Raw genomic sequence first — 121,896 nt, forward strand, 5'->3', positions numbered from 1 at the left:
AACATAGAGGAGGCAGTATTATAGTAGTTATATTCTTGTACATAGGAGCAGTATTATAGTAGTTATATTCTTGTACATAAGAGCAGTATTATAGTAGTTATATTCTTGTACATAGGAGGCAGTATTATAGCAGTTATATTCTTGTACATAGGAGCAGTATTATAGTAGTTATATTCTTGTACATAGGAGGCAGTATTATAGTAGTTATATTCTTGTACATAGGAGCAGTATTATAGTAGTTATATTCTTGTACATAGGAGGCAGTATTATAGTAGTTATATTCTTGTACATAGGAGCAGTATTATAGTAGTTATATTCTTGTACATAGGAGCAGTATTATAGTAGTTGTATTCTTGTACATAGGAGGCAGTATTATAGTAGTTATATTCTTGTACATAGGAGCAGTATTATAGTAGTTATAGTCTTGTACATAGGAGCAGTATTATAGTAGTTATATTCCTGTACATAGGAGCAGTATTATAGTAGTTATATTCTTGTACATAGGAGCAGTATTATAGTAGTTATATTCTTGTACATAGGAGCAGTATTATAGTAGTTATATTACTGTACATAGGAGCAGTATTATAGTAGTTATATTCTTGTACATAGGAGCAGTATTATAGTAGTTATATTCTTGTACATAGGAGCAGTATTATAGTAGTTATATTCTTGTACATAGGAGGCAGTATTATAGTAGTTATATTCTTGTACATAGGAGCAGCATTATAGTAGTTATATTCTTGTACATAGGAGCAGTATTATAGTAGTTATATTCTTGTACATAGGAGCAGTATTATAGTAGTTATCAGGGCCGCTGATAGGCCAGTACAGCTGGCCCAGTTGTACCGGGCCCGGCTGGCAGGGGGGCCCGGGCTGCCGACTCTAAAGGTTAAAGGGGCGGGGACTGAGTCAGTGACGTCACGGGGAAGCCTCTCTGGGCGGCGCTGTTCGGCTGGTGCGCTGGAGGCCTCCTGCTGCAGTGTTGTTGTGCCCAGTGGCGTACCTACAATAGAGGCAGACCACGCGGCTGCTATGGGGCCCGTGAAGGGGGGGGGGCCTGGAGTGGATGGAAGGCCCCGCCCCTAATTACACTGACATAGCTGCTGTGGCTCCACTATCACTTCTCCCTATCTGGGGCTCAGACGGGCCCTGCTTCCCCTGTGCTCAGGGCCCCCCTCCCCTTACATATTTTATCAATCTTCCTGCCGGCTCCTGCAGTGACAGACAGTGCCCAGCCAGCCTATGCCAGTGCGCTTTCCTCTGTCTGTCTGCTGGGTGTTGAACCGGCCAATCAGCATTTAGCAGCGTTAATAGCCTGCTGCTGATTGGCTAGCCTAGCTCAGTAGACAGAGACAGGACTGAGCGGGCGGGATGCTAGACTTGTCTTCCACTGCGCTGCCTGCCCGGCTCAGTTAACTCCAATCCCCAGAGACTAGTAATGTCTCCAGAGAGCGTGCCCTGCAGGCTGCACAGCTACGGACAATGTAAGTAGTGTGCACTGCATCTGTGCACCGTCAACAGTTAAAAAAAAGTTAATGGGGAAGTGTGGGGGAGGGGCGAATGGTTAGTGTGAGGGGGCAGCAGCAAGCAGAGTTCGAGGGGAGGGGGGGCACACTGCCCTCTACATAATCTTATCATATACAGAACAATGTGCCTCAAGCAGCCCCCCCCCCCCATTAACACTGCTTGCTGTTGATGCTTATATAGACAACGATGCCCTAGCAGCTCCCCCCCCCCCCAGGGCCGTCTTTTCGAATGGGCACGCTGGGCAGTTGCCCGGGGGCCCCACTTGCCTGGGGGCCCGCCTGCCCAGTGAACCCACCAGCCAACTTCCCAACCGTCATTTAGCAGCGTTGCCGCCAGGGCCGTCTTTACCAAGGGGCAAAAGGGGTAGCTGCCCTGGGCCCAGTTGCTCCTGGGGGGGCCCAAGGCAGCTGCCTCTTGAGCCCTGCTAGCTACTGCCCCGGGTGTCAGGCTGTCGGCTACACAGGCATCATGATCGTACTGTGTTAATGATCTTAATTCTAGGACCTTAATGAGTTTTGATCTAGGACCTTAATGACATCATTACCATGTGACCAGTAACCTAGCAATTACTGGTCACATGGCTATGAAGTCATCACAGGTCCTATCAGGAGTGTTGCAGAAGTTAACTGTGGAGCTTTTCTGTGTAAAGATTACATCAGAAAAAGGTGACATGGGGTTGTTATTTTAATATACTGTAAACTACTGTATAGTGGGGTGCTGTGTACTGTGTGGGGGGCTGTATACTGTGTGGGGGCCTGTATACTGTGTGGTGGGCTGTATATTGTGTGGTGGGCTATATATTGTGTAATGGGCTGTATATTGTGTGGTGGGCTGTATACTGTGTGTGGGGGGGGGGGTGTGGCCTGTATACTGTGTGGTGGGCTGTATAGTGTGGGGGGCCTGTATAGTGTGGGGGGCCTGTATAGTGTGGGGGGGGCTGTATAGTGTGGGGGGGGGCTGTATAGTGGGGGGAGTGCTATACTGCTGTACTGTATAGTGTGGGGGGCTGTGTATAGTGTGGGGGGCCTGTATAGTGTGGGGGGCCTGTATAGTGTGGGGGGGGGGGGCTGTATAGTGGGGGGAGTGCTATACTGCTGTACTGTATAGTGTGGGGGGCTGTATACTGTGTGGTGGGCTGTATAGTGTGGGGGGCCTGTATAGTGTGGGGGGCCTGTATAGTGTGGGGGGCCTGTATAGTGTGGGGGGGGGGGCTGTATAGTGGGGGGAGTGCTATACTGCTGTACTGTATAGTGTGGGGGGCTGTATACTGTGGGTGCGGTATAGTGTAGAGTGCTGTACTGTATAGTGTGGGGGGCTGTATCGTGTATAGTTTGGGGTGCTGTATACAGTGAGGTGCTGTATAGTGTGGGGGTCTATACTGCTCTACTATATACTGTGGGGTACTGTATAGTGTGGGGTGCTAAACTGCATACTGTGTGGTGCTGTATACTATAGGGTGCTATACTGCATACTGTGTGGTGCTGTATACTATAGGGTGCTATACTGCATACTGTGTGGTGCTGTATACTATAGGGTGCTATACTGCATACTGTGTGGTGCTGTATACTATAGGGTGCTATACTGCATACTGTGTGGTGCTGTATACTATAGGGTGCTATACTGCATACTGTGTGGTGCTGTATACTATAGGGTGCTATACTGCATACTGTGTGGTGCTGTATACTATAGGGTGCTATACTGCATACTGTGTGGTGCTGTATACTATAGGGTGCTATACTGCATACTGTGTGGTGCTGTATACTATAGGGTGCTATACTGCATACTGTGTGGTGCTGTATACTATAGGGTGCTATACTGCATACTGTGTGGTGCTGTATACTATAGGGTGCTATACTGCATACTGTGTGGTGCTGTATACTATAGGGTGCTATACTGCATACTGTGTGGTGCTGTATACTATAGGGTGCTATACTGCATACTGTGTGGTGCTGTATACTATAGGGTGCTATACTGCATACTTGGGGGTTTACATCCACTTTAATCATACAACTAAAAAAACGAAATAAATATAGATATATATATAAATGTACACACACTCTGGTGCTGGTGGGTAATGCTGGTGTGGGTACTGCTGGTGCTGGTGGGTATTAATGTTGGAGTGGCGTGATTTTGTTGAAAGTACCAATAAATATCGCCTTATTGATAATTTGCATTTTTATTCTAGTGCGTGATTGTGTAGACAGGGCCCCAGTGCACTGTATTGCCCGGGGGCCTATAATGCTCTTAAGATGGCACTGCCCCCCCCCCCCCCCCCCCTTACAGTGAACTCTGTCACATTAGCATTAAGAAGAGTTCATGGAGGGGGGGTGTTGTGCAGAGTGGGCACAAGCAGGAGGAACGATGCTATGCAAGCTCCTGCCTTGCCCTCCTTCAGCTCTACTGGCATATAAATCGCTCTTCCTGCCTGTGCCCACTGTGCCAGGCTTTAGCAGACAGGCAGGGAGAGTGATGTGTGCTGTACATCGCTCGCTGCAGCCCTAGTGAAATCTGTACTTCTGTACACCACTGTCATATCAGCGGTGTACGAAAGTATGGATTATTAAGCACTATAGGCACTTGAATTTCAGGTGCCTGTTTCTCATACAAAAAAAATAAAAAATCTTAGAAAAAGTCATTTAGGCTACTTTCACACTTGCGGCAGGACGGATCAGACAGGCTGTTCACCATGTCGGATCCGTCCTGCGGCTATTTCGCCTGACCGCCGCTCCGTCCCCATTGACTATAATAGGGACGTGGGCGGTATGTGTCATCCACAGATCCCCCTCTATAACAGTGCCATCCACAGATCCCCCCATAACAGTGCCATCCACAGATCCCCTCCATAACAGTGCCATCCACAGATCCCCTCCATAACAGTGCCATCCACAGATCCCCTCCATAAAAGTGCCATTCACAGATCCCCTCCATAACAGTGCCATTCACAGATCCCCTCCATAACAGTGCCATTCACAGATCCCCTCCATAACAGTGCCATTCACAGATCCCCTCCATAACAGCGCCATTCACAGACGACCCCCCAGCGCCATAAATATCACTTGTAGACAAATCTGCATGTTGTTTCAAGGCGGCGTCTGGGGAGGGGCCAGGGGTGTGGCTGAAGGAGGGATCAGGGGGTGGAGCTGAAGGGGGCCCCGTCATGTATGCTGTACGGGGCCCCATGATTTCTATCAGCGGCCCTGGTAGTTATATTCTTGTACATAGGAGCAGTATTATAGTAGTTATATTCTTGTACATAGGAGCAGTATTATAGTAGTTATATTCTTGTACATAGGAGCAGTATTATAGTAGTTATATTCTTGTACATAGGAGGCAGTATTATAGTAGTTATATTCTTGTACATAGGAGCAGTATTATAGTAGTTATATTCTTGTACATAGGAGCAGTATTATAGTAGTTATATTCTTGTACATAGGAGGCAGTATTATAGTAGTTATATTCTTGTACATAGGAGCAGTATTATAGTAGTTATATTCTTGTACATAGGAGCAGTATTATAGTAGTTATATTCCTGTACATAGGAGCAGTATTATAGTAGTTATATTCTTGTACATAGGAGGCAGTATTATAGTAGTTATATTCTTGTACATAGGAGCAGTATTATAGTAGTTATATTCTTGTACATAGGAGCAGTATTATAGTAGTTATATTCTTGTACATAGGAGCAGTATTATAGTAGTTATATTCTTGTACATAGAGGGCAGTATTATAGTAGTTATATTCTTGTACATAGGAGCAGTATTATAGTAGTTATATTCTTGTACATAGGAGGCAGTATTATAGCAGTTATATTCTTGTACATAGGAGGCAGTATTATAGTAGTTATATTCTTGTACATAGGAGCAGTATTATAGTAGTTATATTCTTGTACATAGGAGCAGTATTATAGTAGTTATATTCTTGTACATAGGAGCAGTATTATAGTATGTTATGGGATGCCATTGTCACACTCGCCCCGTCCTCCATGCATCATGCACTCACCATCCAAGTGACCCCTTATTTTCAGGCAGTATTAGGCCTCATGCACACGAACATATATTCTTTTCGTATCCGTTTTTTTGCGGACCGCATACGGAACAATTCATTTCAATGGGTCCACAAAATAAACCGAATTTACTCCTTGTGCATTAAATTTCCGTATGTCCGTATGGCAAATAAATAGAACATGTCCTATTATTCTCCGCATTACGGATACGGAAAGTACTGTTCTATCAGGGGTCAGCTGTTCTGAATGCACACGGACGTCATCGGTATTTTTTTGCGGACTGCAAAATACATACGGTCGTGTGCATGAAGCCTTAGTATTAGCAGCAGCCGGGGCACCGCGCCCCAGATCTGTCGGTGTGCTATAAATATTTCACATGAGAAGTGGCAGATCTGCGGGAGTGACGGCCACCTTCCTCGTATTTTATACTTTTTATTTTTTTTGTCTAAGTATTATTAACCCTTTCATTGACGGAGGTGTTTGTGTGTATGCACAATGCTGGAAACATCATCAGAGGAAGAACTGTGATATAGAGCAGTGGTCTGCAGTCTCTGGCTCTCAAACACTGTGGTACTAAAAGTCCCAGCAAGCTGTGATGGCTGTAAATGTTCTTGTTTATCTGAATGCCTAATAATTTCAAGATCTCTGCTTGGTGTCAGCGAATAGGAACTTTCATGTTTACAAAAGACTGAACACTTTTACAGACAGATCTCCCTGCTATTCTGATACTTTGTTACAGTGTATCAGTCTGTTCAGATTTTATAGGATTCTCTCCAGCCGCGAGAATTATAAGCGTTTGTTCAGACGGTGGAAAATACAGACTGGAAAAACCGAATGTGTATGTGGAGCGGAATCCGCCGTGGATTTCTGACGCAGATTTGTAGTATGAATGCTGTGGATCCGACCGCGGATTAGCCCTATTCAGTGGGGCATTACCACGCGTGGACAGCCGGCATGGTTTCCGTAGAAAAAACTGTCCTTTCTTGATGGTCATATGAAGGGCAGAGAGGATTCCCATCGCTGAATAGATGCGGATTTCAGTATGGAATACGCACTGGAATCCATGTGGAGATGACACCAAGTCACCAGGACAAGGATTTCGCCTTGAGTAAATGACCCCGGTATTTACCCGAGGGTCGCGGATCTTCTCGTTGTACGGTTTTGCAGCAGGGACTTACGCGCTTTGGTCCCTCGTGTGAGATTAGTCAGCGCTGGCTCGGCTCCTTGCTGCAGCTTGTTATAAATAGTACATTCTCTAATGTAATCAATTAAAGTCAATTAGCAGGCGGTGGCACGCAGCCCCCGGGCACACAGATCACTATCTGCTCCATGCGTCCAGGTCACCCCCGGGGGCACAGGATGTGAGGTCCTGGCACAGTTCTCAGGGGGTGCGGGCTCTGTGTCACATCTCATCCTCTATGTATAACAATGAGCCCTTGTGACACCCAGCAGAATCACCGAAGGGTTAACACATCCCGTCGTGTGATTCATGCTAACCAGTGGGCATTGTGCGCCGTTTAAAGGGCACCTCCACTCACTGCCGTGATACCAGCTGCACCCCCTGAACCCATACTGAGGAGGGGGCAGGACAGGACTGTTCTTCTATAAGATACTTCCTTACCTTCATTCAGTCTGGGGCCAGATGGTTTGCAGAGGTCGCATGTGCCCCCTGACCTCAAGGTCATGGGTCAGGGAAGGTCGTCCTCATGGTGCAGAGCAGGTGTTTAATCCAGTAGTGCAAAGGCTCAATTCTTACCAGTAGGGGGCGCTGCGTTTTACTGAACACTGTGGCCCTGTCCTTCTAGATCAGTGTGCCCGCCAACAGTCAGACCCCTGTCCACCAAAATACAACTCTGGTTATGGGGTCCGTCCCTGACAATCATTATGGGGGCACTGTGGCTGACAATTATGGGGCCTCTAGTTATCATTATGGGGGCACTGTGGCTGACAATTATGGGGCCTCTAGTTATCATTATGGGGGCACTGTGGCTGACAATTATGGGGCCTCTAGTTATCATTATGGGGCACTGTGGCTGGCAATTATGGGGCCTCATGCTATCCTTATGGGGGCACTGTGGCTGGCAATTATGGGGCCTCTAGTTATCATTATGGGGCACTGTGGCTGGCAATTATGGGGCCTCATGCTATCCTTATGGGGGCACTGTGGCTGACAATTATGGGGCCTCTAGTTATCATTATGGGGGCACTGTGGCTGACAATTATGGGGCCTCTAGTGATCATTATGGGGCACTGTGGCTGTCAATTATGGGGCTTCATGCTATCCTTATGGGGGAACTGGCAATTATGGGGCCTCATGCTAGCCTTATGGGGGCACTGTGGCTGACACTATGGGACGATATGTTACAGGGGGACCTATAAAGAGTCCACAGATAAATGTGGGTGACGCCTGAGGAGACGCCGGTCATGATGCCGCCCCCCCCCTCCCCCCCCCCGGCAGGCACTAGAGGTGTCACTTGCTCATTAAAGGATATCATTGATGCCTCCCGACAGCCCCACTTGTGAGTGTCATGTCATGGGTCACATCTGTAAGAGAGTTTGAATATTTGGCATTACTTACCTTGTGCTACATCTTTGCTCTAGTCACATCCAGAGCTGCATTCACAGTTCAGCTGGATTTGCTCTCAGGCTTGCTCGGCGGCGGTGCACTGCAGGAAATGCAGTCAAATTCGGTTATTAAGTGTACAGTGCTGATTGATTTCACATAACAGCTGGAAGAATTGGGCAGCTTTGGATGTGACTGGAGTATAACCAGTGTGATTTTTACCTTTGGTGATGCCCATGTCTCTCTTCTTTCCCCAGAACAAATCAGGAGCTCTCAGTGAAAGTCAGTGACTGCGTCCAGATGAACGCCGGCGGCAGACGGCGACTGATCTCCGTGGAGAGGAGAACTGACATAGCGGAGCCGCATTTCCGCAGGGGCCGCACCGGGCTGGAGCTGCACTGGCCGAGCGTCTGATCCAGAACTGCCGAGAATTCTGCTTCTTCTATATATTTTATTACATTGCCTCTGCCCAAAGAATAAATGTTATGTGCACTGATGCAGTCTGCTCGGCATTACACTTTTTACAGCTGCAGTTTGTGCTTCAGAGCTGGTTTGTCTTTTAGAACTGAAGCATCCATATCAGCCGTTCTGGAGGAGGACAATGTCTGGTCCCCCATCTGGAGAGAAGTATAGACAGACCTTCTCTGCTCTCTCATCCTCCTCCTCCCACCGTCAGCTGTGTATGTGACCCCCGTATTCACCTTTCTGCCCCCCCTTCACTTACTTAATAAGGGAAGACAATCATAGGGAAGAAGCCCCACGTGACAGGATAAGTAATGTATGTACACAGTGACTGCACCAGCAGAATAGTGAGTGCAGCTCTGGAGTATAATACAGGATGTAACTCAGGATCAGTACAGGATAAGTAATGTATGTACAGAGTGACTGCACCAGCAGAATAGTGAGTGCAGCTCTGGAGTATAATACAGGATGTAACTCAGGATCAGTACAGGATAAGTAATGTATGTACAGAGTGACTGCACCAGCAGAATAGTGAGTGCAGCTCTGGAGTATAATACAGGATGTAACTCAGGATCAGTACAGGATAAGTAATGTATGTACACAGTGACTGCACCAGCAGAATAGTGAGTGCAGCTCTGGAGTATAATACAGGATGTAACTCAGGATCAGTACAGGATAGGTAATGTATGTACACAGTGACTGCACCAGCAGAATAGTGAGTGCAGCTCTGGAGTATAATACAGGATGTAACTCAGGATCAGTACAGGATAAGTAATGTATGTACACAGTGACTGCACCAGCAGAATAGTGAGTGCAGCTCTGGAGTATACTACAGGATGTAACTCAGGATCAGTACAGGATAAGTAATGTATGTACACACTGACTGCACCAGCAGAATAGTGAGTGCAGCTCTGGAGTATACTACAGGATGTAACTCCGGATCAGTACAGGATAAGTAATGTATGTACACACTGACTGCACCAGCAGAATAGTGAGTGCAGCTCTGGAATTTATTACTAGATGTAACCCAGGTAACGGTTCAGTGCAATGTGTGACAAAGGATGAAGCAGGAGAGGAGACATCGATATGAGATCAAGTCTTCCCTTATTGGACCTCCATGTGCCTTGGTTTTTCTCTTGATGACTTGTCCAGTCCTGTAGATAGGAGATGCTGTGACTAGAAATATGGGACAGCTTTACTCACTGCATAAAATGACCCAGATTTACTAACATATCTGTGCCAAAAATCTGCCTAAAAAATTGTCGCAAAATAGTGCATCTAAGTTTTCTACACTTTTTGTCTGACATGAATGACAAAGAGGTGTGGCTTAGTGTGAAGTGGGCGGGGCTTTACATGAAAAGAGGCAGAGCCTAAGATGCACCATTCTGGTGTAAAAATCAGAGTCAGAGAAAAATATCCATCCCAGCGCCAGGTTTATCCCCAGCCTGAGATAAACCTGGGGCAGGTGCAGACGCCCGGCTAAGCCTATGCCATCTATAGGATTAGATGGGCCCATGTGTGGACTGTATGGGCAGGTGACTGGCAGCGAGGACAGTATGGGCGATGTCTGTCTCTTCTCCCGTTCTGATGCTTAGTTCATGGTAGTAACTTCATCAGTTCTGCAGCAGACGGCTAATCCCAGCGCTACCTGCAGTGACCTGACTCCCAGCTGTCTTCTGAGGACGCCGCGGACTGGGACTACTCCCCCGCCACAGGCTCCACACAAACCAAGAACAGGAGAAACAGCGCCACCCTCTGGCTTACCAATTATAGCACAGGCTACATGATGAATCTGGATGCAGGATTGTGCAGTGAAGTGACTATTAAACAACGGTCAGGCCTAAAAGAAGACAGTAAGTAGCAGAGTCTGTCCGCCTGACTGAAATACTGAAAACCTGTCCTTATCTTAATAGCTTACTACATATGGATATATACAAAAACCACTAGAGAGAGCTCAGGAGACTACTGGATACAGATATATACAGCCACCACTAGAGGGAGCTCAGGAGATTACTGCATACACATAAAGTACAGACCAAAAGTTTGGACACCCCTTCTCATTCAAAGAGTTTTTTTTATTTTCATGACTATGCAGGCATCAAAACTATGAATTAACACATGTGGAATTATATACATAACAAACAAGTGTGAAACAACTGAAAATATGTCATATTCTAGGTTCTTCAAAGTAGCCACCTTTTGCTTTGATTACTGCTTTGCACACTCTTGGCATTCTCTTGATGAGCTTCAAGAGGTAGTCCCCTGAAATGGTCTTCCAACAGTCTTGAAGGAGTTCCCAGAGATGCTTAGCACTTGTTGGCCCTTTTGCCTTCACTCTGCGGTCCAGCTCACCCTAAACCATCTCGATTGGGTTCAGGCCCGGTGACTGTGGAGGCCAGGTCATCTGGCGCAGCACCCCATCACTCTCCTTCATGGTCAAATAGCCCTTACTTTCAAAGTTTTCCCAATTTTTCGGCTGACTGACTGACCTTCATTTCTTAAAGTAATGATGGCCACTCGTTTTTCTTTACTTAGCTGCTTTTTTCTTGCCATAATACAAATTCTAACAGTCTATTCAGTAGGACTATCAGCTGTGTATCCACCTGACTTCTCCTCAACGCCACTGATGGTCCCAACCCCATTTATAAGGCAAGAAATCCCACTTATTAAACCTGACAGGGCACACCTGTGAAGTGAAAACCATTTCAGGGGACTACCTCTTGAAGCTCATCAAGAGAATGCCAAGAGTGTGCAAAGCAGTAATCAAAGCAAAAGGTGGCTACTTTGAAGAACATGACATATTTTCAGTTGTTTCACACTTGTTTGTTATGTATATAATTCCACATGTGTTAATTCATAGTTTTGATGCCTTCATAGTCATGAAAATAAAGAAAACTCTTTGAATGAGAAGGTGTGTCCAAACTTTTGGTCTGTACTGTATACACAGCCACCATTAGAGGGAGCTCAGGAGATTAATTTACTACATACAAATATATACAGCCACCACTAGAGGGAGCTCAGGAGATTACTACATACAGATATATACAGCCACCACTAGAGGGAGCTCAGGAGATTACTACATATAGCTATATACAGCCACCGCTAGAGGGAGCTCAGGAGATTACTACATACAGATATATACAGCCACCACTAGAGGGAGCTCAGGAGATTACTACATACAGATATATACAGCGACCACTAGAGGGAGCTCAGGAGATTCCTGGATACAGATATATACAGCCACCACTAGAGGGAGCTCAGTAGATTATTACATACAGATATATACAGCAACCACTAGAGGGAGCTCAGGAGATTACTGCATACATATATATACATTCACCACTAGAGGGAGTTCAGGAGATTACTGGATACAGATATAAACAGCCAACACTAGAGGGAGCTCAGGAGATTACTGCATACAGATATATACAGACACTACTAGAGGGAGCTCAGGAGATTACTACATACAGATATATACAGCCACCACTAGAGGGAGCTCAGGAGATTACTACATACAGATATATACAGCCACCACTAGAGGGAGCTCAGGAGAATACTATATACAGATATATACAGCCACCGCTAGAGGGAGCTCAGGAGATTATTACATACAGATATATACAGCCACCACTAGAAGGAGCTAAAGAGATTACTACATACAGATATATACAGTCACCACTAGAGGGAGCTCAGGAGATTACTACATGCAGATATATACAGCCATCTACTAGAGGGAGCTCAGGAGATTACTGCATACAGATATATACAGCCACCACTAGAAGGAGCTAAAGAGATTACTACATACAGATATATACAGTCACCACTAGAGGGAGCTCAGGAGATTACTACATATAGATATATTCAGCCACCACTAGAAGGAGCTCAAGAGATTACTACATACAGATATATACAGCCACCACTAGAGGGAGCTCAGGAGATTACTACATACAGATATATACAGCCACCACTAGAGGGAGCCCAGGAGATTACTACATATGGATATATACAGCCACCACTAGAGGGAGCTCAGGAGATTACTGCGTACACAGTATATAAAACCACCACTAGAGGGAGCACAGGATACTACAGCATACAGATACATATAGGTCAGGAGCACTGGAGCTCCCCCTAGTGGTGACTGCAGGTGGTTGAATAGTATTATTTGCCTCTATGGAAGGGGAGTTAGATCCCTATAAAGATATATTATGAAGTCAGCAGAGTTATGATGATTCATGAGAGCAGGTATATTGCTGTATTCTACCCCTTACACAGCGGGGATAATGGGCCTGACTGTAAGGATGTCCACTGCAGAAAATAGAGCCTCCTCCCATTGTCTTCCCCTGACCTCAGTCCCACAAAAGCCACGTCATGTTTCTCGAGCTGCCCCCCCCTTCCTACATAAGTGGTACTGCCCCAAAAGTCACTTTATAGACGATGACTTCGGGTTTACCGTGAGGGATGAGGAGTCACTTGTCAGAATGTATCAACGCAGGTAAGGGCGGTCAGCTTGGAACCTCGGCCTTTAGTGCTGACCGCTTACACTGATACATTGTAACAAATGACCAGCTCCATCACCAGAACATCTGACTAAACAGAAAATGTTTCCATTTACTAACAGAAAGTTACATAATGTTTCATTAAGCAAGGCTGACGCCTCCCAGAAAGGACCCCCAAATCTGTAAGGTTCATTTATAGATGTGGGGGTTCCGTTTCTGAGAATGGAGTTAGGCTACTTTCACACTTGCGGTACGCTGCGGTTTTTGTCCGGCCGCCCCCATTATAGTCAATGGGACTGGAGTGAACTTGCGGTAGCACGGATCCGGCAGGCTATTCCCTCGCCGGAAAAGGCTACTACCTGTGAAAGTATCCTAAATGTTCAGACTATGGGTCAGGAAAGCTGTGAAGAATAGGAACAATCTGTACTAAAGACTGTACAAATCCTTTACTATACTGATCCTGGATCATACTTTATACTCCAATCACATCCAGAGCTGCATTCACAATTCTGCTTTGAGTCACTTGCAATGTCCCCCCCCCCCCCCCACACACAATGCTCTGCACTCTGGTCAGTGGAGACCAGCGAGTTCATAAAATGCTGCTTTGGATGTGACTGGAGACTTGATGCAGCTAAAGAACAGTCCAGGCTGGGCCAATGTGTCACCGTTCATGAAAGTATGAAGTGTTTCCACCTAAATTCAAACCAAAAATATAATTTCCATAAATTTTCAAAAACATCCATGTGCTGTGGAGTAAGGAGACGGAATCGAAATCCATTTTTTAGCATTTTATTTTATTGAAAAGTGCCACTGTCCCATCAGTAAGAGGGTGAGAGCGCCCTGCCCCCGCGGGGTCCACGGTACCTGCAGCACCCAGCCTCCATCCAGCAACCACACATCCCGCACAGACAAGACAAACCTACAAATATCCGCTTAATTCCCCCTCCCCCCCCCCTTCTCAAAAATGTCCCCGTCTCATCTCTCTCCACCCAGCTCCATCCTGACAGACATGTACGCCTCCTGCGCCGGCCGCCATATTGTGTGTCCAGTCTACTTCCTGAGGTGAAGCTTAAGGTGAACATTTTTGGAGCCAGAGGTCCTCGTCCCATAGTCAACCCCACAATCCAAGGCCCATATCTCCCCCGTCTGCTGCGACTCCTCTGAAGCTGCGACGAGGCTCCTGCTCCTCAAGTCAAGAAGAAAACAAAAATTTCCAGTGTCAGCACATAGAAAAAAGTCTCTACAAACAAAAAAAGCGTCGTCCATAGAAACACAAAGTCACTGCCAGAAGCGGACTTTTTTTTTTTTTCCTTCACATTTTTTGATTTTTGTTTTTCCGTTCCCTTATAAATTAAATAATTTACAAATCATGGGGAAAAAAAATCTGCAAACACTGAATTCATGCAGCACACACACCGAGACATGAAATATATCATCACCGCCTCTACTATATACAGTACAGGGCCACGCCCCACCTCCATGTTGGGGGGCGTTCATCCAGTGTGTTCCCGTAGTAAGTGCTGGGTCGTACCAACTCACATTGAAGAAGTTCTATTGTATTCACAACGTGATCGTGAGTGGAGAGCAGCGGATTCCGTCCATTGGCCAAGGTTGGAGATAGAGACAACTTCTATCGTGTTCTCTTGGATTTTGAATCATCTACAACCATCCGCTGACCTTTACTTTTGAGATTCTTATACATAGCGACACGACCCCAAGGGATAATTGCCCCGCCCACGAGGAGCCAACTTTTATTGGAGAAACTCTGAAAAGTTCTCTAGACTTGGGGTGGGGGACGGACGGACGGACAATATCAGAATAATTTCTGTGATCATTTTAGTATTGAGTGAAACTTTTTATATGAAAAGATTTTATGTAGATATCCTAACATTCGGCTCATAAATACATCTCGCAACATCTAAACATTTGCATCAATAGACTGATCAGCTCATCTCTCTAACTTATCGGTGGTCACCCCATACTTTTAAAGTGGTAGTAAAACAAGGCTGCTTTACTCCAGAAACAGCGCCACCCCAGCCCACAGGTTGTGTGTGGTACTGCAGCTCTGCCCCCCAACTCACAACCTTAATATTGTAATATATTTCACAAAAAAAATATAAATTCTAAATTTTTTCAAATCTCAGTTTGCTGCATATTTCCCTCAGTAAACCTGAAACCTGCCTGCGACCTCAGTAATTTGCAGTAATGGAGGTACAGTAATATGCCAATACTGGTCATACTGGGGGAATGCAGCAACAGCCCGTACACCAGGAATCCGCCGATCTGATGCGTATGGGGTGACCAGACATCTGCAGGGGAAACATGCCTGATCCAGCGGGAGATGAGCACCCGCCATAGGTGTCACATCAGTCACCATAAAACATGTGAAATCCGGGCCCCAGGACAAGTCGGTCTGTGCTCTGATCTGCCCACATCTCCCATTATTACCAGTCACTCCTGACACCCCTAGAGGTAGGTGGGTTCCCCCTGCCCTCGCTGCCGGATGATGCACGGCTGTCAGCGCTGCCTGTAAGGGGGAGTTCAGACATTGCAACTACGACCAGTCATTCCAGCACCACCTAAAACATACCGGACCCATGGTCCTCCACCTGTAGCTGTTCAGATAGTGGAGAACTATAACTCCCAGCATGCTGGGAGTTATAATTCCCCAAAGTCAGGGGGGCTACGGGTCGCAGACCATGGGATCATCTATGGATTCTAATTGAAGCTCTACCTACACCAGTGGTCAGCAACCTCTGGCGCTCCAGCTGCTGCGAGAGTACAACTCCCAGCATGCTCCGTTCACTTAGGGTGGGTTCGCACTTGCATTAGGGAATTCCATTACAGGTTTCGTTTGTAACGAAATTTCCGGACGGAATGCAAAACGGAAGCCTTTAAGAGGCCTTCCGTTTTCATCCGTCAAGGCTTAAAGGCTTCCATTTTGCATTCCGGCCCGGAATTCCGTTACAAACAGAACCTATAACAGAACGCCCTAACGCAAGTGCAAACCCGGCCTTACATGGAAGTTCTGAAAACAACGGAGCAAGTGTGCATGCTGGGAGTTGCAGTTTCACAACAGCTGGACCGCCGGAGGTTGCCGATCGCTGCTCTCTACTAACATACTATGCGGGAGGATCCTCTCCCCCGCTGCCAGCGAACCCTGAAGTCACCCCCCCAAACAGCTATGCTGGAATTTGTAGTCCCATCATAGAGATGAGTACCATGATGATCGGAGCGGTAACTCTTCAGTCGATGCTCGTGTGGCAAATAATAATAAGCGTCTGTTGGCGGTTGGCACCACGTTATTCATCTCTGGAGAATACAAATTCAGATGGTAACGCTGACGTGTAGGGAGCAGCATGGCTGCCACCATCTAACTGAACCTACGCCAATGTGAATTCAGCCAATATGGCTGCTTGCAGGCAGGGAGTAAATCAGGCTCCTCAGCCATCCCAGAAACCCCCCAGCGCGCGGCGCGCGGCCCTGCGATGGAGCAATGCTCTAGAAATGCTGTTTTTGTTCTTTTCTGCTCGGGCTGCAGACACAGGCGGAGATGTAGGTCACCCCTCCACCGCAGAGAATGGCCGGGGGGCACAATTAGCACCCAGCTCCGTCCTATCTCAGTGCACAGGGACCACGTGACATCCCACAAACACTGACATATCAACACACATGTGCAGGAACATCAGCCACGCAGCGCGCCCTGAATGTCCAGGAGCCCGGGCATAAATAAATCAATTCTCCTTTAAATGCCCCTTACGTGAATCTGTGGCCGTGAGGCATACAACAATCCCACCCATTAATTTAATGGTGATATAACAGAGGCATGAGGTACACGGTGCCTCATGCATCAAAATACTGGATTAGCCTACCTACAGTATTCAGTGAAAAGCAACAAGCAGCCCCCCCCCCCCCCATTACCTACAAAAGATGACAAACTGCATAAAATCGGATGCTGCAATGTTACGCTATCACATCTAATGTGCATACGTGGGGGGGGGGGGGCATTGCTGGGGAGACCGCCGCACCCCATCATCAGATCCAAGCATAGCCTATAAACATAACACTGTATCCATAACACTGTAAAAAAAATATCACCCCTCCCCATTGTGTGCAACAATGTATCAAATAAACTGCAACATGTACAGACTCCATGTTACATGTATGCAGAAACCCATGTAAACAGTGTGAGCCATTCCTAGCCCCGCGCAGACCCCAATTTTCATTTTTTTAATCAGGGGTCAGCTCTGTGAAACGCAGCAAAAACCTCAAAGGAAGGAGATGTCATGGACTCGAAACGCGTCATTAACCAGATCAGTGGGTTAATGCTAAATGACTAGGAATAATCCTGAAGATCAGTCAACAGCAACTGAGCCCGAGGAGCTAGATATAAGGGGTCACCCTGATCTGACGAGACTCCCCCCCTCCTCCAAATAAAATCACGAGCATTCACTGCTACAATCATGGCTGTCCCTGTGATGTTCTACTATGACTGATAGTCGTCTGGCACAATATTGTAAATCTCTACAAAATAAGTGAACCCCCCAAGTCCTGGAACTAAATCAATGACAAAGTGACCGGGGCCATGACTACGAGACAACATCATGGCCAAGTGGTCAACATAAGCTAAAACCACCAGCAAAATTCTATTCGTCTCAGATAGTGAAGTTTTTGGAGAAATATTGAGAAGGTTTCCACATGAGCTGCAAACTATGACAACAGAAAGCTACGTCAGACCCATCAAAAAAGTGTCACATTTATGGAGGGATTCACAAGAGGGCGGCACCGTCCACCATTACCTATCTCCAGAACATGGACCCATCAGCCATAAGAGGCCAGGCCTACTTATATCACTGCAAATATACATCCAGGAAGCACCCTCGAAGGATGGTGGAGAGGGCAGAAAGGTGGAATCCATTGAGCGTCTCTTCTTCTTCATGGATTGTACGTAATTGTAAGAGAGGCAAGAGTCCGGTGATTGCTTTGGGATGAGCGTGAGCATCCGCTGCCCATGTGTACGTGTGAGGAAAAGAAACGCATCGGTTCTTGAAAGGACAAGAGGTGATGTGAGTGCGAGGCACTTGTTGGCCTAAAAAGAAAGATGCACGTTGGTCAGTAGTCTCGCTGCCTCGAATTTGCCACCACCCCTCAACGTACACAATGCACAAAAGGGTGAATGTGGTCCCATTTTGTCCTTTAGATTTTTTATTTTTTTGGCTACTGGATCGTTGTTGTCCAGTGATGGTAGATTTCAGTCCTGACCCTTGGACAGTCACCGATCGAGTACTCGAGAGAATTCGTCACGATTGCCCTCGTTTTTTAGGTCAGCAAACACCTGGGTGAAATAGTGCGGGTCAGCATTAATTCTCAACATCTTGGCACTCATGGCATCAATGATGCAAAGACACCGGTCCCAGAAGGCATCTTTGCCCGCTTCCACCAAGAAAGGCTTGAGGGGGTAGGAGATCTCATTGCCCATGTAAGAGTAGGATAGATACAGGCAGGTCAAGAGAGTAGCTTGCAAGTCATGCTCTGTGGCCACAGAGTCCCCATCAATGACATCCCTGCAGAGCAAGTAGACAAAAACCACGTTGGCCGGGGTGACAAAGGCCTGGTCTTGCCATCCCTGGAGAAGCAAGGAGCGGTCCACGCTACGTAGCCATAGGATAGGGTCTGTAGGGGACAAGTGTTTCAGTCGGTAGCATCTCCTGCAGAGGAATTCTCCAAGGCATTTCAGTAGTTCCCCAGTGGAGGCTTGGACTATGACCCTCTTTGGAGAACCGCCACCACCGGTGGTGCTGGAGACCTTCTTGATGGAAGATATCTGCTTGGAGCTAAGAGGTGCCAGAGGTTGACTGTCATAGGTGGCGAGATTGGCACAGGACAAAGATTTTTTCACATTCTCATGGTTTAAATGGGCAACATCCTTCTGGTAATTGCTGTTAGCCGTTCCCTTTCTGGACGTCTTCTTTTTGGTGGTGGCCACCAGCCTCTTCCAGGTAAGAGCGGGGATGAACATGGAGTGTCGTTTCAGTGTCTTGTCTGGCTTCTGCCCGCTGCTCTTGCTGACGCTTGTATAATGTGCAAGGGATCCTGAGCCGTCATCGTACAGGCTGGCTTTCCGAGAGCCTGGTGACAGGGACAAGACAGTGCCCATGCTGGCAGAGATCTTCACAAGCGAGACGAGGGCGGGGAGAAGGCCAAGGAGCCTCTGAGGAGCACGACAAACCCAATAATTTCCAATCCGCTAGAGGCTGATAAATTGCATCAGGCTGAGGAATGAGATTGACAGGTCTTTGCTGCCTGCATTGCAGGACACAGGCAGTATTGCCCCCTAATGGGCACCAATGGGGGGGGGGGGGGGCAGGTAGCTCTAAATAATGGGGCGTCAGTCTGTATTTTGGGCTCTGCAGTCAGTTGTTGTCTTGGCCCTCAGAAATCCATTCAAATGAAGCTCTTCCTCTGCAGGGTCTTCTGAAGGTGGATGAGGAAGGGTCTTGGAGGAGGACTCCTTCATTCAGATGCTGCTCCCGCCGTCCGGCTTTGTGGTCTTCCTGCAATCCCCCCTTTTTTGTTTCTGAGATGTGCACTGCAGATAGGAGGGGGCAGATGTTACCAGGGATATGGAGGGACGTGGCTGGAGATTGGCTCTCGCACACCGTCAATAACACCTTCTATCGATTCGTCCTTGTTTTGCTGCCACGATCTGGGTGTTTATCCGGATTGCAGATGACAGATGATGGGAGTGATAGTCAATGTTAAGTCAGCACTTAGAATCAATCAGACGTCGCTCTGAGACAAAGGCGGGTGAGGAGCTTCGGTCCATGCAGAAGGTTTTCTCATGCAGAAAGGGTTAACCCACCGGCTTTGTCAGATGGGAAAAGGGGGAGGATGACTCCAGGCGTCTGGTGCTTCTTCCTTCAGGATGGGGGCAGATTTTCTAGGAGGGCGAGATGTTTATCACCTCTTGCCCCTGGGAAGATGCCCTCCAAGCCCCAGCGCTGTCAGTGTATGGTGGAGAGCCCCCCAGCCGTGCCGCATTGGTGAGGGGGCTGTCAGTGTTCAGCATCGGATGGGAGACAGGAGATACTGAGAGGAGAGGGCTGATCCTGCTTCCCAGCTCACAGACATCTCTGATCCAACCAGCTCCGCTCTTCCAGGGGGAATGAAGCTCAGGCATTATGATTTGTCCTCTGCTCCCCCCCCTCAATCTCTGGCTGCACATCCATGTGTTGTAGCGCCACTTGGTGGACATCTAGGGATCTGCTCCTCTTTGTTCCTGGAACAGCTGTATGCCCGATCCATTGTCATGTCTATTCACTGCCTCACACATGTATATTACCCACGACACATGTGGCTCCGCCGCTCTCAGGGCACCACGTAGGAAATGCCGACACTCACCCTGCAAACCGCATGATTTAAAGGGACAGTCCAGTTTTATGTAATTTTCAGATTTCTGATTTTTATTCGGTTTTTCAGTACAACAATCAATGAGATGCAAAGAAAGCATTCAGCGATAATCAACAATCAATATTGTTACCAGTCAAAAGGACAATGCGAACCATAGGAAAATAGTAAACAACTAAGAAACAGCACCAGTAAGGCTCCATTCACAGGTCCGCAATTGTGCGGAACGGGTGCGGACCCATTCATTCTCTATGGGGACGGAAGCGCACAGTGTGCTGTCCATATCCGCATTTCCGGAGCACGCCGCCTATCTTCCGGTCCGCGGCTCAGGAAAAAAATAGAACATGTCCTATTCTTGTCCGCAATTGCGGACAAGAATAGGCATTTCTTTGGGGTGTGTGGCGGATCCGCAATGCACTACGGACGTGTGAATGGACCCTAATCGCGATATGCCAGAACCGCCCATCTAACTCTCCTCCGAACATTCTTCCTTTGTTTTTTTTCCTTTGGGTATAAGTAGCTGTGTGATGTATGTTTAGCAAGACTATCTGTGGACTATGGGAAGCATAAGAGGATGTGCGCCATAAATCCAGTCTTTGTGACACTTGCGATCTATGTGCATTCATGTTGCATATATTTATTAATTAGGGCGACCAATTCTGAGAAACTCAGGACGACAGGTAATTTCCAGTAGGTAGCAATTAGCTTTCGTGCCGCAGTTAATATCCCCGCCACTACCCACCGATGTGTGTATAGGAGGGTCCACTGGCGTAACTATAGGGGTCGCAGTTGCGACCGGGCCTCTAAGCCAGGGGGGCCCAGAGGGCCCACTTTGCCAGTGGTGCTGCACTTTTCCCTTTATAAGATGCAGTGCATCTTATAAAGGGAATACTAATGAGCGCTTCCATAATGGAAGCAGGAGGAGGGCGGGAGAAGCACTGGTGAGCGCTGTACAGTACTTCCCCTCCGGCGCTGCTGTGTCCTGGCGGCCTGCAGTGTCAGGACGTATAGAGCGCACTCTGAGGTCAGGTGACTGCAGCGCCGGCCCTGCGAATAGAAGACAGGCAGGACAGGGAGAGCGACGGCAGGAGAGGTAAGTGACTTTATTATTTTACAGTCTGATCTGAGGTCTGATATGGAGGTCTAATGGGGGTCTGGAGTGGTCTATGGGGGGTCTGGAGGTCTGACTGGGGTGTTTTGGAGGTCTGACTGGTGGTCTGGAGAGGTCTAATGGGGGTCTGAGAGGTCTGATAGGGGTCTGGAGGTCTGACTGGGGGGGTCTGGAGGTCTGACTGGGGGGGTCTGGAGGTCTGACTAGGGGGTCTGGAGGTCTGACTGGGGGGGTCTGGAGGTCTGACTGGTGGTCTGGAGAGGTCTAATGGGGTCTGGAGTGGTCTAGGGGGGTCTGGAGGTCTGACTGGGGGGGTCTGGAGGTCTGACTGGGGGCGTCTGGAGGTCTGACTGGGGGCGTCTGGAGGTCTGACTGGGGGGACTGGAGGTCTGACTGGGGGGTCTGGAGGTCTGACTGGGGGGGTCTGGAGGTCTGACTGGGGGCGTCTGGAGGTCTGACTGGGGGGGTCTGGAGGTCTGACTGGGGGGTCTGGAGGTCTGACTGGGGGGGTCTGGAGGTCTGACTGGGGGGGTCTGGAGTCCCGATTTGGGAGCTCTGACTGGTGGTCTGGAGCGGTCTAATGAGGGTCTGATTGGGGGTCTGGAGGATCTGTGTGGTACCAGTATTTTCAGGGGGACTGTTTCTGAAAGAAAAATATTGGGGGGCACAGTGGACACAGTATTGGGGGTGGGAGGATGATGGAAAAGTAGGAAAATAAGATGTCTCTGCAGAGACGCGGCGCAGCTGAAAGAAGTCACCATGGCGGTCTGGTCTGAGAGGAGAAGAAGAGGAAAGAGAATATCTACATCAGAGAAGAGAAGTCACTGGATGGAAGAGGCACATATGTGGCGCTGTATGACCCTGTATGTTCTGTAGCGCTGTATGTAATGTTTTCCAAGTATGTCTTTAAAGGGGTTGTCCGCTTTTTTTTTTGTACGACCGCTGCCTCCTCTGCTCTGTTTACCGGCTCATCACTGCAAATGCTACGGCGAGCAGAGCAGAGAACGCAGCTCTCATATGAGCGCTGCCCTCTCTTCAAACAGCTGATCGTCAGGGGTGCCGGAGGACCCCGGCCGATCATCCTCCACATAAGAAGACGGCAGTATTTATTATGATAAATGGCACATGGTAATGGGTCCCCCTTTTACAGATTTGGAACTGGGATCCAGTAGCTCCAAGTTACACCTCTACAGCAGGGAGTTTGATATCGATCCTCTGTTCTCCTCAAGGTTCATTGCTGGTTTTAGTCAAATATTTGTTTATTGATGTAAAATTATAAACATTTATAAATAACAAGAAAATGGTAAATGTGCACAGAGATAGTCCGGGCAACAATCAGTCCATCAGGTGCATATGACGGAAAGGTCTTTGGTAGATAATAGCCTGATACAGATCAGTCAGTATATAGATGGGGGGGTATACATAGTGAGGGGTGGTAACGTAATAATGCCAGTATTAAAGATCACATGGGTTGATTGAGCAGCCCTATCCCACCTAGGTGGAGATCGCGCACCATTTCTAAACCTGATCAGAGGAGAGCATTATTGTTAAGTGGGGGGGGGGGGGGAGTCTTTTGAAGCATAACCAGGGGTGCCACATATCCTCAAAGCGGTCATGGATGCCATCGATCCATGCGGTGATCTCCTCCAATCGAAATATCTCACCTACTTTGGCAATCCATTGACACCTTGTCGGGGGGGCTCTGAGCTCAGCCATTTATTTGGAATAAGCAATTTAGCTGCTGTAATGAGATGAGTCGGGAAGGATCTCCTGTGAGGCTTCAGAGACGGAGAATCTAGCCAGAAGAGAATGTCTCCCTACATAAAGTGATCGGCTCATCGCAAACCTGGCGTATAACATCTCCAACCTCCTTCCAGAAGGTTCGGATCCCAGCGCACCCCCACTACATTGCTGGTTTTGAAGAGGTTTCCAAGGTCCATTGCTGGTTCTCATGAGATTCCTCAAGTTTCATTTCTGGTTCTGATTATTTTTTGTTGTTTTTGAAGAGTTTCCTCACATTTAGGCTACAGGCACACAACCGTATGTGTTTTGCGGTCTGCAAAAAAACCCGTATGCCATCCGTTTTTTTTGCGGATCCATTGTAACAATGCCTAAAACGGACAAGAATAAGACATGTTCCATTTTTTTTGCGGGGCTACGGAATGGACATACTGATGCGGACAGTACACGATGTCCGCATTTTTTGCGGATCCATTAAAATGAATGGGTCCGCATCCTATCCGCAAAAAAACCCGGAAAGGACACGGAAACAAACAACAGTCGTGTGCATGTAGCCTTAATTGCTGGTTTTGATAAGGTTTCTCAAGGTTCATTACGGGGACTGAAGATGTTCATCAAGTTTCTTTGCTGGTTCTAATGAGGTTCCTCAAATTTCATGGAATGTTTTAGAGGTTCCTCAGGTTATTTTGCTGGTTCTGATAAGGATTCTGAAGTTTCAATGCTGGTTCTGATTATTTTTGTTGTTTTTGAAGAGTTTCCTCACATTTAATTGCTGGTTCTGATAAGGTTTCTCAATGTTCATTATTGGTACTGAAGAGGTTCATCAAGTTTTTTTGCTGGTTCTGATGAGGTTCCTCAAATTTCATGGAATGTTTTAGAGGTTCCTCAGGTTTCTTTCCTGGTTCTGATACGGGCCCTCAAGCTTCATAGCTGGTTGTTAGGTACCTCAGGGTTCAAGTTCCCAAGTTTCAATGCTGGGTCTGATAAGGGTCCTCAAATGTTATAGCTAGTTCTGTTAGGTATCTCAGGGTTCAGGTTCTCAAGTTTCATTGCTGGGTCTGATGCTGTTCCTCCAATTTCATTGCGGGTTCTGACAAAGTTCCTCAGGTTTTATTGCTGGTTTTATAGCTGTTCCCTTGGGTTCACTGCTTGTAAGAGCAGCATGAGGTTTGGTTTCCCATGTCTATTTACTCTAATAGGGTATGAGGACAGTCCATTTAGCTAGATTATATTCAGTTTGCAGCTTAGTAACCACTGACATAGCCCATTGGTGACAACATGAGATCCATGCCTAGTGGATCGTCTTCCCTCTAAGCCTTGGAAGGCCTTCTCTTAAAAGCCTGGGTAGGTCTTTTCCTCCAAGCCTGCGAGAGACCTTCCCTCTAAGCCTGAGTATGTCTTTTCCTCTAAGTTTGGGTAGCTCTTTCACTCTAAAACCAGGGAGGGTCTACTTATGTAAGACTGGTCAAGCCTTCCTCTATGCCTGGAAAGGTCTTTCCCGCTAAGCCTTGTGATCCTTGGGAAGTCTTTTCCTCTTGGGCAGCTATTTCATCCTAAAATGAAGGAGGATGTTTTTCACTGGGTAGGTCTTCTCCTCTGAGCCTGAATGGCTCTTTCCTTCTAAATGTGGGGTTCTTTTCCTTTATGAATGTGATGGTCTATTCATCTAAACCTGAATGTGACTTTTCCTCTAAGCCTTGGGAGGTCTTCTCCTCTAAGCCTAAATGCTTCTTTCCTTCTCAACATGAGGGTCTTTTTCTTTAAGTCTGGATGAGTCTTTTCTGTTAAGCCTGGGAAGGTCTTTTCCTCTGTAGGCCCACAATGAAAGTGCAGGAGGCCACCACATTAGAGTCCAAGCCACTAACAAAGGAATAACATCTTTGGACACCGTTTTGAGGTTCCTGAAGGGATCCTGCCCTGCACATAGAAATTAGGGGGAAAGAGACAAATAACCACCCTCAGTAGAAACTGAAACATGGGCCTCCATAAAAAATGGGATGTGCTTCTGAGATGTATCTAAAGGGATCTCTGATGAAACCCCAAATGTACAGGCTGTGGTGCCTATTTGACCCTGAACCCAGTGTGAATCACTTTGGGACCCCCATAAAATATTTTCAGTAGCAAGTGCCAAAGACTTTCACAAGTACTACTGAGCACCGCATGGTGCCTGTTGAGGCTGCTCAATTATCATCTTCTGATCTGGGCTCTTCTGGTCCTTCTGTGACCCTGAATTAACACATCAGAGGCTCCCAAGGCTTGTTTATCCAGGAGCCTCCAAGTGTCCAAGATGTTTCTGAGATACAGAGTAGAATAAGTAATCTCCACGAAGCTCAGCAATACAATGATGCTCCCGAGACTCAAATATCAGCAGAACACAGTGGTGATGCAGCTCTCTAGAGTAGTGTTTCTCAACCTGTGGTCCGTGTACCCTAAGGGGCATGCACCACAGAGTGAGGGGGTACGCGCGACTGCCATAACAGCCAGCAATGTTTCATCGCTGGTTGTGAGGACCTCGCCATATTCAGCTCTGTCCTCAGGACGGCGACACAGTTAAATGCTGTGGCAGACCATGGGAGAGATGTCTCTGCCCGCCGCTCACTCCCATAGGCTACAGGCACTAGGCCAGTGGTTGGCATAGGTGGTGTGATGACACCAACATGATCGCGTGCGCCGCCTGAGAGTCTGGAAGAGGTCTGCGTCCTGCACCAATCCTGACAGCGGGGTGAAGGTATTTCTGTTTATTTCTATTTTGCAGCATGCTGTTTGGGTAACTATAGGGGGGGGGGGGGTCATTATTATCACTGGGGGGGGCTCTATAAGTGGGAATCTTTTTCTACTGGGGCACTTTAAGGCCTCATGCACACGACCGTTGTTCTGGTCCGCATCCGAGCCGCAGTTTTTGCGGCTCGGGTGCGGACCCATTTACTTCAATGGGGCTGCAAAAGATGCGGACAGCGCTCCGTGTGCTTTCCGCATCCGTTGCTCCGTTCCGTGGCCCCGCAAAAAAATATAGCATGTCTTATTCTTGTCCGTTTCGTGGACAAGAATAGGCATTTCTACAATGGGCCGCCTGTTCCGTTCCGCAAATTGCGGAAGGCACACGGGCGGCCTCCGTGTTTTGCGGATCCGCAATTTGCGGACCGCAAAAAACGGAACGGTCGTGTGCATGAGGCCTAAGGGACATATTTTGTAGGAGGGCAATTAATACTACTGAGGCCACTATAAGCATTATAAGGGGGCATTAGTACTGCTGGGGGGCACTAAGAGGTTGTTTTTCTACTGGTACACATTACTGGGGCATTACTAGAATGGGGCACCATAGGCAAGTATTATTACTTCTGTGGCATACTGTGGCGGGCGTTATTACTACTGGGGGGCATTAGTACTACTTGCAACACTATACTAGGGGCATATTTACTACTGGGGCACACTGGGGGTATTTAATACTTCTGGGAATTATAACTACTGGGGACTATGGGTAACATGATTACTACTATGAGCACTATGAAGACATGCAGCGTACTCGAGTTAGGTGTAGAAATGTTCCTGGGTGTTGTAGTGCAATTGTGACACTAACCTGAGACAGCTGACTCTCTGCAAGGGCAGGTGATGATAGGTAATGTTCGTGACGCCAGTGCCAATTAAACGGTGGCACGCCGTTTGCTGATAGCAGGAATAACTGAGGAACCACGTGATGTTAAAACAGAACTCAAACTTTAGTAGTCATCATACATGGACATAGATGGAAGCGCAGTTCCTTTGCAGACAGTTGGTTGCAGTACATTTGATGCAGGCAATATATATAGCAAGGTGACTTCAGAGTGTTAAACACAGGACTTGCAGTACAGGCGGCTTGCACTCTATTCCTGACTGATCCTGGAACTTAGAAACTCTTCTCCAAGGCCCAATGCCCTAGCTCTGGCGTATATCCTTGGTTTTATAATTATCAAGTACCTCCTCTGTTGTCTTTAGTACCTCTTGCTTTTCTTGACTTGCCTCTGTCTCTCTCAGTTTCCTCAGGCTGATTAGCTGTGGTGTTCCTGCTTCTGCATATATAAATTCAGGAGGGGAACCTTTTCCTTGGATCTGGAACCCGGTTACAGGGACTGCAATACCCTCTCCTGGTCTGCAGGCTTCAGGCCTGGACTTGACTCTGACATAGTCTAATCTCTGGTTAGACTAGACTATCAACCTTAGACTCTAGACTCTAGACTCCAACTCCAGACTGACTCTCCTTACCCTGACTGGGCCTTATATAAACTAGGGCTCCCTAGCTCCCTCTAGTGACTAAGAGCTGGAATGACACCCCTAGCAGGCCTGTACATGCACATTTTACAGCAACAGGGAAATACATAGCATTACATTACATTACATTTTATAAAGACGACTTATACCAACTTCCCCATAAATAAGGGGGGACGACAGCACCCAAGTGACCCTTCCGTAGTGACGGGTATTACAGTCCCCGTACACTACAGACATTTTTACTTCTAGGGCACGATGGGGGTATTTACAATTAAGGGCACTATTACTACTAAGTGCATTCTGGCAGAGAATTATTACTACTGGTGGGACTTTTGGGGGCACTATTACTGTGGGGGCAATGTGGCACAGTATCAGCTTAACACAATATTTTGGGGGACACTATGTTTGCGGCACTATTACTGTCAGCTAGGGCTGAAATGATTACTCGATTGAATCGAGTAATTTGACACAAAAAAATCCTCGATGCAAATTTTTTGAGGATTCGTTTGTGTCATGTGACCACGGAGCGGGAGTGAAGCGCTTGCTATTACGTACCGATCCGTGGTCACCCGCCGGCCCGTACCGCGCTGCATCCTGACACATCGTCAGGTCATAGTGTATGTAAGCGCGCACTCTGACCCGACGCGGTGTGACGTCAGGATCCAGTGCCGCGCGCGGAGAAGAAGATGGAGGAGCTGTGGAGCGGCGACCTGGGGACATGGCTAGGAGGGGGAGATGATGGCACTGGGGCGGGGGGGGGGGGGGGGCAAGCTGGTGCCACTGGACGGCAGTTGGTGGCACTGGGGGGGAAAGCTCGTGGCACTGGGGGGCAAGCTGATGGCACTTGGGGGGCAAGCTGATGGCACTAGGGAACAGTTGATGGCACTGGGGGGCAAGCTGGTGGCACTGGGGGCAGTTGGTGGCAAGCTGGGGGCAGCTGGTGGCACTGGGGGGAAAGCTGGGGGCAGTTGGTGGCACTGGGGGGCAAGCTGATGGCACTGGGGGCAGCTGATGGGACTGGGGAGTAGCTGATGGCACTAAGGGGGCAGCTGATGGCACTGAGGGGGCAGCTTATGGCACTAGGGCAGGGCTGGCCAACCTGCGGCTCTCCAGCTGTTGCAAAACTACAACTGCCAGCATGCCCAGACAGCCTACAGCATGGCATGGTGGGAATTGTAGTTTTGCAACAGCTGGAGAGCCGCAGGTTGGCCAGCCCTGCACTAGGGGAACGGAGCTGATGGCAATGGGGGAATGGAGCTGATGGCACTGTGGTGGCAGCTGGTGGCACTGGGGAGCGGCTGATGGCACTGGGGTGGCAGCTGATGGCAAGCTGGTGGCACTGGGGGCAAAATGGTGGCACTGGGGGGGGGCAAGCTGGTGCCACTGGGCGGCAGTTGGTGGCACTGGGGGGGAAAGCTAGTGGCACTAGGGGGCAGTTGGTGGCAATGGGGGGCAAGCTAATGGCACTTGGGGGGCAAGCTGATGGCAGTAGGGAACAGTTGGTGGCACTGGGGGGCAAGCTGGTGGCACTGGGGGCAGTTGGTGGCAAGCTGGGGGCAGCTGGTGGCACTGGGGGGAAAGCTGGGGGCAGTTGGTGGCACTGGGGGGCAAGCTGATGGCACTGGGGGGCAGCTGATGGGACTGGGGAGTAGCTGATGGCACTAAGGGGGCAGCTGATGGCACTGAGGGGGCAGCTGATGGCACTAGGGGAACGGAGCTGATAGCAATGGGGGATAGTGAAGCTGATGGCACTGGGGGAACGGAGCTGATGGCACTGTGGTGGCAGCTGGTGGCACTGGGGAGCGGCTGATGGCACTGGGGAGGCAGCTGATGGCAAGCTGGTGGCACTGGGGGCAAAATGGTGGCACTGGGGGGGGCAAGCTGGTGCAACTGGGCGGCAGTTGGTGGCACTGGGGGGGAAAGCTCGTGGCACTAGGGGGCAGTTGGTGGCACTGGGGGGCAAGCTGATGGCACTTGGGGCAGTTGGTGGCAAGCTGGGGGCAGCTGGTGGCACTGGGGGGCAAGCTGGGGGCAGTTGGTGGCACTGGGGGGCAAGCTGATGGCACTGGGGGGCAGCTGATGGGACTGGGGAGTAGCTGATGGCACTAAGGGGGCAGCTGATGGCACTGAGGGGGCAGCTAATGGCACTAGGGGAACGGAGCTGATGGCAATGGGGGATAGTGGAGCTGATGGCACTGGGGGAACGGAGCTGATGGCACTGTGGTGGCAGCTGGTGGCACTGGGGTGGCAGCTGATGGCAAGCTGGTGGCACTGGGGGCAAAATGGTGGCACTGGGGGCAAGCTGATGGCACTGGGGAGCAGCTGATGGCACTGGGGGATAGTGGAGCTGATGGCAATGGGGGATAGTGGAGCTGATGGCACTGGGGGGAAACAGAGCTGATGACACTGTGATGGCAAGCTGGTGGCACTGGGGAGCAGCTGATGGCACTCGGTGGGGAAGAGCTGAAGGAACTGGGGGAACGGAGCTGATGGCACTGATGCACTTGGGCTGATCGCACAGGGGGGAACAAAGGGTGTTGGGGTCTGATGAGTTTTTATAAAGGAAAACAGTCTATTAATTCTTTTTTTTTATTAGATTACTCAATTAATCGTAAAAAATAATCGATAGAATACTCGATTACTGAAATAATCGTTTACTGCAGCCCTACTGTCAGGGACACTATTTGCAGGGTGTTGTTATTTTTTAGGGCACTATCTGTGCGGCACTAGTATGTTCAGGGCACTATCTGTGCGGCACTAGTATGTTCAGGGCACTATCTGTGCGGCACTAGTATGTTCAGGGCACTATCTGTGGGGCACTAGTATGTTCAGGGCACTATCTGTGCGGCACTAGTATGTTCAGGGCACTATCTGTGGGGCACTAGTATGTTCAGGGCACTATCTGTGGGGCACTAGTATGTTCAGGGCACTATCTGTGGGGCACTAGTATGTTCAGGGCACTATCTGTGGGGCACTAGTATGTTCAGGGGACTATCTGTGCGGCACTAGTATGTTCAGGGCACTATCTGTGCGGCACTAGTATGTTCAGGGCACTATCTGTGCGGCACTAGTATGTTCAGGGCACTATCTGTGCGGCACTAGTATGTTCAGGGCACTATCTGTGCGGCACTAGTATGTTCAGGGCACTATCTGTGCGGCACTAGTATGTTCAGGGGACTATCTGTGCGGCACTAGTATGTTCAGGGCACTATCTGTGGGGCACTAGTATGTTCAGGGCACTATCTGTGGGGCACTAGTATGTTCAGGGCACTATCTGTGGGGCACTAGTATGTTCAGGGCACTATCTGTGGGGCACTAGTATGTTCAGGGGACTATCTGTGCGGCACTAGTATGTTCAGGGCACTATCTGTGCGGCACTAGTATGTTCAGGGCACTATCTGTGCGGCACTAGTATGTTCAGGGCACTATCTGTGCGGCACTAGTATGTTCAGGGCACTATCTGTGGGGTACTAGTATGTTCAGGGCACTATCTGCTGTACAGTATTGGGGGTGGCAGGATGGAGAGTTGTAAAGGTGGGAGAATAATAAGACAGTAGGAACCTAAGATGGTGTGTCAAACTCTGCAGAGACGAGACGTGGCTGAAAGAAACCATCATGGTGGTCTGGTCCCAATGGAGAAGAAGAGGAAACAGAATATCTATATCAGAGGAGACGTCACTGGATGCAAGAGGTGTGTGGTGATGTATTCTCCTGTATGTTTGGTAGAGCAGAATGTAATAGTCATCCATCATGGGTCCTAATGTGAAGATTTATTCTTTCTGCCAAATCTGAAGAGACTTAGAACAGAGCAGGACAGGGGGCGTGAGAAGAGCATTATTCGGTTGACATTTATCACTGTTGCTTCCTTGAGGGCATTCAAATCAAACTTCTTGTCCCTAGGGGGTACTTGGCATGGAAAGGTTCAGAACCCCTGCTCTAGAGCACTTACCACGCCATGTCCACGTACGTGGCTGTGCTGACAGCTTAACGACAGACCACTAATCTATACTCCTGGGAGGAGGGGAAGTCCAGGAGAAAAACACTATCAATATCTAATCGGTGAGAGTATGCTGTGCGGAGGCCTCTGCGCTCCGGTGTTCTATCAATAAACCTTACCGCGTGAAAATCCCGTACCCCTCGTGACTTCCGGTGACGCGGGCGCACCGGACATGACGAAGATCAGCTGGAGGAGGGGGTGTGTGCGTCAGCGCAAGCGCACTACCACGGGTAAGGTAAAATTACAGGGAGCGATGCGGGAGAAACGCCCACAAAATGCGCATGCGCGACCACCAACAGCTAGACACTGCGCCTGTGCACGGAGCCTTAGCTGCGGTAGGAGGGGAGTGCAAGCCGCAATGTACTCCCGTCGGCCACAAACGTCAGGATTACACTGCGCGTGCGCTCCATCGGCCAGGGATCGCTCGCACAGCGAACCACCATCTGAACTCCCTACCCCTCAGTGCGCACGCGTGGAGCCAGCCAGCACAGCCTGAGTTGCGGACACTGCGCGTGCGCCTCTGATGGTCGTTTATCTTGTGAAATCTCCTTACCCTCACACTGCGCTTCAGATGCATTGTTGGCTGGCTTCGATCAGGCCGGTCTCTCCCGCGCTTGCGCTGAGGCGCACCCCCCCCCCTCCTCCAGCTGATCTTCGTCATGTCAGGTGCGGCTGCGTCACCGGAAGTCACGAGGGGTAAGGGATTTTCACGGGGTAAGGTTTTTCGATAGAACACCGGAGCGCAGAGGCCTCCGCACAGCATACAATGCACAGCACCGTAGATCGTATAGTGGCTGTGCTTGGTATTGCAGCCCATTTACTTCCATATGTGGCCCTAAAAGATTGGGGGCCCAATATTGGTCTATCCTATCCACTTCATTCTCCAGAGGATCTTCACTGTTATTTTAAAGAAGGTGAGAATGAGCCCAAAACACAGACCTTATGTCCTTGGTGGCAGAAACTACAGAATAGTGAGTGCAGCTCTGGAGTATAATACAGGATGTAACTAAATGATTTTCCTATTTCATGACGTAAAGTCATAGTTTTATTAAAGACACGGAGGCGAGTATTGCTTTCTCCTTCTTTACTGTCCACCAATAGCAGCAAAGCGAAAAAAAATTACATACAAGGAACCATAGCAACCAATGTCCCTCCCCAATGGCCCCTATAATAGGCCGCAGACATCGGACCCCACAAATCCGAAATTGCTGAGAAAACCCGAGGATCCAACTGCCAATCGCTGCCATCCGATAGGTAGCGCGAGTTCCAATCCGCCTGAACGTTGCTCAGCCCCGGCAAATACTCCGCCTGCACCATGATGTCCCTGGACAGGCAAAACGACCAAAAATCTTTGGCCAAACGAGCCAAAGTTGCCGAGCGAGTACCCCCCAAACGGTTGACATACTGGACTGCCGATATATTGTCCATCCGCAGCCTGATGCACGCGTTGGCGATCCCGTTGGAGAAACTCTTCACCGCAAACGATCCCGCCAGGAGCTCCAACGCATTGATGTGCAGGAGGGACTCCTCCGCTGACCAGGGGCCCCCCGTGGATACACCATTGCAATGGGCACCCCAACCCTGGAGGCTCGCATCCGATTCTATGGTCAATTCCGGCAGGAACCCGAAGATCGCTCTGCCGTTCCACGCCTCCAGATTGGCGATCCACCAACTCAACTCCTCTCGGGCCTCCGAGTCCAGAACCACCGCGTCCGCAAAGGAGGCACCGGTCCGAAGATGGGCGATCTCCAGCCGCTGGAGCGCACGGTAATGCAACGGGGCTGGAAACACCGCCTGAATGGACGAGGCTAATAGACCGATGATGCGAGCCAGGTGACGTAATGAGAGATGGGGCATGAGGAGCGCATGTCTCAATTCCTTGCGGATCGCCCGCAACTTCGCCGTCGGCAGACTGAGGGACTCCGAGAGAGAATCCACCGTGAATCCTAAGAACTCCATCCTCTGAGCCGGGATGAGGCAGGACTTCTCTCTGTTGAGGAGGAATCCGAGACCCGACAGCAAGTCCGCCGTCCACTGTAGATGTTCCAGTAATCCCACCCTGGACTCGTGCATCAGAAGGATGTCGTCCAGGTAAATGATGAGGCGAACGCCCCGAGTTCTCAACCATGACACGACTGGACGCAGCAACTTGGTGAAACACCAAGGAGCTGAAGACAGCCCGAATGGCAGACAGGTGAACCTCCAGACCTCGCCATTCCACCTGAACTGGAGTAAGTCCCTGGAACGAGTGGCCACTGGGACCGTCAGGTAGGCATCTTTCAGGTCCAGTTTTACCATCCAGTCCCCAGGAACTAACAAGTCCCGAAGGAGGTGGATCCCCTCCATTTTGAAATGACGGTAGCGAACCACCGCATTCAGTGCACGAAGATTGATGACCGGCCTCATCTGTCCACCCTTCTTCTGAACGAGAAATATATTGCTGATCACAGACCCCCCCAGCAGGGGGCGCTCGTTCTATCGCCAGCTTTTGCCTGAGGGAGCGCAGCTCCGCGTCCACCAGAGCGCAATCTGGGCGTGACAGGGGGACAGGCGGAGGGGAGGGAATAAGGTAGGGAGACCCCGTGAGCTCTATGTGAAATCCCCTGACCGTGGTCAGCACCCATGGGCCTGAGGTGATGAGACTCCAAGAGTGAGAAAAGAGATGGAGTCTGTTCCCTACACAAGGTACCGTAGAATCCCCAATTTGGGGAAGACTTACCCAAGGGTCTGCGATGGCTCGGGTTGCCCCGGAAGGAACGAGAACGCCACTGATTTCCTCTGGAAGCGAAGAAGGGATACGGGTTACATTGGTCCTGGAAAGAAGGACGTTGTCCACCGGAACTTCTATTCGTTCCACGGGCCTGGAAATTAGCACGGCCGGACAGGCGGCCCCTACCACTGCCGGCCCGATGAGAGACCCGTCCCTGGAATACTCTACGCATAGAGGCTTGGGCCTTGTCCAGCGCAGTAAAGGTGCCCACGAAACGGCTCATATCCTTAATGAAGGACTCGCCGAAAAGGAGACCCTGGGCCTCCTTTCCCGCCTCAGTGAGCGCCAAATTTGCCAGCTTCGGGTCTATCTTAAATAAGATAGCCTTGCGCCTCGTAATTCCTCGGGGTCTATAGGGGATCCCTCATTCCTAGCTGTCTCGGCCATCTCCAAGATCTTGGTCAGTGGACCAAGGGTATCTAAAATCTTGTCCTGGCAGCTGCGGAGCGCTGAATCCAGGCCCTTTTTTGGGTTCCAGCCAGTCTTGGCTAGAAATTGAGACATCTTGGGATCCACTATCGGGGTGTCACAAACCTTATTGGGTACCAATGGCCTGGGACACTCGGCCCTAAGCTTGTTACGCGACTCGCGGGTAAGCGAGTGACGCACCCAATGTTCCAAATAAGCCCCCACATGGGGAGAGGGGAGCCATTCCGCCGAACGAGGGTGATGCAATGACTCAGGGTCGAACATTGGTTCGCCTGAATCGTCTAGCACGACCTCAGAATGGGTAGCATTGGAAGAGGACGCCACATCTTTGGCAGAGGAGGCCGCCGTAGCGGAAGCCGAGGGGCCCTGAACTGGGGGGGTGACATCCTCCTCTGTCCCGTAATCAATGTCCGCAAATGCCTCCTCGTCTGATGCTCTATCAGAGTCAGACAATTCCGGTGACTGCACTCTAGCGCATTTCCATGTCCGCGCCCGTTCTGCCTGGCGGGAAGAGGCCCTTTTCCGTGAGCTAAGCACGGTCTCTGGGGTGGCAAGATGCGCACCAGTCAACATCTCCTGTGACACAGGAGGGTCATTAGAGGTAGGCTGCGGTGTGGCAACGGGGTCCTGTAAAGGTACACTAGAGGGTGGGACGGACAGAGCCTGAGTAATGGTCTGTGACAGTATGGACGACATGGAGCCCATGGCTGCCATAATCGCATCAGATACAGAGCGCTGTAGGGCCAGCGCCTGTGTATCCACCTCAGTGGAGAGACATCCCTCAGAGGGGGAGGGGGGCCTACTGGCAGTCTGAGGGGGGGTAGGTACCGACATCCTTACAATATGGCCTGGTCAAAACGTAAACCGGGACTAATCCTAATCCCACTGGGCAGAAACAGAGGTCACCTGACAGAAAGATGGTCGCTAGCTAGCAGAGGGAGCAGGAGCCGCCGAGCGCAGGAGAACGAATGGCCGGAAGGAACAGGGGAACTGTAACTCCGCCCCCAAAAGCCAGCGAATCGCGGCAGCCAAAACCAAGATGGCCGCCGAGATCTCGCGGCCCCTCGGATCCAGAAGCGCCAGGAATGGTGCGGCCGAAAAGCAGAGACGGAGGACCCGCCCCCAAACCTCCGGGAAGCGCACTAACGCTCTGGTAAGTCCAAATAAGCCCAAATGAAGCGGCCAGGGAAGCGAACACTCCCTGAGATAAGGGAATAAGGGTAGAAAGGGGGTGAGCCGCAGGGAAACGCAAGCGGATGCAACCAAGCGCGGGAATAAGCGCAGGGGACAAAACCACCCGCCCCAGCAAGAGGCAGGCAAACAAAACAAAAGGGAGCGCTGCAAGCAAGCAGGGTTAGTCACCCTGGGGTACACAGCGCGCAATAGACACCAAAACATCAGTGACAACAGCAGAATAAGAAGGTGTACTTAACTTGGTGGCAGCAGCAAAGAAAGAGCAAAGAAAGAGGGAGTTACAGAGGAAGAGCGGCCGATTATAGGGGCCATTGGGGAGGGACCTTGGTTGCTATGGTTCGTTGAATGTAAATTTTCTCTTTGCTGCTATTGGTGGTCAGTAAAGAAGGAGAAAGCAATACTCGCCTCCGTGTCTTGCTGTAAAACTCAGGATCAGTACAGGATAAGTAATGTATGTGCACAGTGACTGCACCAGCAGAATAGTGAGTGCAGCTCTGGAGTATAATACAGGATGTAACTCAGGATCAGTACAGTATAAGTAATGTATGTACACAGTGACTGCACCAGCAGAATAGTGAGTGCAGCTCTGGAGTATAATATAGGATGTAACTCAGGATCAGTACAGGATAAGTAATGTATGTACACAGTGACTGCACCAGCAGAATAGTGAGTGCAGCTCTGGAGTATAATATAGGATGTAACTTGGGATCAGTACAGGATAAGTAATGTATGTGCACAGTGACTGCACCAGCAGAATAGTGAGTGCATCTCTGGAGTATAATACAGGATGTAACTCAGGATCAGTACAGGATAAGTAATGTATGTACATAGTGACCGCACCAGCAGAATAGTGATTGCAGCTCTGGAGTATAATATAGGATGTAACTCAGGATCAGTACAGGATAAGTAATGTATGTACATAGTGACCGCACCAGCAGAATAGTGAGTGCAGCTCTGGAGTATAATACAGGATGTAACTTGGGATCAGTACAGGATAAGTAATGTATGTACACAGTGACTGCACCAGCAGAATAGTGAGTGCAGCTCTGGAGTATAATACAGGATGTAACTCAGGATCAGTACAGGATAAGTAATGTATGTACACAGTGACTGCACCAGCAGAATAGTGAGTGCAGCTCTGGAGTATAATACAGGATGTAACTCAGGATCAGTACAGGATAAGTAATGTATGTACACAGTGACTGCACCAGCAGAATAGTGAGTGCAGCTCTGGAGTATAATACAGGATGTAACTCAGGATCAGTACAGGATAAGTAATGTGTGTACACAGTGACTGCACCAGCAGAATAGTGAGTGCGGCTCTGGAGTATAATACAGGATGTAACTCAGGATCAGTACAGGATAAGTAATGTGTGTACACAGTGACTGCACCAGCAGAATAGTGAGTGCGGCTCTGGAGTATAATACAGGATGTAACTCAGGATCAGTACAGGATAAGTAATGTATGTACACAGTGACTGCACCAGCAGAATAGTGAGTGCGGCTCTGGAGTATAATACAGGATGTAACTCAGGATCAGTACAGGATAAGTAATGTATGTACACAGTGACTCCACCAGCAGAATAGTGAGTGCAGCTCTGAAGTATAGTACAGGATGTAACTCAGGATCAGTACAGGATAAGTAATGTGTGTACACAGTGACTGCACCAGCAGAATAGTGAGTGCAGCTCTGGAGTATAATACAGGATGTAACTCAGGATCAGTATAGGATAAGTAATGTATGTACACAGTGACTCCACCAGCAGAATAGTGAGTGCAGCTCTGGAGTATAATACAGGATGTAACTCAGGATCAGTACAGGATAAGTAATGTATGTACACAGTGACTGCACCAGCAGAATAGTGAGTGCAGCTCTGGAGTATAATACAGGATGTAACTCAGGATCAGTACAGGATAAGTAATGTATGTACACAGTGACTGCACCAGCAGAATAGTGAATGCCGCTCTGAAGTATAGTACAGGATGTAACTCAGGATCAGTACAGGATAAGTAATGTATGTACACAGTGACTGCACCAGCAGAATAGTGAGCGCAGCTCTGGAGTATAATACAGGATGTAACTCAGGATCAGTACAGGATAAGTAATGTGTGTACACAGTGACTGCACCAGCAGAATAGTAAATGCAGCTCTGGAGTATAATACAGGATGTAACTGAGGATCAGTACAGGATAAGTAATGTATGTACACAGTGACTGCACCAGCAGAATAGTGAGTGCAGCTCTGGAGTATAATACAGGATGTAACTCAGGATCAGTACAGGATAAGTAATGTATGTACACAGTGACTGCACCAGCAGAATAGTGAGTGCAGCTCTGGAGTATAATACAGGATGTAACTCAGGATCAGTACAGGATAAGTAATGTATGTACACAGTGACTGCACCAACAGAATAGTGAGTGCAGCTCTGGAGTATAATACAGGGTGTAACTCAGGATCAGTACAGGAGAAGTAATGTAATATTCCATTACCATATAACTGGATTACAATGATAAAACTTTCTACAAGAAGCCTTTACAACCAATCACACAGCAATATTCATTTTTTAAAAGCACAATAGAAAATAAAAGCTGCCCTGTGATTAGCTGCCCTCAGTGTGAGGTCTGGAGGCGGACAGGTGTTGCCTGTGTAACATTAGGGCCACGTTCTGAGGGCCCCTCTCGGCTCACACAGTCCTGAGACATTACGTCATGAGCTGTAATCGATTGCCCATTTGCCCCGCCAGTTCTCTATTTCCCGGCAGGCCGTGCGGGGCACGTGACCAGCAGCTGACAGCCGGGAGCGGCCGCTGAAGTCATCGCGGAGCAGGAGGCTCAGGACTACACTTCCCGGCGTGCCGTGCGGGTGACGGGGAGGTGATCGCGGGTTTCCGGGCTCTGTGTCGGTGCGGGTGACGCAGCTCCCGGCCCTCGGAGCCCGCAGAATGGAGGCCGTGCCCCGTATGCCCATGATATGGCTGGACCTCAAAGAGGCCGCGGAGTTCGGCTTCAACCTGGCTGTAAAACAGGTGAGAGGTGTTGGACGGATGGTGGAGAGGCTGCGGGGACTGGCGGAGGACGGGGCTCCTAATGCGGGGAGTCGGAGAGTCTGGGGGACAGCGGTTGTCGGAGAGTCTGGGGGACAGCGGTTGTCGGAGAGTCTGGGGGACAGCGGTTGTCGGAGGGCCTGGGGGACAGCGGTTGTCGGAGAGTCTGGGGGGCAGCGGTTGTCGGAGGGCCTGGGGGACAGCGGTTGTCGGAGGGTCTGGGGGACAGCGGTTGTCGGAGGGTCTGGGGGACAGCGGTTGTCGGAGGGTCTGGGGGACAGCGGTTGTCGGAGGGTCTGGGGGACAGCGGTTGTCGGAGGGTCTGGGGGACAGCGGTTGTCGGAGGGTCTGGGGGACAGCGGTTGTCGGAGGGTCTGGGGGACAGCGGTTGTCGACGAGTCTGGGGGGCAGCGGTTGTCGACGAGTCTGGGGGGCAGCGGTTGTCGGCGAGCCTGGGGGGCAGTGGTTGTCGGCGAGTCTGGGGGGCAGCGGTGACAGTAGTTGTTGAGGAATCTGGGTAGGGACGGGACAGCAGTTGTCGGAGGACGGCGGTGGGGCCGCTGTGTGATCCGCACTGGTGCAGTACTGGTCTGGAGTCCCCGTATATTCTGATTGCTCAGTGGTTATTGTCTATGTCATTGGTTCCTAAACTACAACTCCCAGCATGCCCTGACATCCACAGACGCCCGCCGTCAGACACTTCTCCCCGTCCTGTGGATAGGTTGTTGTAGCGTACGGTCTGGAGTTTAGGCCATTTGTATCGCAGGGGACGTCCAGACACAAATGTAACAAACCCTCTGCTGTGAGACGTGTGGTGGTTTTCAGTCTCTTGATGTAAAGCAGAATGTTCATTCACTACCAGCAAGCAGAGGCCTTGATGAGGAATTGTTACCTAATAGATATTGTTTCCTGTTGATAATTAACCGTTTGGTGACTGTCCCCCACCTGTATACAGAGGCCGTCAGCAGAACCTTCCTTTCCCGCTCGCCGTCCTCGGCCGCGGAGGAGCAGTGAGTAGTAACTCCCGGGCGGCTCCTCGGCCTGGCGCCCAGCCCCCCCCCCCCCCCGCCGATGGTGTAGGGGCCACTTAGATATAGCATCAGTCATGTGACTCTTAAAGGAGCAGTGCTCGTCTGGAGGCGCCTGTTTTATCAGGTCTTATCAGTTTCTGGGAAAGCTGGGTGAGATCTCCGACGGCTGCCATTTTATCATCCATTCTACAGCGTAGGGAAGCTGGGACCCGCGCCGATCACTGTGTGGACCCGTTACTTAAAGGGCGTTTCCATAGTTTACACAGGACTTAAATTCTTCCCCAATGTCATAATCTCTCCTTGCTGTCAGTGAATGGAAAGAACCTTAATAGTATCCAATGCAGCTGAGAATTTGTGGATGTAAACAGAAGTGTTACCATTCACTGACAGATAGCGGAGGTATGGAAAATGAGTTGTAACGCACAGTATATTAGAGCGTCACTCTCCCCGCCCTGACATGTCTTCTTTTCGTTCCAGTTTGTCTTGAAGAATTACGGTGAAAACCCTGAAAATTACAACGAGGAGCTGAAGAAGCTGGAACAACTAAGACAGGTAACGGGGGCTGCACACGGGGGGTATCACTCCCATCATCCTCATCCCCAGGAGCTCGTAGGAGTGAAGACTGGTGGGAGCGGCACAGGGTGGGTTAAATCAAGGCGTCATTTCCTGTCGAGGTGGGACCTGGGCAGTGTCAGAACAGGAGCCGCGGGGCATCGCTCAGGGGGTTATCACCCGCTGGAAAACCCCTTTAAAGGGAATGTCACCAGAATACAAATCCATCTGCCGTGGGTGATGTGCGCCGGCTCCGCAGTCTAATGCTGCCCGTCCCCTCCTCATCGGTGCCCCCAATGTGGAGAAATCAGCTTCTGGGTGCAATAAGGGTGTTGCTGTTGCACCCAGAGGCTCCGCCCATTCTCTTCCTGGCCACACCCACACTACTTTGACTGACAGGGCCAGGCTGTGAAGCTGAACTCGCCCCTGGCCCTGTGCGGCACCGGGCAGATGGGTTTATATCCAGAAGATATCTGATGACCGACTCCCTTTAACCACTTCCTGACCGGGCGCATTCATTTTTCGTTTATGTAAATAATTTTGAGCCATTCCCCGGTCATATACGGGGCTTTATTTTTATATCTTTTTTTTTTGTTTGTTTGTTTTTTATTTCAGATAACCAGGAAAATGTAAATAAAAGATTTTATTTTTTCCGTTTTTTGTTAATAGCACAGCGCGCAACTAAAATATATATTTTTTACATTATGTAATATGTCATAAGAGTTGTTTTGAGATATGGGATGTGTGGTTTAGATAAGTGGGGGAGGGGCCTGAAGCTGCGTTGTGCGGTGGCGTTTTTTCTTATTTTTCTATTTTTTATTTTGCCTTTATGTTTCTCTTCTTTTACACGTTGTGTCGCCCCCCGGTAAGATCGTACACGATCTCTGGGGGACATTTAACATAACATTTTTTTTATTTTTTTTTCTGTTTTCTCCTGTGGCTGACATATTAGCCGCAGTTACAGGGGGGATACAGCCTCACTGCGGAGATAATCTGTGACTCCCGGCCCCCCGCGATCACATGACTGCTGGATCGGTCCTGATCCCTGTACACAGCGCTTGTTCAGAGCTGTCTATAGAGCAGAGTGCCCGCTGCCCGGAAATACATGGTCAGGAACGGGTTAATTGTCGGTACGGTGACGTTTGCAGGTGGGGCTGGTGCCTCCGTCGTTGCCACGTGCTGGTCATGGCTCTGGTGGCCTGAAGCGCGTCAGTGGTCTTGTTTCCTGTGGCGGGGGGTGTATTACTGGGGAAGAGTGCAGCGTCCTGTACGTTCTCCATGCAGATACAGGCTGTGGACCCCCGTCCTCTGTGCTGCCCCTCCCTTGCAGAATATGTCGGTGCAGCCTGTACGTGTTTTGTTAATGTCCGTCCCCTCCCCCGCAGAGCGCAGTGAACGTCCCCCGAGACTTCGAAGGATGCAGCGTCTTGCGCAAGTACTTTGGTCAGCTCCATTACCTGCAGAGTCGCATCCCCATGGGGGTCGAGCAAGAGGCGGCTGTTCCCATCACATGGTGAGTGACTGAGACCAAGGGGACCCTTAGAGAACTTGCAATATCTCTGCTTTCTGTCAGTGAATCAGGACAGTGCTGCTTACATTCAGAGACAGAACCCACCACCGCCCCCTGACCTGGTGTGTTACAGTGGGCTCCAGGACGGCCATATTTGTAGCTCTGATACCTTGTAATGAATTATCAGAAGCAGTTCCCGTTCCCTGACGGCAAGCGGAGATATAATGAAGAAGCTTTATGTACATCAGACATGGGAATAAAGGACCCAATGTGTGTGAAGTAATCTGTGCCCCAGCGGTGTGCGGTCGGTGGCGGTTCTCAGGACCCGCTGCAGACTCATGCGCTGCTCTCGCACATACAGTTTGTAGGTGACTTGTAGTTTTCCTCCTCAGGACGGAGATTTTCTCAGGGAAGTCTGTGACGCACGCCGACATCAAGTACGAGCAGGCCTGTGTCCTGTACAATCTAGGTAGGTCATGGAGGGCGCAGCGTCCCAGGAGCTGTCTGATACGGGGAGGGCGCAGCGTCCCAGGAGCTGTCTGATACGGGGAGGGCGCAGCGTCCCAGGAGCTGTCTGATACGGGGAGGGCGCAGCGTCCCAGGAGCTGTCTGATACGGGGAGGGCGCAGCGTCCCAGGAGCTGTCTGATCCGGGGAGGGCGCAGCGTCCCAGGAGCTGTCTGATACGGGGAGGGCGCAGCGTCCCAGGAGCTGTCTGATCCGGGGAGGGCGCAGCGTCCCAGGAGCTGTCTGATCCGGGGAGGGCGCAGCGTCCCAGGAGCTGTCTGATCCGGGGAGGGCGCAGCGTCCCGGGAGCTGTCTGATCCGGGGAGGGCGCAGCGTCCCGGGAGCTGTCTGATCCGGGGAGGGCGCAGCGTCCCGGGAGCTGTCTGATCCGGGGAGGGCGCAGCGTCCCGGGAGCTGTCTGATCCGGGGAGGGCGCAGCGTCCCGGGAGCTGTCTGATCCGGGGAGGGCGCAGCGTCCCGGGAGCTGTCTGATACGGGGAGGGCGCAGCGTCCCAGGAGCTGTCTGATACGGGGAGGGCGCAGCGTCCCAGGAGCTGTCTGATACGGGGAGGGCGCAGCGTCCCAGGAGCTGTCTGATACGGGGAGGGCGCAGCGTCCCAGGAGCTGTCTGATACGGGGAGGGCGCAGCGTCCCAGGAGCTGTCTGATACGGGGAGGGCGCAGCGTCCCAGGAGCTGTCTGATCCGGGGAGGGCGCAGCGTCCCAGGAGCTGTCTGATCCGGGGAGGGCGCAGCGTCCCAGGAGCTGTCTGATCCGGGGAGGGCGCAGCGTCCCAGGAGCTGTCTGATCCGGGGAGGGCGCAGCGTCCCAGGAGCTGTCTGATCCGGGGAGGGCGCAGCGTCCCAGGAGCTGTCTGATCCGGGGAGGGCGCAGCGTCCCAGGAGCTGTCTGATCCGGGGAGGGCGCAGCGTCCCAGGAGCTGTCTGATCCGGGGAGGGCGCAGCGTCCCAGGAGCTGTCTGATCCGGGGAGGGCGCAGCGTCCCAGGAGCTGTCTGATCCGGGGAGGGCGCAGCGTCCCAGGAGCTGTCTGATCCGGGGAGGGCGCAGCGTCCCAGGAGCTGTCTGATCCGGGGAGGGCGCAGCGTCCCAGGAGCTGTCTGATACGGGGAGGGCGCAGCTTCCCAGGAGCTGTCTGATACGGGGAGGGCGCAGTCGTCTTGTATACATGTGTGTTCTCTGATCATGTCTTGCAGGGGCGCTACACTCCATGCTGGGCGCTATGGACAAGCGAGTCTCTGAGGAGGTGAGTGACATCAGGATGAGAGGTTCCCCCAGAACTGAAGGGGGCGCTCTATTAGTATCCTTTACTTTTCTGTGCCTCCCATCATTGAGTACACCTCACTCCTCCTCCTCTGTGCCCCCTGTCAGTGATTACCCCTCACTCCTCCTCTGTCCCCCCTGTCAGTGATTACCCCTCACTCCTCCTCCTCTGTGCCCCCTGTCAGTGATTACCCCTCACTCCTCCTCCTCCTGTGCCCCCTGTCAGTGATTACCCCTCACTCCTCCTCCTCTGTGCCCCCTGTCAGTGATTACCCCTCACTCCTCCTCCTGTGCCCCCTGTCAGTGATTACCCCTCACTCCTCCTCCTGTGCCCCCTGTCAGTGATTACCCCTCACTCCTCCTCCTCTGTGCCCCCTGTCAGTGATTACCCCTCCCTCCTCCTCCTCTGTGCCCCCTGTCAGTGATTACCCCTCACTCCTCCTCCTCTGTGCCCCCTGTCAGTGATTACCCCTCACTCCTCCTCCTCTGTGCCCCCTGTCAGTGATTACCCCTCACTCCTCCTCCTCTGTGCCCCCTGTCAGTGATTACCCCTCACTCCTCGTCCTCTGTGCCCCCTGTCAGTGATTACCCCTCACTCCTCGTCCTCTGTGCCCCCTGTCAGTGATTACCCCTCACTCCTCGTCCTCTGTGCCCCCTGTCAGTGATTACCCCTCACTCCTCGTCCTCTGTGCCCCCTGTCAGTGATTACCCCTCACTCCTCCTCCTGTGCCCCCTGTCAGTGATTACCCCTCTCTCCTCCTCCTCCTCCTCCTCCTCCTTTGCCCCCTGTCAGTGATTACCCCTCACTCCTCCTCCTCCTTTGCCCCCTGTCAGTGATTACCCCTCACTCCTCCTCCTGTGCCCCCTGTCAGTGATTACTCCTCCTCCTCCTCCTGTGCCCCCTGTCAGTGATTACCCCTCACTCCTCCTCCTCCTGTGCCCCCTGTCAGTGATTACCCCTCACTCCTCCTCCTCCTGTGCCCCCTGTCAGTGATTACCCCTCACTCCTCCTGTGCCCCCTGTCAGTGATTACCCCTCACTCCTCCTCCTCCTCCTCCTGTGCCCCCTGTCAGTGATTACCCCTCACTCCTCCTCCTCCTGTGCCCCCTGTCAGTGATTACCCCTCACTCCTCCTCCTCTGTGCCCCCTGTCAGTGATTACCCCTCACTCCTCCTCTGTGCCCCCTGTCAGTGATTACCCCTCACTCCTCCTCCTCCTCCTGTGCCCCCTGTCAGTGATTACCCCTCACTCCTCCTCCTCCTCCTGTGCCCCCTGTCAGTGATTACCCCTCACTCCTCCTCCTCCTGTGCCCCCTGTCAGTGATTACCCCTCACTCCTCCTCCTCCTCTGTGCCTCCTGTCGGCCATTGCTCCACCTCTCTTGTGTCTGTGACCTGCTCATGTCTCTTGCAGGGGATGAAGATCTCGTGCACTCACTTCCAGTGCGCGGCCGGAGCCTTCTCCTACCTCAGGGATCACTTCACTCATTCTTACAGTGTGGACATGAGTCACCAGATCCTGAACCTCAACATAAACTTAATGCTGGTGAGAGCGGCATGCGATGGGTGGGGCCTCCCCGCTTCTGTTAGCTCACAGGGTTTCCCAGTGATGTGACCAGGGACTATGGGTTATGGCTGCTGAGGCTTTCTATGCTAGACAATCCCTGCTTGTTAGAAGGGTCTGACAATAAGTAGATCACACCCTCTGCTCAGTTTCCCTGCAGCGCCTCCACAGGGGAAAGGAAGTATTGCGCAGTGTGCATTCATGTCAAGGGGTTGTCTGTGGCAATGCAGGACAGGGTGGGTCCTCCAGACAGAGACACTCTTTGGCTGCTCTTCCCATAAACAGAGCACCTCATCTACCCACGTCACAATCCACAAGTAACTCCTGTGGAATTTCTGCACCACTTGGCCCGGACCCTAAGGACCAAACAGGCCTGGTTGTTAAGGGGTTAATCGGGCATCAGGTGCCGGATCGTGAGATCTTCTCCATTATCAGAAGTTATAGAGAAGTATTCAGAGATGCCACTTGCCTGACTGCGCCGTTCTCTCCCTCAGGGTCAGGCCCAGGAGTGTCTGCTCGAGAAGTCCATGCTGGATAACAGGAAGAGTTTCCTGGTGGCAAGGATCAGTGCTCAGGTGAGACGCCGCAGAGGCCCTGCCCCCGCTGCCAGCTCTCCGTGCCTTGCGCCCTCTGCCAGCTCTCCGTGCCTTGCGCCCTCTGCCAGCTCTCCGTGCCTTGCGCCCTCTGCCAGCTCTCCGTGCCTTGCGCCCTCTGCCAGCTCTCCGTGCCTTGCGCCCTCTGCCAGCTCTCCGTGCCTTGCGCCCTCTGCCAGCTCTCCGTGCCTTGCGCCCTCTGCCAGCTCTCCGTGCCTTGCGCCCTCTGCCAGCTCTCCGTGCCTTGCGCCCTCTGCCAGCTCTCCGTGCCCTGCGCCCGCTCCCTCCTTATTTCCATTGTATCTCGCACCAGGTGGTGGATTACTACAAGGAGGCCTGCCGTGCCCTGGAGAATTCAGAGACCGCCTCGCTTTTAGGGAAGATCCAGAAGGACTGGAAGAAGTTGGTGCAGATGAAGATTTACTACTTTGCAGCCATCGCCCATGTGAGTTTTTTTTTTTTTTTTTTACTGCCTACTCGGGTGGTACAGCGGGTGCCCCCAGGAGACTCATTCTATAGACTTAATTTCAGTTCCTCACTGTTGTCCGGCTAAAAACCCTTTCTGACCTCAAACTTTTTCACAGCTGAGGATTTGTTACTATGTATGCAGTTTAGGTAACCATCTGTGAGCAAGGCCCCTCGGCAGCGCCCATCTCTCAGGATACTGTGTTACAATGTATTGGTCATTACGGTCTCTGTGATCTCTAGAAGTGATGAAGGTGGAATTCTTTGTGTCTCTTCACAGCTGCACATGGGGAGGCAGGCAGAAGAACAGCAGAAATATGGCGAGCAGGTAAGTGCACATCCCAGGGGATCACTGTGGCTCTGAGCAGCACAGAAGGTGCCATGGTGGATTACAGACCATAAAGCGGATCTTCACCTCTGATCAGCAAGTGATCGCTTTATGTATAGATCTAATCTGCAGAAACAAAACATTACACACGTTATGTATATATGTACACAGTGATTGCACCAGCAGAATAGTGAGTGCAGCTCTGGGGTATAATACAGGATGTAACTCAGGATCAGTACAGGATAAGTAATGTATGTACACAGTGACTGCACCAGCAGAATAGTGAGTGCAGCTCTGAAGTATAATACAGGATGTAACTCAGGATTAGTACAGGATAAGTAATGTATGTACAGAGTGACTGCACCAGCAGAATAGTGAGTGCAGCTCTGGAGTATAATACAGGATGTAACTCAGGATCAGTACAGGATAAGTAATGTATGTACACAGTGACTGCACCGGCAGAATAGTGAGTGCAGCTCTGGAGTATAATACAGGATGTAACTCAGGATCAGTACAGGATAAGTAATGTATGTACACAGTGACTGCACCAGCAGAATAGTGAGTGCAGCTCTGCAGTATAATACAGGATGTAACTGAGGATCAGTACAGGATAAGTAATGTATGTGCACAGTGACTGCACCAGCAGAATAGTGAGTGCAGCTCTGGAGTTATGTAGTTATATGTACTGTTATTGAAGATGAATTCTATGTATGATGTGACCTGGTGAGTAGACATATTGTATAACTTTCCTGTAGTCATAGGTGTCTTTGAGCTGTGGATTGTCTGTGTGCGCGACTCTCCTCACTGCTTCCATCTTTACAGGTTGCCTATTTACAGAGCTCTTTAGACAAACTAAACGAGGCGATCAAACAATCCAAGGTAAGGTGTCATCCTCTCCTGTATACCTGCTGTAACATAAGTCATGAACCGTCTATACTACAGGTCGCCCCCATTACACTGGTGATTATACTCTCTGCATCTACTGTTCCGGTTTTCTTGCAGGGTCAGCCCTCCACGGTGCAGGACGCCCTCCACTTCACTATGGATGTCATTGGCGGCAAGTAAGTGGCAATCTGCAAAGGACCATTTGATATCTTTCTTTTGTGGGGCTACAATTTTACTGTAGCTTTTATTTCCAATCCTTTCCTCTGCTTGCTGTGTTTTCCAGAATTGCTTGTCATGGCTTGTTTTCTCTTTTTTAGGTTTAATTCTGCTAAGAAGGATAATGACTTCATCTACCATGAGTCTGTGCCGGCGCTGGACACCCTGCAGGCTGTGAAAGGTAAGTGCCCCCCCCCCCCCCCCCCCCCCACCCCCCAAACTGTGCGCAAGCCCTGATATCCATGACTGAGGTGTGATCAGCAGTGAGGCTGAAGGATTCTTCTCCCAGCTGTGATCACGTATCTCTTGTGTCTTCTAGGAGCTCCTTTAGTAAAGGCTCTGCCGGTGAACCCCACTGATCCTGCCGTGACTGGACCAGATATTTTTTCTAAGCTGGTCCCAATGGCTGCACATGAGGCGTCCTCCCTCTACAGGTAGGTGACAGGAACGTGCAGCGTCTTCGCTCGCCATTGGCAGCTGGAGCCCGGACCACCTCTGCCGCTCGGAGGACGGTGTGATCATTCTTCCCTCCATCTTCTATATGAGCTAAGACCTCAATGAGCATAGTCAGGGAGGCTTCGTGACCTGCTGCTTTTTTTTTTTTTTTTTTCCAGCGAAGAAAAGGCGAAACTCCTGCGTGAAGTCATGGCCAAAATAGATGCAAAGAATGAAATCCTTGAGTAAGTTCACGTCATTCTTCAGATTATAACCTCGGCTTTGGAAACGACTTCCGAAATATTAGTAATCCTGAGTCGCATCCTGCATTATACTGCAGTGCTGCACTCTCAGAGCTGAAGTCTTCCTGCATTCGCTGCTTGTTCAGTGTCTGCACAGAACTTCTTATGGCATTTGTTTTCTGGGAACTGTCACCAGGCGCTGTACAGTCATCTGATGTCGGAGGAGCTGACCGCTCTCCCTGCCTTACAGTCGCTCATATTTTAAGGGGGGGTTCTGTCCACAAGTTTGTTGACTGTTTCCGATAATAGCCATCAGAATTGTGAGGCTCTGTGTTAGAAAACCCTTTTACAGCAGAGTGATGCCTCTCGTGTGTGTGTTCCAGTCAGTTCACGGACTCCCTGCAGCTTGATCCAGACACCGTGGATAACCTGGACATGTACAGCCACATCCCACCATCCTTGATGGAGAAGTGTGCAGCACTGAGCGTTCGGCCGGATACAGTCAAGAGCCTAGTCCAGTCTATGCAGGGTGAGCGGGACTTACCTGCGTGCTGCTTACTGCTGATATTTGCACATTGCCTCGGGGGACCCGGGAGGTTTCTACAGATATGATTCATCCCATTGAAGAAGAATACCTCTTCTTGGCCTGAAATCAGTGGATTGCCTTCCCCTGTCCTGCAGTCCGTCCCCATCCTGTGACACAGTCCGTGTGCCTAATGAATGTTCTTGTCTTGTTCCAGCGCTCTCTGGAGTGTTCACCGATGTGGAGGCGTCTCTGAAGGACATTAAGGACATTCTTGATGAAGAGGAAAAGGAGGAAAAAAAATTGCAAGACGAGGTAGGGAAGGCAAATGTACCTCCGACCTCCGCCCCTGCAGTGATGGAAGTTGGCAAAGAGTGGACAAAATACATGGAGGTGCATGAGAAGGCGAGCTTCACCAACACCGAGCTGCACAAAGCCATGAACCTGCATATTAGCAACCTGCGCCTCCTGAACGGACCCCTGGACCAGCTCCAGCAAGCACTGCCTGCACCGACTCTGACTGAGGGTGAGCAGTGCTTTACATGGGAATTGTGACCAAAGGCATAGTGATTTCAGTTAATAAACCTCAAACATATGTCTATTCTACAGTTTATATATGGGATGCATCCTGTACTGATCCTGTATTACACCCCAGAGCTGCATTCACTATTCTGCTGGTGCAGTGACTGTGTACATACATTACTTATCCTGTACTGATCCTGAGTTACATCCTGTATTATACTCCAGAGCTGCACTCACTATTCTGCTGGTGCAGTGACTGTGTACATACATTACTTATCCTGTACTGATCCTGAGTTACATCCTGTATTATACTCCAGAGCTGCACTCACTATTCTGCCGGTGCAGTCACTGTGCACATACATTACTTATCCTGTACTGATCCTGAGTTACATCCTGTATTATACTCCAGAGCTGCACTCTCTATTCTGCTGGTGCAGTCACTGTGTACATACATTACTTATCCTGTACTGATCCTGAGATGTATAACCACAACTTGCTGACTGTTTCCATAACCAGCAGAACTGTCCTATAATCCAGGTTGTAACTCTGAGGGGGAATTGATTCCATGACCTGCTGTTTTCTTCCAGATGACAAGTCCGTGCTGCAGAACCTGAAGCGGATCCTGGGTAAGGTGCAGGAGATGAGACAGCAGCGTCTGTCACTGGAGCAGCAGCTGCGAGACACTATCCAGAAGGATGATATCACCACCTCGCTGGTCACCACTGACCGCTCCGAGATGAAGGTGAGCATGCAAGAATTTCATCCAGGTTCATGATGATCTCCTCTTTTTCTATTTCTTGTCTGATCCTGTCCTCCTTCCCTCCAGAAACTCTTTGCAGAGCAGCTGAAGAAGTACGATCAGCTGAAGGTTTACACTGAGCAGAACTTGTCCGCCCAGGAGAACATCCTGAAGGCTCTGACCGAAGCCAACGTCAAGTACGCACCAATAAGGAAGACCCTGGCGGAGTGCGAGCAGAAGTAAGGCCACCTCTATAAATAAAGCTTTGTCACCTTTCCTTATGACTGTGGCCAGCAGTGTAAAGAATGGAGGGTTTAATTGTGGCTGTCATGGTCCCTTCCAGTCCTGCAGAGGGAACCGTACCTACCTGCTTGCCTCTGGGTTCTGGATCTTTCGTTCCCACACTGTCACTGACGTGCTCTGGTCCCACATGTCGACAACCAGTTTGACAGAGGGCGTCACGTGTGACGCTGCAGCCAATGACTAGCTACAGTGGTGACGTGTCCCCTATGCATCACATGACCACTTGATGTGACGCATGGGGGGGGTACATCACCGCTGTGCCCAGTCATTGGCTGCAGCAGCACATGTGACCCCCCCCACCCCAATCAAACTGGCTGTCAACACGTGGGACCAGAGCATGTTAGTGACAGTGCGGGACTGAAGGAGCAGGTAGTTACGGGCCGATAATGACAGTGGACCTCCTCAGTCTGGATATGCTGGTGGACGATCACAACATATTACCATAGCAGCAACGTTCCACCAGACCTCATCCACACGCTGCAGAGAAATATCTGCCTGTAAATTGACATGTGGTACGGATTTTAAAACTGCAGCGTGTTAACTCTTTCTGCAGATTTCCTTTCTTTATTGTGGAATTTACCAATTCGTTTTTTATTTGTCCCGTGTGAACAAATAGAAATCCTGCATGTTTTTTTTAATTTAAACCTCCATACTTTACACTGCCAGATACATCCAGAGAACTTTAAAATACTGCAAAATAGAAACCGGGGGGGGTCATTTATTAGATGAACGCCAATTTTTTATTATTTTTTCCCCCCGCTCACTCCCTGTCAAAAGAGGTAAGCGGGACGGGCCGGTCCGCCTCGTTTATCATTTTCTGCACTTAGGCGTAGAAAAATATCTAAATCTGGATAAACCTAAGCCAGCGCCTCTACATAACTTAGGCGCCTAATGCGCCAGCACAGGGGTCTTAAGAATGGCGTCTTAAAACGCCAGTCTTAATATATGACCCCAAAGGTTTCTTGCGACGACTTAAGATTTCTATATTTTTGGGGGGCGGCCTCCCTGTCCCAGGTCTGTCCAGCACTGCACATGTTTCCTCTCCCTTCCAGGTGGAACCACACTGTGCAGACCCTGATCTCCTCCTACGAGGCCTACGAGGACCTGATGAAGAAGTGCCAGGAGGGGAGGGACTTTTACGCAGATTTAGAAGGCAAAGTGGGCAAGCTCCTGGAGAAAGCTCGTGCCGCGTTCGAGGCGTCCCAGGCCAGCCGGCTGCAGATCCTAGAGCGGTAATTGCACCTTTTGTGCTTTGTGTCTTCTGAGTACCGGCCTCTTGTATTTGCGCTGAGTGTTTGTCTCCTTTCTTATAGGGAAATGAAGAAGAAGCCGCCTCCTCGTCCCACAGCCCCAAAGCCGTCGTTGGAGAAGAAGGTGTCGGACGTGGACCTTGAGAACATAGCGGCTGCTGATCTGGCGGATATGCAGCAGTTCTCCTCTCTCTTTTTCTCTGATCTCCCCGAGGAGCTGAAGAGTCTACCCCCAGAAGCCCTCCTGGCACATTTCGACCGCTTGTCTGCAGATGCCATGGCTGCATTTCCAGTGAATCCAGTCTCTGCATACGGTGCCGTAAGAATGCCGAGCGCAGATACTTACAGAGCCGGGAGAACGGCTACTGCCCCTTTGCCAGACCCACAGGCTGTGCCGTTCACCCAGGCTCCATTTAATGTTTTGCCCGGGCAAATGCCACAGATGGCTGCGGGTGCTGCTCCCGGTCAGGCATTCCCTCCAGTTTCCTATAGCAGCATTCCTCCTGTCAGCTCTGGCACAGCAGTCCCTCCACAGCGAGGGCATCCAAATGTTAGCGGATCATCTCGGATACCGACCTCTTCTGTGTATTCACCAGGGGCACCACCTGTTCAGCCCAATCCAGCATCCGCACCTATAGCACCAGGCTACATGGCTGCGGGTATGCCGCCACCGAGAACGTCGCCGCAGCACATGCCAGTGCTTGCCCCTGGGGTGGCTCCCTCAGCTAATCAATTCAGGCCAAATTCTGCAGTTGGTTTTGGCACAGGACAGGCGCCATCTGCATCAGTGGTGTCTGGCCCTATGAACCCGAACGTCCCTCATCCATCACTGGCAAGAAATGCGCAGCCTCAGGTCACACAGGGCGTTCGTCCTGCGACCACCACAGTGGACAGTATTCAAGGGCCCATTTCAAGTTACACTGCGCCCAGGATGCCCCATTCTCAGAGTGGCTATATGGGGGCCCCAGGGCTCCCAGTGATGGGTCAGGGCCATCCGTTCCCATATTCTCAAGGTGCGGTTCCGAATTTCATTCCGCCCCCTACACATTTACCACATGCCCAGCCTAACCAAATGTTTCATATGCCCAGGCAGCCCCAGGCTAGAATGGATCTGCCGCCACAGCCTCTTCCTGGACAGTCGCAGTATGCGGCACCTGTGCAGCATCAGTTCACCCCCCAAACAAGAGCCCCCTTCCAACCACAGCTGCCCGCTGTGTACCAACAGGGACAGCCAGCTCGTATGCCTGTCGTAAACCCTGTGGTGCCTCAACATCCATATCAGCAGTTTGCGGTGCAGCCCCAGCACCCCGCGGTGCAGCCCCCTCCTCACCTCATGCCGCAGCAGTATCCTCTTGCTCACCAGGATCAACAATCTCTTTACACAACTTTTCCAGGCCCCATACCCAGAGCATCTCCTCAGCCAGTCCAGACTGTGCCCCTGCCCATGAGTCAGCCATCTGGTGTTCCAGGCGTGCAGAACGTCCCTCCAGGATCTGCCCCCCAGGTCCCATCCGCTATGTCTTTTGCCCCCCCAGTAAGACACCCCTCCAGCAGTATAGTAAATTCGGTTCCTGCTGGGCCCCAGATGCCAATGGGTGCCCCTCAGGCCCCGCCCCTTGCTCACCACGTACAGCCTCCTGGCAGCCCGGCACTCAGCCAGCTGCCAGGTGGTGCCATTGTTTCTGGAGCCCCAACCATTCCTTCTCCATCACCCTCTCCAAAGCCACCAGTTCTTCCATGCACTGTATCTACCTCTACCGTGATGCCTCAGAGACCCCCGCCTTCACTTACTCCTGGAACGACCCCTTTAAGTCAAGCATCTACCGAACCAGTCTTTCACCGGCAGAGCTCCACTACGGATGACCTGCTGTCATCTAGTCCCGAGAGCCAACATGGAGGCTCCAAAACGTCGGTGGGACAGCCGCTCTTACAACCCACCAAGGCGGATTCTAAAGATGGCCTCAGGCCTAAAGGCATTCAGCTGATCGAGAACGATCCGTATGAGAAGCCGGAGCACATCATGCGCCTCCTGTCTGAGCTGGATCGCTTCAGACTGGTGGTGGCAGCTCTGGACAAACCCGTGCCTGGTGCAGCCACCCAGCTGGATGCCATGTGGAAAGAGTTCCAAGATGCCCAAGAGAAGGAGGCCAGAAACCTGTCCATCGCCATCGCCCGCTGCTATACCATGAAGAACAGACACCAGGACATCATGCCCTATGACAAGAACCGCATCATCTTACAGTCCGGGAAAGATGACTACATCAATGCCAGTAAGATCGAAGACCTCTCTCCGTACTGCCCGACCATCATTGCCACCCAGGCTCCACTGGTGGGCACAGCCGCAGATTTCTGGCTGATGATTTACGAGCAGAAGGTGTCATTGATTGTGATGCTGGTGTCGGACCTGGAGATAGAGAAGGTGAGGGCCCCATGTGGTGTCGGCCATCATGCTGTGTGAATGCGCCCATGTTTGCAGGATCTTGTCTATTTTTGCTCCTGTCGTCATCATCTTGCATTTTCCTTCTAGCAAAAAGTCGTGCGTTACTTCCCTACGGAGCGCGGCCAGCCGGTGCTGCAGGGGCACATCACGCTGACGCTCACCAGCCTCAAGGTCGCTGACACGCACGTAGAGCGAGTGATGTCACTGCAGTACAAGGACCAAAGCCTGAAACGGTCCATCATCCACCTGCAGTTCATGTCCTGGCCTGAGCTGTAAGTACAGATATGGGAGAGTCTGCCATTGGACCACAACTCCCAGCATACCTGCAGACTGGTCCTACTTCTTACTAATCTACTAGGTTAGGAAGAAGTATTGGGCTGGTTAGTAGTCCGTTATGGGGATACATATCTCTGCATAGGAGCTGTATACACAGAACGATAGGGATGTAATGACCGATTTATTGCAGGGGTCTTCCTGACAGTAAAGGGAACCTGCTGCGGTTTATCCAGGACGTACATAAGCACTACCTACACCAGCGCCCCCTGCACATGCCCATTGTTGTGCACTGCAGGTAAGTAGACCATAGTTGGGAGGATGACCACCCCCCCCCAGTAAGATCCTGCAACATCCAGTAAGATCCTGTACTTACCTCTCTGTGGTTTTGTAGATTTGACCCTTTGTTTGCTATGCTGTAGTTCTGGCGTGGGGCGGACCGGAGCGTTCTGCCTCCTCTATGCTGCTGTACAAGAAGTGGAGGCCGGCAACGGGATCCCGGACCTGGCGGAACTGGTGAAGAAGATGAGGCAGCAGAGGAAGCACATGCTGCAGGAGAAGGTAGGAGACCCGGCCGTGCCCTCGCATGCAGCGCTGCAGTGTCGTCTCTCTGTAATGCTGTGCTCTGTCCATGTAGATACATCTGAAGTTCTGCTACAAGGCGGTTCTGAAGCACGCAGAACAGGTTCTCCAGAGACACGGCTTCTACACCCCCTCTGCCAGCAAGCCCCAGTCTACTGCCCCCCAAAAGGTCAGTATCGGCGCGCGAAGCTGTGTGATTGCCACGGGATAGGAAAATGGTCAAGGTATCCCTCCTGGCATCTGACATCTTTCTGCTGTCTCATCGCATGCTCTGTTTGTGTCCATGCTTTACAATGCAGCATTGCTCAATTTTGGTATCACTATTAGTAACTTGAAAACAGTTTAGCTGCATTGTCTGAGGTGATGGACATCTGTCTGCTGCCCCTTAGGCTGCTGCTCTGTCCATGCCCATGCTTTGCACTGCAGCCTTAGACCCACTGCACACGAACGTGTGCACTCCGTTGCCGTATTGCGGATCCGCAATTCACGGGCGCCGTTCCGTGGGAATTCTGCATTCACTTGAATAGGTCCGGAGATGCGGAACGGAAGCACGGAACGGAACCCTACGGAAGCACTACGGAGTGCTTCCGTGGGGTTTCGTCCCGTACTTCCATTCCGCAAAAAGATAGGACATGTTCTATCTTTTTGCGGAACGGCCGGATCGTGGACCCATTGAAGTGAATGGGTCCGCGATCTGCTGCGGCTGCCCCACAGACTGTGTGTGCATTTTGCGGGCTGCAGCAGGACCACGGGGCGCACACGTTCGTGTGCAGGGGGCCTTACCCTCAGCTGTACTCCATGTTTTGAATTTTTTTATGCCTTCCCAGATCTACAGCCTGCAGGACCCACAGGACATTGTCCTTGGAGGAGATATGCCCATCAGCTCCATCCAAGCAACCATTGCCAAGCTGAGCATTAAACCCTGTACCGGCAGCCCAGAGGGCACCAACCATTACCAGCCGCCTCCGCCCCTGGACGTGAACGAGCAGGCGCCAAATGAGATTGTACATGTGGTGCTTCCCGCCAGCTCCTCCCAGCCAGATCTCACTGCTTCACTGGTCACTGAGCCGCAGACCCCTCCAAACCAGACCACCACCAATGGTATCAGCGAAGCCCCTGCAGAAGCTACCAACAGTCATGACCCAGCGCCAGCCCCTGAGCCTTCCTCTGCCTCTCCGGCACCGTTGTCTTCATCTCTCAACCTGCTGGCTTCTTTGACCCCCGAGACCTTCAACCTGGACAGCTCTCAGCGAGGGAAGCAGAAGATGAACAAGCAGAACTTCCTCCAGCCCCAGAACGGGAGCGGCCTGACCCGGGCCGGAAAATCCGGAGACGATCCCCTCAGTATGCTGGACCCACTGTGGACACTGAACAAAACCTAAGACTGTGAGATCAGGAGATCTGAATCATCCAAAAAGTCTGGCGAGGACATGGACAATCCTGAGGAACATGACCTGGCGGGTTGGGAGACCACGATTATTATCCTGTAGCTTTCCGACACTCCCCTGACCCCACTGATGCACCAGTAACACTCCCTGAGCCTTATTGTGACACTAAACTGAGACGGGAGAAGGTTTGGCGGATTCCAGGCAGATCTGATGCCGGAGCGACGTGTAGCTCGCGGGAGACGCTGCAAAGAGCTGCCCAGATCCTGGTGGAGCCGAGGGATCTTCTGTAAATATTCCATTTCCAGTCACCCCTGCAGGTTTTTGTTTTATGTAGTACACGGGAGGCGGGCGAGCAGCGGATGGTCGAGGGTTACGCGCGGGGAGGGAATCTAGTGATCAGGAGAAGAGAGTGCCCAGTCTGGCTGCGGGGCCCGGGGGAGCTCGAAAGTCTTGGGGATTTTCGGTTTTCCCTGTACGTCCAATTGGACGCGTCCCCTGTTCATCTGGGTCCGAGATGGAGCAGACACTAATGCCATGGGTCATCAGCCTCCAGCACGCCAGCTGTTGTGCGACTAAAACTCCCAGCTTGCTCAACGGGTGAGAGAGTTTACATGCTGGGAGTTGTAGTTTCACAACGGCTGGAGTGCCAGGGGTTGCTGGCGCCCTCTATAGAGCATACAATAGGCAGATCTACCACCTACCATCAGCCCTGGATTCCTGCAATTTGATTGGCTGTGCATGTCTGGTCTGGCAGTTACCCCGCGGTAGGCTCCCCCCAGCTTTCTGTAAATCACTGCGAGATCCAGCCGCGGCCCGATTGTGCCTCTGACCGCCGGCGGATACATACAGTACTTAAAGGGACAGCGCTGCTTTTAAAGTATTAAAGATATGTTGCTGAATTCGGCTATTACAGTAAAAATCCTAGAATCTGAACGTTACACAATTAATAACTTTCTATCAGTTCAGCCGTGTACGACTCTGTGAATATCGCAACGTGTAATCTCCAGTGTGCATTTTATAACCTTAATGATTGGCCGATGTGTACAGTACAAATAATCCCATTTTAAATTATGAAATAAATGATGGAAAAAAAAATTATGTGCGTCTCGTACAATTTACTCCTCCAATTCTGGAGACTTCAGCGGTTTTCTACATAGGACATATTTGAGGCAACAGTCTGCAGTGCACAGCTTCCCCAGTAGGGGGCACTAGAGACAGGGATACATACAGGAGTGCACAGCTTCCCCAGTAGGGGGCACTAGAGACAGGGATACATACAGGAGTGCACAGCTTCCCCAGTAGGGGGCACTAGAGACAGGGATACATACAGGAGTGCACAGCTTCCTCAGTAGGGGGCACTAGAGACAGGAATACATACTGGTATAGCTCAGCTATACCAGTAGGGGCACTAGAGGCAGGTGACTGGAATAGATACGTGTGTGCAGTTTCACCATTAGGGGGCACTATAGACAGGTGACAGGAATACATACAGGCACAATGCTCCACATGGTTATAAATGATGCCCAGTGTGGGTTGCAAGACGGTGCTTGCAGTACAGAAGGTTTGGAGGCACCGATGTGAAGATAGACAGTGGTGCCAGGATAGTGACACAGCTGCAGAAACTGGCACTGATCAAAGGTCAGTGCCCCTCACGTCAGTTGTAGCATGATTCCTCAGACCAGGCCGCCTTCTACCCCGAGAACACCTGGTGCCATCTCTTCCCCAGGTAAGTGACGCACACACACCTGGGGGTCTACAAAATGTAATGTGATTCCTCAGACCAGGCCGCCTTCTTCCCACAGTTTGCCTGGTGCCATCTCTTCCTCAGGTAAGTGTGTTTCTGTTGTATTCAATCCCCGTCGTCTGAGGAGTGAGAGGGGGCGTGGCCTAACCCAAATAGGGGCATGGCTTAGCGGGACCTGAGGGTGGGGTTTTAAGTCTTTTGAGGGTGGACACATTGTGGCAGGGGGCGTGTCTGGGCACCTTACTGGCTCATTTGCATACCAAATAAACTGGATTTTCAGAGGGTAAAAACATCTATTGCTGGAACAAAGGCACATCTGGAAATAAGGTGCTAAGTGCTATTAGGCCAGGGCTTTACTGCCATAGCGATTATCCTGGTGACAGATTTCCTTTAAAGCTCTCCTACAGCAGTGAAGAAAAATGGCTGGGTTGTTATGGGAACCTGGAGTAAAACTGTGTGTGTGGAGGCTGGAGGACCTGCGAGCTTCTATTGGCTGATAAGGGTCATGTGACCAAGCTTCTATTGGCTAATGCTTTTTTTTTTTTTAGAATATCTCAGGAACGGTAAGTCCTAGAGAGCTGAGACCCGGTCTAAAACCTTCCCGGACACCTGATGTACCTGTGTGCCAAATGTCGTGATTGTAAATGCGATGGTGCGGATTTCTTTGTCGTCCCCTGTATATCCCTCTGTACTGTATATGAGGAGCACGTTGTCCCCTGTATAGTATATCCCTCTGTACTGTATATAAGGAGCACGTCGTCCTCTGTATAGTATATCCCTCTGTACTGTATATAAGGAGCACGTCGTCCTCTGTATATCCCTCTGTACTGTATATAAGGAGCACGTCCTCCCCTGTATATCCCTCTGTACTGTATATAAGGAGCACGTCCTCCCCTGTATATCCCTCTGTACTGTATATAAGGAGCACGTCCTCCCCTGTATATCCCTCTGTACTGTATATAAGGAGCACGTTGTCCCCTGTATAGTATATCCCTCTGTACTGTATATAAGGAGCACGTCGTCCCCTGTATATCCCTCTGTACTGTATATAAGGAGCACGTCCTCCCCTGTATATCCCTCTGTACTGTATATAAGGAGCACGTTGTCCCCTGTATAGTATATCCCTCTGTACTGTATATAAGGAGCACGTCGTCCCCTGTATAGTATATCCCTCTGTACTGTATATAAGGAGCACGTCGTCCCCTGTATAGTATATCCCTCTGTACTGTATATAAGGAGCACATTGTCCCCTGTATAGTATATCCCTCTGTACTGTATATAAGGAGCACGTCGTCCCCTGTATAGTATATCCCTCTGTACTGTATATAAGGAGCACGTCGTCCCCTTTGTAGTATATTCCTCTGTACTGTATATAAGGAGCACGTCGTCCCCTGTATAGTATATCCCTCTGTACTGTATATAAGGAGCACGTCGTCCTCTGTATAGTATATCCCTCTGTACTGTATATAAGGAGCACGTCGTCCCCTGTATAGTATTATTCCTCTGTCCTGTATATAAGGAGCACGTCGTCCCCTGTATAGTATATCCCTCTGTACTGTATATAAGGAGCACGTCGTCCCCTGTATAGTATTATTCCTCTGTACTGTATATAAGGAGCACGTCGTCCCCTGTATAGTATATCCCTCTGTACTGTATATAAGGAGCACGTCGTCCTCTGTATAGTATATTCCTCTGTACTGTATATAAGGAGCACGTCGTCCCCTGTATAGTATATCCCTCTGTACTGTATATAAGGAGCACGTCGTCCCCTGTATAATATATCCCTCTGTACTGTATATAAGGAGCACGTTGTCCCCTGTATAGTATATCCCTCTGTACTGTATATAAGGAGCACGTTGTCCCCTGTATAGTATATTCCTCTGTACTGTATATAAGGAGCACGTCGTCCCCTGTATAGTATATCCCTCTGTACTGTATATAAGGAGCACGTCGTCCCCTGTATAATATATCCCTCTGTACTGTATATAAGGAGCACGTTGTCCCCTGTATAGTATATCCCTCTGTACTGTATATAAGGAGCACAACCTCCCCTCTATAGGAGGAGTGCATTCAGCAGCAATGTGATATAAGGGTCAGTTCCACTTTTAGCCGCTAGATGCCGCTGTTCATTATGAGTTCCCCCAGGGGAGCAGCAGGTGTCATGAGGCGCTGTCATTCCCCCTCCGGCCATCAGGCGTCGCTGTGGTTCCGTAGTTGTGGCAGTGACAGCCGGACTGGGCGGGTGAGAGTGGAAGGGTCGGGGGTTGCAGGGCGGGCGCGGAGCTGTGTGTGCCGGATACGAGTGCTCGAGCCCCGCTCTCCGTACACGGGTCACCGGAGGACTCACCGCAGGTTCCTTTTACCTCGCTCACAGGTAACACCGCCACCATTACCGCTGTTTATGTGACGTCATACCCCACGCGGCATGACGCAATACCCTATAATGTACAGGATGGGGACATCATAGACCCTGAAACTGTCAACTATGACCCATCCCCAGTGTTGTATGTAATGCATCACGTGAGGTGAGGTCTAGGGGGTCTCCTCTGTTATACATGTGGGGAGAGGTCTAGGGGGTCTCCTCTGTTATACATCACGTGAAGAGGGGTCTGGGGGTCTCCTCTATTATACATCATGTGAGGAGGGGTCTGGGGGTCTCCTCTATTATACATCATGTGAGGAGGGGTCTGGGGGTCTCCTCTGTTATACATCATGTGAAGAGGGGTCTGGGGGTCTCCTCTATTATACATCATGTGAGGAGGGGTCTGGGGGTCTCCTCTGTTATACATCATGTGAGGAGGGGTCTGGGGGTCTCCTCTGTTATACATCATGTGAAGAGGGGTCTGGGGGTCTCCTGTGTTATACATCATGTGAGGAGTGGTCTGGGGGTCTCCTCTGTTATACATCACGTGAGGAGGGGTCTGGGGGTCTCCTCCTGTTATACATCACGTGAGGAGGGGTCTGGGGGTCTCTATTATACATCACGTGAAGAGGGGTCTGGGGGTCTCCTCTATTATACATGTGAGGACTCAGGAGGGGTCTGGGGGTCTCCTGTGTTATACATCACGTGAAAAGGGGTCTCCTCTATTATACATCACGTGAGGAGGGGTCTGGGGGTCTCCTGTGTTATACATCATGTGAAGAGGGGTCTGGGGGTCTCCTGTGTTATACATCATGTGAAGAGGGGTCTGGGGGTCTCCTCTATTATACATCACGTGAGGAGGTGTCTGGGGGTCTCCTCTATTATACATCACGTGAGGAGGGGTCTGGGGGTCTCCTCTATTATACATCACGTGAGGAGGGGTCTGGGGGTCTCCTCTATTATACATCACGTGAGGAGGGGTCTGGGGGTCTCCTCTATTATACATCATGTGAGGAGGGGTCTGGGGGTCTCCTCTATTATACATCACGTGAGGAGGGGTCTGGGGGTCTCCTCTATTATACATCACGTGAGGAGGGGTCTGGGGGTCTCCTCTATTATACATCACGTGAGGAGGGGTCTGGGGGTCTCCTCTATTATACATCACGTGAGGAGGGGTCTGGGGGTCTCCTCTATTATACATCACGTGAGGGGGGGTCTCCTCTATTATACATCACGTGAGGAGGGGTCTGGGGGTCTCCTCTATTATACATCACGTGAGGAGGGGTCTGGGGGTCTCCTCTATTATACATCACGTGAGGAGGGGTCTGGGGGTCTCCTCTATTATACATCACATGAGGAGGGGTCTGGGGGTCTCCTCTATTATACATCACGTGAGGAGGGGTCTGGGGGTCTCCTCTATTATACATCACGTGAGGAGGGGTCTCCTCTATTATACATCACGTGAGGAGGGGTCTGGGGGTCTCCTCTATTATACATCACGTGCGGAGGGGTCTGGGGGTCTCCTCTATTATACATCACGTGAGGAGGGGTCTGGGGGGTTTCTATTATACATCATGTGAAGAGGGGTCTGGGGGTTTCTATTATACATCATGTGAAGAGGGGTCTGGGGGTCTCCTCTGTTATACATCACGTGAGGAGGGGTCTGGGGGTCTCCTGTGTTATGCATCACGTGAAGAGGGGTCTGGGGGTCTCCTCTATTATACATCACGTGAGGAGGTGTCTGGGGGTCTCCTCTATTATACATCACGTGAGGAGGGGTCTGGGGGGTTTCTATTATACATCACGTGCGGAGGGGTCTGGGGGTCTCCTCTATTATACATCACGTGAGGAGGTGTCTGGGGGTCTCTATTATACATCTGGGTTTAACTCCTCCCTATTGGGTGGGGCTTATAGTCACATGAGTATTCACCAGCCAACTGAAAGCTGTTCCAGGGCTGCATTGACCGTTCTGCTGGTTGTTATTGGAAACAGTCAGCAGGCTTGTTTTTCTGGCAGTGGAAACAGTCGGCAGGCTTGTTTTTCTGGCAGTGTACGACCCCTTTAATCTGCGTCCTCGGGTCCTGGAGATGGATGTGGGATGGCTCTGACCTTGGTAACCATCGCCCTTGGATCGGAGCGCAGCAGCCTTGGGGGCCGTCGAGGACAGCGCAGAGCAGACGCCGCTCAGTCCCTTCTCTCGTCTTTCCCCAATTATCATGGATGCTTATTACGCTCCAGGCCCCGCCCCTGCTTGTTATCAGCTGATTATTGTTACGTTCCATTATTTTCCGGGAGTTTATAAGAAGCTGGAGGATGAGACAACAGTATGTCTTATATGAGCGATAAGCGGCTGCGCTGATAAGCGACGCACTGCTGGTATTTAAAGGGGCCAAAGCCTTATAAAAGCATCTTAGGGATGAGACAAATGATTGTACAGCCTGAGTCCTGCGTGTCTTTGAGATTCGCACATCCTGACCCGCCTAGTTCATGAATAGAATTCCAGGACTGCAGTGTAGACAGACACATAGACAGGGCGGTAGGAGAGTGGGGTATATATGCTGTTCAGGGTTAATGGGCAGCCTGTTGGCGCGGTGTGCCCGTCCTCGGAGTCTTTGGCTTTTTTACTTCCCGCAGGTTTCGTCCTGAATGGAATCTTTTGTTTCTGACGCTGATCGGATAAAGGGGAAGGGATTTTGGCCTAATCTTATTTCTTTGTGCCAGGTATAATATTTTGGAGGGTGAGGGAGGATGTGGCCGCTCCCCCGGGGTCAGGACAGATGCTAGGGGGCGCCGCCTGCATCATGGGGAGACGCCATGAGAATGCAGCACTACTGAGGCATCAGTGTCATAGATCCACTGCTGGCGCCACCTCCTGGTCTCAGAAGGAATGGGCTGCACGGATCAGGGAGGGTTATTCACATGTCTTCTGACTGCAAGGTGTGGATAAAGGCTTCTGCTCCTCTAGCCTGGAGGCCAGGTGAGGTGCGGCCTCTAGCCTGGAGGCCAGGTGAGGTGCGGCCTCTAGCCTGGAGGCCAGGTGAGGTGCGGCCTCTAGCCTGGAGGCCAGGTGAGGTGCGGCCTCTAGCCTGGAGGCCAGGTGAGGTGCGGCCTCTAGCCTGGAGGCCAGGTGAGGTGCGGCCTCTAGCCTGGAGGCCAGGTGAGGTGCGGCCTCTAGCCTGGAGGCCAGGTTATGGTATCCAATGGCACATTTGCCCACAGATGTTACAGCTGGGCCTGTAGATCCTGCACTCGTAGGTTGGTGAAGCTGGCGTCCCAGCTGATCCCATGGATGCTGGATCGGTGATAAGCCCGGTGAGCGGGCAGACCTGGTGTGTAATCTGCAGGAGACATTCCTGGGAAATCTTTCTGTTTGCGGGCGAGCATTATCCCGCCATGAGAGGAGCACATGTGGCGGCAGGACGCCCTGCACGTATCGCTGAGCTGTTAGTGTCCTCGTATCACTACTCAGGGTGACCGCCTGTCGTACGTGATGGCTCCCAGATCATCACACCAACAGCGGGGGCAGTCCGGAGTCTGCGCGCCATGTGTGCCCTCACGTAACCACTGCTCCCAACATCTTCTAACAGAGAGGTCAGAACGACCAAGATGATGGGCAATTCACAGAAACAACCATCCTGCTTCTCTCAGTGATGCGCCCCCTCAGAATCTATCACCTGGTCAAAATGTTTTCCAGTGCGTCATAGAGACATGTCTGGCAGTCAATGATCTCCCACTAAGAGGTACACCACCCAAAAGTAGCCTCTGAGAGCCTTTTATAGTGCAGTGGGGGAAGCACTGTTACTCCCTCTTGTGGCAGGACCCAGTGTCTACTCGGACCCCTCTTGTAATCATTACGTGTCTGCTGAGACAGAACTGCCGGATGGGTTTTGCAGCATCTGGCCTCAGTAGAAAGCTTCGGAGGAGAGGAGCAGCGCCCAGCCTGGACGCTGCTTATCTCTGAGGTGTCTCAGGACAAGGCCTGGTGTTCAGGGATGGAAGCACAGAGGGTTTGTTGTGCTGGGCGACCCCTCCTGCCCCAGCTTCATGTTTCCCATGGGAATGTAGTGGAGACAGGGCTCCTGTGTAAGGGGTGGGGGTGAGACGCAGGCTGCGGTATGGCCGCTGGATGAGGCGGAATAGTCACCCGAGCCCTGGACACCCGTCTCTGCAACTCTGAGTCTGGGAGATTTTCCATAAAACTTTTCTCAGAATATTTCCTGGAACAACATGCATATTCATACAGGCTTCTACTGCGCCCCTTCAGGCCCTGTAATAGGCATTACACAATCTAGCCTGCATCCATGGAGGGCAGCGTGCATGGCCGAGGCCGTCCCCAGCTCATGTAAACAGCCCCTCCCCCAACTCAGGGTGACATCATCCATGTATGTCCTGGGGTTGGGGGCTCAGGCCTTCTGACATTTTAATTAATGAAAATTATGTAAGTTCCCCCCCAAAAAAGTAATTTCTAATGTAATGGCTGACTGCCATCGTCCCCTCCCCGTCAGTGCACTTTACTAACTTACTGATACATATGGTTACATAGTGTCAGGTGGTTTTATATATGGTTACATAGTGTCAGGTGGTTTTATATATGGTTACATAGTGTCAGGTGGTTTTATGTATGGTTACATAGTGTCAGGTGGTTTTATGTATGGTTACATAGTGTCAGGTGGTTTTATATATGGTTACATAGTGTCAGGGGTTTTTATATATGGTTACATAGTGTCAGGTGGTTTTATGTATTGTTTGTTTCATAGTGTCGCAGTATCACAGATTTCTGGTGCAGATTTTTGCCCAAAATACACACAATTTGTGGCTTTTTGGGCCACTTTTCGGGTGCAGGGATAGTGCTGTACGTGGGCCCTTCTCACATTGTGGCGTCTTTTGCAGTGGTGTTACAGAGTATTTCAGACGCTCGCAGTGTGAGCTCCTCCGTGCCGTGTAGTGCTGCCGGATGAGGGTTATGTCCGCCCCCTTTACTAGGCCACATGACTGTCCAGTCAGCTGACTGTCGGTGTATTTGTGTCACGGGAGGACGTGTGCGTCCTGCGTGTGGTGATCAGACGACCTTACTCCAAGTTACACGCTTCAGTCTCATGTTCTGCGCAACTGCGATACAGCAGGAGGGTAAGCAGCAGTAAGTGCCTGCCATATACCGTAGACTGACGCTGTATCGCACGCCTGACCCCACATTGTATCACCGTAAGGCTGCTGTATGTAACATGTATATGGCAGAGCTCGTCCCTGTCACTGCTCCTCGCCCTGCATGGAGGTTTACCTTACAGCGGGGGTGGGGAACCTTTTTGCTGCCGAGAACCATTTGAATATTTGTAACATCGTTCGGTGGCCATAAAAAATCAGACCCCCCCCATCAGACCCTTCCTAGCCTCAGATCAAACCCCCCCCGCAGCCTCAGATCAAACCCCCCCCAGCCTCAGATCAGCCCCGATCAGACCTCAGATTAGACCCCCCCCAGCCGCAGATCAGACCCTTATCAGAACCCCCCAGCCTCAGACCAGACCTCCAATAGGCCCCCCAGCCTCAGATCAGACCCTTATCAGACCCCCAGCCTCAGATCAACCCCCTTCAGCCTCAGATCAGACCCTTATCAGAGCCTCAGATTAGACCCCCCAGCCTCAGATCAGACCCTTATCAGACCCCCCAGCCTCAGATCAGACCCTTATCAGACCCCCCCAGCCTCAGATCAGACCCCCCCAGCCTCAGATCAGACCCCCCCAGCCTCAGATCAGACCCCCCCAGCCTCAGATCAGACCCCCCCAGCCTCAGATCAGACCCCCCCAGCCTCAGATCAGACCCCCCCAGCCTCAGATCAGACCCCCCCAGCCTCAGATCAGACCCCCCCAGCCTCAGATCAGACCCCCCCCGCCTCAGATCAGACCCCCCCAGCCTCAGATCAGACCCCCCCAGCCTCAGATCAGACCCCCCCAGCCTCAGATCAGACCCCCCCAGCCTCAGATCAGACCCCCCCAGCCTCAGATCAGACCCCCCCAGCCTCAGATCAGACCCCCCCCAGCCTCAGATCAGACCCCCCCAGCCTCAGATCAGACCCCCCCAGCCTCAGATCAGACCCCCCCCCCGCCTCAGATCAGACCCCCCCCAGCCTCAGATCAGACCCCCCCAGCCTCAGATCAGACCCTTATCAGACCCCCCCAGTCTCAGATCAGACCCTTCTCAGACCCCCCCCCAGCCTCAGATCAGACCCTTATCAGATCCCCCCCAGCCTCAGATCAGACCCTTATCAGACCCCCCCAGTCTCAGATCAGACCCTTCTCAGACCCCCCCCAGCCTCAGATCAGACCCTTATCAGATCCCCCCCAGCCTCAGATCAGACCCTTCTCAGACCCCCCCCAGCCTCAGATCAGACCCTTATCAGATCCCCCCCAGCCTCAGATCAGACCCTCCCCCCCAGCCTCAGATCAGACCCCCCCCCCAGCCTCAGATCAGACCCCCCCCCAGCCTCAGATCAGACCCCCCCCCAGCCTCAGATCAGACCCCCCCCCCAGCCTCAGATCAGACTCCCCCCCAGCCTCAGATCAGACTCCCCCCCAGCCTCAGATCAGACCCCCCCCCAGCCTCAGATCAGACCCCCCCCAGCCTCAGATCAGACCCTTATCAGACCCCCCCCCAGCCTCAGATCAGACCCTTATCAGACCCCCCCCCCAGCCTCAGATCAGACCCTTATCAGACCCCCCCCAGCCTCAGATCAGACCCTTATCAGATCCCCCCCAGCCTCAGATCAGACCCTTATCAGACCCCCCCCAGCCTCAGATCAGACCCTTATCAGATCCCCCCCAGCCTCAGATCAGACCCTTATCAGACCCCCCCAGCCTCAGATCAGACCCTTATCAGACCCCCCCAGCCTCAGATCAGACCCTTATCAGACCCCCCCAGCCTCAGATCAGACCCTTATCAGACCCCCCCCAGCCTCAGATCAGACCCTTATCAGACCCCCCCCAGCCTCAGATCAGACATTTAAAATAAGTCTACTTTCACACTGGCGTTTTGGTTTCCGTTTGTGAGATCCGTTCAGGGCTCTCACACGCGGTCCAAAACGGATCAGTTTTGCCCTAATGCATTCTGAATGGAGAAGTATCCGCTCAGAACGCGCCAGTTTGCCTCCGTTCCGTCTCCATTCCGCTCTGGAGGCCGCCTGCAGCGTTTCGGTGTCCACTTGACGAAACTGAGCCAAACTAATCCGTCCTGACACACAATGTAAGTCAATGGGGACGGATCCGTTTTCACTGACGCAATCTGGCACAATAGAAAACGGATCCATCTCCCATTGACTTTCAGTGGAGTTCATGACGGATCCGTCTTGGCTATGTTACAGATAATACAAACAGATCCGTTCATGACGGATGCATGCGGTTGTATTATTGTATTATTAACGGATCCGTCCAAAACGAGAGTGTGAAAGTAGCCTAAATAAAAAAATAAACGTATCTCTCCAGCTCCGGACAGCGCTGCCACTTGGCAGATTCACTTGCCCTCCCTGGTCGTCTTCCTGCCACAGCGCACAGTCAGGTCATAGTGCGCATCTACGTGCTCCACGTCCTGACCCTGTACATGTCCGGACACAGAGCGGGGCCGGAAGAAAACCAGGGAAGGCGAGTACAGCCAGTGCAGCGCTGTTCTCGCCTTCCTGTGCCTCCAAATGGAAGCGGTCACTAGCATTTTCACAATATGTTCTATCAGGGGCCGGGGAGGGAAGAAAACCTGCAGGAAGGTATTACAGGGACAGCAGCGAGGATCATGAAGTGAATGTTTGACCCAAGGCTTGATGAATGAGTTGTGGTTTTTCTCATGGACGCAGCGAACACCGCACAGTATCTCTACTTCTGCTTCTTGCAAAATTCATACAAACCAGAACTGTCCACCATGCTGTACTGATCCTGAGTTATATGCTGTTTTATACTCCAGAGCTGCACTCACTATTCTGCTGGTGCAGTCACTGTGTACATACATTACTTATCCTGTACTGATGCTGAGTTACATCCTGCATTATACTCCAGAGCTGCACTCGCTATTCTGCTTTTAGAGTCACTGTGTACATACATTACATTACTTATCCTGTACTGATCCTGAGTTACATCCTGTATTATACTCCAGAGCTGCACTCACTATTCTGCTGGTGGAGTCACTGTGTACATACATTACTTATCCTGTACTGATCCTGAGTTACATCCTGTATTATACTCCAGAGCTGCGCTCACTATTCTGCTGGTGCAGTCACTGTGTACATACATTACTTATCCTGTACTGATCCTGAGTTACATCCTGTATTATACTCCAGAGCTGCACTCACTATTCTGCTGGTGCAGTCACTGTGTACATACATTACTTATCCTGTACTGATCCTGAGATACATCCTGTATTATACTCCAGAGCTGCACTCCCTATTCTGCTGGTGCAGTCACTGTGTACACACATTACATTACTTATCCTGTACTGATCCTGAGATACATCCTGTATTATACTCCAGAGCTGCACTCGCTATTCTGCTTTTAGAGTCACTGTGTACATACATTACTTATCCTGTACTGATCCTGAGTTACATTCTGTATTATACTCCAGAGCTGCACTCACTATTCTGCTGGTGCAGTCACTGTGTACATACATTACTCATCCTGTACTGATCCTGAGTTACATCCTGTATTATACTCCAGAGCTGCACTCACTATTCTGCTGGTGCAGTCACTGTGTACATACATTACTTATCCTGTACTGATCCTGAGTTACATCCTGTATTATACTCCAGAGCTGCACTCACTATTCTGCTGGTGCAGTCACTGTGTACATACATTACTTATCCTGTACTGATCCTGAGTTACATCCTGTATTATACTCCAGAGCTGCACTCACTATTCTGATGGTGCAGTCACTGTGTACATACATTACTTATCCTGTACTGATTCTGAGTTACATTCTGTATTATACTCCAGAGCTGCACTCACTATTCTGCTGGTGCAGTCACTGTGTACATACATTACTCATCCTGTACTGATCCTGAGTTACATCCTGTATTATACTCCAGAGCTGCACTCACTATTCTGCTGGTGCAGTCACTGTGTACATACATTACTTATCCTGTACTGATCCTGAGTTACATCCTGTATTACACTCCAGAGCTGCACTCACTATTCTGCTGGTGCAGTCACTGTGTACATACATTACTCATCCTGTACTGATCCTGAGTTACATCCTGTATTATACTCCAGAGCTGCACTCACTATTCTGCTGGTGCAGTCACTGTGTACATACATTACTTATCCTGTACTGATCCTGAGTTACATCCTGTATTATACTCCAGAGCTGCACTCACTATTCTGCTGGTGCAGTTACTGTGTACATACATTACTTATCCTGTACTGATCCTGAGTTACATCCTGTATTATACTCCAGAGCTGCACTCACTATTCTGATGGTGCAGTCACTGTGTACATACATTACTTATCCTGTACTGATTCTGAGTTACATCCTGTATTATACTCCAGAGCTGCACTCACTATTCTGCTGGTGCAGTCACTGTTTACATACATTACTTATCCTGTACTGATCCTGAGTTACATCCTGTATTATACTCCAGAGCTGCACTCACTATTCTGCTGGTGCAGTCACTGTGTACATACATTACTTATCCTGTACTGATCCTGAGTTACATCCTGTATTATACTCCAGAGCTGCACTCACTATTCTGCTGGTGCAGTCACTGTGTACATACATTACTTATCCTGTACTGATCCTGAGATACATCCTGTATTATACTCCAGAGCTGCACTCCCTATTCTGCTGGTGCAGTCACTGTGTACACACATTACATTACTTATCCTGTACTGATCCTGAGATACATCCTGTATTATACTCCAGAGCTGCACTCGCTATTCTGCTTTTAGAGTCACTGTGTACATACATTACTTATCCTGTACTGATCCTGAGTTACATTCTGTATTATACTCCAGAGCTGCACTCACTATTCTGCTGGTGCAGTCACTGTGTACATACATTACTCATCCTGTACTGATCCTAAGTTACATCCTGTATTACACTCCAGAGCTGCACTCACTATTCTGCTGGTGCAGTCACTGTGTACATACATTACTCATCCTGTACTGATCCTGAGTTACATCCTGTATTATACTCCAGAGCTGCACTCACTATTCTGCTGGTGCAGTCACTGTGTACATACATTACTTATCCTGTACTGATCCTGAGTTACATCCTGTATTATACCCCAGAGCTGCACTCACTATTCTGCTGGTGCAGTCACTGTGTACATACATTACTTATCCTGTACTGATCCTGAGTTACATCCTGTATTATACTCCAGAGCTGCACTCACTATTCTGATGGTGCAGTCACTGTGTACATACATTACTTATCCTGTACTGATTCTGAGTTACATTCTGTATTATACTCCAGAGCTGCACTCACTATTCTGCTGGTGCAGTCACTGTGTACATACATTACTCATCCTGTACTGATCCTGAGTTACATCCTGTATTATACTCCAGAGCTGCACTCACTATTCTGCTGGTGCAGTCACTGTGTACATACATTACTTATCCTGTACTGATCCTGAGTTACATCCTGTATTACACTCCAGAGCTGCACTCACTATTCTGCTGGTGCAGTCACTGTGTACATACATTACTCATCCTGTACTGATCCTGAGTTACATCCTGTATTATACTCCAGAGCTGCACTCACTATTCTGATGGTGCAGTCACTGTGTACATACATTACTTATCCTGTACTGATCCTGAGTTACATCCTGTATTATACTCCAGAGCTGCACTCACTATTCTGATGGTGCAGTCACTGTGTACATACATTACTTATCCTGTACTGATTCTGAGTTACATCCTGTATTATACTCCAGAGCTGCACTCACTATTCTGCTGGTGCAGTCACTGTTTACATACATTACTTATCCTGTACTGATCCTGAGTTACATCCTGTATTATACTCCAGAGCTGCACTCACTATTCTGATGGTGCAGTCACTGTGTACATACATTACTTATCCTGTACTGATTCTGAGTTACATCCTGTATTATACTCCAGAGCTGCACTCACTATTCTGCTGGTGCAGTCACTGTGTACATACATTATTTATCCTGTACTGATCCTGAGTTACATCCTGTATTATACTCCAGAGCTGCACTCACTATTCTGCTGGTGCAGTCACTGTGTACATACATTACTTATCCTGTACTGATCCTGAGTTACATCCTGTATTATACTCCAGAGCTGCACTCACTGTTCTGCTGGTGCAGTCACTGTGTACATACATTACATTACTCATCCTGTACTGATCCTGAGTTACATCCTGTATTATACTCCAGAGCTGCACTCACTATTCTGCTGGTGCAGTCACTGGGTACATACATTACTTATCCTGTACTGATCCTGAGTTACATCCTGTATTATACTCCAGAGCCGCACTCACTATTCTGCTGGTGCAGTCACTGTGTACATACATTACTTATCCTGTACTGATCCTGAGTTACATCCTGTATTATACTCCAGAGCTGCACTCACTATTCTGCTGGTGCAGTCACTGTGTACATACATTACTTATCCTGTACTGATCCTGAGTTACATCCTCTATTACACTCCAGAGCTGCACTCACTATTCTGCTGGTGCAGTCACTGTGTACATACATTACTTATCCTGTACTGATCCTGAGTTACATCCTGTATTATACTCCAGAGCTGCACTCACTATTCTGCTGGTGCAGTCACTGTGTACATACATTACTTATCCTGTACTGATCCTGAGTTACATCCTGTATTATACTCCAGAGCTGCACTCACTATTCTGCTGGTGCAGTCACTGTGTACATACATTACATTACTCATCCTGTACTGATCCTGAGTTACATCCTGTATTATACTCCAGAGCTGCACTCACTATTCTGCTGGTGCAGTCACTGTGTACCTACATTACTTATCCTGTACTGATCCTGAGTTACATCCTGTATTATACTCCAGAGCTAGGGGTGGCTATGGGATAACAGATCGGTGGCGGTGCAGGACACGGAGGCCTCTGACAGACCCCTGGACAGACAGGAACCTGTGGGTCGTTATTCTGCACTACCCATCCCCTGTGTCTCCTTTGCTTTCAGCTCCGCAGCATTGCCAGATTCTGTATCAGTGAGGCACGGCCTACAGATGATCTATCTTATCACTATTATTATGGGGACTTGTGTTCTGTGGTCATTTTTGCTGTTTTCAAAAACTTCCTTGTGTCTTGAAAAAAAACAACATACATGGAAACCATCAGCAAGTAGGCTTGTTGCTGTTGACTGGCAGTATTCTTTTTACATATCTCTGTGTAGTAATTTGATTCTATAATGGTGTTCTTTGGGTCCTTTTGGTAATAAGGACTGTTTGTTAGGCCTCGTGCACACTACCGTGTCCGTTGTGCGGTCCGCATTACTCCTTTTTGATCTCGATCCTGGCGGGAACCTTTATTAGAATACATAGACCTGCCGTTCAATAAGCCATCAGCTGCTGCCCTACTTGTTGACAGTTTCCAGGTAATAACACAATTGTTGGTTCTTTACTGGGTTAAAATAAAGTAGAAAATAACTTTAAAGGGCAGGAGCGTTAATGCGAGCGCTGACCTCCGCGGCATGCTGGGAGTTATAGTGCTGCAGCCTTCTCTTATGTGTCAGACTGGTCCTGAATGTGTCTCCTGTCTCACGCAGGTCGCTCATGTCTCCCGGCAGAAGACCGACGGCTGTGGAGTAGCGTTGCAGGCGCTTTTCGTGATGGGGCGCAGGTGACAGCATCTGAGGATGCCCTTCACTGATAAGCTGCGCGAGAAGATATCACAGGCCTTTTACCGCCACGGTCTGCTGTGCGCGTCCTACCCGATCCCAATCGTCATCTTCACTGCGCTCTGCATCATAGCCTGCTGGTAAGTCCTGATATCCAACCCCCCCTAACCTGGGGGACACATATAAGGGGGGGGGGGGGGGGGGCCTCTCCTCACTCTCGATTTATTGATTTATTTCTTTTTTTTTTTTTTTCTTTTCTTTTTTTTTTTCTTTAATTTTAATTTTTTTCCCCCTTGAAGTATAAGAAACTTGACAACCTTCCCTTTGAGTAAAGAACATTGGTAGGTGAGGTTGTCACTGTTTGGGAATAGAGATTTACAAAAGGTGCAGTCCCCGGGGTGTATGCAAGGACATTGTGTCCCTACGACAACACTTCCTGTCATGCACTTTGCAAGGTTTCTGAGGGGTATTTCCATCTTGGACGTTTACGGCCTCTCCACACCCTGCAGATTGCATCATGTGTGTTGTCAGCCTCAAGATGTCGCGAGCGGCCTCCACTACATTGTATGACACACGGCAGCGGGAAATAGTGAACATCACGTGTGAAGATGGCGGTGCCAAGGATGTCACCCATGTCCCGGCCCTGGACGTTGGTACCGGCCATAGTCACTGTGCCCACGCCATGGCTCTTGTGTCGTCTTCTCTGTGCAACCCTGTGATATACTTTTGTATTTCAGGTCCTCATCTCTGACGATATCTCTGCTTGCTGTTTGCAAATGGAACCATACACCTCTAAAATGAGAGAGCTTTGATAAAAAATGCATCGAGGTGTACGTCCGATGGGCGTCCCTGGATGTGTCCAATGCATGTTCTAGTTCACTGACAGCAAGCGGAGATCTTGAAAGTGCAGTTCATTATACGTTCGTTTAAGCGAGCATGTGACGCCTTCAAAATGTAGACTTCCCGCCTTTCCACTGAACTGGACTCGGGTCACGGTAGGATCTGACTACACAGGGATTGTTTGTTGCCGGTTACTATAGCAACCTATAGGCCTGTGTAGTGGCTGGAGATACAAAACGAGATGGCGGACGTCAGGGAATGGCGGTGAAGAGGTGGAAAGTTTCTCCCCCCCCCACTGCAGCTGCATCCATATTAGGTGTGGTGAAGATGATGAGGGTTATAGATTTTCAGTGTGTGTGCGGGCCTGTCACTCCTGTGCTCGGTGGGTTTGCTACTTTAACCCCTTCTATCCCAGAGTTTTTTTTGACTTTGCGTTTTCATTTAGCGTTCCCGGATGAAGTGGTCAAGCTTGAAAATGGAATCGGAAAGGTTAAATTTCCGTGATCGGCTTTACCGCAGGCACCCGGTTGCTATGGCTATGAGCGGGCGCCATCTTTAAAGACCCGACATGTAACGTAATAGTACGTCGCATGTCGGGAAAGGGTTAACCCCTAAGGAACATGTGCACAGGGACAGTATGGCGCATGCTCAGGAGCTGAGTCCGCCCCATACGCGGTGGACACTGACTGTGCTTTACATCTGACCCCCCCCCCTCAGATGTGACGCGCCACAGAAACGGAGTGCCGCAACAGAAAAATAAAGTGATGGTTCTTGGAAGGCGGGTAGGAAAGAACGAAAACTGCTTGTCGTTAAGGGGTTAATATATACGGCCTATATGTTCACCGCTCCCTATTCCTGACTGGTGAGTCACTGGTGTCCGGTCGTCGTCACCAGCTTGTACAAATAATGACGCCGCGTACATATAACGTACTGACGTGAGAACGCTGCCCCTGCTCAGGCCACATGTATCACATACGTGTCACCGGCCACAGCCTGATGTGGCACGTCTCCTAGACTGTGCGTTTTTAATTCCTCACCGTTTTCATGGCCTCTGCTTGCCATCAGTGAATGGAAACCTTTTTCGCCTAGAGCTGCGCACACAGCTGATGGGCTGTTACAGTGTGCTGGTGCAGGTAATCCACTGAGCAGCAGAAATCTGTCTCTGTCATTGGCTGATGGCTTTTAGTCACATGCATAAATTGTAACAAATCCTCAGCTGTGTGAGCAGGACGTGGACTGATTGGATTTCTAATTTGTAAATCTTAGCAATGAATGTTTCCAGTTTCTGGCAGCAATCAGAGTTCTTGACAATGATGAGGAATTGAGTATGGCTGAACAATGATGCTTTAGTTACATCCAGAGCTGCAGCAAAAATTCTACTACAGCCCCGTGGGCCGAGTTACACATAAGATGCTGTTAGAACATATGCAGAAAAAAAAAATAGTTCGAGGAAGGTAATCCGGGTCAGATACCGTGCGCTGTCCTCGCACCCCCTCGCTGTCCTCGCACCCCCTCGCTGTCCTCGCACCCCCTTCTCGCGCTCCTTGTGCCATCAGATCCCCATAATGAGAACAGAAGGTGATAAGAAAAAACTAAAATCTAACATTGACATTAGTCTTCAGCCCCTCTACTCGGGACACAAGTCTTCGGCCCCTTTACTCGGGACATTAGTCTTCAGCCCCTCTACTCGGGACATTAGTCTTCAGCCCCTCTACTCGGGACATTAGTCTTCAGCCCCTCTACTCGGGACATTAGTCTTCAGCCCCTCTACTCTGGACATTAGTCTTCAGCCCCTCTACTCGGGACACAAGTCTTCAGCCCCTCTACTCGGGACACAAGTCTTCAGCCCCTCTACTCGGGACACAAGTCTTCAGCCCCTCTACTCGGGACATTAGTCTTCAGCCCCTCTACTCGGGACACAAGTCTTCGGCCCCTCTACTCGGGACATTAGTCTTCAGCCCCTCTACTTGGGACACAAGTCTTCAGCCCCTCTACTCGGGACATTAGTCTTCAGCCCCTCTACTCGGGACACAAGTCTTCATCCCCTCTACTCGGGACATTAGTCTTCAGCCCCTCTACTCGGGACACAAGTCTTCAGCCCCTCTACTCGGGACACAAGTCTTCAGCCCCTCTACTCGGGACACTAGTCTTCAGCCCCTCTACTCGGGACACAAGTCTTCAGCCCCTCTACTCGGGACACTAGTCTTCAGCCCCTCTACTCGGGACACAAGTCTTCAGCCCCTCTACTCGGGACACAAGTCTTCAGCCCCTCTACTCGGGACACAAGTCTTCAGCCCCTCTACTCGGGACACAAGTCTTCAGCCCCTCTACTCGGGACACAAGTCTTCAGCCCCTCTACTCGGGACACAAGTCTTCAGCCCCTCTACTCGGGACACAAGTCTTCAGCCCCTCTACTCGGGACACAAGTCTTCAGCCCCTCTACTCGGGACACAAGTCTTCAGCCCCTCTACTCGGGACACAAGTCTTCAGCCCCTCTACTCGGGACACAAGTCTTCAGCCCCTCTACTCGGGACACAAGTCTTCAGCCCCTCTACTCGGGACACAAGTCTTCAGCCCCTCTACTCGGGACACAAGTCTTCAGCCCCTCTACTCGGGACACAAGTCTTCAGCCCCTCTACTCGGGACACAAGTCTTCAGCCCCTCTACTCGGGACACAAGTCTTCAGCCCCTCTACTCGGGACACAAGTCTTCAGCCCCTCTACTCGGGACACAAGTCTTCAGCCCCTCTACTCGGGACACAAGTCTTCAGCCCCTCTACTCGGGACACAAGTCTTCAGCCCCTCTACTCGGGACACAAGTCTTCAGCCCCTCTACTCGGGACACAAGTCTTCAGCCCCTCTACTCGGGACACAAGTCTTCAGCCCCTCTACTCGGGACACAAGTCTTCAGCCCCTCTACTCGGGACACAAGTCTTCAGCCCCTCTACTCGGGACACTAGTCTTCAGCCCCTCTACTCGGGACACTAGTCTTCAGCCCCTCTACTCGGGACACTAATACTAAACACCCCTGTTTAGTATTAACTCCTTAATGCCCAAGCCAGGTTTTGGAAATCCGGACATGTCACTTTAGCAGAGAATAACTTCGTAAAGGTTTTGCACATAAAAGTAATTCTGACATTGTTTTCTCGTCACATATTGTACTTTACTTAGGTGGTAACATTTTACCGATACAATATTCATATCTTATTAAATTAAAAATCTATGAAAATTGCCATATTTTGCTATTTTCAACTGCAATATTTCACATACATAAATACTATTCAATAGTTTTTTTATCAGAAATATATTTCCACATCTTCACTCTATTTTGGCTGCACTTACAAAAAACTTTTACTTTTATTTATTTAATTTGGGAGATATACCATTTTACATTAATGTTAAACATTTTTGAAGTACATATTTTTTCCTGCAACAAGCCAAGTTTGCAGAGGCTTATAAGTGTCAGAGTAATTGCCCCCCCCAAAAGTGACCCCATTTTGAAAACGAAACCCCTTAACGTATTCATCTATGGGTGTTGTGTTTTCTGACACCCTAGTTTTCTAAAGAAATTAATGCTAAGGTGAAAAAAAATGAAAAAAACTTTTTTCATTTTTTTTTACACGTGTCAATTTAAAGACTGTTTGTTTTTTTTTTTTGTTTTTTTTTCTACAGGGCACTTGAAAATGTGGCCCTAATCTTATGGCTTGACACACGGCAGGGCCCAAACATAAAGTAGCACCTGGGGCTTTCAGGACACATTTGCTTGAAAATGTTTTAGGCCCCATTGCAGACTTGTAATGGCGTTGAGCTGCCAAAATTATAGAAACCCCCATTTTGAAAACTAGACCCCCTGAGGTATTTATCTAGGGGTGTAGTGAGCTTTTAGACCCCCTAGTTTTTTGCAGAAATTAATGCTAAGCGGAATTATATATTTTTTTTCATTTTTTACACAAAAGTGTTAATTTAAGGACAGTTTTTTTTTTTGTACAGAGCACATGAAAATGAAGAAGTACCGTATTTTTCGCCCCATAAGATGCACTTTTTCCTCCCCAAAAATGGGAGGAAAATGCCCCTGCGTCTTATGGGGCGAATGCTGGCAGTTTTACATCGCTGGATGCGATGTACGGAGCGGGGGCCGGGGGAAGGACTGGGAGGAGGAGCTGGGGGCCGGCAATAGCGGTGGGGCGGTGCAGTCAGTGTACTATAGCCCCACCGCACCGCTCCGGTATACTAATATAAAATGTAATATTGAATTAAAAGTTATTAAACATGCCCCCCTCACTCCTAATAGTACTGTATATCCTAATTTCTTCTGTATAATGCCGGCAGGCAGGACGGGCAGGCGGCAGCGTAACTCCCTGATGTCACGTGCCTGCGCCGCCTCCTTTATGAATGAAGCAGGCGGCGCAGACAAGTGACGTCACTGAGGGACGCGCCGGCCGCCCGGCCCGCCTGCCGGCATTATACAGAAGAAATTTGGATATACGGTACTATTAGGAGTGAGGGGGGCATGTTTAATAACTTTTAATTCAATAATACATTTTATATTTGTATGCGGCCGGCGGGGGACTCAAACAGGAGACTCCCAACCTCCTTCTCCTGGAACTCGAGGAAGCTGAGGGTTCCTTGGGCCTTTTTAAATAAAACAAAACTATTATAGGTGGCAATCTGAGGATTTATAAAGGGGGTATGCTGGTATAAAAATTATCGGTGTACACGTGGTACCCTTTGTGCAGGAACGGCGCCAATAGATCCCACACAATTTTTTTCTGATGTCCCACTATTTTGGGGTCAGCCTAGGGGGGTTAAGTTTGGAGTCTCTGCCCTCATATACAGACAGACCGCAGGTGTAGCCGGTTATGCTCTCGCACACCCTATATAATTTTACCCCATATCTGACACGCTTGGAGGGGGAATAAACTGACGGAAGGAAAGGCGCCTGTAAAACTAAAAAGGGATTTATCAACGGACAGATTTTTATCAGGGGTATATCATTTTAAGAATAAATCCCTAAGGAAGGGAAATAAGGGGTCTCAATTTATTTAGGTGGTCGTAGGCTGGGTCAGTTCTGGGAGGGACTTGGGAATTGTCCAAAAAATGCATAAACCGCATTAGGGCTTCATAGCGGTTTCGAGACATAACTGCTGCAAACACAGGGGTTGAGTGGACAGCACTCGCAGCCCAATACAATCGGACAGATGGCTTTTTTACAATGCCCATGTCAAGGGTAAGCCCCAAATTTTTTTTTTATTTCAGGGACACTTGTTTGTGAGGGTCCATCCTCTCCGATAAATAGACGTGGGCTTTTCTACAGCAAGCTGTGCGGCGCTACAGATGAGTCTGCTGCACAATTAATTCTAGGACTTTATCGGCCACAAAGGGGGTAAAATTGGTGATATCCACATTAATTTGGGGAGTAATAAAAATTGGGGGGGGGGGGGGATGATGAAGCAGGAACCCACATAGTGGACGAGACCGCTGGGTGGAGAATGAGATGATGTGGTGACTTCTACCCCCATAGGGCTGTGGGGTCTGGGGATGGAAGCGGAGCTAGAGTCCCCGCTATCGGAAAATATTTCCGCCTCTGAAGCGGTGTCAGACATAGAAATTCATATGCCTGCTCTGCACTGAATAATCTCTGAGCCATTTTATTTACTAAAAAGCTCAGAAAGAAAATTTTTTTTTTAGATATAAGCCACCCTAAAAATTTAAAGTAAGCGTTCGCTAGCATCAGTAGCAGTGCGCCCCCTGACCGACAATTATGGACGGACCCTAAGAGATGCCGACTGACCGACTGACAGTGACAGTTGGCCTCTGACCTTCAGTGACAGACGGACACACAGTCCCTAATGAAAGTAACTGACCGACCCTAATAGACGCCTAATGAGGGACGCCCACTACCCGCCAGTTACGGACAGACAGTCTATGAACGGATTTCTCTTTTTTTCACAGTAAATCGCACAGCCAGGACAGAAGTCTGATCTCTCCTCATAGAACAACTGCACTGAGGGGAGAGAGAAGCGCGGCCCATGTAAATATAATGGATGTGATCTCCGTCATGGGGTCCCTGATGGTTACTGTGCTGAAGGCAGATCTTCAGCACAGTAACCACTGCGCATGTCTGCGCCATTTTTTAAATTTAATTTATAGTGGGGGAGGGGGCTCCTGCCCTTTATTAAACTTATTGGGGCCACATTGCCTCTTTACATATAATACCCCCAGTCGTGCCTTCTTCACATATAATGCCCCCAGTCGTGCCCTCGTCACATACAATGCCCCCCAGTCGTGTCTCTTTACATATAGTATCCCCCAATCTGCGCTGCAGGTCTCTTCCACCTTGCTGCCCCGGCTGCCTGCATTACGTTACAGGTGGCCGAGAACGTCATTGTAACCTCCTGCGCCGGGTCCATGGTGGCTTGATGACGTCATCACGCCATCTGTGACCGCGACGATCCTGGATCTTAGCACAGCCTCAGGCCTAGGGGCCTTCGGCCTATAAGGGGGCACAAGGAGCCAATAGTTCAACTCCCGCACTCCCTCGTAACCAGTACCAGATGATCTCTGGCCCGGTACTAGTCAGAACCATTTCAAGTTTTAAAGTGGTTTTCCACTTTAAAAATCAACTACTGAAGTTATTCAGCGAAGTCACGCACGACTTGGCAAATAACTTACTTCGGCTCATCGGAGCCCATACGTTCTAATACTGTATGGAGATGGGTTTCCGTGCAGTATTATTCCGAAGTTTTGAACGAAGCATCCAAAGCTCACTTCGCTCATCACTAACAAAAGCTATAGGAAGAGTCCTGGTTCTTCTTCTTCCATGTAAGAATTATGGAGGTCGCTGTGCTCCTGGGAACTGTCAGTACAGCAGACATTTTTTGTCCCCTTCTCCAGATCTGTCCCTCCACACAATCCTGTCTCTGAGCTCTACAGGCAGTTCTTTCCTCCTCATGACTTGGTTTCTGCTCTAATATTGATTGTCAGCAGTGAGATCTTCTATAGACAGGGCTGTCTCTTTCCAAATCATGTCCGATCCACTGAATTTACCACAGGTGACTCCAATCAAGGTGTAGAACGTCTCAGAGATGATTAAGGAAAACTGGGGGGGCCCAGAGCAAAATGTCAAGCGTCATAGAATAGGGTCTGCAGGGTTATGTCCCGAGTAAAGTGGCTGAAGACTTGCGTCCATGCAAAATTTTAGACCTTTCTTTTCAATAAATTTGCAAAAGAAAAATTCAATTTTTTTGTAATTACACCTAAGCCGTTCTGTTCATTTCAATAGAACAACTCCCCCCCATACGCTTGAGTAGTAACGAGCCGTCCCATTGAAAATAATGGGACGGGTTGTAATTACACCTGCTCACCGCTGCGGGTGTCACACGAGCAAATAAACGGTGAAGAGGAGGCATCGCTGGCACGGCACGCACCTTCTCGTCATACAGCTGATCAGCGGGGGTGCTCAGTGTCGGACCCCCTCCAATCAGATATTGATGACCTATCCTGAGGATGGGTCATCAATAAAAATAACTTGGACAACCCCTTTAGGCTCAGTTCAGACCTGAGCGTTTTACAGCGCGTTCCTACGCGCTGTAAAACGCTCAACAAGGAGAAACCAATGCTTCCCTATAGGAATGGTTCTCACCTGGGCGTTTTACAGCGCGTACGATCGCGCTGTAAAACGCCCGACGCTCAAACAAGTACAGGAGCGTTTTTTTGGGCGCTTGTCGCGCGTTCCCGTACATAGACTTTCGGGAACGCGCGACACTGTGTGTACGCTTGTCTCTGTATGCGCGATTGTAAACGCCCGTACAATCGCGCATACAGAGCGCTCCTTTCAGAACGCTCAGGTCTGAACTGAGCCTCTATTATTCTCCTTACTACTCCCCGTTATACAAAATGTCATCTGCGTACGGTGCGGACCACAAGTAGCAGAAATACAGATTTCCTTCTGTGGAGAAGCCAATACAAATAAGGCCTCATGCACACGACCGTTTTTTTTTAAGGTCCGCAAAAACGGGGTCCGTAGGTTCGTGATCCGTGACCGTTTTTTCGTCCATGGGTCTTCCTTGATTTTTGGAGGATCCACGGAGATAAAAAATGAAAAAAAAGTCAAGTTTGCCATTGAAATGATAGGAAAAAACGGACACGGATCAAGGACGTGGATGACAATCTTGTGTGCATTCGTGATTTTTCACGGACCCATTGACTTGAATGGGTCCGCGAACCGTTGACCGTGAAAAAAATAGGACAGGTCATATTTTTTTCACGGCCAGGAAACGCGGCTCACGGATGCGGCTGCCAAACGGTGCATTTTCCGATTTTTCCACGGACCCATTGAAAGTCAATGGGTCCGCGAAAAAAAACGGAACCACGGACGCGGATGCACACAACGGTCGTGTGCATGAGGCCTAATTCTGCCTTTCGGGCATTATTTTCATGTCGTTCCCTGTGAGATCTAGAACTACTTTGCATTTTCCATGCAAACAAAGTGGAAGCCAAATACCGTATATTGTAATACTGGGGGAAGGTGTGATCATCCAGAGAGCAGAAAATTACCTGCCACACAGATATTGTCAAATAGCAGGCAGCGTTGTAGAGATGTAGTAAAAGCTTTCTACTAGAATATATACCCTATTTATTGCCCTATAACACGCACCGGCCCATAATACGCACTTAGGTTTTAGAGGAGGACAATAAGAAAAGAAAAAAATTAATTAGACCCCAGTTCAGACCCCTTATGTCAATGGCCCCCTACTATAACTACTATAATACTGCTCCTACGTACAAGAATATAACTACTATAATACTGCTCCTATGTACAAGAATATAACTACTATAATACTGCTCCTATGTACAAGAATATAACTACTATAATACTGCTCCTATGTACAAGAATATAACTACTATAATACTGCTCCTATGTACAAGAATATAACTACTATAATACTGCTCCTATGTACAAGAATATAACTGCTATAATACTGCTTCTATATACAAGAATATAACTACTATAATACTGCTCCTATGTACAAGAATATAACTAGTATAATACTGCTCCTATGTACAAGAATATAACTACTATAATACTGCCTCCTATGTACAAGAATATAACTACTATAATACTGCCTCCTATGTACAAGAATATAACTACTATAATACTGCTCCTATGTACAAGAATATAACTACTATAATACTGCCTCCTATGTACAAGAATATAACTACTATAATACTGCTCCTATGTACAAGAATATAACTACTATACTATATGATGAGTACTTTGCAAAAGTTTGGTTTTCCTCAACAGTTCAGAAACGCCATTATGTCACTGTATGGCGACCCAAGCGCCCGGGTCAGAGTTAATGGCACCCTGTCGCCTCCCTTCCCCATAAGGAATATAACTACTATAATACTGCCTCATATGTACAAGAATATAACTACTATAATACTGCTCCTATGTACAAGAATATAACTACTATAATACTGCTCCTATGTATAAGAATATAACTACTATAATACTGCTCCTATGTACAAGAATATAACTACTATAATACTACTCCTATGTACAAGAATATAACTACTATAATACTGCTCCTATGTACAAGAATATAACTACTATAATACTGCTCCTATGTACAAGAATATAACTACTATAATACTGCCTCCTATGTACAAGAATATAACTACTATAATACTGCTCCTATGTATAAGAATATAACTACTATAATACTGCTCCTATGTACAAGAATATAACTACTATAATACTGCTCCTATGTACAAGAATATAACTACTATAATACTGCCTCCTATGTACAAGAATATAACTACTATAATACTGCTCCTATGTACAAGAATATAACTACTATAATACTGCCTCCTATATACAAGAATATAACTACTATAATACTGCTCCTATGTACAAGAATATAACTACTATAATACTGCTCCTATGTACAAGAATATAACTACTATAATACAGCTCCTATGTATAAGAATATAACTACTATAATACTGCTCCTATATACAGGAATATAACTACTATAATACTGCCTCCTATGTACAAGAATATAACTACTATAATACTGCGCCTATGTACAAGAATATAACTACTATAATACTGCTCCTATGTACAAGAATATAACTACTATAATACTGCCTCCTATGTACAAGAATATAACTACTATAATACTGCTCCTATGTACAAGAATATACCTACTATAATACTGCCTTCTATGTACAGGAATATAACTACTATAATACTGCTCCTATGTACAAGAATATAACTACTATAATACTGCCTCCTATGTACAAGAATATAACTACTATAATACTGCCTCCTATGTACAAGAATATAACTGCTATAATACTGCGCCTATGTACAAGAATATAACTACTATAATACTGCTCCTGTATACAAGAATATAACTACTATAATACTGCTCCTATGTACAAGAATATAACTACTATAATACCGCCTCCTATGTACAAGAATATAACTACTATAATACTGCCTCCTATGTACAGGAATATATCTACTATAATACTGCCTCCTATGTACAAGAATATAACTACTATAATACTGCTCCTATGTACAAGAATATAACTACTATAATACTGCCTCCTATGTACAAGAATATAACTACTATAATACTGCTCCTGTATACAAGAATATAACCACTATAATACTGCTCCTATGTATAAGAATATAACTACTATAATACTGCTCCTATGTACAAGAATATAACTACTATAATACTGCTCCTATGTACAGGAATATAACTACTATAATACTGCCTCCTATGTACAAGAATATAACTACTATAATACTGCCTCCTATGTACAGGAATATAACTACTATAATACTGCTCCTATGTACAAGAATATAACTACTATAATACTGCCTCCTATGTACAAGAATATAACTACTATAATACTGCTCCTATGTACAAGAATATAACTACTATAATACTGCTCCTATGTACAAGAATATAACTACTATACTACTGCTCCTATGTACAAGAATATAACTACTACAATACTGCTCCTATGTATAAGAATATAACTACTATAATACTGCTCCTATGTACAAGAATATAACTACTATAATACTGCCTCCTATGTACAAGAATATAACTACTATAATACTGCTCCTATGTACAAGAATATAACTACTATAATACTGCTACTATGTACGAGAATATAACTACTATAATACTGCCTCCTATGTACAAGACTATAACTACTATAATACTGCCTCCTATGTACAAGAATATAACTACTATATTACTGCTCCTATGTACAAGAATATAACTACTATAATACTGCTCCTATGTACAAGAATATAACTACTATAATACTGCTCCTATGTACAAGAATATAACTACTATAATACTGCCTCCTATGTACAAGAATATAACTACTATAATACTGCCTCCTATGTACAAGAATATAACTACTATATTACTGCTCCTATGTACAAGAATATAACTACTATAATACTGCCTCCTATGTACAAGAATATAACTACTATAATACTGCTCCTATGTACAAGGATATAACTACTATAATACTGTTCCTATGTACAAGAATATAACTACTATAATACTGCCTCCTATGTACAAGAATATAACTACTATATTACTGCTCCTATGTACAAGAATATAACTACTATAATACTGCCACCTATGTATAAGAATATAACTACTATAATACTGCTCCTATGTACAAGAATATAACTACTATAATACTGCCTCCTATGTACAAGAATATAACTACTATAATACTGCTCCTATATACAAGAATATAACTACTATAATACTGCTCCTATGTACAAGAATATAACTACTATAATACTGCCTCCTATGTACAAGAATATAACTACTATAATACTGCTCCTATGTACAAGAATATAACTACTATAATACTGCTCCTATGTACAAGAATATAACTACTATAATACTGCTCCTATGTACAAGAATATAACTACTATAATACTGCTCCTATGTACAAGAATATAACTACTATAATACTGCTCCTATATACAAGAATATAACTGCTATAATACTGCCTCCTATGTACAAGAATATAACTACTATAATACTGCTCCTACGTACAAGAATATAACTACTATAATACTGCTCCTATGTACAAGAATATAACTACTATAATACTGCTCCTATGTACAAGAATATAACTACTCTACTATATGATGAGTACTTTGCAAAAGTTTGGTTTTCCTCAACAGTTCAGAAACGCCATCATGTCACTGTATGGCGACCCAAGCGCCCGGATCAGAGTTAATGGCACCCTGTCGCCTCCCTTCCCCATAAGGAATGGGACGAGGCAGGGCTGCCCGTTATCGCCTGCTTTGTACATTCTAGTAATGGAAACATTACTACAAGCTATTAGGGAACACCCGGACATCAGGGGCATTAAATTGGAGAACAGCTCCACTGAACATCTTAATGCAGCATATGCAGACGACCTTTTGGTCATGGTGTCCAACCCGGTCGAGGCCTTCCCGCGTCTGTTATCCCTGTTCGAGCAGTATGGACAAGTGTCCAACTTCAAAGTGAACCACACAAAGTCAGAGGCTATGAATGTGTCCGCACCAGCCAATCAGATCAGCTTACTTAAATCTAATACTCCCTTTATATGGCAAACGTCTCACCTGTCCTACCTGGGTATCAAAATTCCCTATAAACTGGATAAAATATTCCAGCTAAATTATGCTGCATTACTGAAGGATATCCAACAGCAGTTACACACCCTACGGATTCCGTATGTATCGTGGATGGGTCGGAAGAATATGCTGAAAGCATTTATTATGCCTAGACTATTATATGCCATGCAGATGCTGCCTGTCTTTCTTCCCTCTTCCTTCTTTACGCAAATCAGACGACTCTTTAGCACGTTCCTTTGGAGGGGGAGGGGAGCGAGACTGGCACATCGCACGCTAATACTAAGGAAAGCTCAGGGTGGTATGGCTTTACCTGATGCGCAGCTATATTATAAAGCCATACACCTGAAGAGGTGGTTACATATTCATGCCCCTTGGTCCAATATCTTGGGCAAAGAACTAGAGACCGCACAACTTGATAGGAAGCAGAGAGCGGGTTTGTGGGGCCTGAACTCCTCTTCATTACACTCACATGTGCTGCTTAAAGGCACAGTAGCTGTTGTTAGACAACTAAATAAGGATAAAAGCCTGCTCCCTGCTCCGTCATCATTGATGCCAGCCGACCTTGCTCCATTCCTAGTTAGACCCAAGGCAGACAATGTACCGCCAATATGGAACAAAATACACTCCTATACTATAGAAGAATTCCTAGATGGGGCATCAAGCGCTCTTCATGACCAACACCCCATAAACAAGGTCCTGTCATCTTGCAACTTTCTAGATACCATTGAATTTAATTCCGTTAGTAAACCATTACTAAAAGACAGACAGAGCAAAACGGAAACCACTTGGTTTGAGAAGCTGATGCATTTAGAGTCGCCCCCTAACAAACTAATATCTAAAATATACTTAGCACTTAATGTCCAAAACCCTGTAGGGATGCCACATTATTTAAAAACTTGGGCCACAGAACTAGAGTTAGATTTCTCGGAAACGGATATATTACGTATCCACGCACACTCTCATGGATTCTCCAGATGCGTGAGAGTACAAGAGCACTCATACAAGTTACTAACTCAGTGGTATCACACCCCGAAACAACTATTCGCTAAGGGACTCAGCAATTCTGACCTGTGCTGGAGGTGTGGGGAGGGGAGTGGATCGCAAACACATATATTCTGGTCTTGTCCAAAAACACGCGAGTATTGGGAAGGAGTATCTGAAGTAATAGATAAAGTCATGAATAGACACATCCAGCTATCGCCAGAATGGTGCTTCTCTGGCTTCCCACTCCAGGCCTGTCTCCATCCAAATCAAGCTTACCTACACATCTAATACAAGCAGCGAGGCTTCTAATTCCACAGAAATGGCTCAGTGAAGAACCACCTGCGCTTCCACATTGGGAAATAAAAGTAGACCAGATATGTAGAATGGAGGAACTGGCTGGCTGGGAGATCAGACGGCACGAGAAATACCTTAAAACTTGGTCCCCATGGTTGACGTACGGGAACCAGAGTACAGACTCTCAGGTGCGATAATATGTTAGAGAAGTAATTTATACAGCCGCCTTATTATAATCTCAATCCATGACCATTAAAATCCAGCAATGTCTGGTAGAGCGTGTATAGATAAAGCATATATGAGAAGCATTTGAAACATGTGTGTTCAGGAGGGTCTCCCCTAGGAGGCCTCACCACCCCAATTCCCTCCCATCCCAAGTTGAAGGACTTTTGTCCCTTTTTTCCTCCCCCCTGTATCCCTTTTTTCTTCTGGTTGGAACTTTCCCTCCTCCTACAGATACAGGCGGTAGGGGTAAATATTAGTTCACTTCAGGAAACAGTTATCCTAATACCCACTGACATATATACATCTTAATAAAGCTTACCTATGCAAGATACAATTATGCTAGAGAAACAAGACGCTTCACAGGATCTAGGTTGGTCGAGAAATCCTTTATATAGCACTCACTATGTTAAATCTTACAGCGACATAACTCAATGAACATTGTAAAGGAATGCATGCTTTACTCCTAACTAAGTACGCTATATATGTGATGCCTTTGTCTTGTATGGCAAAATGTGAAGTTGGAATGTTCCGACATTGTTTTTATTCTGCTACTTTTATCAATAAAAAGAAATTTGACAAAGAATATAACTACTATAATACTGCTCCTATGTACAAGAATATAACTACTATAATACTGCTCCTATGTACAAGAATATAACTACTATAATACTGCTCCTATGTACAAGCATATAACTACTATAATACTGCCTCCTATGTACAAGAATATAACTACTATAATACTGCTCCTATGTACAAGAATATAACTACTATAATACTGCTCCTATGTACAAGAATATAACTACTATAATACTGCTCCTATGTACAAGCATATAACTACTATAATACTACTTCCTATGTACAAGAATATAACTACTATAATACTGCTCCTATGTACAAGAATATAACTACTATAATACTGACCCTATGTACAAGAATATAACTACTATAATACTGCTCCTATGTACAGGAATATAACTACTATAATACTGCTCCTATGTATAAGAATATAACTACTATAATACTGCTCCTATGTACAAGAATATAACTACTATAATACTGCTCCTATGTACAAGAATATAACTACTATAATACTGCTCCTATGTACAAGAATATAACTACTATAATACTGCCCCCTATGTACAAGAATATAACTACTATAATACTGCCCCCTATGTACAAGAATATAACTAGTATAATACTGCTCCTATGTACAAGAATATAACTACTATAATACTGCTCCTATGTACAAGAATATAACTACTATAAAACTGCCTCCTATGTAGAAGAATATAACTACTATAATACTGCCTCCTATGTAGAAGAATATAACTACTATAATACTGCTCCTATGTACAAGAATATAACTACTATAATACTGCCTCCTATGTACAAGAATATAACTACTATAATACTGCTCCTATGTACAAGAATATAACTACTATAATACTGCCTCCTATGTACAGGAATATAACTACTATAATACTGCCTCCTATGTACAGGAATATAACTACTGTAATACTGCCTCCTATGTACAAGAATATAACTAGTATAATACTGCTCCTATGTACAAGAATACAACTACTATAATACTGCTCCTATGTACAAGAATACAACTACTATAATACTGCTCCTCTGTACAAGAATATAACTACTATAATACTGCCTCCTATGTACAAGAATATAACTACTATAATACTGCTCCTATGTACAGGAATATCACTACTATAATACTGCTCCTATGTACAAGAATATAACTACTATAATACTGCTCCTATGTACAAGAATATAACTGCTATTATACTGCCCCTATATAAAAGAATATAACTACTATAATACTGCCCCCTATGTACAAGAATATATCTACTATAATACTGCTCCTATGTACAAGAATATAACTACTATAATACTGCTCCTATCTACAAGAATATAACTAGTATAATACTGCTCCTATGTACAAGAATATAACTACTATAATACTGCTCCTATGTACAAGAATAGAACTACTATAATACTGCTCCTATGTACAAGAATATAACTACTATAATACTGCTCCTATGTACAAGAATATAACTAGTATAATACTGCCTCCTATGTACAAGAATATAACTACTATAATACTGCTCCTATGTACAAGAATATAACTACTATAATACTGCCTCCTATGTACAAGAATATAACTAGTATAATACTGCCTCCTATGTACAAGAATATAACTACTATAATACTGCTCCTATGTACAAGAATATAACTACTATAATACTGCCTCCTATGTACAAGAATATAACTACTATAATACTGCTCCTATGTACAAGAATATAACTACTATAATACTGCCTCCTATGTACAGGAATATAACTACTATAATACTGCCTCCTATGTACAGGAATATAACTACTATAATACTGCCTCCTATGTACAGGAATATAACTACTATAATACTGCCTCCTATGTACAAGAATATAACTAGTATAATACTGCTCCTATGTACAAGAATACAACTACTATAATACTGCTCCTATGTACAAGAATACAACTACTATAATACTGCTCCTCTGTACAAGAATATAACTACTATAATACTGCCTCCTATGTACAAGAATATAACTACTATAATACTGCTCCTATGTACAGGAATATCACTACTATAATACTGCTCCTATGTACAGGAATATAACTACTATAATACTGCTCCTATGTACAAGAATATAACTACTATAATACTGCTCCTATGTACAAGAATATAACTACTATAATACTGCCTCCTATGTAGAAGAATATAACTACTATAATACTGCCTCCTATGTAGAAGAATATAACTACTATAATACTGCCTCCTATGTAGAAGAATATAACTACTATAATACTGCTCCTATGTACAAGAATATAACTACTATAATACTGCCTCCTATGTAGAAGAATATAACTACTATAATACTGCCTCCTATGTAGAAGAATATAACTACTATAATACTGCTCCTATGTACAAGAATATACCTACTATAATACTGCTCCTATGTACAAGAATATAACTACTATAATACTGCTCCTATGTACAAGAATATAACTACTATAATACTGCTCCTATGTACAAGAATATAACTACTATAATACTGCCTCCTATGTACAAGAATATAACTACTATAATACTGCCTCCTATGTACAAGAATATAACTACTATAATACTGCCTCCTATGTACAAGAATATAACTACTATAATACTGCCTCCTATGTACAAGAATATAAATACTATAATACTGCCTCCTATGTACAAGAATATAACTACTATAATACTGCTCCTATGTACAAGAATATAACTACTATAATACTGCTCCTATGTACAGGAATATAACTACTATAATACTGCTCCTATGTACAGGAATATAACTACTATAATACTGCTCCTATGTACAAGAATATAACTACTATAATACTGCTCCTATGTACAGGAATATAACTACTATAATACTGCCTCCTATGTACAGGAATATAACTACTATAATACTGCTCCTATGTACAAGAATATAACTACTATAATACTGCTCCTATGTACATGAATATAACTACTATAATACTGCCTCCTATGTACATGAATATAACTACTATAATACTGCCTCCTATGTACAAGAGTATAACTACTATAATACTGCTCCTATGTACAAGAGTATAACTACTATAATACTGCTCCTATGTACAAGAATATAACTACTATAATACTGCTCCTATGTACAGGAATATAACTACTATAATACTGCCTCCTATGTACAAGAATATAACTACTATAATACTGCTCCTATGTACAAGAATATAACTACTATAATACTGCTCCTATGTACAAGAATATAACTACTATAATACTGCCTCCTATGTACAAGAATATAACTACTATAATACTGCTCCTATGTACAAGAATATAACTACTATAATACTGCTTGTACAGAGATGAATACAGTATTTTGTGTGTCTGACATTACTGTGTATTTTGGGGCATTTTATGTTATTTTCTGTATTTTCTTTTTTCACAGTAAATATATGTTTGTCTTTATTAGATGAGGGACTTGCTGGATCTTGTAGTTCATTTCTTGTTTAATCCTCTGTATGTAGGAAGAGTCTCATGCTCTCCTGTACATGTCTCTCTGGTTTTCTGTGGAGGATGGGGGTGATTGCTGCCTCCGACTCTCTCACCTTTGATACAGTCGCCCTTCCCCCACCCCTCCTTATACATGTGTAGGTTGCAGTTGCATAAGGACTCGGAGGATCAGCTCCCCGCGTTCACACAGACTTGTTCGCGGCAGATCTCACCTGTACTACAGTTACTAATTTTACCTGCCGGACAACTTCTCTGCATGTAGATCCGGTGTCACCCAGTACTGGGGGGTGGGGGCGTTCGCGATGTACACAACCTGCTTCCCGTGTCGTCCAGTACTGCGGGGGGTCGGTGTACGCATCATGCTTCCCGTGTCGTCCAGTACTGCGGGGGGTCGGTGTACGCATCATGCTTCCCGTGTCGTCCAGTACTGCGGGGGGTCGGTGTACATATCATGCTTCCCGTGTCGTCCAGTACTGCGGGGGGTCAGTGTTCGCATCATGCTTCCCGTGTCGTCCAGTACTGCGGGGGGTCAGTGTACGCATCATGCTTCCCGTGTCGTCCAGTACTGCGGGGGGTCGGTGTACGCATCATGCTTCCCGTGTCATCCCATACTGCGGGGGGTCAGTGTACGCATCATGCTTCCCGTGTCGTCCAGTACTGCGGGGGGTCAGTGTACGCATCATGCTTCCCGTGTCATCCAGTAGTGCGGGGGGTCGGTGTACACATCATGCTTCCTGTGTCATTCAGTACTGCGGGGGTTCGATGTACATATCATGCTTCCTGTGTCATTCAGTACTGCGGGGGTTCGGTGTACGCATCATGCTTCCCGTGTCGTCCAGTACTGCGGGGGTCGGTGTACACATCATGCTTCCCGTGTCGTCCAGTACTGCGGGGGGTCAGTGTACGCATCATGCTTCCCGTGTCGTCCAGTACTGCGGGGGGTCAGTGTACGCATCATGCTTCCCGTGTCATCCAGTACTGCGGGGGGTCGGTGTACACATCATGCTTCCTGTGTCATTCAGTACTGCGGGGGTTCGATGTACATATCATGCTTCCTGTGTCATTCAGTACTGCGGGGGTTCGGTGTACGCATCATGCTTCCCGTGTCGTCCAGTACTGCGGGGGTCGGTGTACACATCATGCTTCCTGTTTCGTTTAATACTGCGGGGGGTCGGTGTACACATCATGCTTCCTGTGTCGTCCAGTACTGCGGGGGGTCGCTGTACACATCATGCTTCCCGTGTCGTCCAGTACTGCGGGGGGTCGGTGTACACATCATGCTTCCCGTGTCGTCCAGTACTGCGGGGGGTCGCTGTACACATCATGCTTCCCGTGTCGTCCAGTACTGCGGGGGGTTGCTGTACACATCATGCTTCCCGTGTCGTCCAGTACTGCGGGGGGTCGATGTACACATCATGCTTCCCGTGTCGTCCAGTACTGCGGGGGGTCGCTGTACACATCATGCTTCCCGTGTCGTCCAGTACTGCGGGGGGTCGATGTACACATCATGCTTCCCGTGTCGTCCAGTACTGCGGGGGGTCGGTGTACACATCATGCTTCCCGTGTCGTCCAGTACTGCGGGGGGTCGGTGTACACCTTGTTACCAGCATTTTTACAGAGCGGGCTGCAGCGGTACAGAGCGGGCTGCAGCGGTACAGAGCGGGCTGCAGCGGTTTCTCACACGTCCGCTCCTGTCAGCAGTGTCTTCGCAGTATGGGGGCCGTGCCTACTCTTTGGGCCTTGTATATGGTTCTTTACGATCCGGCGCAGTGGTTCGGGTAGGTAAGGCCGGCCGCAGTACCCAGTGATTGTTCTGCAGAGTCCGCCCCGGCTCCTGACTCTGCAGCTTTGGAGCAGTGTGTTAGTAGAAGTGAGCCGGGTCAGTCTTCTCAGTAGATGATGATTCTTCTTCCTCGCAGCTCTCCTCTCCTGAAGCTGCCTCTACCGGGGACAGGACCTGTCGAGTACATCACTCCAGTGAAGGACTACTCCCCACCACCATCTGAACTGAGCCCAGATGACCGCAGCGACCGCCCAGACTGGGTGAGTAGTTACACCCCTGCCGGCAGATTGGCATGGGGTGGTGGGTCCAATGGTGGGCTGGTCTTTGCAGATCTCCCTCTACAGGGTTGAGCCCACCATATACTTGATGCTTAGGGATTCGAGGGCTACAGAGACGCCAGTGCATTGGGGTGCGGATTAGCAGCCCTGGCAGTGTGACATGCATCACTCTGTGCCCTGTACCCGCTGCATACAGAAAGGCGAGACTGAGCAGATGATTCCAGGGAGTGACCTTGGCCTGGACATGTTCTCTCCTTATCTCTACACGTGTGAGGTTATGTTATCTGCACAGAAAGGATCTGATTACTGACCTTAGTACCAAGATATAGAGTCGGACACACTGACACAGCCAGCGACACCCCCCCAAACAGCCAGCGACACCCCCCTCAGTGTGCCACTGAGCCATACTGTACAGAGCCCAAATCCAGATAAAATCAGCCAGCCCGACCCCCAATGTATAGAATGTGTCATGTGCATCATGTATTATATGTGTACATACATCACATTACTTATCCTGTATTATACTCCAGAGCTGCACTCACTATTCTGCTGGTGCAGTCACTGTGTACATACATCACATTAATTATCCTGTATTATACTCCAGAGCTGCACTCACTATTCTGCTGGTGCAGTCACTCTGTACATACATTACTTATCCTGTACTGATCCTGAGTTACATCCTGTATTATACTCCAGAGCTGCACTCACTATTCTGCTGGGGCAGTCACTGTGTACATACATTACTTATCCTGTACTGATCCTGAGTTACATCCTGTATTATACTCCAGAGCTGCACTCACTATTCTGCTGGTGCAGTCACTGTGTACATACATTACTTATCCTGTACTGATCCTGAGTTACATCCTGTATTATACTCCAGAGCTGCACTCACTATTCTGCTGGTGCAGTCACTGTGTACATACATTACTTATCCTGTACTGATCCTGAGTTACATCCTGTATTATACTCCAGAGCTGCACTCACTATTCTGCTGGTGCAGTCACTGTGTACATACATTACTTATCCTGTACTGATCCTGAGTTACATCCTGTATTATACTCCAGAGCTGCACTCACTATTCTGCTGGTGCAGTCACTGTGTACATACATTATGTATTCTACTCCAGAGCTGTACTCGCTGGCTTGGTGTTATTAGAAGTATAACCTGTATGATATATCAGTGTTGGAGAACATGTTACATGTATGTTCTTGTCTCTGCAGTATCTTGGTCGGCCGGTCGCCTTCATCCAGCAGGTTTTGGTGAAGGGTGTGGTGACTCCGTGGGACAAGAACTTCCTGGCCGTGGATGTTTTCCGCTCTCCTCTGTCCAGAGTGTTTCGATTAGTGGAAGAGATCCGGAACCACGTGCTGAGAGAGCGGTAATTCTGACAATCATCTCTCACACCGGCGGTGACTATTTAGGATCAGGGATTTTGCTGTTCACAGGAGGCAGTGCAGTGACTGGAAACCATCAGCAAGCCTGTCAACAGATCTCAACTTATAATACTTTGTATTTCAAGTCCCCAAAGCCCTGTTCAATTCCTAAATGACCTCTGCTCGCTGTCCTGATCAAGTGTTGGTCACACAGCTGCTGGACTCGTTACAGTGTGTCAGTGTAGGCGAGGACAGGAGAGAGGCTTTTGCTGATTTTGTATTTGGTTCAAACTGATTTGTAACAAACACCCAGCTGTGAGAGCCGGCCTAGATAAGGATGGGTTTTCAGCCTCTGCCTCAAACAAGAATGTATCTATTCACTGACAGCAAGAGGAATGTAAGCACACATTTGATTTTAAAGTGTCGGTTGTTTTCAGTCTACAATTGGTGCATTACTGGACAATCCCTTTAATTTCTGTCCTGTATTTTGACCAGGAGCAGTGAGAGGAGCCTGGAAGATGTCTGTCTGCAGGTGACCGATCTCCTGCCGGGACCGAAGAAACTCCGAGATAAGCTTCCAGAACATGGCTGCCTCCTCCTCTCCCCGGGCAACTTCTGGCAGAACAACCAAGAACACTTCAACAAGGATCCCGACCTCATCCGGACCATTCATCAGCATGAGCCCAAGACCCTGCAGACCTCCGCCACCCTCCGCGGTAGGAGACGCCTGTCTGATAGTTCTTCCCGTACAATGATTACGTGTCCATTTACAAAAGACCATCCCTTTAAGATACGTTTCTCCTTCCCCTCCCGCAGACTTGCTGTTCGGATTGCCCGGGAAGCAGAGCGGCGTCAGCCTGTACAATCGCAAGCGGATGGTTTCGTACACCATCACACTGGCGCTGCGCCGATACGATGAGAAGTAAGTCACGAGAGCGCTGACCCTACACCACCTCATACTGTCATATACACGCATTGTACAATGTAACGAACCTCCCCCTGCGTTCAGTTAACATCCCTGTTTAAACGGCAGGTTTATAAACAGCCTAAGAACCCGTCTCAGACAGCTGTACCCCAGTACCAACTGCACATCCCCCGGTCAGAACATCGTCCATGTCCACTTCAAGGAGGAGATTGGAATAGCGGAGCTGATCCCTCTGGTCACCACCTACTTCATCCTGTTTGCCTACATTTACTTCTCCACCAGTAAGTGACGTGTGAGAAGAAATAATGTAGTGGCGGTTGGATCAGACTACACAGGTGTGTTAGTAGTCTGTTACCATGGAGACGCACAGGTCTGCCTAGGAGCTGTATTCAGCAAACAGTAGATTTTTAATCCGGACAGATTAGAGGTTTGATGAAACATTTTTCTCTATTTTCCATGCTCTGGCTTGATAAAAAAATGCTTGCAAAAGTAAACACACCCTTTTATGTAGTCTGTAAAATCTGATGATGATGCCAAGCGTGCCAGAGTATTGGAAGTTCTGCATTTCTGTCATGGGGTATCGCTGGATCCTTCCAGCTCTGAGAATATGGACGGGTTGTCCTGGATTTTACTGTTCATGGCCCATCCTCAGGACAGGCTACCAGTATGTGACTGGCGGGTTCTGACACCCCAAACCCCTGCTGATTGGGTTCAGCACCAGAACCACAGCTTCGTCCATTGTGTAGCGAACGGAACTGGTTACCATTCACTTTAATGGGCACAACTCTGTCTACTACAGAATGGTTGGCGCTGGAGGCCCCCTCGAAACTGGGGGGGGGGGGGGGGTGTCAGATCTAAATGGTCTGTCCTGAGGAGCAGGGGCCCCCAGCATTGGAGGTCCTGGTTACAGCTTTCATGTTTAATATTACCATTTTATTTTTTCATTATTCACGGAATTTATTTCTTTTTTGCTTTAAAGGGAAGATTGACCTGGTGAAGTCCAAATGGGGCCTTGCCCTGGCTGCAGTGGTGACCGTCCTGAGCTCATTGCTAATGTCTGTGGGATTGTGCACCCTCTTTGGGCTGACACCGACCCTCAATGGCGGGTATGTAGCTGTGTGATACATGCGGTATATATCCCTTTTAGCGTGGTTTTTCCACGTCAGCCTTCTCATGGTTGATATGGGCATGGCCTGAGTGAGCGCTTTGTTACGCCCATCTTGGCCATGAAGGGATAAGATGGGAGTAACCCTTGACATCATGTAATACGTGGACCCCCCCCCCCCCCCCCCCATGCTGTCCTTTGGGCGCATCGTTTCTCATGTGTTTTTTCCTACAGGGAGATCTTTCCTTATCTGGTTGTGGTCATTGGATTAGAAAATGTTTTGGTGCTGACAAAATCTGTTGTGTCCACCCCGGTTGACCTTGAGGTCAAGCTCCGCATAGCACAAGGTAAGTGACCCGTGGGTGATGCGGTCTGTGGCGTATGAACGGATCCTGCTCTCATCTGTGCGTTTCTCTCTGTGGTGTGGTCAGGATTAAGTAACGAGAGCTGGTCCATCATGAAGAACATGGCCACCGAGCTGGGAATCATTCTGATTGGATATTTCACTCTGGTTCCTGCTATTCAGGTGAGACGTTACTGATTGATCCTGCCGGGGATTCCCTCTGCCTGTGTGTACTCGGTGGGGCTGGGGATGTTATCAGATCCAACGTGAAGGACATTGCTCGCCTGCACTCGGTGAACCCTTGCAATGATTGCATGTAGGATCCACACTGCACCATATGTGTAAATGCCAGGTCCCGCAGCCCGGTGGTCTAGACCTCCACCAGATTTACCACATGAACTTCAACTGATGATACATTTGTTGCAGGCGCTTTACAACTGTTGATTGACTTACTTTTTACACCAGAATTGCGGCACAATTTTGGCGCAGAATGTTTCTCAGGCCACGCCCCTTTCCCAATAAACCCCACCCCTTCTGCAAGTTCTGTGCAGCAGTTTTTTTTTAAACCTAGATGCGCCATTTACGACAAGGTCCAGGTGCACTCACATTAGTAAGTCGGCCTTTGTGTTCGTTCTGCCCAGTGTATGATTCCAGTCTGGGGGGAACTTATATGTCCTTTATTTGAGGGGGGCAGTTGGCTTAACAATGTTGAGAAGCAATAATCTAATGGGAAATATCACCAAAATCGGGGAGCTTTCTAGGCTAAGGGTAGGATTAGAGGTGCTCTCTAGGCTTGGGGACAAAATATGGTGACTGTCGGAGGTAAGAAGTATCAGATCTTCGCTAGGCTTGGAAAGCATCCGGGTGATGCTCTAGGCTTGGGGAATAATCAGATCTACTCTCTATTCTTGGGGAAGCATCAGATCGCCTCTAGGCTCTGGAAAGGATTGGGGTGACTTTCTTGACTCATTGTAACTCTCTAAGCTCTGTTAAGGGTCAAGGTGACTCTCTAGGCTCTGAGAAGGGTCAAGGAGACTCTCTAGGCTCTGTGAAGGGTCAAGGAGACTCTCTAGGCTCTGTGAAGGGTCAAGGTGACTCTCTAGGCTCTGTGAAGGGTCAAGGAGACTCTCTAGGCTCTGTGAAGGCTCGGTGACTCTCTAGGCTCTGTGAAGGGTCAATGTGACTCTCTAGGCTCTGTGAAGGCTCGGTGACTCTCTAGGCACTGAGAAGGCTCAAGGTGACTATCTAGGCTCTGTGAAGGGTCAAGGAGACTCTAGGCACTGTGAAGGGTCAAGGAGACTCTAGGCACTGTGAAGGGTCAAGGAGACTCTCTAGGCACTGTGAAGGCTCAAGGTGACTCTCTAGGCTCTGTGAAGGCTCAAGGTGACTCTTTAGGCTCTGTGAAGGGTCAAGGTGACTCTTTAGGCACTGAGAAGGCTCAAGGTGACTCTTTAGGCACTGAAAAGGCTCAAGGTGACTCTTTAGGCACTGAAAAGGCTCAAGGTGACTCTAGGCTCTGTGAAGACTCAAGGTGACTCTCTAGGCTCTGTGAAGGGTCAGAACGACTCTCTGGGCTTGGGAAAGGATCATGATGCAGCGCATACATTTGCCTTTAGTAGTAAGAGGCAATGCCAGACAACCCTGAAATCTGACATGCACAATCGTTCTTTCCCCCAATATCTGCTGTGGGGGAGAATGAGGACACCCCCATACACATTAGATAGTTGGTCGGCTCTGCAATGAATTGACAGGTTTGACCGACTTACATCTGTTGTTTATGGACACCGTAAGGGATGTTTTATAGTCACTGGAATATGGGGGTTATTCCTCAGACCTAAAGCTGTTAAGTATGGCTTGTTTTGTAGACCTGGAAGGCTTAGGTCACACAAAGGATGTGACATTGAGGATGCTGGTGATGATGGCTCTCCAGACTTTGACCTGCACTGTGACTTGCTCGGTTTCCTCGCTCTTCATGTTCTTCACGTTTCTTCTCTCCCAGGAGTTCTGCCTCTTTGCCGTCGTCGGATTGGTGTCAGACTTCTTCCTGCAGATGTTCTTCTTCACCACCGTTTTATCCATTGACATCCGCAGAATGGAGGTACGGGCTGTGACCTGGTAAATCGGGGTCGGCAAAAGGTTCCAGGGAATTAAATGATGGTTGGCTTTTCTGGAGATCACCTTTACGGCAGGTTAAAATTCCTGTCACTGAAGGCGGCTTTTTTTGGATCCACTAATAAAAGCTTCTTTTTGCCTTGCAGCTCGCGGACCTGAACAAGAGGATGCCCGCCGAGGCCTGCATGCCGCCATCCAAACCTATGACCCGTACACCCAAATATGAGCGACAGCAAGCACTGCGCCCTAACACCCCCCACACCATCACCCTGCAGCCCCTCCGAAACCTGCGCCTGCCCAAAAGACTGCGCCTCATCTACTTCTTTGCCAGGACACGGCTGGCCCAGAGGATCATCATGGTAAGTGGGTGGCGGTTTTACATTGGGAATCTCTAGTTCCTCAGGACAGTTTAAATAATTGATGTTTTCCTCCACGTTCTTCAGAGCTGTTTTCAGAATTCTGCTGGGTTCCTGTGCAGTGCACTATGGGAGCTGAGATATTAGGGCACCTGTTTGACAGAGGCATGGAGCTGTACTGCTGTCTGTTTTCAAAGGCAGCCTGCAAAATTTTGAAAGCAGCTCTGGTTGTGTTTGGAGAAGGCAGGAAATCAGTTGCCACAGATATTTGATGCAGGTTATTTTATGACATTTTTCGGTCTTGTGGGTTAATTTTATACCCTGCGAGGAGGGTCACAGATTTTCTCAGGTTCATGTTATGTAGATTTTCTTTGTTTCTACAGGCAGGGACCGTGGTATGGATTGGGATCCTGCTTTATACAGACCCTGCTGGCCTCCATACCTACCTTACTACAGTGCAGGTCACAGAGCAGAGCCCTCTCGGGGGCGCTGTAGTGCCGCCTATTCCTGTGCCCGTCATGCCGGCTTCAGACTCCCAGAGCTCGCTCTCTATCCTCCCCACCGACTCTTCTCAACTCCTGGAGAATCAGTCTCAAAGAGACCGCAAGGAGGTGATGGAGACCCTCAGAGCAGTATTGGAGGAAAGTTCTAGAAGCAACTGGGCAGAGGGACAGCGTAAGGACCAAAGCAAAGTCGGACCACAGTTGAAGGAGGATCGGGCCCATACAGAGGTCACGTGGGGACCTGAAGATGAAGAAACCTGGCGTAAACTGTCCTTCCGGCACTGGCCAACGCTCTTCAGCTACTATAACATAACCCTAGCCAAGAGGTGAGTATGTCTCTTTAAGAGAATAAGGTGGTAGGTGGACATGTTAACTCTTTCCTCACTCTCTTGTGTACAATTTGTTGGCTTTAGGTACATTAGCATCTTACCCATGATCCCGATCACCCTGTATCTAACCCCCGAGGAGGTGTCTGAGGCTCGACACCCTCTTGAGGTCCGACACTCTCAGATATTTCAGCCTCAGCGGGATGGACGTCCAGAGGAAATCAAAGTGGCTCCTGCTGCTCCCAACACCCAGGGATCCATGGACGTCACCTTATACAAGTAAGATTATCTATACCGATGCCACATCGCCATACTCTGTGCCCCCGTCCCGCCGCTGCCCTCAGCCTCTCCCTTTCCCCCTCCAGCAGTAAATCCGTCTTTTCTGTCTTCACAGAGTTGGAGCTTTGGGTTTGGCTTCTGGGATTTTGTTGGTTTTACTCCTTTTCTGTCTTTATCGACTGCTCTGCCCTAAAAACTATGGACAGAACGGTCTGTCACATAGCCGACGGAAGAAAGGCGACCTGCCCTGTGACGACTATGGGTACTCGCCCCCCGAAACAGAGATTGTGCCCCTTGTCCTGAGAGGTCATCTCATGGTGCGTATGAAGCCTTCTTTATAAAGTAGCTCTAAAATGTCCTCTTTTCATTGTGCTCATCCTCTTCCCACTGTCTTGCAGGACATTGAGTGTCTCACCAGTGATGGGATGCTGTTAGTGAGCTGCTGCCTGGCCAGTCAGATCCGTGTGTGGGATGCTCAGACGGGAGACTGCCTCACGGTTATTCCCAAGCAGGGGTGAGACTGTTATAACCAGATCACTTCTCTACAGTACAGCAAATATGTAAAAGGCTAGCGTCAGCGATCCGGCAGGTAGCAGCTTGCTGGACCTCTGTGCACTTGCTAGAGTTTTGTAAGGCTCCATCCGGCCCCATAACCAGAACCGGCAGAGATCAGAGGGCATTCCGGCAATTGGCCAGAAGATAACCGCTGCGTGCCTGAACAGCCTGCCGGATCTCTGACGCTAGTGTGCAACTAGCCTAATACTTTTGCTCAAAAACCGCATCAGAAGCTACATGTGTGATTGCAGCCTGCTGTTCTTGCGTCCGCTGAGCATCTCTTTCTCTCATGTCCAGGCTGCGCAGGGAGAGCAGCGGGATCTTCGAGTATCAGGAGACTTGGGAGAACTTCTCAGAATGTAAATACAACCCCGAGGACTCCTTGGAAAACGGTTACTTGAAGAGGAGACAGCCGCTCCCTCAGCCCCCGCTCTTCTACGACCAGCCAAACCTTTCCAGTCTGATCGATACGAACTTCTGCGAGCAGGTTAAGCAGGAGGAGCCCGAGGGTGGACAGAGGCCGGTGGTCATGAAGCAGCAGGAATTAGAGTCCAGCGGCTATGACTTTAGCAGTCTGGTGCAGCGGGTCTACGAGGAGCATGGAGCCTCTTGCAGTTTTCTTCCTGTCTTCTCCCCCGCTCCATACGGACAGGGCCAGATGATGTCCGGCAGACGGAGCAGGTCGCCTGGGGGCTGGTCAGATGGAGGCTGTGATGCCATCAGGAGGAAGAGCTCAGCAGAAGAGCAGGTGCTCTGTAACGGGACGTCTTCCCCGGTTTCTGGTTGGGCAGAAGATTACGACAGTTCGGTGTGGAGTTTGGGACTACAGGGAAACCTCATTGTAGCTGGAAGGAGTAACGGAAAGCTTGAGGTATACAGGCCTGTGCCCGGATGGGTTAGGAGTGGTTTCTGGCTCAGTTTATGATGTTTCGGCAACCCCTGGACGAAGGTGTAGCGGCCCTTGGCTGGAAGTCAGCAGAGAGCTGGTGGTGAATGAGCATTCAGGCTGTCGTGTATGGCTGGGTTTGGTGTCATCTTCTTGCTTGGTTACTGATTGACAGGCTGGTGGTTTACGTTCCCGGCCCCTCTCCTTATGCACAGTTATTTTTTCATCTCTGCAGGTCTGGGACGCCATAGAGGGGGTCCTGCGCTGCAGTAACGCTGATTGTCAGAGCGGGATCACTGCACTCGTCTTTTTGAATCACAGGTATGTCTTCCCTTGGCTCCAGCACCCTGTGTGCGAATAGTGATGAGAAAGTACATTACAAGGTTTCCATCTTTCAGGATTGTAGCTGCTCGGCTCAATGGCTCCTTGGATTTCTTCTGTCTGGATTCCCAAAAATCCTCCAGCCAGTTACAGTTCAGAGGTAAGTGACTCCCCAGATTTTTTTTCCTCCTCCATTCACAGCCAAAGTGTAAGCTCTGCGGGCTTCATTTTGGGTTGTGTCTGCATTGAGTGCATGGAGCCGCTTTCTTGTCCTTGTAGAGGATTAAACCGTTTTGCTTGATAATATTGGGGTTCTCGTCCACCTCAGGAGCATCTGCCCGCAGCACCGTCCCCAGCTCTCCGCTCTACTCCAGTGATGACATCATCCGCTGCCAGCCGACTCACACTGTGGCATGTGCCCACCAGAAGCCAATCACAATGTTAAAAGCAGCGGCCGGGCGCCTCGTGACCGGCAGCCAGGACCACACTCTGAGAGTAAGTGTGTTTTATGTGGTCCTTCTCCTTTAAATCACATACACATCCTTGTCCTTGAATAATTTGTGTCTCATGACTTAATATAGGAATTAAACTGCAGCTTCTGCAGTGTAAGTGTTTTCTAATTGCTGTTCACTGTCTGTGAGATGGTACTAAAATAAAACAACAAGACTTTATTAATGTACAGGCTAAAATCTAAGTAATTGGCTATCGGCCTCTATCCATGTGGAACAGCAAATGAACCGCACACTGTGCTCCACTTCCTCCGCACACCTGCTCCACATCTGGTGTGGGTTGGAGATAGCCGTGTCTGTGAGGGTGGGGATATTTGGCACACACGTGTAGCGTGTTGCAGTACAATCCGCTCAGCTGACCTGGTGCTCATTAAGATCACTGCCAATGTAAAATTGCCAGATCCAGTGTTACCCTATGTATCAGGCACACTAAGGCCCCTTTCACACGGGCGAGTATTCCGCGCGGATGCGATGCGTGAGTTGAACGCATTGCACCCGCACTGAATCCCGACCCATTCATTTCTATGGGGCTGTTCACATGAGCGGTGATTTTCACGCATCACTTGTGCGTTGCGTGAAAATCGCAGCAAGCTCTATATTCTGCGTTTTTCACGGGCAGGCCCCATAGAAGTGAATGGGGTTGCGTGAAAATCGCAAGCAAGTGCGGATGCGGTGCGATTTTCATGCACGGTTGCTAGGAGACGATCGGGATGGAGACCCGATCATTATTATTTTCCCTTTATAACATGGTTATAAGGGAAAATAATAGCATTCTGAATACAGAATGCATAGTAAAATAGCGCTGGAGGGGTTAAAAATAAAAATAAATAATAATTAAATAACTCACCTTAGTCCACTTGATTGCGGAGACGGCATCTCCGTTGCTGAATAGGACCTGTGGTGACGTCACTCCGGTCATCACATGATCTTTTACCATGGTGATGGATCATGTGATGACCGGAGTGACGTCACCACAGGTCCTTTACCTGTAATGAATGCTCACCACAGGTCCTGTTCAGTGGACTAAGGTGAGTTAAAAAATAATTATTTTTATTTTTTTTATTTCTATTTTTTTTAACCCCTCCATCACTATTGTACTATGCAGTCTGTATTCAGAATGCTATTATTTTCCCTTATAACCATGTTATAAGGGAAAATAATACAATCTACAGAACATTGATCCCAAGCCCGAACTTCTGTGAAGAAGTTCGGGTTTGGGTACCAAACATGCGCGATTTTTCTCACGCGAGTGCAAAATGCATTACAATGTTTTGCACTCGCGCGGAAAAATCGCGGGTGTTCCCGTAACGCCCGTGTGAAAGAGGCCTAATAAAGTGTCTGAGCACTGAGAATTGTCCATGTCAGTGTTGTGCACCTCCTGGTGGTGGATGCTGGTACTGCAGAGTATACCGTGATCCTTGTGTCTTCCTGCAGGTGTACCGCTTGGAGGACGCTTGCTGCTTGTTCACACTGCAGGGTCACTCAGGGGGGATCTCTGCCATTTACATAGACCAGGTGAGTGCCTGCATTTGGGGTAGGGGGATCATATTTTATCAGGCAGCCATTCTGGACCCTTCATCTTAACCAATCCTGCCATGCAGGTACTAACCTTCATTTTTACCTGCAGACCATGGTTCTGGCCAGTGGGGGGCAGGATGGAGCCATCTGTTTATGGGATGTCCTCACAGGAAGTCGAGTCAACCACATGCACGGGCATCGAGGAGACATCACCTCACTGTTGTGCACAGCGTCCTACGTCATCAGCAGTGGCCTGGATGATGTCATCAGTATATGGGATCGGAGCTCAGGGATCAATCTGTACTCCATACAGCAAGTGAGTTACCTGCCCGTCTCAGGGGACGGGATAACGATATGCTGTCCGGTCTGGGCATCACTAGCAGAATGTCTTATAGGGCTCCATATTTGTATCCGGCGGGGTTCACACCGCACCCGCAGACATGGCGGCTGTGCCGTCCATCTTCACATGGTAGACCATGCTGTCTTGTCCAGAAAAAAAGATACATCCATAATCTGACACCAGTATAGGAAGATATTTGATGTTCAGAGGCCCCCATACACATAAGAGACAAAGTTGTAGAGACCGGCTGATTACCTAATATGTGTTCATAGTAACGCTCGTTAGCGATCTGGCAGTGTAATACTGCCGCCGATTACCAGATTAACAAACAGACGCTGAAAGATCGCGATCTGCTGCCGGCAAATAACTAGACAGCATGGGGACGAGCGATGGCATAATGCTGTGGAGGAGATCGCTGCGTGTAATAGCGACTGCCGGGAAGGAATGTTCCTGCAGAATCAGGCTCGAGTCTTGACTCCTCTCTTTACAATGAAAACACATGCATGCATGGTGGAGCTAAGCATGCATGTGTATGGGGGGGGGGGGGGGGCCAGGTGAGAGAACTCTTCAGCCAATGACTATCGAAGGTGTATGGGCACCTAAAGAAAGGTGCTGTAGATGGGACTGTGGCCAGCAGCTCCCATCATCCCTGGTGCTATCCCACATCATGAGTATTTAAAGGGGTATTTCCTAGCCATCAATGTCGATAGGTGCGGGTCCCATCTCCGGACTGAACTTTAGTGCAAAATCGTTGGGTCTGTGTCCCTGCATAGTCCTTGGATTAGGAGCCACCATTAACACCATGCAGCCCCTGTAGAGTCTAACACGACGAGAGCCAGAGTAAAAGAACTGCCATAACGTGCAGCCGGCAGCTGTGTCATGTCCGTAATTGTGTCGTTCTCTTTGCAGGACTTGGGTTGCGGCTCCAGTCTGGGTCTCATCTCTGACAACCTGCTGGTGACGGGCGGCCAGGGGTGCGTGTCCTTCTGGGACATTGGCTACGGCGATCTCCTACAGACGGTCTACCTGGGAAAGTACGAGGAAGCTCAGCCGGTGCGCCAGATCCTGGTCCTGGACAACGCAGCGATTGTCTGTGACTTTGGTAGCGAGCTCAGCCTGGTCTACGTCCCGTCAGTCCTGGAGAAGCTCGACTGAGGACAACTCAGGATCCGGTATCTAATCCCTATCGAGGACTGGCACTGAAGGGGTTATTCCGTCACCAAATGACGAGCTCCACAGATGATGCATTCACGAGTTTCTAACTATACTTCCAATGGAATTGTACAATTTTACAGCTCCCCATTTTCTTGGGTTCATCCCTTACTTTTCTGGTTGGCGATGCCCTAGAAAATGCCGGACCCCGGAAAGATTCGTAATGAATCGGTAGCACTTCACGATCGTATGTCCTGGAGAGTAACGCTAGCTCTATACGGTTATCTCTGCGTTGTCCACATGTCGTGTGTCAGTAACCATTAGCAAGGGAGGGGTATAAGCCCCCTCCCTGGTCAGATTCAGGGGGACAACGCTGACATTAGGCACAGTCAAAAAAATAAATAAGTCTCTAGATATGAACATGCGGCACTATTAAACGATACTGAGTATCTGGACGCACTTCATGCCACAGTCCTGAGTGGAAGGAGACCAGAACCGTGTCCCTGACTACAGGCAATGGGCAAGTAGACTTCTGGGTAGGAGGAGGGGTGGTGGCACAAGTGCAATATCACAGCGCCCTGTAGGTGGCAGCACGACACATGCCGGCTCTTCAGGCTGTGGGGGGAGCACTTACCTGCTGCAGCATTCACATATTTATATCCCCTTCCAACTCGCAGGAAGAAACTTTCTGAGAAATTCCCCTCCGTCAGGTGCAGTTTTGGTTTTGAGCATTTAAATTTACGTTTTCTTACGGTCATTAACGCGTCATGTCGGCCGGGGACGCCCTATTCTAAGGGAGGTCACACGGCCATATTCGTGGTCTAAGGTTATGTTTCTTCCCCAACATCAGGGAGAGGATCCCATCAGAAGGTAAAGATGGAAACCTCTCCTAAGGTACTGTTCACACATTGCAAAGTAGAAAATGAGCGAGTCTTTCATTATAGCCCCACTGCTAGGATTTAGTCCTGCTTTTGGCTTCACAATTACTGACCAAATCTGCAGCGTGTGAATTGCACCTCATTTAGTTTGTCTCCAGTCCATTCTCGGATCAGAAATGCACAATGTCTGGTGTCTGTGCTGTCATCAGAGGGGTAGGGTCCTGTTCACACACAGTTGCTCCCTCCACTGACATTGGATGGTTATGTTCCATCACTACTGCCGGAGGCGACTGTGGTTAAAGGGCTGGAGGGATTTTTACCAAAGATCGCCCAGTAGACGGGCAGAACAGTCCTCCGTGGATATAGGGGATGTATAAGGTCCAGCTGTAATTTCTGCTATATAGTCATATAACAGAACTCTCTACTGCCCCCGACTGGAGGGGCAAGAACCTCTTAACCAGCCATCTGTAGAGGGGGTCTCCGTGTGTTAAGGGGCAATGGGTTGGACGTTGCCTTAGAAGGTGACTTTCCCCATGGAGCGTTGCCTGTAAGACTCCTCAATGAGAAGCGGTCCCGCTGCAGATGCCCCCGTTCAGCCAGGACCGCTGGGGCATAAACCGCTGTATGCAGCCATTCAACTAAAGTGGTGGGTGGGTGTATGACTAGTGATAAGCGGCATAGGCAATATTTGAATTCGCGATATTTTGTGAATTTTTGGCCGAATATTCGCAAATTTTAGCATTTGTGATCTCCAGTCATTGTTTGCGAAAATCGGCAATGTAATAAATTCGTGATTAGAATATTCAACACTATTTGTGAATATGAATATATAGCACTATATTCTAAATATTCACAATTCGAATATCCTAGTGCAACCGGAAGAAGATTGAATGTATGGTCACAGACACAAGACTCCAGTATGAATGTAGAGAGGTTTGGGGGGGCGGCATTTGCCCCTGTTAATAGCATCATCAGTAACCCCCTCCCAGAAAGTGTCGTGTGCCCGCTCTCCCGATTGTCTGGAGTTCCACCATTTCCTGACAGGCTGTTTTTTTGGGGGGTGGGGGCTTCTTGTATGGGGTCGCTGTTGCCGCCACTTCTTCGTCTCCGTGATCTCTTACAGGAGGAGAATGGTGGCCCCGTGGCCTAGCAATGTATTGTGGACAGCAGACCCGTGGTCCCAGCTCTGGACGGTTCATGTCACCACATCAACTACTGTTTAATGTCAAGTCTAACTTGCATCATGGAATAGAGGAGAAAATAATATTTTTGGTAAAGGTTATAATTTATTTGGCTGTAGGTATTATGCAGAGCAGACGCACCAAATCTTCCTTGTACAGTCTTTTAGGTTTTTAATTTAGTTTTTGCTTTTTTTTTTTGTTTTTGTTTCAATCCTCTGTAATTTTCTTAAATAAAAACTCTCTCTGAAATGTCTTGTGTTCATTCTCGTCCTGCACCTCAGAATATGGAGAACAAATCCTGGATTCTGTGTGCCCCCCAGCGACGCTCGCACACAGGACATGCCCCCCCCCCCCCCGTGCGAGACGCCCCCCAGTCCTGGCTGTAGCAGATCACAGGACAGCTGCAGACAGTCCCCTGGCGAAGAAGCTGACGCTCTTGTCATGGATTCTGTACTGGTAGATGACGGTCTGGTCTTTATCCTGTGTCCTCCGAGTAATGGTCAGCTGTGAGAGGGGAACAGGTAGGGTTACTCTAGTCACAACAAAAGCAGCAAATGACCCTTACCATAAAAAAAAAAAAACATGTACTACATGCAAATAGTTGCAGATTTTACCCTATGCAATAGAAAGGGTGAAAATCTGCAGCTTAAATTGACATGCTCCAAAGTGAAATGTGTGTGGAAGGAGTTTAGCAGCTCAGCCAGCTCCATCTGTGTAATACAGCTAATACCCACTGGCAGAGATGATCCTGATCCCAGTCATTTGACCCCTGAAGATGCCTCAAAAAATAGCAACCGCGTCATCTGAGAGCTCACACACTTGTAATGATAATTACGTGGTGTTTGATCAGCTGCTATGGCAGCCGGGGGACTCGTGAAGGCTCCTAGGCCTGCAGCAGGGCTTAACAGGAACCCAGTAGACCCCTCCCAGGGTGTTAGCACACGGTGCAGTTTTTTTTTATTGTAGCTGGCTGAAATTATTAAAATCATTCCCACAATGCAGGACACCAGGGGTTAACGAGGCTGCTAAATTGAAAACTGCATCCTGAATGCCAGCACCTATAGGGCTCCTTCAGACGGCCGTATGCATGAGTCTGCATCTGTTCTGCAAAATTGTTTTGCGGATCCGCAAAGCACTACGGCCGTCTGAATGAGCCCTTAGACTGTAATGGTAAACTATTGCAGTCTATGGTATAAGTTATCAAACAATCACAAATGTAAGTCCCCTAGGGGGGCTGAAAAAATAAAAATAAATCTCACCTGATCCGTATAACAAATGCATTGAGATGCTGGATCCGTCTCTCCGGTGTCATCCAGAAAAACGGATTCGGCATTTATTTTTTTCCAAATTTTTTCCAGTCTAAGCATGCGCAGACCGCAATGCCGGATCCAGCATTAATGCATTTCAATGGTAAAAAATGCCGGATCCGGCATTTTGGCCGGAGATAAAACCGTAGCATGCTGCGGTAATATCTCAGTCCTGAAAATACAAAAAGACTGAACTGAAGACGTCCTGAACAGATTCCTCTCCATTCAGAATGCATGGGGATTAAACTGATCAGTTTTTTTCCGGTATTGAGCCCCTAGGACGGAACTCAATGCCGGAAAAGAAAAACGCTAGTGTGAAAGTACCCTAACACCATGTGCATTCCGGTTCCGTATGTCCGTTCCGCAAAAAAACAGAACATGTCCTAATACTATCCGCATTACGGACAAGGATAGGACTGTTCTATTAGGGGCCAGCTGTTCTGTTCCACAAAATACAGAATGCACACGGACGCAGTGGCGTTGCAAGGGGGGTGCGGACCCCACCGGGTGACACCATTGACCGCACCGGGTGACACCAGCAGGGCCGGCATTTACGAATCATTTGTATTGCCGTCCTCAGGAGAGGGAAAGATGTGTCTGGGATTCGAACCCACGACCTTCTGTATCAGAGGCAAAGCACTGCGATGCAGCCTCTTCCTGTGTCCCGCCCTGTATGTCCATATATGGAGTCAGGCTGTATTTCAGAAAAGTTTCTGCTGGGATTCAAACCCACGACCTTTTGTATCAGAGGCAAAGCATTTAACCACACAGCCATAAGAGCAGCCTTGCTACTGACTGAAAAAATATGAGACTTCTACTGTTATAGCTGTACATCTATACACATGACGGCTGCCCTAACACACCCAGCACTGCTATATCTCTATATGACTGCTGTCCCAGCACACTCAGCTCTGCTATATCTCTATAAATGATAGCTGCCCCAGCACACCCAGCTCTGCTACATATAATACACATGACAGCTGCTCCAGCAAACCCAGCTCTGCTACATCTATACACATGACAGCTGCCCCTGCACACTCAGATCTGCTACATCTATACACCTGCCCAAACAGACCCAGCTCTGATACATCTATACACATGACAGCTGCCCCAGCACACCCAGCTCTGCTACATCTATATATCTCTAAGTATTGCTATACAGTAGATATATAGAGATATAGCAGTGCTGAGTGTGCTGGGGCAGCTGTCATGTGTATTAGATGTAGCAGTGCTGGGTGTGTTGTGGCAGCTGTCATGTGTATAGATGTATAAATATAGGGCGGCTCACTAAATCCCAAAATATGGAATAAGGTGCTCTATCTGAACGGAGCGTACCCAACGCTTGTGTGTGAGGAGTTTAGGAAAAGTAAAGGGATGGCACACTGATCATAGGTAGTGCATGGAAAAGAGTAATTTATTAATAATAAATGGCTGGTTGATGCCAGCTGTTGACAATGGATACAAGTATAAAAGTTGTCTGAATAAATAATGTTATAAAACCTAGGTCTAAAATAGCGTTCTCCTAGAAGTATAAAATGTAGACAATGTAATATCAATGCACAAATCATAGACAATATAACAATAATACATATAAAGTAAATTGCTGGCATAAACCAATGTATGGCTGGTCTATGTCAGCTGGATGGTGTATGGATATTAATAATGGCGTTCTCCTTAGAGGTATAAAATGTAGACAAATATCAATGCACAAAATATGATATCAAATGCATAAGAAGTAGATAGCAATAAATGAAAGTCAAGTAGACCTATTGGAGGTAGGTGCAGGTATCAAGTCCGCTGGTGTCATAGAAAGGACAAATATAGGTAGGAAGTGGGGACACCCCTTTTGGGGGAAATGATATTGTTCAATTCGATCTGCCCACTTTGTTTTAGATGGATAGGGTATTTCACCTCCGATTGGTAGTTATTTGTTTCCACAGTTAGCCAACAGTAGTATTATAGTAAAGTGCTGCTGTTTCAGTTTGGTAACGTACCTGCTGAAACAGCAGCACTTTACTATAATACTACTGTTGGCTAACTGTGGAAACAAATAACTGTATTATATGTAGCAGAGCTGGGTGTGCTGGGGCAGCTATCATTTATAGACATATAGCAGAGCTGAGTGTGCTGGGGCAGCTATCATTTATAGACATATAGCAGAGCTGAGTGTGCTGGGACAGCTGTCATATAGAGATATAGCAGAGCTGAGTGTGCTGGGACAGCTGTCATATAGAGATATAGCAGAGCTGAGTGTGCTGGGACAGCTGTCATATAGAGATATAGCAGAGCTGAGTGTGTTAGGGCAGCTGTTATGTGGCTACACTGTGCCCCACAGTATACCGCTACACTGTGCCCCACAGTATACCGCTACACTGTGCCCCACAGTATACCGCTACACTGTGCCCCACAGTATACCGCTACACTGTGCCCCACAGTATACCGCTACACTGTGCCCCACAGTATACCGCTACACTGTGCCCCACAGTATACCGCTACACTGTGCCCCACAGTATACCGCTACACTGTGCCCCACAGTATACCGCTACACTGTGCCCCACAGTATACCGCTACACTGTGCCCCACAGTATACCGCTACACTGTGCCCCACAGTATACCGCTACACTGTGCCCCACAGTATACCGCTACACTGTGCCCCACAGTATACCGCTACACTGTGCCCCACAGTATACCGCTACACTGTGCCCCACAGTATACCGCTACACTGTGCCCCACAGTATACCGCTACACTGTGCCCCACAGTATACCGCTACACTGTGCCCCACAGTATACCGCTACACTGTGCCCCACAGTATACCGCTACACTGTGCCCCACAGTATACCGCTACACTGTGCCCCACAGTATACCGCTACACTGTGCCCCACAGTATACCGCTACACTGTGCCCCACAGTATACCGCTACACTGTGCCCCACAGTATACCGCTACACTGTGCCCCACAGTATACCGCTACACTGTGCCCCACAGTATACCGCTACACTGTGCCCCACAGTATACCGCTACACTGTGCCCCACAGTATACCGCTACACTGTGCCCCACAGTATACCGCTACACTGTGCCCCACAGTATACCGCTACACTGTGCCCCACAGTATACCGCTACACTGTGCCCCACAGTATACCGCTACACTGTGCCCCACAGTATACCGCTACACTGTGCCCCACAGTATACCGCTACACTGTGCCCCACAGTATACCGCTACACTGTGCCCCACAGTATACCGCTACACTGTGCCCCACAGTATACCGCTACACTGTGCCCCACAGTATACCATATACCGCTACACTGTGGAGTCTGTTCTATAAGCACCATTGTTTTGTGGTGGCGGACAGAAAGTAATCTGGAAGTGCCCCTCCCGAGACCAGGCTCTTGACTGCTAGGGGGGGGGGGGGTCTGCTGAGCTAACGGATGCCCCCTATGGCAGTAGCACCACCATAGCCCCCATATATGGCAAGAAAATTTGCTTCGGGGAGGAAGGGGGGGGGGGTGACACCATTTTCTACCGCACCAGGTGACACCAGCCCTAGCAACGCCACTGCACGGACGTCATCCGTATTTTTTGCGGACCGCAAAATACATACAGTCGTGTGCATGAGCCCTAAGGTGAACGCCGTAAAAACAACCCAAAAGACAATGATGGAATTGCTGGGGTTTTATTTTTACATTTTTAAAATAATTTTTTCCCATTTTTCAATACAAGCTATGGTACATTAAATGGTGTCATATAAAATTACAACTTGTCCTGTAAAATAAAAAAGTGTCCCGTCCCCGTGTGACGCAGCGGATTCTGAGTCGAGCGCAGGGCCGGTTGTACTTTCAGATGGTGAGGGGCCTACACACTCTACATGGAATAGGGGGCGAGGGGCTGTGTACTAAAGAGCTGCACCTGATTCTGACCTCATGACCCCAGTCACTGACCTGTCCATGCACCTCCTTACAGAAGCCGGTCGCCAGCCCCTCTGCCTGCAGGATCAACCTGCTCTGGTGACACAGAGACCTCAGCAGCAGCTCATTGTCGGCGTCCTCGGACCCGTCATCCCCCTGCAGCAGACAAACCACGTTCCCCTGGAATAGAGAGAAAGTCAGCGACTGACGATGTGCGCCACACGCCGCGGCCCCTCTAAGACACAGGAGTCGAGGGGGACCCTCAACTCCCAAAAGTAGCAGAGCTGACTCGGCACTGCAGAGCCTTCCATAGCTGTCGGCCAAACACTATGCCCTCCAATGTGTTCTGAAACGGGAGAGGGGAATCGGTAGATGCTGCTGGCAGCCGCTCATCTCCCCTTAGGACAAAAGGATTGGCCATGTTGAAATCCAACATGGTCGATCCTCCCTCCTCACCCAATATCTGCTCTCAGGGGAGAGTCAGACCACCTAAACATTAGGTGGTCGGCCGTCCCCCTGAAACTGGGGGGTCTGACATCAATATGTCTGTTTGTATGAACACCTTTACTTGCAGTCCAGGCAATAGATGGTTTTGTCATATTATACACCTGTATATGATGGGGGCCACACCTGGTACTTGCTGCACACGCTGGCTCGGCAGTAATGGATGAAGTCCAGCACTTGGATGGCAGGGACCCCCAGGCTGAGCAGCACACCGACGTCGTCTACAATTAGCACCGGGCATTTCCACTCTTCACCTACTGGGGGCGCCAGTGCAGCAGTAATGAAGTCATACAGGGGTCGGAGGTCACTCCCCGTCCTAAATGAAAGGCACAACAATTAATTCCTTTCTTCCCCGATGATCTGATTCATCCCAGGGTTAGAAAGTGACAAATATTGGGAAGCCCCTCCTCCTTAGTCAGGCCACTCCTCCTTCACAAGACTCCTCCTCTTAGGCCACTCCTCCTTCACAAGACTCCTCCTCCTTAGGCCACTCCTCCTTCACAAGACTCCTCCTCCTTAGTCAGGCCACTCCTCACCCCATCTGACCATGCTCTGCATTGTACAGAATAGAGATCAGTTCTTTATGCACTGACTCCCTGCTGAGCTTATGCTTATCCACAGTAACCAATGAGAACAAGCAGAGCTGCAGTGTAAAGCATGGGGTATATGATTTACCAAGTTACATCCTGAGCCTCCGCTAAGACTGATGATGAAATTCAGACTCCAATAGATAATGCAGCTAAACACGGAGCCCCTGATTATAGCCGCTGTGTCCTAATGGGGGAGACAAATAGGAAGATCACACGTAGCGCCCCCCCCTCCGGGGTCCTACCGACCTCAGAGAGCGCAGAGGATTCTCGGCCTCAGTCTCTGTAGTATCTGTAAACAGCAGCCGGGTGTAGGATCTGAGCCCCTCCAGAAAGCGCAGCTGCCCCTGATCCTGCGCGCTCGCCAGGTTCACCCCCTGAAAGAGGAAGGAACATGAAACCTGCGACCACGCCGAGTCCTCGTGGAAACCCGCCATAGAAAGTCGCAGGACTTCTCAGGACTGTGTGGCCCCTTTAAGACTTACCAGCTTCTGGGCGATGATGTTGTAATGACTGAAGGACTGAGCGAGAGCCACAAAACACAGACGACATCCGGCTGCCGGGACACAATCATATCATCACCGTCAGAGAAAGACAAGCCCCGCCCCCATCACGATGACATCACAGCGGGTGCATCGTCGTATGTTACAGCGTCACTCACCCTTCAGGTAATAGGACAGGAAGTGATGGAGCAAGAAGCTGGCGTCCGTCTTCTGGCCGCTGATCAGGACAAACTGTCGCTGGAGGACACAACAAGTATGAGAAGAAAGACAGGAACTACAACTCCCAGCAGGCTACGAGATCTGCAGGTCACTACTCTAGGGGCCACAATGTGACACTGGTAAAGTCAGGGACCCCCCCCCCCCAGGTTGCATATATAATACAGAGGTAAGTACTACCGGGCGCTAAGATTTTACCACACTTTATTTTGGTATAAAACTAGAAATAAACAAAGTGATGGGGTCTTCGTGTAGCGACGCGTTTCACTGCCGCTCTTCTTCAGGCTGACCCATCTTCTCTATATAATGCCCCCCCTTTTGACTACAGAGGATCAGATGGGGGTAGCCCGCGGCTATCGGAGAAGATTTCAGTGGCGGCGAATTTTGGTTTCTGTCTCAAGGAGAACTTTCCGTATTTTTACACCACCACCGTCCAGAGGTCACCAGGGTCAGTTGGGGACTGCTGAACAAGTCCCAAATGTGTATGATAATGTATACTGGGGTGCAGAATGGATTGGGGGTAGTATACTGGGGTGCAGGATTAGATGGGGGGTAGTATACTGGTGTGCAGAATGGATTGGGGGTAGTATACTGGTGTGCAGAATGGATTGGGGGTAGTATACTGGTGTGCAGAATGGATTGGGGGTAGTATACTGGTGTGCAGGATTAGATGGGGGTAGTATACTGGTGTGCAGGATTAGATGGGGTAGTATACTGGGGTGCAGGATTAGATGGGGGTAGTATACTGGTGTGCAGGATTAGATGGGGGTAGTATACTGGTGTGCAGGATTAGATGGGGGTAGTATACTGGTGTGCAGGATTAGATGGGGGTAGTATACTGGTGTGCAGGATTAGATGGGGGTAGTATACTGGTGTGCAGGATTAGATGGGGGTAGTATACTGGTGTGCAGGATTAGATGGGGGTAGTATACTGGTGTGCAGGATTAGATGGGGGTAGTATACTGGTGTGCAGGATTAGATGGGGGTAGTATACTGGTGTGCAGGATTAGATGGGGGTAGTACACTGGGGTGCAGGATTAGATGGGGGTAGTACACTGGGGTGCAGGATTAGATGGGGGTAGTACACTGGGGTGCAGGATTAGATGGGGGTAGTACACTGGTGTGCAGGATTAGATGGGGGTAGTACACTGGTGTGCAGGATTAGATGGGGGTAGTATACTGGGGTGCAGGATTAGATGGGGGTAGTATACTGGGGTGCAGGATTAGATGGGGGTAGTACACTGGTGTGCAGGATTAGATGGGGGTAGTACACTGGGGTGCAGAATGGATTGGGGGTAGTATACTGGGGTGCAGGATTAGATGGGGGTAGTACACTGGGGTGCAGAATGGATTGGGGGTAGTATACTGGTGTGCAGGATCGATGGGGGTAGTATACTGGTGTGCAGGATTAGATGGGGGTAGTATACTGGGGTGCAGAATGGATTGGGGGTAGTATACTGGTGTGCAGGATTAGATGGGGGTAGTATACTGGTGTGCAGGATTAGATGGGGGGTAGTATACTGGTGTGCAGGATTAGATGGGGGTAGTATACTGGGGTGCAGAATGGATTGGGGGTAGTATACTGGTGTGCAGGATTAGATGGGGGTAGTATACTGGGGTGCAGAATGGATTGGGGGTAGTATACTGGTGTGCAGGATTAGATGGGGGTAGTACACTGGTGTGCAGGATTAGATGGGGGTAGTACACTGGTGTGCAGAATGGATTGGGGGTAGTATACTGGTGTGCAGAATGGATTGGGGGTAGTATACTGGTGTGCAGGATTAGATGGAAGTAGTATACTGGTGCGCAGGATTAGATGGGGGTAGTATACTGGGGTGCAGGATTAGATGGGGGTAGTATACTGGGGTGCAGGATTAGATGGGGGTAGTATACTGGGGTGCAGGATTAGATGGGGGTAGTATACTGGGGTGCAGGATTAGATGGGGGTAGTATACTGGGGTGCAGGATTAGATGGGGGTAGTATACTGGGGTGCAGGATCAGATGGGGGTAGTATACTGAGGTGCAGGATTAGATGGGGGTTGTATACTGGTGTGCAGGATTAGATGGGGGTAGTATACTGGGGTGCAGAATGGATTGGGGGTAGTACACTGGTGTGCAGGATTAGATGGGGGGTAGTATACTGGTGTGCAGAATGGATTGGGGGTAGTATACTGGTGTGCAGGATTAGATGGAAGTAGTATACTGGTGGCAGGATTAGATGGGGGTAGTATACTGGTGTGCAGGATTAGATGGGGGTAGTATACTGGGGTGCAGGATTAGATGGGGGTAGTATACTGGTGTGCAGGATTAGATGGGGGTAGTATACTGGGGTGCAGGATTAGATGGGGGTAGTATACTGGGGTGCAGGATTAGATGGGGGTAGTATACTGGGGTGCAGGATTAGATGGGGGTAGTATACTGGGGTGCAGAATGGATTGGGGGTAGTATACTGGGGTGCAGGATTAGATGGGGGTAGTATACTGGTGTGCAGGATTAGATGGGGGTAGTATACTGGGATTCAGGATTAGATGGGGGTAGTATACTGGGATTCAGGATTAGATGGGGGGTAGTATACTGGTGTGCAGGATTAGATGGGGGTAGTATACTGGGGTGCAGGATTAGATGGGGGTAGTATACTGGGGTGCAGGATTAGATGGGGGTAGTATACTGGGGTGCAGGATTAGATGGGGGTAGTATACTGGGGTGCAGGATTAGATGGGGGTAGTATACTGGTGTGCAGGATTAGATGGGGGTAGTATACTGGGGTGCAGGATTAGATGGGGGTAGTATACTGGGGTGCAGGATTAGATGGGGGTAGTATACTGGGGTGCAGAATGGATTGGGGGTAGTATACTGGGGTGCAGGATTAGATGGGGGTAGTATACTGGGGTGCAGGATTAGATGGGGGTAGTATACTGGGGTGCAGGATTAGATGGGGGTAGTATACTGGGGTGCAGAATGGATTGGGGGTAGTATACTGGGGTGCAGGATTAGATGGGGGTAGTATACTGGTGTGCAGGATTAGATGGGGGTAGTATACTGGGATTCAGGATTAGATGGGGGTAGTATACTGGGATTCAGGATTAGATGGGGGGTAGTATACTGGTGTGCAGGATTAGATGGGGGTAGTATACTGGGGTGCAGGATTAGATGGGGGTAGTATACTGGGGTGCAGGATTAGATGGGGGTAGTATACTGGGGTGCAGGATTAGATGGGGGTAGTATACTGGGGTGCAGGATTAGATGGGGGTAGTATACCGGGGGGCAGGATTAGATGGGGGTAGTATACTGGGGTGCAGGATTAGATGGGGGTAGTATACTGGTGTGCAGGATTAGATGGGGGTAGTATACTGGTGTGCAGAATGGATTGGGGGTAGTATACTGGGATGCAGGATTACATGGGGGTAGTATACTGGGGTGCAGGATTAGATGGGGGTAGTATACTGGGATGCAGGATTACATGGGGGTAGTATACTGGGGTGCAGGTTTAGATGGGGGTAGTATACTGGTGTGCAGGATTAGATGGGGGTAGTATACTGGTGTGCAGAATGGATTGGGGGTAGTATACTGGGATGCAGGATTACATGGGGGTAGTATACTGGGATTCAGGATTAGATGGGGGGTAGTATACCGGGGGGCAGGATTAGATGGGGGTAGTATACTGGGGTGCAGGATTAGATGGGGTAGTATACTGGGGTGCAGGATTAGATGGGGGGTAGTATACTGGTGTGCAGGATTAGATGGGGGTAGTATACCGGGGGGCAGGATTAGATGGGGGGTAATATACCGGGGTGCAGGATTAGATGGGGGTAGTATACTGGGATTCAGGATTAGATGGGGGAGGGGGCGCCGATTCTGGATAAAGTTGCCTTTGGTATATCGGCTGTGGAACTAGGGGGAATTTTTGGGGGTGCAGTACAATGAGGCCCGCGTCCCTGGGCTGGCACATAATTGGGGTGCAGGTTATTTGGAGGTGGGGCCCGCTGTATGTGATGCTGAGGTCACAGGATAACGCCCGCCGTCCTCTCACCCGCTCCGGGCTCTCAGTGTCGGCCCCCAGCAGGGCGGTCAGCTCCGGGAACATCCTGCACAGACCACGTGGTTTCTCAGGTGAAATAAAGCACTTGACTTCCGGACTCCTGTTATGGCCATTTCTAAGTCGGCCACCGTATCCACGACGATCCGCCATCTTGTGAGTGGCACAACCCGCAGACCTTCTCCCTACTCTAGGCGCAATTCACAGCGTGATCGGAAGAGGGAGCAAAAGAGCACAGGACGGAGGACTCTGTATATATGTACACTACAGATCCCAGGAGTGACCGGCAGAGGGAGCCAGAGAGCAAAGGACGGAGGACACTGTATATATATACACTACAGTCCCAGGAGTGGCCAGCAGAGGGAGCCTGAGGACGGAGGACACTTTATATATGTACACTACAGATCCCAGGAGTGACCAGCAGAGGGAGCCAGAGGACTGAGGACACTGTATTATTTACACTACAGATCCCAGGAGTGACCGGCAGAGGGAGCCAGAGAGCAGAGGACGGAGGACACTGTATATATGTACACTACAGATTCCAGAAGTGACCAGCAGAGGGAGCCAGAGGACTGAGGACACTGTATATATTTACACTACAGATCCCAGGAGTGACCAGCAGAGGGAGCCAGAGAGCAGAGGACGGAGGACACTGTATATATGTACACTACAGTCCCAGGAGTGACCAGCAGAGGGAGCCAGAGAGCAAAGGACGGAGGGACTCTGTATATATGTACACTACAGATCCCATGAGTGACCAGCAGAGGGAGCCAGAGAGCAGAGGACGGAGGACACTGTATATATATGTACACTACAGATCCCAAGAGTGACCAGCAGAGGGAGCCAGAGAGCACAGGACGGAGGAAACTGTATATGTTATATGGCCGATTTATTGGCCTGTATTTGTGGGAGGGTCTCTGCCCCGCTATTTAGGGTCATTTCCCCCCTCCCCTACATCCTACGTCTGCTCAGCACACCTATCCTTCCCACCCTCCATTTCATTGTCACACCAGGGGATGGCCTCCTTCAGTCATCCCTACGACGTTGCGGTTACGGCACAAATCAAACCGTTTAGCTAACTACTAGTTAGGGTCCCGGTTCAGGTGTAGCCCCAACCACAAATATATACTATAGATCCCAGGAGTGACCGGCAGAGGGAGGCAAAGAGCGAAGGACAGAGGACACTGTATATATGTACACTACAGTCCCAGGAGTGACCAGCAGAGGGAGCCAGAGAGCAGAGGACGGAGGACACTGTATATATGTACACTACAGATCCCAAGAGTGACCAGAAGAGGGAGCCAGAGAGCGGAGGACAGAGGACATTGTATTTATGTACACTACAGATCCCAAGAGTGACCAGCAGAGGGAGCCAGAGAGCAGAGGACACTGTATATATGTACACTACAGATCCCAGGAGTGACCAGCAGAGGGAGCCAGAGGACTGAGGACAGAGGACACTGTATATATGTACACTACAGA

The 121,896-nt window shown here is 48.8% G+C and overlaps 5 protein-coding genes across 7 annotated transcripts in view; 3 read left to right on the forward strand and 2 right to left on the reverse strand.

Moving 5' to 3' along the window:
* The window catches only part of LOC121000802 (unconventional myosin-Ig-like), a 251,040-nt gene extending 242,430 nt beyond the window's left edge, over positions 1–8,610 (forward strand). The window contains exon 22 of the mRNA XM_040431450.1: positions 8,351–8,610. Coding sequence (XP_040287384.1) covers positions 8,351–8,507 — 157 coding nt within the window. The 3' untranslated portion in view covers positions 8,508–8,610. The remainder of the gene's footprint in view (positions 1–8,350) is intronic.
* Positions 8,611–18,323: 9,713 nt separating this feature from the next.
* Positions 18,324–19,208, reverse strand: LOC121000806 (cyclin-dependent kinase 5 activator 1-like). The gene has a single exon (XM_040431459.1). It carries the CDS (start codon positions 19,206–19,208, stop codon positions 18,324–18,326), a length of 885 nt encoding a protein of 294 aa, XP_040287393.1.
* A 19,527-nt stretch (positions 19,209–38,735) lies between these two features.
* Positions 38,736–57,700, forward strand: PTPN23 (protein tyrosine phosphatase non-receptor type 23). Its single transcript, XM_040431441.1, has 25 exons — positions 38,736–38,970; positions 40,497–40,571; positions 41,957–42,084; positions 42,474–42,550; positions 43,802–43,851; positions 45,281–45,412; positions 45,925–46,005; positions 46,337–46,468; positions 46,769–46,816; positions 47,639–47,695; positions 47,819–47,877; positions 48,019–48,098; positions 48,237–48,351; positions 48,532–48,597; positions 48,978–49,123; positions 49,335–49,643; positions 50,227–50,381; positions 50,466–50,617; positions 51,734–51,913; positions 51,995–54,350; positions 54,459–54,643; positions 54,838–54,942; positions 55,067–55,205; positions 55,282–55,395; positions 56,054–57,700. Exons 1-25 carry the CDS (start codon positions 38,887–38,889, stop codon positions 56,606–56,608), a joined length of 5,580 nt encoding a protein of 1,859 aa, XP_040287375.1. The 5' UTR covers positions 38,736–38,886; the 3' UTR covers positions 56,609–57,700.
* A 2,908-nt stretch (positions 57,701–60,608) lies between these two features.
* LOC121000800 (SREBF chaperone) lies at positions 60,609–107,814 on the forward strand. 3 transcript variants are annotated; one of them, XM_040431443.1, is made up of 23 exons: positions 60,609–60,732; positions 73,454–73,665; positions 94,553–94,676; positions 95,915–96,072; positions 96,563–96,783; positions 96,884–96,989; positions 97,101–97,273; positions 97,972–98,098; positions 98,332–98,444; positions 98,529–98,623; positions 100,440–100,538; positions 100,699–100,911; positions 101,292–101,737; positions 101,825–102,016; positions 102,132–102,333; positions 102,415–102,530; positions 102,869–103,442; positions 103,693–103,778; positions 103,856–103,938; positions 104,107–104,273; positions 105,722–105,802; positions 105,915–106,121; positions 107,055–107,814. In XM_040431443.1, the coding sequence occupies exons 2-23, from the start codon at positions 73,544–73,546 to the stop codon at positions 107,298–107,300; spliced, it is 3,951 nt and encodes a 1,316-aa protein (XP_040287377.1). In that variant the 5' UTR covers positions 60,609–60,732; positions 73,454–73,543; the 3' UTR covers positions 107,301–107,814. The 3 variants fall into 3 exon arrangements, with proteins under 3 accessions (XP_040287377.1, XP_040287378.1, XP_040287379.1); XM_040431444.1 differs by having other exon boundaries at positions 96,569–96,783; XM_040431445.1 differs by lacking the exons at positions 105,722–105,802; positions 105,915–106,121; positions 107,055–107,814 and adding an exon at positions 104,371–104,634 and having other exon boundaries at positions 104,107–104,331.
* A 1,627-nt stretch (positions 107,815–109,441) lies between these two features.
* ELP6 (elongator acetyltransferase complex subunit 6) lies at positions 109,442–120,541 on the reverse strand. The gene is made up of 7 exons (XM_040431460.1): positions 120,409–120,541; positions 116,320–116,398; positions 116,144–116,214; positions 115,908–116,035; positions 115,198–115,387; positions 114,601–114,747; positions 109,442–109,860 (listed from the first exon to the last, which is right to left on the reverse strand). Exons 1-7 carry the CDS (start codon positions 120,460–120,462, stop codon positions 109,747–109,749), a joined length of 783 nt encoding a protein of 260 aa, XP_040287394.1. The 5' UTR covers positions 120,463–120,541; the 3' UTR covers positions 109,442–109,746.
* Between the last annotated feature and the right edge of the window lie 1,355 nt (positions 120,542–121,896).

The sequence above is a fragment of the Bufo bufo genome, chromosome 5 (genome assembly GCF_905171765.1).
Source record: "Bufo bufo chromosome 5, aBufBuf1.1, whole genome shotgun sequence".
NCBI lineage: Eukaryota > Metazoa > Chordata > Amphibia > Anura > Bufonidae > Bufo > Bufo bufo.

Coding starts and splice junctions, on each gene's coding strand:
- LOC121000800 (XM_040431443.1), top strand. CDS start 73,544: ATGCCCTTCACTGATAAGCTGCGCGAGAAGATATCACAGGCCTTTTAC. Junction 73,666..94,552: donor CTCTGCATCATAGCCTGCTG/GTAAGTCCTGAT, acceptor TCTTCCTCGCAG/CTCTCCTCTCCTGAAGCTGC. Junction 94,677..95,914: donor GCAGCGACCGCCCAGACTGG/GTGAGTAGTTAC, acceptor TTGTCTCTGCAG/TATCTTGGTCGGCCGGTCGC.
- ELP6 (XM_040431460.1), bottom strand. CDS start 120,462: ATGTTCCCGGAGCTGACCGCCCTGCTGGGGGCCGACACTGAGAGCCCG. Junction 116,215..116,319: donor CCTGTCCTATTACCTGAAGG/GTGAGTGACGCT, acceptor GTGTCCCGGCAG/CCGGATGTCGTCTGTGTTTT. Junction 109,861..114,600: donor GTAAGGAGGTGCATGGACAG/GTCAGTGACTGG, acceptor CCCCTCTCACAG/CTGACCATTACTCGGAGGAC.
- LOC121000806 (XM_040431459.1), bottom strand. CDS start 19,208: ATGGGCACTGTCTTGTCCCTGTCACCAGGCTCTCGGAAAGCCAGCCTG.
- PTPN23 (XM_040431441.1), top strand. CDS start 38,887: ATGGAGGCCGTGCCCCGTATGCCCATGATATGGCTGGACCTCAAAGAG. Junction 46,817..47,638: donor AGCAGAAATATGGCGAGCAG/GTAAGTGCACAT, acceptor CCATCTTTACAG/GTTGCCTATTTACAGAGCTC. Junction 48,598..48,977: donor GCAAAGAATGAAATCCTTGA/GTAAGTTCACGT, acceptor TGTGTGTTCCAG/TCAGTTCACGGACTCCCTGC.